Genomic DNA, 142,155 nt, shown 5'->3' on the forward strand with positions numbered 1-142,155 from the left:
ATGGCAGGGTGGCTCCGCTCCTGGGAGCCGTATCAAAAGGATGGCCACCCATCCACGGTGCTGTGGCTTAGGGGGCACTTTCCTTTCACCCTCAACATTCCGTGACCTCACGCAGCCATTGTGAGCCACATGGGCGGACCGTGGCAACAGCGGGCAGGCCTCCCGCCCTGTTGGTGGTGCCGGGAGGCATCCTTTCTCAGATGTGTGCTGGGGCCCAGCCCAGGCTTGGCCGCAAGTGCTCGGGTGTCGTGGGAGGGGCAGGGGGGCGCCTCTCAGGGGTGGTGCCTTCTCCTCTGAGCCAGGGCCAAACCCCAGGCCCTTTCATTTAGGTGACTGCGAAGCAACGCCACCATGTCCTACTCGCCAAGTGGCTGTGCTTCAGGTACGCAGTATTTCCGTGGGGGGTGAAGCCAGCTCTCAGTCTCCTCCAGCATCGGGTTTTTGTTTTGTTTTTGCCCCTCCACCCCCCTCCCAATTCCAACCCCACCCCCCTGGGGAGAGTCACTTCCAGGAGGCTGGAGCAGAGGATCAAAAGCAAAGCCCAGCAAGCGTATGTCCCTCCCACGGCCGTGTGTGGCAGCCCAGACGTGGTGCAGTTGAGACGACGCACGGGGTGTTTCCACACGCGCCGCTGGCCACATGTCTCGGAGTTGAATCTCTGGAGAGAGACTGGAGGCGGGTTTGCGCCTTCCTGACAAGTCTGCCCTCGACGGTCAGGTCAGTGATGAGCACCTGGGGACATGCACATCCTTCCTTGCCCCTTGGAAGGAGCCCTGGCCGTGTCGTGGGGCTGCTAGCCACCCGGTCCACCCCGGGAAGCCACCAGCCGCTCCTTGAAAGAAAGACGAGGACTTCTCACCCCATCATGACCAACAGCCTGGGAAACTCATGGGGCCAGCCTGCCCCTGTCCTATAGGGTTACTGTGAGTCAGAACCAACTCACGGAGAGTTTGGGTTTGGGTCCGTACCTCAGATGGATGGCAATGGTCTAGGAGTGGGTGGAGGGAAACATCAGTAGACTCCTGGGACAAAACAGACCAGAGAACCTGCCCAGGAGATGTGACTCATGCTGAAAAAGACAAAGTGGGCACCTACCCGGCCTCACGTGGTTTAGAAACAGACATTCCGAGACCTTGTAGCCTAACAGAAGAAACAGATAGGGATGCTCCAAAGGCGTGCGGTTCCTGGTGGAGTTAACCAAGGGACACAGTCCGAGTCACCTCAAATCTGTGCGGCAGTGACATTCTGGTGGCCCAACCTCATGGGATCTCTTGAAAGAAATACCAAATAGCTCGGAGGCACTCATTGCAAGGTGAATGTTATAGGCACAAAGCCTAGCGATCCTCCTGGGGGCTGACTGGCCCCTGCCGGCACAGCAGGTAGGAGTGGATCTGGGAGACACAGGCCAGGGAGCATGGGAGAGCCCTGGTTTAGCGCCAGGTGCCCAGGCTGGGTGCCATTGTGGGCCCACCCAGTGTCCAATATGACAGAATGAGTAAAATGAGTTGGAGGACGGTGCTCCAAAGAGCCTCTGGGTGAGGCAGCACTTCCGCAAGGTTAATGCAATTCTTTGCATGTGCCGGGGATAACGAGTCATCTCCGGGAAAGGCAAGTCCCAGGAGTACAGTTGAGGGAAGCCAGCAGGAGAGACCAGTGTGGGCTGTGGAGAGGGCAGGGAGCAAGATGGTGTAGTGGTGTTTCACTGAGCTGCCAACTGCAAGGTCAGCAGTTTGAACCCGCCAGCTGCTCGGTGGGAGAAAGATGACGCTTTCTGCTCCCGCGGGGCAGTTCTGAGAAACACAGGAAGGGTTCAAGTGAAATTCAAAAGACAATAGGGTGCTGCTGAAGATCCCGGGGCAAGCCCAATCTAATCAGAGTTAGTCTTTAGATTAGTGGACAGTAGTAAGAGTCAGTTCTGAACAACTAAAAGTTTCCAAAAACCACAATTTAAAACACACATATATAATATATATTATATTACTATATATAATATATATTATATATAAAAACAAATCATTTTATTGGGGGCTCATACAACTCTTATCACAATCCAGCCATTGTGTCAAGCACATTTGTACATTGGTTGCCATTATCATTCTCAAAAATTTGCTTTCTACTTGAGCCCTTGGTATCAGTTCCTCATTTTTATCCTCCACCCCCACCCCCATTCTCTTGTGAACCCTTGATAATTTATAAATTATTATTTTTTGTCATGTCTTCACACTGTCCAACGTCTCCCTTTACCCACTTTTATGTTGTCCGTCCCCCAGGGAGGGGGTTATATGTAGATCCTTGTGATCGGTTCCCCCTTTCTACCTCACCTTCCCTCCACCCTCCTGGATTTCCTGTGCTCCCAGTTCCTATCTGTACCAGTGTACATCCTCTGGTCTAGCCAGATTTGTAAGGTAGAACTGGGATCATGATAGTGGGGGGGGGGGGAGGGGAGGGAGGAAGCATTTAGGAACGAGGGGAAAGTTGTATGTTTCATCATTGCTACCCTGCATCCTGACTGGCTCGTCTCCTTCCCGTGACTGTTCTGTAAGGGGATATCTAGTTGTCTACAGATGGGCTTTGGGTCCCCACTCAATACTGCCCCTCATTCTCAGTGATAGGATTTTTTGTTCTTTGATGCAAAAAACATATATTTTAAAAGTCATGAACTATAGTGCCTCAACTTAATTGTGTGTGTAGGTTTGCTGTAGGATCACTGTGAATCGGAATTGACTTGATGAGTTTGAATTTATGTGTGGGTGGGTGTTTAATTTTCTGTTATTGAAGGGTATTTATACAAAGGGGCTTCGAAAGATTCTTGGGAATGGGATTGTCCCAGAATGTCCCGATGTCTCTTTGGGTGTGTGTGTCTGTGTGAATGTTTAAATCGGAAAACATTCTGCTCCAGGTGTTCAGTGGCATTAGCCCCGCCCCCCCGGGTTAATGTCCTCGTGATTTCCATTCTACTGGTTTCTTCCCATTGGTCCAGTTGCCCTGCTCTCACCAGCCCCCTTTACAGTCTCATCGTTGTTTTAAAGTAATTGTTAACCTTTTGGTCTCATATAGGTGATTTGAAAAGAATTATATGACTTACAGGTGTGTTCGAAGCGATGCATTAGGTTGTCAGAGGCTCCTCCTTCTGAAACGAGGAGCCGAGTCCTTCTGCAACGTCTGTTCTCAGTCTGGATGCTCTGCTGAAACCTGTTCACCCTGAGTGACCCTGCTGGCGTTTGAAATACCAGTGACATAGCTTCCAGCGTCACAGCAACATGCAAGCCGCCACAGGACCACAAACTGAGAGACAACAACAACAAACTTAGGCATAGCTTACAAATGTTGTCAGATACTGACAGTCTAATGAGTGGAAGCACAGCATTCGCTAAGACACTGCCAGAGGGTGGACCCTGGGTCAGAGAGCACGCAGAATGGGACCGAGGAGAAGCTGCTTTCTCAGAGTGGAGTCGATCGTGGTGAACTGTCGGGAGTAAAGCCTGTGGGAGTGGAGCCTTTGGCATCCTCATTTGCTGAGGGAGTGTGGCCCAAGGTCGGGAGAAACAGCTGCAAAAAGTCTGCTGATGGTCGGGACTTGGATTGCGCTAAATATGAATCTAGGAAAAATTGGAAGTCGTCAAATACGAAATGGAAGGCATAAAGACCGATATCCTAGGCATTAGCAAGCTGAAACTGACCATTTTGAATCAGGAAATCATATGATTTACTATGCCAGGAGTAACACAATAGGAATGGTGGGACATTCATTGTCCAAAAAGACATTACCAAATCAACATTCAAGTACTATGCTATCTGTAATAGGATTATATCTATGCATCTTCGTGGTAATCCAGTCAATACAACACTATTCAAGCTTGTGCACCAAACACCCAAGCTAATGAGGAAGACATTGAAGAATTCTGCCATCACTTCCATCAGAAAGTGATCAAATATGCAATCAAGATGCGTTGATAATTATTGACAATTGCAATGCAGAAATTGGAAAAAAGGAGGAAGGAAGTGTAGTTGGAAAACATGAGTTTAGTGATAGAAATTAAGCTGGCGATCACATGATAGAATTTTTCAAAACTAACAACTTGTTCATAAATACTTTTTTCACCAACACCAAAGGCAACTATACACATGGACTTCTCCGGTTGGAATACACAAAAACCAAACTGATTAAATCTGTGGGGAGAGACCATCAATCACTTATATGTAAGCTCAGGATAAAGCTGAAGAAAATTAAAACAAGTCTACCAGAGCTAAAATATACCGGTGAGTCTATTCCACCTGAATTTCGAGAACCCCTCAGGAACAGATTTCACACATTGAACACTAATGACAGAAGACCCGGTGAGCTGTGGGAGGACATGAAGACCACTCATGAAGAAAGAGAAAGTTCATTAAAAAGAAAGGAAAGAAAGAAAAGATCAAAATAGATGTCAGAACAGAATCTGAGATTTGCTCAGAATCATAGAGGACCTAAAGCCAATGGAAGAAATGATGTGTTAGTCTAGGCTGACAAGAGAAATTCATAGACACTCATGTGTATACGAAAGAGCTTTATATACAAGAGCAATTGAATATTGAGAAAACATCCCAGCTCAGTCCAGATCAAGTCCATAAGTCTGATATTAGTCCATATGTCCAACACTAGTGCATAAATTCCTCTTTAGACGCATGCAGCCATTCAATGATGTTGAATGCAGGAAGATCACAGCCCAGTGGGAGGAAAGTCTTGTGGATCCAGTGGTGGTGGAAGCATCTCAATGCTGGTGTGGGTCCCCACTGGGCTCCTCCAGCTCCAGGGATCTGGCTGCCATCAGCCTGTCTCCATGTGGCTTGCAACAGGAATGTCTCCCAGGGAGTGTCTGTGTGTCCTACTTCCTTAGCACCTCCAAATGAGGTCATCAAGCTGCGGCCTGATTGACAGGCTAAACTCCACCCCATTCACGCTTAAGGGTGTGGAATTGACAACAGATTATGTAATGACCACAAATGATGAGGTCGTAGAGCTGAATAGAAAATTCCAAAGGGCAGCTTAAAAACATAAAGCCGAATGTTATCATGAAATTGGTAAAGACATAGAGTTAGAAAGCCAAATGCTCAGCATATCTTATACAGTAAGAGCTCAAGAAAAAAAATTCTAGCCTTGCCTTGAAATATTGAAAGGTTTAATAGGTAAAATATTAAATGATACAGGGAGCATCAAAAGAAAATGGAAAGAATGCACAGAGTCACTGTGCCGAAAAGAACTAGTCGACATTCCACCATTTCAGGAGGAAGTCTGAACAAGAGCTGAAGGAAGAAGTTCAAGTTGCATTGAAAGCATGAGGCAAAATAAAAAGGACTCCAGGAATTGATGGAAGACCCACTGAAATGTTTCAGCAAGCTGAGGAAGCACTTACATGCCTATAACCAGGAAATTTGGAAGACAGCTAATTGACCCACTGACAGGAAGTGATCTATATCTGTGTCCATTCTAAAGAAAGGTGACCTAACAGAATGCTCACATTATAGAACAATATCACTGATATCACATGCAAGTCAATTTTACTGAAGATCATCCAACAACAGTTGCAGCAGTACATTGACAAGGAGCCGCCAGAGGGTCAGGCCAGGTTCAGAAGAGGGCGTGGAACGAGGAATAGCATTGCCGATGTCAGATGGTTCTTGTCTGAAATCAGAAAATCCCAGAAAGATGTTTCCTTCTGTGTTATGGACTGTGCCAAGCATTCGACTGTGTGGATCATAACAGAGGACGGATAACCTAGAGAAGAATGGGAATTCCAGAAACGCTTCCTTGTGCTCCCGTGGAACGTGCACATAGATCAAGAGGCAGTTTGCGAATGGATAGGGAATACCTGGTTTACAATTAGGAAAGATGTGCGACAGGGTTGTATCCTTCCACCACACCTGTTCAGTCTGTATGCCGAGCAAATCACCAGAGAAGCTGGCTTATGTGAAGAAGAGTGCGGTATGAGGATCAGAGGAAGGCTTATTAACCATCTTCAATATGCAGATGACGCACTCCTGCTTGCTGAAAGTGAGGAGGACTTGAAGCACCTGCTGAAGAAGATCAAGGATCGTGGTCCTCAGAATGGATTTGGACTCGGTATAAAGAAGACCCAGAGCCTCAGAACTGGACCTATAGGTAATGTCATGATAAATGGAGAAAATGTGGGGGTGGTAAGGATTTTGCCTTGCTTGGCTCCACAATGAATACTCATGGAAGCAGCAGTCAAGGGCAGTCAAGAGATCAAAATGTGTTGCATTAGGTAAATCTGCTGCACATGACCTCTTTGGAGTACCTGACCCAAGCTATGGTATTTTTCATTGCCTCAGATGCATATGAAAGTTGGATATTGAATAAAGAAAACTGAAGGAAAAAATTTAAAAAATCATTTTATTGGGTGTTCTTACAGCTCTTATAATAATCCACACATCAATTGTATCAAGCATACTTGTACATATGTTGCCATAATTATTTTCTAAACATTTACCTTCGATTTGAACCCTTGGTATCAGCTCCTCTTTTTTCCCTCCCTCCACCCTCGTGACCCCTTGATAAATTATAAATTATTATTATTTTCATCTTTCCCAGGCCACTGTCTCTCTCCCCTCACGGTTTCTGTTGTTCAATCCCCTGGTGTGTGTGTGTGTGTGTGTGTGTGTGTGTGTGTGTGGTTATGTGTTGATTATTGCAATCAGTTCCCCCTTCCTCCCCTCACCTCCCTCCCTTCCCCTTCCCCGCCTGGTAGTGCTACTCCCATTTCTGTTCCTGGGGGGTTTATCTGACCTGGATTCCATGTGTCCTGAGCTCTTACCTGCACCTGTGTGCAGGCTCCAAAGAATGAAGAGGAGTGGATGCATTTGAATGGTGCTGCTGGTGAAGAAGATTGAAGTCCCTGGACTTCCAAAAGAGCAAACAGATCTGTCCTGGAAGAAGTATGGCCAGAATGCTCCTTAGACACAAGGATGGCAAGACTTCATCTCATATCCGTTGGACATGTTATTAGAAGAGACCAGTCGCTGAAGAAGGTCGTCACGCTTGGTAAAGTTGAAGGACAGCCCCAAAGAGGAAGGCCCTCAATGAGGTGGATGCACACAGTGGCTGCAGCAATGGGCTCAAGCATAAGAACAATTGTGAGGATGGTGCAGGACTGAGCAGTGTTTCATTCTGTTGTGCAGAGTCGCTATGGGTCGGAACTTACTAGATGGTACCTAACAACAACAACATGGACTGTCAGAAGGACAAACGGTTCTATCTTGGAAGAAGTACTGCTAGAAAGTCCCTGGGAGACAAGAATGGGACCAGGCTTCAATCATATCCGACATACTTTGGACACGTTATCAGGAGAGACTAGTGGTTGGAAAAGGACACCATGCTTGTTAGGGGAAGGTCAAATTCACTGCCATTGAGCTGATAACCTGTAGCACAGGATTGAACTTCCCCTGATGGTTTCTGAAACCGTATCCCTTTAAGGGAGTAGGGAGCCCCATCTTTCTCCCAGTAGAGTTGAAAGTGGGCAAAAAAGAAGACTCTCAACAAGATGGACTGGCAGAATGGTTCCAACAATGGGCTCAAATATAACAGCAGTTGTGGTGCAGGACCAGGCAATACTTCATTCTGCTGTGCACAGGGCTGCTACGAATTGGAACTAGCTCAAAATCACCTAACAATTACAACCTTGTGGACAGAGTAACATGGTCTCATAAGGTTCCCAAGGTCATACATCTTTATAGAATCAGCCTGCCACATCTTTCTATCACAGAGCTGCAGGTGGATTCAAAGTACTGATCTTTTGGCTAGCAGCTCAGCATTTAAAGCACTGCCCACCAGGACTCCTAATTTTGTATAAAGGGCAAGTTAATTATCTATCCATTCATCCATCCATCCATCCATCCATCCATCCGTCCGTCCGTCCGTCCGTCCGTCCATCCATCCATCCATCATCTATCTATCTAACACCTATCTTTGGCACGCTTGTATGGGAAAGACCATGCAAATATAGTGTCTGGAACCCTAACAAGGGCATTGGTCAGTTTTGTCATCCCACTAGACTTAAAATGAGTCATCCCTGAGGTAGAAAAAAAATGACACCACCATCAAGAAAGAAAAGCCAGGAGTAGGGCTCCTTCCTTGGGACTTGAGACCCTTGCACGGAATCCCTTTGTTCCAGAAGACAGCTGTGACACTGGAGAGAGCACGAGACAGTGTGAGGCATCGTCTGAGAGTTAGGCGGCAGAGGCTGCGGAACCAAGAGAATCGAGAGCACGAGATAGAGGAGTGGGCTTCCTAGCTCGTGGATCAAGACAGCTGGGTGCCATTGGGCAGGAAGCTTGATGAAGTGGGTTGCTTTCAGGTATTTGTTGAGGGAGCTAGATTTGCTGACCCACAGAGCTAGAGCTGAGCACCTCCTGGCTAACTCTTATAGTGGAGTGGGTGCCTCTGAGCACTTAATTGGTAGAGATAATAGAGCTTTGTAACACTAGTCCAAGCAGGGCAGAAATGAGCCTGGGGCCAATGGCCATGACTGAAGGGAGGCTGTCCTGATTGAAGAACTGTATCCTGAGTGTTTCTGATCCTAATTTGTAACCTGTTACATCCCTAGTGAACCCCGTAACTGTGAAGTACCATCTATGAGTTCTGTGTGATGACTGAAATGGATGATCAAACCAAGCAAAGAAGTAGAGAGTGCCTGGAAGGGATGACTGGTGTCACAACTGCTGAAAAATTCAGAGGGTCGAGGCGTGTCTGACCCCTGTCTCCTAGGGATCACCTTTGGGAGCCTGGCACTTCTGATCTTGATTCTCTCTCCTCCCGTTGAAATGAAAGGAGGTCAGATGCTGCTCCTGCTCCCGTTTTTTTTTTTTTTTAAACATTTTATTAGGGGCTCATACAACTCTTATCACAATCCATACATATACATACATCAATTGTATAAAGCACATCTGTACATTCTTTGCCCTAATCATTTCTTTTTTTACATTTTATTAGGGACTCATACAACTCTTATTACAATCCATACATATACATACATCAATTGTATAAAGCACATCTGCACATTCCCTGCCCCAAACATTCTCAAAGCATTTGCTCTCCACTTAAGCTCTTTGCATCAGGTCCTCTTTTTTTTTCCCCTCCCTCCCCGCTCCCCCCTCCCTCATGTGCCCTTGGTAATTTATACATAGTTATTTTGTCATATCTTGCCCTATCCGGAGTCTCCCTTCCCCTCCTTCTCTGCCGTCCCTCTCCCAGGGAGGAGGTCACATGTGGATCCTTGTAATCAGTTCCCCCTTTCCAACCCACTCACCCTACACTCTCTCAGCATCGCCCCTCACACCCTTGGTCCTGAAGGTATCATCCACCCTGGATTCCCTGTGCCTCCAGCCCTCATATGTTCCAGTGTACAACCTCTGCCCTATCCAGCCCTGCAAGGTAGAATTCGGATCATGGTAGTTGGGGGGAGGAAGCATCTAGGATCTGGGGGAAAGCTGTGTTCTTCATCGGTACTACCTTGCACCCTGGCTGACCCATCTCCTCTCCTAAACCCCTCTATAAGGGGATCTCCAGTGGCCGACACTTGGGCCTTGGGTCTCCACTCTGCACTTCCCCCTTCATTCAATATGGTATATATATCTATATATAGATATATATATATATCCATACATATATTCTTTTTTTTTTTTTTGCATGATGCCTTATACCTGGTCCCTTGGCACCTCGTGATCGCACTGGCCGGTGTGCTTCTTCCATGTGGGCTTTTTTGCTTCTGAGCTAGATGGCTGCTTGTTCACCCTCAAGCCTTTAGGACCCCAGACACTATCTCTTTTGATAGCTGGGCACCATCCGCTTTCTTCGCCACATTTGCTTATGCACCCGTTTGTCTTCAGCGATCCTATCATGGAGGTGTGCAGTCAATGATATGATTTTTTGTTCTTTGATGCCTGATCACTGATCCCTTTGGGACCACTAGATCACACAGGCTGGTGTGTTCTTCCATGTGGACTTTGTTGCTTCTGAGCTAGATGGCCGCTTGTTTATCTTCAAGCCTTTAAGACCCCAGTCACTATCTCTTTTGATAGCTGGGCACCATCAGCTTTCTTCGCCACATTTGCTTATGCACCCATTTGTCTTCAGCGATCCTATCATGGAGGTGTGCAGTCAATGATATGATTTTTTGTTCTTTGATGCCTGGTAACTGATCCCTTTGGGACCACTAGATCACACAGGCTGGTGTGTTCTTCCAATGTGGACTTTGTTGCTTCTGAGCTAGATGGCCGCTTGTTTATCTTCAAGCCTTTAAGACCCCAGTCACTATCTCTTTTGATAGCTGGGCACCATCAGCTTTCTTCACCACATTTACTTGTTCACCCATTTTGGCTTCAGCAGTTGTGTCGGGAAAGTGACCTGCTCCCGTTTTTATAGGGGTGAACTAACTATGAAAAAACCCAAACAAGACAAAAACATGTTGCTATCTAGTGACGTGCAACTGGCCCGCGGGTTTCCAAGGCTGTCATCTTGATGGGAAGTGACCGTCCCATCTTTCCCTACGGAGCAGAGAGGGAGCTGAACTGCTGGTGTTGCTTTAGCCGCCGAGCAGAGCAGTTGATCGCTGCACCCCCAGAGCTCAGTTTCCGGGGGTGGAGAGAAAAGCCGCCATTTGTATTAGCGTCTAAGAGAATGTCAACCAGGGCAAGGTATGGATGTGCAATCGTTTGCTGTGTTGTGTTTTGTTTAGCGCTGTCGAGTCGGTTTTAGTTCACAGGGACCCCGTGGACAAGAGGACAAAACCCTGCCATCCTCACAGGTGCCGTGCTGCCCAAGCGTGTCGTTGCAGTCACTGTGACCATCGTTGATCTCCCCCTGGCCTTCTACTCTACCAAGCAGGACTCCTATCTAGGCCTGGTCCCTGCTGACCACATACCCAAAGACCGCGAGACAGTCTCGCGATGCCTGCTCCTAAGGAGCACGCTGGCTGCGCTTCTGCAACGCAGATTCTTTCTTCTCCTGGCAGGCCGTAGGACACTCAGGACTTTCTGGTCAACACCATATTTCAAAGGCATCAATTCCCCCTGGTCTTCCATGTTCACCGTCCAGCTTCCGCACGCACACGGAAAGATGGGGAACGCCGTGGCTTGGGTCAGAGGCACCTTACTCTCCAGCACTCTAAAGAAATCTTGTGCAGCAGCTGAACACACGGTTCGGTTTCTTCTCTGTTTGGCTGCTGGTGGTTGGTAGTGGTGTGTGGGGGTGGGGGGGAGCGTTGATTTCTTGACTGCTACTTCCATGGGTGCTGATTGTGAATCCAAGAAAAATGACTTTCTTGACCACTTTCCTCTTTTCTCTGGTTATTATCATGTTGCTCATTGGCTCAGTTGTGGGGATTTTTGTTTCCAAACTAAAGGCCGCCGTTCCTGATTTCCATCAGCAGGTGCTTCACATACCCTTTGCTTTCAATCAACCAGGTTGTATCATCTGCAGGTTGTTAATGAGTCTTTCGCCACACACACACCCCAACTATCAAATTATTTTCGTTGCTACTTCATCACTGTCGTTTTGCTACTGTGATGAATCGGGCGACCCCTGTGAAAGGGTTGGGTGACCCCCAAAGGGCTCGTGACCCATAGATTGAGAATCGCTGCTTCAAGGACCTTACATGCATCCGCACATTTAAGCAGCCCCATGACCGTGTCGGTCCTACTGTGGCATGTTATTCGTATTCCAGGGAATTCTGGTGGCGCAATGGTTAAGTGGTTGACTGCAACCGAAAGGCAGGTTGTTAGAACCCCCAGCAGGCTCCTGGGACGAGAGGGCCCGTGATCTGCACCTGGAAACCATGGGCACGCTTCTCTGCTGCCGGGGGTTGGAACCCATTTCACAGCATACCACGGCGGTAGCAGTGATCACACTCGTGTTATAGACGAGGAAACTGAGCCCAGAGAGGGCAAGTCGCTGAAGTAAGGTTCCACAGCGAGTCGGTGTCAGAAAGGGATATCAGTGGCCCACTGGGCGGCAGGACCCATGCATCATGTCGACTCCCTTATTCAGGGCAGTTACTGTCCAGGCGTTAGCCTCGGGCAGGGGCAGCTTCCTTCATGCTGGGAAGAATAACGTTGTTCAACGTGGGGAGGCTTTTCCTAAGGGAGCGAGAAACGCAGAGCCTGCATAACAGGCTGAAAGTGACCCGTGGGCTGCCTGCGGCTACCATGCTGAAAAGCAGAGGCAAACCCTCTGTTGTGGAGTCGACTCTGACTCAGGGACCCAATCTAGGTTTCTCTGAGGTGATACATCTTTAGGGGAGCAGACAGCCTCATCTTTCTCCTGCGGAATTGTTGGCAGATTTGAACTGCTGACCTTGAGGTTAGTACCTGACGCTTATCCCACAGCGCCACCAGGACTCTCTAGGACTTTTCATCTCACAGGGATTTGTAAAAGGAGTTGGATGCATGTGGGGGACGCTCCCTGTAGAAGTGGGGAGGTAAGTTGGGGGCCGGGTGGTGCGGGAAGCCCAGGCCAAGGTCATATGAGCCTGAACCACCTAGGCAACCTGTGGGTGGGGGGGGGAGCAGGACCCCCAAAGATGGAAGTGCTTCCAAGGTCAGATGTGTTGGCATATTGGTTGTGAAGAATGTGAATGTAACACAGTCTCTGAAAAAGTTTGCAAGTGAGATCGTGAAAGAGGGCCAATATCTAACAACTTGGGGGGGGGGGTGTTCCTTCCTGGAACCGCCACCAATGAGGTGCTCAGGCCCTGTCCCGTGGCTTTCCCTCCACCCTTGGCACCCTGCGCAGAGTGGAAGGACCAGCCACTGAGTTGGCAGGGATGGAGGAAAGGGTGCTGGTAGACCAGAGGCAACAGGCAGCAGAGAGTTTTCACCTGGCTCTGTGTTTCCAGCGAGTGAGAAGGAAGGCAGTAGAGCAGGAGGTCGGAGAAGAACGGTTCCTCTGGACGTGGGAGAGAAGGCTGGCTGAAGCAGCCCGAGCTGCCAGCGAGACCAGAGAGCAGGGCCCTCATGACCCAGTCCTTGCAGCTGGTCATTTTAGTCACGCTCAGCAGCCCCGAGGTAACCCCAAGGAGGAACATGGCTTTACTGACTTGGGCAGGTCGAATAGAGGAACAAGGAGGCTGGGCGGTCAATAGTATTGGGAAGGGCGTGATTCAAAGATGGGTCATGAGAATTCTATGTTGGATAGAGAAGGAGAGGATGGAGGGGAAGAGACCACGGAGAAGAAGAAAGAAAACCTGGGGCCTGTTGAGCGTGAAAAGAACAGTTGAAGGAGGAGGGAAAATAGGAGAACCTTCAGAGTGGGATGTGCGCATTTCTGATCTCAGAGGTGGAACGCGGTGCTTAGTACCGCGTGGCCAAAGTATAGCCAAGTCAGCGGGCAACTGAAGGTCAGTGGGAGTAAAGGTCGCTGAGGAGGTGAAGACCCTTCAGGAAGGTAGGATGACTCTCCCACATGGATGAGGGGCAGACTGGAAGCAGGAAAGACTGTGAGCCCCATAGGAGCCCTAGCGGCATTGTGGTTACCCACTGGGTGTCTAACCACGAGGTCAGCAGCTTGAAAGCCCATCCTTGGGAAGAAGACGTGGCTTTCTGCTCCTGGACGACTGTCCCTGGGAATCCCACTGGGGCAGTATTACCTGTTCCAGAGGGTCACTGTGGGTTGGAACATACTCCCTGGCAGTGAGTTTGGTTTGGGTTTGGTGAATCCAGAGTGAAAGTCTTTAGGAATAAGGCTGAGTGGCTAGGGACAGGGACAGGTAGACATGGACATGGACCCGGTACATTTCTAATGAATTCATTAATGAATAAAAAGTGAGTGAATGAGTCTATCAACTCAGACCAATGTGGCATATTCTGGAGCACTCTGTGTCAATATTAGTCATGACTCCAGAGGTCCTGGAGGAAACATTTGCACCTAAGCAGCTAAGTGACTGGGAATGCAGAACTATCTGAGAGGCAGTTCAAATCCACCAGCCACTCCTTGGAGAAGGACGAGGCTGTCTTGCTCCTGCAAAGGCTTACCAAACCTCTGAACACTATATAGGGTCACCACAAGTCGGTACCTGCTTGGTGGCTGTGTTGGGTTGAGTTCTTTAGAAAAGCAGCGATGCTTGGGTGTGTTATGTACAGAAAGACGTATGTCAAGAAATGGATTGCACGGTTGTCGAAATAGGCAAGTTCAGGTTCTGCATCCACTGGGCACCAGGAGCTGCCCCAGGGTGTCCGCCATGTCTACAGCCATGAGGCATAGGTCCCATGGGTTCCTGCATGACCAACTTCCTGGCCAAGCTCAAGGCCAAGACCGCCTTGAACCAGGGCTACATTGTGCTGGGTATCATCCGGCTGGTGGCTTGGTACCTGGTGTTTGGTTACGGAGCCTCTCTTCTCTGCAACCTGATAGGGTTCGGCTGCCCCGCCTGCATCTCAATCGAAGCTCCAGAGTCCCAACACTGAGAAGGTACCCAGTGGCTGACCTACCGAACACAGTATTTGGTGCGTTCATCATCTTCTCTGACGTCTTCTCGTCCTGATTCCCCATCTCCTTACTGCATGCTGAGGTGTGCTTCCTGTGGTGGTGCAGGGCACAGCCACGTCTTCCTAAGGGCGCTGACCGGCTCTGCAAGAGCATCATCTGCCCCGTCTTCCTGAAGCCCGAGCACCAGGTGACAGTGTGGTGAAACGCAGAGAGCCTGCAGAGGCCCTCACTAAGAAGTTGCTATGGACTTGGTTCCGGCTCATGGTGACCCGATGTGTTTCAGCCAATGACTGTAATGTGAAGTGTTTGGTGGCTGTAACCTTTGGGCAATAAATAGATTGTAAGGGCTCTCTTCTGAGGTGTGACTTTAAACTGCCGACCTTTTACTTGGCAGTGGAGCACTTAACTATTTGCACCACCTGGGGCTCCATCAGGCCAAATATTTTTTAAAAGATTGGACATCCATCCTTTTTGAACTCAGTCAACGATTAGAAAGGAGCGCTTCCTAACTCATTTTATGTGGCCAGCATTAGCATGATACCAATGATGGGTGAAGGTTATAAATCGAGGTCCCTTATGAATATAGACACACAGAAATTCAACAGAAGACTAGCAAAACGATTCACATAGCATGTTAAAGGGTTCTATGCCATGCCCGGGGTGGGTGGGAAGGTTCCCAAGGAATGGAAGAGAAATTCAACTTATCAATCAACGCAACAGAGCACATTAATAGAACAAGGGAATAAAAATGTTTACTTTTTTTCATTCTTCACCCCAATCACCTCAAAGAAGGCAGTTGACAAAATCCACACCCATTCCTGATAAATTGCAAGTAAACTACAAGTAGGGTGGCACTTTCTCGTCCTGGCATCTATACAACCCACAGGTGACCTCAGACTCAGTGGTGAGAGACTGATAGCATTCTCCTCAAGCTTAGAAACAGAGCAGGGAAGCCAAGTCTACTCCACATTTTACTGAGAGGTCCAGCCAAAGCAAGTAGGCAAGAAAAAGAAACAGGAGGCATCTCAATAGAAAAAAAGAAGGAACATTATCTCTGTTCAAATGACATCTCTCATTGTAGAAAACTCCAAAGGAAACACCAACCACAGTGCTCGCCCTGCCGTCAAGTCCATTGCAGCTCAGAGGGACCACCCAGGGTTTCTGAGCCTGGAGGTCTGTACGCGGAGGAGCGCGCATCCTGCTCCTGAATGGCTGGGGGCTCAAAGCTTGTAGTCAGTAGCCTAGTGCGTCACTCACTACTTCACCAGGGCTGCCGAAAAGCAAACGAGCTCACAAGAAAACATTAGTGGTAATAACTGAATTCAACAAATTTGCAAGGCACAAGATACACACCTAAGCCTCAGTTCTATCTTTGGACACTAGGAATGAACAACCTGAAAAAACAAATTAAAATCTATTTGCAATAGCATCAAAAGGAGTCGGAAAGGACTCCAAATTGCCAAAACAATGCTGAAAAGCACCACCAAATAGACACAGTCCTGCTTCTCAATTTCAAAACGAACTACAGAGCGATGCTCATCAAAGCATTGTTGTACTGACATCATACTAAAAATGTAAAAAGTGAAGACCAGTGAAATGCATTTAAGGGCCCAGAACTAAAACCTCACAGGCATAGTCACCTGGGGAAAGAAGAGCTTGTTCAATAAATGGCGCTGGGTCAAATGGACAACAACAACAAAAAAGGTCAGTCTAGTTCAGGTCAGGTCAAGGAGCTCCTGACTCCAGCAGGACAATGAAGCAGAGCTGGGGCGGCACAGGGGTGCGTGCTGAGGTCTGAAGTCTGTCGGATGAATCTACCACCATCAGTAGTCTGCTGATGCTCCTGGGATGAGCAGGAGATGCAACCGGACACTGAGGAACGAGGTGCAAGAGTCAGCTCCAGCGGAAGGTGAAGAGCCAAAGAGGACTCTCCCCTGCTCAGTCTCTCTCATACAAAAGGAGGTGTCGCCAGGCGTCCACCCAAGTCATGTCGCTTGGGCCCCGCCCCTACCCCTACCCAGGAGTTGACCTAATCCCTAGCCAACACAGTGGCAGTGAGTTGTGCTGAGACAAATGGAAGGGGGGACAGGAAGGGTGCACCAAAGACATTGTGTGCCTTGAGGAATGTGACTCCCAGTAACCCTACAGGACAAAAGGGAACTGTCCTGTAGAGCTTCCTCTCTGTGCCATTGATCCAGTCAGTGCTGACTCATAGTGACCCCTGTGGGTTTCCAAGACTCCCAGTCTTTCCCCCCAAGGAGCTGTTGGTGGTCTTGAACTGTTGACCATGAGGATCATAGCCCAACACGTAACCACTATGTCACCAGGGCTCCCTATAGGGCAGGGGTGTCAAACTCAATTAAAATGTGGGCCATTTGGTCCAACAGGCAAGATTCACGTGGGCCACATCACATTTTCGAATTTTGTTAAATTTATATTTTGAAGTGAGGATTCAGGAATATGGATAGGATGATGAAAGCATTACATAATTGCTTTTATTTAAGCATTTATTTTATTTAATGTAGTTATAAAACTAAAATTATTCTTTCTTTTACCCGAAACTTGCCAGCGCTTTCCTCCTACTAGTTTTCACTTGCCTCATATGTTGTGACCAGAAAATATAACAGAGTAATTAATAAAACACACAAAATGTTGGACAGCTGACAAACGTGATGCACAATTGTAATGGCTTCCCTCTAAAACTGTTAACTAGCGCTGCCGCTCGGTATGATTCCACAGCACAACCCAGAGTGCTCTTTTTAACCTTTTCACTGTTGGGATCTGTTTACATTAAGTGACAGTGAGTGTGGAAGACATATCGCTTCCAAACGTCACCGGAACCGAGTCAGCGCATTAATACACGTCCACAGGCCCCCAGGACAGGCACTGGGCCATGTGTACACTTGTCTTCAGTAGCTTAAGGGTTAATGAGGGAATTGTGTGTATGGTATTGCCTCATTCTCCCCTAAGCGCTATTTTCTTCATAACAATTTTTCCTATTTTCATTTTACTTCAGAGCTTCGTGGGCCACAAAAAAATTACCTCGGGGACCACATGCGTCCCTCGGGCTGCTATCGGGTTACCTAGGCTGGGAAAAACCTTTTTTAAAGTTTACAGAGCAGATCAATTTTCACTCACATGTCGTTTCAACGCATCCATTGCAATCCCTCAGTGTAACAGCACTATCCCGCTTCCTCCTGGTGTTTCCAGCGTCCTTTCCTACGGTTTTCCTAACCCTTCCGAGCTTTGTCCTGGGGTAAACCTAGGCTGATGTCTTTCTGGGAGCAGATGGCCAGGCCTTTTCGCTCATAGCGCTGTTTGCTAGGTTTAAACCACTAACCTTTTGCTGTTGACCATGGTGCCACCAGGCTTCCTCAGGGACTCCTTAGGGAGCAGTAACTTTGGTGGACTAATTCCTACGGGGCTTCCCCTCTTCAGATTGCCTCGAGCCTTGGCTTCTCATCTCAGGGAAAGGCGCAGGTGTCGTGGCCCGGAAGTGTCGTGGCCTGGAAGTGTCATGGCCTGGAAGTGGATCCTCCTTGTAGAGTTAAGGCTAAAAAGTGGGACAGGGACCATGTTGACTCTTCCTTTTTCCTTCCAGCTTTTCAGTGTGATGATGTACCCTGCTGGTCCTGGATCTGGTGACTCCCCAGAGGGCTTCCCGGAACAACCGCGGCTCCAGCCACAGATCGGAAATCGCGCGGCTCAGACACTGGGTACTGAAATAAGGGAGTGTCTACTCAGTCCTTTCTCCTCAGATCATAGCTGGGACAGCCGAGACTCAAACAGATCTTTGAGTCACACCGAGTTGGCGGAGAAAGTGGCTTTCATGTAGTGATACGTGCTTGGTTCAATCAGTTAAGAAGGGCTTATTTGGGTCTTACACTGTTTTGGCTCTTGACATTGTTTTAGGTACTATCGACCCACCTCTATTAAACCAACCATCAACCAACCAGACTAGCTACTGCCCACTCATGGTACCCCTAAAGGAGAGTAGAACTGCCCATTAGGGTTTCCGAGGCTCTCAATCTTTAGGGAAACAGTGTACCCCATCTTTCTCCACGAGAACAGCTGGTGAGTTGCAACCACCGAGCGGGACAGCAGCACTTTAACCGTGGCTCCAGTTGGGCTTCTTGGTGGATTTCCCCGTGTCTTTCTTAGTCGGGAGATACCCTGTTTTTATCCCCCTTCCCACCAGGCTCTAAGAGAGGGCCTATTTCGAGCACCAGGGTGGCCAAGGCAGACTTTTCTTCACTGAGACAACATGTGGATTCCGTTTTGAGAAGTAGGGTTTTGAACCGGAGGACAGTAGAATCAGAGAATAGGGTAAAACGGGCACACATTCACCCACTCTCTCCTCTCTGGGCTAGAAAGGGATCGATCAGTTAGCCCTGGATGAGGCTTTTGAGAAAGTCCCAAACCCGCCATTGAGTCAGTTCCCACCCCCAGCAGTTTAAGGGAGCAGTTACCTGTTATCTTTCTCTCCCTTAGAGTGGTTGGGTTTGAACCACTCATCTTGAGCTTAGCAGACAAATGCTTGACCTGACAGTGCCACCAGGGCTCTTGAGACGTCCCCTCATTCCATGTGAGCAAAAATGAGGGGCAGGAAGGGTACACAGTGTAATCAAATGGACACCTCGTAATGGCAAAAATGGGAATTTGAATAAAGCCAGTGGCCTTTGAATAAAACTGTAGCTGCTAGGGCGGCACCAAATTCTAACGCAGGGTACTGGACTAGAGGCCTGATGGGGTAGTTGGTTATGTACGAGACGGGCTGTTAATCTCAAGGTCAGCAGTTTGAAACCACCAGCAGGGCGGAAGATGCTGAGCTGCTCGCTTGAAGCCACCGCTGAGTGGGTTCAAAGATGTTACAGTCTCGGAATCCCACGGGGCCGTTCTGTTCGGTCCTACAGCGATTCCAAGAGTCCGAATTGACTGCACAGCAGGGAAGTGTTGGTCCTTTTGTTAAACATCGATATAGCCCTGAGCCAGGCCCGGCCTGTTGCCATGGGAACCGGCTCCCCACGCCCGCGGGCGGGCGGGCGCGTGGCTCCAGATCCCAATAAAGTTGTTGTTGCGGCGCGGCCGGCGGGGCGGGAGCGGCACCACGTGGGCCGGCAGGGGGCGTGGGGGGCGTGGCGGGGGCGTGGCCTGAGCGGGGGCGTGGCCTGAGCGGGGCTGCGCTGCGGGAGGCCCGGCGGGCGGGCGGGCGAGCGGCCGGCCATGATCGCGTCGTGCCTGTGTTACCTGCTGCTGCCGGCCGCGCGCCTCTTCCGCGCCCTCTCAGGTACCGGCCCGCGTCCGACCGGCGGCAGGCAGCGCCCGTCCCCGGGCCTGAGCTGACGTGCGGCGTGTCGGCCTCACGGCCGCCGTCCCCGGGGCAGTGCCCGCGGTGGGAGGCGGTGGCGACGAGGCGCGGTGAACGTGAGGGGACCGGAGCGGAGGCGGAGGCGGGTTGCCGGGGACAGGTGCTGCCCGGGGTGGCCCCGCACCCGCGACCCCGCAGCGTGCCCGCTCCGCCGTTTCTGGGCCGGGGGTGGGGGGGACGACACACGGATCTTCGGAGTCTGCCACGTTTGCGCCCCCAAACTCGGAAGCCGCCATGCGTGTAGGCCGAATGCAGAGGAGTGGGCACCCCACCCCCGGTCTGGAAAGTTCCAGAGCCTCTTCTGAGGCCTCTTGCCCCCTCCGGGATCCCACCACCGAATCCTCCGATTTTGCAGAGAGAGAGATTGATTTTTTTTTATGTTTCATAAGAGACCTTAAAATTTTTTTTTAAAAAAATGACTTACACATTGGGCTGCCAGCAGTTGGAAACCAGCTGCTTCGCAGGAAGAAGGCAGGGCTTTTTTCGACTGTATCGAGGTGCGTTCTCGGACACCACAAGGGCATTTCTGCCCTGTGCCCAGGGTCGCTGTGAGTCGGCATCGACTCGATAGCAGTGAGTTTGGGTTTTACTGGTACCACCATACCAGCCCCAGAGGACAGGGCCTGGATTGTTCCTGCCTTCTGCAGGGAGCCCACCCTCCCAGTGCATTTGGTAGAGAAGTTGCAATCCGTGCAGACAGTTCTTCCTTGGTCATAGGTTAGTGCAAGATAGAAGCCTGGTTCAAGCACTCAGCACCAACTCCGAGGTTGGGTTTGCCTCTCCAGGGAGAAAGATGTGGCAGAGAGAAGGCCACAGCCCTGGAAACCCTATAGGGCAGTTCTCTGCAGGCCTTTAGGGACACTTGGTTGTTGTCTTCAACTCAGTGGGTTGGCGTTGACCCCCCCCCCAAATAAAACCAAACCCAAACCACTGTTATTGAGTCAATGTTGGCTCGTAGTGACCATACCTACAGGACAGAGTAGAACTGCCCCTGGCTAACTCAGAAACAGAAAGCCCCATCTTTCTGCCTGTGTTCTGGTGGTTTTAAACAGCTGACCCTGCAGACTGCAGCCCAAGGCGTAACCACAGTGCCCCCAGGACTTCATGTTTCCCGAAATGGGCCCTCTGGGGGAATGATGGGCTGTGTGGTGCTGTCAAAGCAGATGGAGACAATTCTGACACATAGCGATCCTAGAAGACAGGGTAGAACTGCCCCTGTGGGCTTCTGAGACCAACTTCACTGAATGGAAAGCCTCGGCTTCTCACAGAGCGTCCAGACCATAATCATTACACTACCCAAGCTTCTGCAAAAGCAGACACCTACCTTTTATTCTGCCTTACGGGCTGTAGTATCAAAGATTTTCATTGCAGAGCGGGGTGGAAGGGGAGCAGGGGAGGGAGAGGGGGGCAGTGTGTGGTGCCGAGTATTTTTTTTTTTCTGAAAAGGAGTCAGGCAGAAGGTCAAATAAATTTGAGAACTCAGACAAAAAGGCTCCAAGCCTTTTCAATGATCTATTTATTTAATGCAATTATTGCTGGCATACATTTTATTTCTACATTTGTTATAATCCCCACATTTGCTTTAAATGGTCAGTTTTCTTTTGTGGTATTTCTTTTTATTTGTAAAAATGTATACAACAGCGCATTCTCCAATTCAACAATCTTTCCAATGATTTAAGAGGTGCACAAGCAGTCAGAGGTGATGGTGATGAAGAAATTGCAGGGGTTGTGTTGGTTTACCCATTTCTAAGTGAGGGAAAGCTGAGGTGATCTTGGACAGTTACTTGGGACAGTTTGGGGGGCACCTCTCTGTAGAGTTAGCAGCCCACAGGAATTAATTCAGAGGTGTTTGCGTTATGTTTTCTGTACTTCTGAGGAGTGAGGAACTCCAGAGTGATTATTTTCAGGTAGCTGAAGCAAATTCCTTCAGCCAGGTCCCCACAGTTCCAGGAGCTCTTCTGATGTCCTTGATGGGAGCTTCAGTGAAAGACAGAACTTAAGAGATTTCTAGAGGAACCCTGGGGCATCATGGCTGCGAATTGGGTTGAAATTCATAAGGTCAGCTGTTCGAAACCATTAGCCACTCCTTTGGGAGAAGGACGGGGCTTTCTACTCCCATAATGAGTTAGACAGTCTTGAAAATCCCTAGGGACAGATCTACCCTGCCCTATAGGGTAACTGCGTTGGCATCGACTCGATGGCAGTGAGTTTGGTTTGGTTGGAGGTTCCAGAGAGTTCTACGGATCTCAGAAGAGAGACCACCTCCACCCTGGCAACCTATAGAGTCGTTGAAGAAGTAGTTGAGAAGATGAACCACCACCAACAAATAAATCCTAAACTGCTAAATGTGAAACTTGCCACCTCATGTCTGTAAGCCAAAGCCCCTCTGCCATCTGGCCTTCGTAAGAGGGGTCAAGAGGCAGAGAAACATCAAGAACCTGGAACTGAGGCCCAGCCACCCAGACCAGAGGTTTAATGCAAACTTCATCTCAGCACTGGACATTTGGGGCCAAGTAATGTGTGGTGGGGGCTCCCCTTTGCCTTGTAGGATGTGATGGCATCCCTAGCCACTAACCTGTAGTTTCCCATGCTGATTCAGCCTACCATCCCCCTTTCAGAAAATTAAAAAAAATTACTCAGTACTCCCACACCCAACAATTAAAAGCGTTTGTAGTGCAGCCTGAAATCCAGGATGATTGTAGGCATCTGCTTTTGCAGCCCTCCTGGGTCATTCCAGCACCCCTCAAGGGGGCGCGGTCACCCACTTTGGAAACACTGCTCTATGCACTAACTGCCAGTAGCATCCCCACCATTGTGACAGCGCAAATTGCTTCCAGATACTGCCGCTTGTCCCCTGGGAGTAAAAGTCCCTGCTTGAAAACCGCTGGACATAAATCCACAGAGATCATAAAACAATATAGTGACATCTGAACCAATGAACTTTTTCTTATCGCCTTAAAAAAAAGCTGGTAAATTGAGCCTCTGTTGAGTAAAAGTCAGCGTTGTGTGTCCTGAGTGATTCAGTAGGAGTGGGGTGATTGATTGCACTGAACAAAATACTAGGCTTGGAGTCTGGGGTGGGAAGGGTTCTAATTTTAGGCTTTTTCCCGCCTGTTTTCCTGCCCGTTGGCTGTCATTTGTGGCTGCTGTAACAGAGAAGACAGCTGTCTCTTCTTGTCAGTTGGCACCTTCTAATTTGCAGCCTCTGACGAGTAGTGGAATGGGAAAACTGATAATGAAGTTTTTTGTGAGTGTGAATATAATTAACTTTGAGAAGATGCTCAAGTGCATTTGCTAAGAAAGAAATTACGCAGATTTTGTGACCCCCTTTAGTTCTGTTTAGTTTAGGGATCCCTGCCCCAAACACGTTCAAGGTGGCAGGAAAACTCGAGATTACTGTGCAAATGGCTGGCCCCATAGTACGGACAAGAGTGAGTTCATCTAAGAGCATTGCCCAAAGTCATGCAGTTTTGTTAATTTTCACACTGGCGTCTTATCCACAATTCTGATTCATGGTCAAGTGCTGGTTCCAGTGTAATTCTTAGAACCAGAAAATGGATAGTAAGAGTCTCAACCTCGAGGTCAGCGGTTCTCAAACTGGGTTGAGACCCCTTTGCGGGTTGAACGACCCTTTCACAGTGGTCGCTTGATTCAAAACAGTAGCAAAATGACAGTATTGAAGTAGCAACAAAAATAATGTTATGGTTGGGGGGGTCACCGTAACATGAGGAACTGTATGAAAGGGCCGCGGCATTAGGAAGTTTGAGAACCGCTGTAGATGAAAGAGGTGTAGCGTTGTGTGCTCATCTCTGGCCTAGATTATGTAAGACAGCCATTTGACTCATTCACCGTGTATTTTTTAGGCCCCTCCAATCTAAATGGGAGGAAGGTGGGACTTCCTGCTCTCGTGGAGTTTCCGCCTTGGAAATTCCCAGGGGGCAGTCCTACCCTGTCCTACACTGTCGCTATGAGTTGGCATGGACTCAGTGGCCATGAGACCATATGAATTCGGTGAAGCACACACTGGTGAAGCACATAGACCAGGGGCGGGCTCATGGGACGCGCCTGGCTCCGATGACAGTGATGTTCCGGGTGCTCAGTGATGCACAGCAAGGCAGTGCGGCTCATGCTCCTGTGGGGCTTACGTTCAAGCCGGAAGCACAGCGTGGGCTGGGTGAAACAGTCATCTGATAGCCTTGTCTTCTGGCTTTCCCTTTAGATGCTCTCTTTACCTGCCGAAAGAATGCCCTCCTGGCGAAGAGCTTGTCCCCCCAGGTAGAGGGTGACTTTGCCATGGCCCCTCGGGGCCCCGAGCAGGAGGAGTGTGAGGGCCTGCTGCAGCAGTGGCGAGAAGAAGGTTCAAGCCAGGTGTTCTCAGCCGTGAGTGAGGGGCCCCTTGCTGATAAGGGACTGGCCCAGAGCAGCCTGGCACTCTTGATGGATCAGCCCGGGGAGCAGGACGCTGCTGTGGAGGACAAGTGGTCCAACCGGCAGCTGAGCGACCTGCGGGCGGATGAGAACCTGGGCGAGGCCTTCCCTGAACTGTTAGAAGAGGAGCCCCTGGCGGAGGTCGAGGGCCCCCTGTGGGCTGCCGTCCCCATGCAGATGGATCCCCAGTATGCAGACTGTGCTGTGCTTCCAGTGGGTGCCCTGGCCTCAGAGCAGTGGGAAGAGGACCCCGCAGTGATGGCCTGGAGCCTAGCCCCTGAGCCTCTGCACCAGGCTGAGACCCCCGTGTGGCCGTTTGAGGGCCTGGGCCAGTTGCATCCTCCTCCAGTGGAAATACCCTATCACGGTGAGTTTGGCAGCCAGCCGCCGAGTGCCAGGGCTTCGGGTTGGCTTACGTGTGGGCAGTGCCATTGCTGAAGGGAGCCTGTTTGCTGGGGAGCTCCTCTGAGGCACCCTTTTCTAGAGACTCTGTGACAGTCCTGCAATGTCAGAATCAGACCATCTCATCTGAGGCCATCTCATCCGGCCCGGGGTCACAAAAATGAAGTCATGAAGTGTAGAAAGGCAGCGTGATCTGTTTGTAGTCATGCAGCTGGGTGGCAGTGGAGCTCTAAGCAGCCGTAGTTCTGATTCTGCTTCCTGGGTGGGGCTGGGGAGACTTAAACTGGAAGGTGTGTGTTCTGCACTGCCTCTCCGCCCTCTGCCAATAAATCCCATTATCTGTGTGCCATACTGGGCATCCACATATGCTGGAGTGTGAAGAAAGAGTTCTATGGCTCAAATAGACTTGATTTACTGTGCTGCCCTGTGCTGTCGGTCCAGTGAGGAGCGTAGGCCACGTTATGGGCTCTGGTTCCATAGGGCCTTTCCTGTTTAGAGGTCAGAAAACACCCGCGGCGGTGGTTACTCTTCAAATGTTCTTGACCTCAGGTGACTCTTAGGCCCACCTGAGTGATTTCTTGGAGATTCGGGTATTTGTGGAAAGTGAGACTGTCAGCCTATGAATACTTAGTGAGCACCAACTTGGTGCTGGAGCTCCAGGGCTAAGCTGGCTGAGATTGACCCTGGATTTGCAGAGCCAGCTATCTAGTCTGGGGAATGCCTCAGAGGGATGCTCAGATCACAGGAAAGATGGGGAAAAGGCCTTTGGACACAAAATCCACTGGCTGAGGAGTGGAGGTTGCGGGGGCCTTCTAGATAGCATATGCTTGGCTTGTAACTCTGCCCTTCTCCCTTTGCAGAGATCTTGTGGCGGGAATGGGAGGATTTCTCCACCCAGCCAGATGCTCAGGGCTTGGAGGCAGGGGACGGCCCTCAGTTCCAGTTTACTCTGATGTGCTACAACATCCTGGCCCAGGACCTGATGCAGCAGAGCTCGGAGCTCTATCTGCACTGCCACCCAGACATCCTCAACTGGAACTACCGGTTTGCGAACCTCATGCAGGAATTCCAGCACTGGGACCCTGATGTGAGTGAAAGGGGACATGCCCGCCTGCCCGTTTCCCCTGGCTCTTCAAATGAGCAGGTCCTCGGAGTTGTGCTGGTGACCAGACTCCTGTCTTAAGCTAGGAGCTGGCCTGTCTGGGATCACATGGTTCCAGCTGATGCTGAACCTTCGGGGTCTGTGGGAGGGAGCAGGAGAATCTGGCACACATGTCATGGGTCTGCACTCTGCTGCAGGGGCTCTGTGGGAAGAGGCAGGGCAAGGGGACTGGGCCCTGCAGCAGCTTCAAACCTGGGGTCTGGAGGGTGGGAGTCCCACTCCAGCATCCTGCGTGCTCAGGAGTGATGAGTTTCCTTGTCATTGTTCCAGATCCTGTGTCTCCAGGAAGTTCAGGAAGATCATTACTGGGAGCAGCTAGAGCCGTCACTGCGGATGATGGGTAATGTAGCTCTTGGGTCTGTCTGCCAGCCTTCCACCCTATATGATTCTGTCTGCACTTCTCCAGAATTCAGCGTCTCTTTTCTGGGCTCAGTAAACTCAGTCTCCCTTGGGCGTTTGCTGCTGCTTGTGGGTGAGAAAGAAAATTGAGTTTTTAAAGCAACTCTGAAGTCTGTTGCCAATTAATCCCTGAAATCACCAATGCTGAGGCTGATCGGAGTTCGCTCCATTTTACAAATAAGGTCACGAGGCCAGAGCCACAGTCCGCCTCACTCCAAGGTCCAGACCCTTGCTACCAAGCTGCATTGTTTTATGCACTCCCCCTCTCCCCCTTCCCTAGCAGCCTCTTGGCCACCTGGTCACAGCCGTAAGGGTCCTCTGCAGAACCAAAGAAATGATAGGGCCAGCACTCCCCTTGCTGAGCAGTGCCTCTAGCCCCAGGCTGCTCCAGGGTGGGAGGGAATGCAGCTTCACGGACTTCACTCGTTGGCTGGGGGTTTCCTTGCAGGCTTCACCTGTTTCTACAAGAGGAGGACTGGGTGTAAAACGGATGGCTGTGCTGTGTGCTACAAGCCCACCAGATTCCGTCTGCTCTGTGCCAGCCCTGTGGAGTACTTCCGGCCCGGCCTGGAGCTCCTCAATCGGGACAACGTGGGCTTGGTGCTGCTGCTGCAGCCACTCGTCCCAGAAGGCCTGGGGCAAGTCACAGTGGCCCCTCTGTGTGTGGCAAATACTCATGTCTTGTACAACCCACGCCGGGGTGATGTCAAGCTGGCCCAGATGGCCATTCTCCTGGCTGAAGTGGACAAGGTGGCCAGGTTGTCTGATGGCAGCCACTGTCCCATCATCTTGTGTGGAGACCTGAATTCTGTCCCCAATTCACCTCTCTACAACTTCGTCAGGGATGGAGAGCTCCAGTATCACGGGATGCCTGCTTGGAAGGTGACGTGGGGAGGACCCTGGGGGTGGGGACTCGGCTGCTTTAGTGACGGGGACCTCAGCGACACTTGGTCTGGCTCCCTCCCACTGCTGCTTATTTTGCTGAGTGGCTTGTGTCCAAGCCTGGAACTTAGGAGCTCCTGGGTGCCTTCGACGCACTGATACCTTTTCAGTTTTCCCCATGAGTATGTTTGTATTCAAGGAACACATAAGTCCCTTCTTACAAGGATTCAAGCATCATTTTCAAACAGTCAAAGCCCCCTTTATCACCTGCGTTTCCTACCCTCTTCCCTTAGACTCTAAGGTTTAGAGTCAAGTAAGGACTTGGAAGCTGGTGGTAGAATTGCAGGTTATTTTCTGTGCTTTTACAGGCCTGACTCGGTTCCTATAATATCACAGCCGTAATTTAGAACTTCATGTGCACACAGGTACTACTTTAAGGACTTTACATGTGTTTGTGAGTGCATTTTCACGGTTTCCATCATTGCTTCCATCTTAGCGATGAAGAATTAAAGGCACAGAGAAGTTGGGTAGGTTATGCTGATTGTGGAGCCAGGTGCCTAGCCTTGCCCCTGGTTCTCTGTCTCAGTTATGTGGTGTTGCTATAATAGAAATCCCATAAATAGGTGGCTTTAGAAATGAGTTTTCTCATAGTTGAGGCGGCTAGAAGTCCAAATTCAGGGCAGTGGCTTGGGGAGGGCTTCCTCTCTGTGGACTCTGGGCATGTTCCTTGTGTCTGTTCAGTGTTCCTCCACTCCTGGGTGATCTACATGTGGTCTTGCATCTATGGTGTGGCATCTCTCTTCCCCCATCTCTGCTTTCTGGCCCAGTCTTCTCTGAAAACACATCCTACATAGATAGGTCCTCATTAGCATGGCACAACCCGGATCAACAGCACATGTCTAGGGGGAATAACTCCATTTATAACATCCTCACCCCCTACACTATTGTCAGTTCTGTTGGTCAATCCATAAACAGTTCTCGGTTTCGTAAAGACAACCATGGGGGTAGTGGGAGAGAGGGCTCAAAGGTTTATGGGAATGGAATGAGAAGATAATGAAAATTGTCCATGAACCCTTTGAAACCCCTTGTGCTACTGGCTGTAGGCTTCATTTAAAATTAAAAAAAAATCATTTTATTAGGGGCTCATACAACTCATCACATTTTTGTAGCCTTTTTATAACTCGACAATGTGTTTGCAGATCTGTCTTGTTCCTATCTAACTGCTCAGTGTTGACAGTGTAGATATTTCCAGAGCTTGATCATTGTGTGTTTACATGTGCTGATGGGCATTCAGCTTGTGCGGATTTTTAAAAAATATGCCACTTAGTCTTGTTCTTCTGGTTTTGGTCCCTACTGATCAACAGATTGCTTAATTTTCGGCAAAGCACAAGTAGAGAAAGGACCCAAAGTGACTGAGTTATCGCGGAGCCCTTTGGGCTTTTATTTTAATGAGGTTGCGTAAGCACCAGTGAGACTCTAGTTGCCACGTGCTCAGAAGAAGGCATGGCCTTCCTCTAAACGAGCTTTAATCAAGGAGCTCAAAGAATGGGGTAAAGAATGTACTAAATACTTATCATGTGACAGGCACTGTTAAGGCATAGTGATTAAGAGAATTCGCTTTGAAGATAAGAGGCCTGAGTTCAAATCTCTGCTCTACCTCCATGGGTAAGTTACATAATGTCTTTTAGATTTCATTTGCCTCTTCTATAAATTGGGCACATACTGGGAACTGGATTTCTACCCCCTCCCCACCAGCGAGTTAAGTAAAGCAATAGCATGTAAGGTATTTTCTAATTCCTGATTCAAAGTAAGCATCCAGTGACTGGTAGTGGTTTTTGTCAAGATTGAACATTGTAAGTTGTAAAAATTATCTTTTTAGTAGATGCTTGCTCAGAATCACAGGGCTAGTAAATGGCTGTCAAATCCCAGGTCTCTGTTACTTCAGATGACGCACTGGACGATAGACTCTCAGGACAGGGTCGTGTGTCACTGCTCTTTCCCCAGCACGCAGCTAGTGTCAGCGTAGTTGGTGTCCGGGTGTTTGTTGTTAAAGGAAATAAAGGTCCTTGGGCTTCCCGTGTTGGAGACGTCAGATGCCTGATGTGGCCCATGTTTTCCCTCCAGCGCTCTGTCCAGCAGGTTGCTCTTTGCCTCTGACTGAGGATGGTGACAGATACGCTGAAGTGCTCTGGGGTGTTTCCCACTTGCTTTGACCCTGTGATACTGCACGAAGGCATAGGACACTAGCTCTTGACCCAGGTGATGTAAAACTCAGGACAAATCCTTCCCTGTTGCCAGTTCAGGGCCTGGAAAGTTGCTGTTCCCTGTAGAAACTGGTGTCAGGGTTTTGTTTTTTTGAAGGTGAAATTAGGGAGCACTTACCTCAGTCTGATTCTCCTTGACTTGCACATTCCGTTCTATTCGCCCTCATTTCTGTTCACGTGGACATTTCAGAGTGTGAATTAGCTTCTCATTTTGTAACCTTCACCTGCGACTTAAGCGTGGCCTGCTTACATCATATATGCAGCATGTGATTGTCTGAGAGGGTTGTTTGTCACCATGTGCCAAAGTATGGGCTGTTCTATCCTTTTCCCACCTAGGTTTTTCATTTCCACCTCATTCTTTCCTTGCAGGTCTCTGGACAGGAAGACTTCTCCCATCAGCTCTACCAGAGGAAGCTTCAGGCCCCACTGTGGCCCATCTCCCTGGGCATCACTGACGCCTGTCAGTATGTCTCCTGCCAGCCTAAGAGATCAGGTGAGCATGTGCCTCATTCCTGGTTGACTGCACCAGGCCCATTCTGGGAGAAAGCTGACTCTTTAATGGCAAGAAAATCTTCAAATTCACTTCCATTGAGTCAATTCTCACTCATAGCGACCCCAGAGGACAGGGTAGAACTGCCCCTGTGAGTTTCTAAGGCTAACTCTTTTTAAAAAATAGTTTTATTGGCACTCCGCCCACATTTCATACAATTTAATAGCTCAACCATATCAAGAAGAGTTGTACAATTTTTTAGAACGTTTTATTTTTCCCTCTACTCATTGTTATTCATGTAATTTTTTCCATTTTGGCAAAAATATACACAACAAAACATTCACGAATTCAGCAACTTCTGCATGCATAATTCAGTGCCATTGATTACATTCTTCTTGCTGTTCAATCATTATTGTTATCCCTCTCCAAATGGTTCCACCACCATTAAAATAAACTCAATCCCTCCTAGAGGCTGTAACTCTCTTCACAGGAGTAGAAAGCCTCATCTTTCTCCCATGGAGTGACTGGTGGTTTCAAACTGCTGGCCTTGCAGTTAGCAGCCCAACTAGTAACCACTATGCCACCAGGTATAATTCCCTGGCCTCTTAGAACATTCCCTTGTCTTTCTCACCGTCTTCCTGATGATCACCCAGTGAACTGCAGCTTTAAATAATGGCTCTTGGAAAACCTCCTTGTCCTCAGAGCCTCGCTCTGTGTTTGTAGGACAGCAGCCTCTCCAAGTAAAGAGGCCTCAGCATATTGTGGTTGGAGAGGGTGCCAGCCCCGCCCCACTAATCACGGGGTCAATAAGCACAATTGTATGCTTTCTAATATATTATAATATATATAATATAGTCATAATATATATGTATTTATAATAATATATATTATAAAGTCATTGAGATCATGAGAGATAAAAGAGAGATTGAAATAATGGAATCAGACACATTTCATGGTAGTGTGCTCACCTCAGCCCTGCTTGGTGGTCCATGTGGAGGGAGGGGAAAGGGAAGGAGGACAAGGGAAAAGGAAACAGAGGAGTGAGGACGGGAGAGGAGAGGGGAGCCCAGGAGAGGTCAAGGGAGGCCTATATATCTTTGGCGGGGAGTGCAAGCCCACTAATTACAGATAAAGACATACGTCACAGGAAGGGGTTACACTATAGGTTATACGGCAACGAGAGGGAGACAATCTAGGGACATACACACACTAGGAAGAGGGATTGGGGATATACATGTGACAAGATGGGCAGACCCTAGGTTCAGGATGACAGCCTAACTGGATATCAGTGAGCTGGTTTGATCTGTTTTCTGGATCTCCATAGAAACCATTATCAGTAGGGTGTGAACTCCACCTACAGGAACCAAGCTAATGGTCGCAAGCCTTTAGGGAGTAGCCCATTGTCCTTAACACCAGGGAGGGGGGCCTACCTGTCTGGCAACTGACTGCCTTCAGGGAGGATGTCTCTAAGCATCTGACCTCCCCCCATATGCTGGCAAAAAGCTCCTACTGTTTGGCATGTCTTTGGGGGAGACAAAGCTGGGGAAGTCTCTTTATAACCCCACAGCATATGGCGCTCCTTCCTTTCCTTCAGAGAGACGCAAGTACAGCCGAGATTTCCTGTTACACTTTCGCTTCTGCAACATGGCTTGTCAGCGACCAGCAGGACTCGTTCTCATGGAAGGAGTGACGGACAGTAAACCAGGTAATGAAAACTAAGCCATTGTCTTGGTGTTCTCACCTCCTCAAGCCAACATATCTCAACCATGTTGTTCCTTGGTCCTTCTGGTTATAGTTCTTAGACCTCAGTGTTGGGTAGGCATTGGGTAGTAAAAGGAGGAAAGTGGACCGAGTTCATTAATCACACATGTCTGTGGAAGTGCGGAATAGTAAGAGCACTGGGCTAGGAGCCAAGAAACCCACATTCAAACTACTCCTGAGACCCGGAGTAAGCCACTTGACCTTTGTAGACTTAAGTTCTATTAGCATGTTTACAATAATAAGAAATCCTGGTGGCACACTGGATTGCTAACCTAAGGGTTGGTGGTTTGATTCTCTATGGGAGAAAGATGAGGCAGTATACTTCTGTAAGGAATTATAGCCTTGGAAATGCTAGGGAGCAGTTCTACTCTGTCCTGTGTGGTCACCATGAGTTGGCATTGACTTAATGGCAGTGCATATATAGGGGAGAAGATATACGTGATGGGGCTTTAAAATCCTAACAGTAGTCCTGGTTGTGCTAAAAAGTTGCTCCTATTGAGAACCTCCACATTGGATGTGGCCGAGTCTACTTAACCCCATCTTGTCTCTGAAACTACTTCTGAGCAATAAGGTAATGGGAAAAAAATGCAGAATCCAACTTTGACAAAGCTAGGAGGTATCTGAGAGGATCTGAAACTGAGCCACGTGACTGCAGGTAGCACAGGAGGTCATGCAGGGGTGCTGGTGGCCCCCCATGAGCAGACTTACCCCGGGGGCTATGTGGAACTCAGAAAGAACCAACAGAGTCCATTTCTTCAAGGTGAGGAGTACACCTTGAGGCCCCAAACCCATATCTTATTTCAGCTATGAGAATTAGATGTACCACAAAGGTGGTCGTAGGAGCTTCTCTGAACCCATTTTTTCCCAAGAGACAGTAGGGGAAGAACTCCTCAGGGAATCAAGCCATAGTTGGATTAAGCAGTCTGGTCAAGTGGCAGGAGGTGATGAGACACTTGACCCAGAGCTGCATCTCTCTTTCTCTCTCTCTCTTTCTCTCTCTCTCTCTCTCTCTCTCTCTCTCTCTCTCTCTCTCTCTCTCTCTCTCTCTCTCTCTCTCTCTCTCTCGGCTGGGAGAGAAGTAAAGACTAAAAGGACCTATGTTTGATACTGGGTCATAAAATTCGTGTTAATTAGAATGCTTACTCAGTGCTTCTTTTATATAACTTTGCATAAATACTGATATATGAAAATCTCAGCTAAATAAAAACTGGGTTTGCCAAAAGACCCAGCATGAGATCAGTGCTAAAATACTACAAGGGAAAAGCAGTGTTTCTTCAAGAAATGATGATGGAGCAGGAAAAATGAAAGATAGCTAATAAGAAGTAAATGCCTTTATGAAATAAGTTCAGGCATGTGGTGAGATATCAGAAAATGAAATATAAGCTGCAGAGGTCAAGAAAGAAGTGGATTAAAAAATTTAAAAAGTCTTCACAGAAAATGACAACAAAATTAGATTCAGTCTCAGAGAGAAAATGAGGCAAGAGACAAGTCCGGAAATGGGGATTAGTTTGCAGTAGTGAAAGATAAAGGAGATCCAACATACATGTAATTGGAGTCCACAGACAATATAACGGTGCTTGTGTACACACACACCCACACACGTATGATTCAAGAAAAATTCCTCCAAAACAAAAAGATCTGAATCTTTAAATTGAGAGCACATATCACCTCTCAGAAAAAGTGGCATAGGAGAAATAATGACATTTCCTGTGGACAGCTGAACCAAAAAGATCAAGTTACTTTGAAAGTAAAGAGAATCCTATTAATTTATTTTCTTTAAGTCTTTCTCTACAGAATAGTATCCAATTTAGTGCTGGAAGATGATCTCTGTAGGTTGGAAGGCTCTACAGCAGTGGCTCTCCACCTTCCTGATGCCGCGGCCCTTTCAGACAGTTCTTCAGGTTGTGGCGACCCGCAACCAATAAACTATTTTCATTGCTACTTCATCACTGTCATTTTGCTACTGTTAGGAATCGGGAGACCACTGGGAAAGGGTCATTCGGCCCCCCAAAGGGTCACGACCCCCATGTTTAGAACCACTGCTCTGCAGAACAGCCACAGCTGGGCACTGGGGCCGACCCAGGATCATGAAGATGTCTCAGGACTCTCAACGCTTTGTTCTGCTTTTCGAGGCCACTAGGATTCAGGCTCAGATCGCTGCTGTTAGGTGCTCTGGAGTCAGCAACCCCGAGTACATCAGAAGGAAGCACCGCCCATTCTTGCGCCATATTCACGAATTGCTGTGTTTGAGCTTCTTGCTGCATCTCGTGGTGGGCCTGCCGTATTTTCCCTGCCCCTCTACTTTCCCATGCACAATGTCCTTTTCCAGGAACTGGTCTCTCCGAGGAGCCCTGGTGGTGTAATGGTTAAACATTGGGCTGCGATCCACACTGTGGGCACTTCCAAACCACCGGCAGTTTAGAAAGACTGGAAAGACTGGGCTTTCTACTCCCATAAACAATGACAGGCTTAGAAACCCACAGGGGCTCCCTGTGAGTCAGCATCGAGTTAAAGGCAGTGAGTTTGGAGTTTGAGTCTCTCGTCCAAAATATGTAAGATGTACTCCTGGCATCCTCACTTCTATGGGACACTATGGCTGTACTTCTCCCAAGATGGATGTGTTTGTCCTTTCGACAGTCCATGGTACTTTGAATTTTCTTTGCCAGCACCGCAATTCAAAAGCCTGGATTCTTCAGTCTTCTTTCTTCAGGGTCCACCTTTCACATTCACATGAAGTGACTGAAAATACCATGGCTTGAGTCAGGTAACTTTAGTCCTCAAAGTAACGTCCTTAAAGTGAAGACGTCAATCTTTATGCATTCCATTTCATTTTTTTTATCCAGCGTGAAAACAGAAATATGTATTCAGTCATCAGAATTTGGGGTTTGTACAATGCCAACACAGGGAAACATAGAAATCTAGATGGGATGATTTTGGAGGGGGGTTCATTATGTATTCACATCTTGGTTGCATGAATTCTTCTTTCTTAAGAATATAAGTGGGGAAAGTATTCCATTTCTAAAACCTTAAAAGACTTCAGATAACATATCCTTATTAGTCACCCGGAATCATCTCATATTTAGGAATCCTGGTGGGGTAATTACCGATACATGTTGGGCTGCTCGCCAGTCGAAGTGACTTGACTTTCAGCTCTGGGAAAGAGCTAGTCTCAGAAACTCATTGGAGCAGTTCCATTCTGTCCTTTAGAATCGCTGTGAGTCCGAATTGAGTCGTTGGCAATGAACGGTGGGGGGCTATCCTCATTGGTTAACGTTCCTCTCCACTTCTTTTGCTGTTACATGTACCTGCCGCCATCCTTTTGGGAACAAAAACCAGCTAGACAGAAGCCAGCCAGGTAGCATCCTGAGATTGTAGGGAGTGCGATGGTGCAGTGGTTAAGCGCGTGCTTGTCTGCCAACTGAAAGGTTGAAAAGTTGGAACTCAGCGGCCTGACCACAGTCGGAAGATGGAGTAGTTTGCTTCCGTGTGGACTTACAGACTTGGAAACACCATAGTACGGCCTCTACTGTGTCCTGTAGTGTTTCTATGAGGTGGAATTGACTTGATGGCAATGGATTTGACTTTGGGTTAAGAATAATATTGTTTATAAATATAGTTTTGAAATTCTAAAAACCGAACTTCTGAGCTCAGAAAGATTAAAAGTAGACCACCTCCACTCAAGAGGAGTGGGGATGGAGGCAATTTTGATTCCAGGGCATTCTCAAGTGCTTGCAGCTCCGCTCTGCCAGGGGCCTTGCATGTAGTCGTGTCTGCTCCCTGGTTAGTGAATGGCTCACTGCTGAGTTTCAGAGAGGCTGCCCCCCCCCCCCACTCCGCCCAAGGACCAAATGCAGCACTTGGCTGCAAAAAAGAAAGGCTAGATTAAACCTGTTTTCTATCATTTTCGGCAAATACAAAGTTTCCTCCTGAATTCTGTAACTGGATGTTTGATATAGAGGAAGTTCCACAGTTTCAGACGGGCTTTGTGCCCAATGCTCCTTTTATGTTCGATTTGAGACCCAGGACCCATACTTCTTAAGAATTGATGGTACGACCCCCGTCATTACATACATGTAAATGAAAGGTTAGAGTTCCAGGTCAGTCCGCAGTGACAGTTCACACAGACTAAAGTAAGCCACCTTGATTTCCCCTTCATATGGGATTCTTGTTTGTGGATTGTAGCATTTTTAAGTCATGATTATTCTTAAAATTAATGTTAGTGTGTTATTTAACCAGCCCCAAAGCTGTTAAGACCATGTTAATATTGTGTTAGGCTGGGTTGACTAGAGAAACACATCCAGAGACACTCGTGTGTTTAAGAAAGAGCTTTATATCAAGAAGTAAGTATATACCAAGCAAACATCCCAGCCCAATTCCAGATTAAGTCCATAAAGTCCTACACTAGTCCATAAATCCCTCTTCAGAATCATGCAGCCACGTGCAATGATGCAGAATGCAGGAAGCTCACAGGCCAGTGGCTGCAGAGTCTTGGGTCCAATGGTGGTGGTGGTATCACAGGGCCTGCAGCTCTCAGTGACTCAGCAGCAGGGAGGTGAAGGCAGAGAGAGCCGGGGAGGTTCCCAGGCCCAAGGAGGTGCCATCGGGCTGTGATCTGATTGACAGGCTAGATTCCACCCCTACCTTCTATAGATCAAGTTGATAGAAAATTAGATAACTACCACAACTATTGTCTCCAATAGTGTCTAAAATCAAAGAGATGTGGCACTCTTATTCTACCCGATTATTTAACATTCTGAGGGGAAGAAACTACATTCTGCAAACCTGCCAGCAACATCTTTCCTGTTTATTATGAACTGGCAATCTCAGTTAGTTTTTCCCTACATCCAGGATACGTTCTACTTTTTCTGAACTTTCTTCCACATCACAAATACACAAGCGATTCCATCTGTGGAAAAAATGAAACAACATTATTTTACTTTAGGACTTCTTTCCCTCTCACCATTGACTCCTTTGATCCTGTAGGCCAAGCTTCTTTTTAAGAATACCTGCATATTTTCTAATTCCATTTCATTGGTGATGGCTTCCAGTTTTCATAGTGTCATACTTAGTATATTCCGAGTTCCAGTTATTAGTTGGGGTTTGCGGCTGTTTCTTCTCATGTTGAGTCAAGCCTCATCAGCAAACGAAGGTCCTGCAGGCTTACTCATCCGTGTCATCATGGTTGGCTGCTTGGAGAAGGCATCTCTTCCTCAGTTGAACTTTGAGTCCCTTCCGCCCTAAGGGGCTCATCTAGCATTATCTCTGGCAATGGCCTGCTGCTGTTCATGAGGCTTTTAGTGTCTAACAGTGTTCCTCTTATCCACCCCTATTCTGAGATAAAGATTTAAAAATCAAACAGTCCCCGTATCCCACATGAAGATTACCATACATATTTGTGTTTTTCAGCACATTTTTTATGCTGACAAAGCCCCCCTCGGCTTATACTCTAGTGAGGGTCCCACTTACCTGTTCTCCAGTGCAGTGTGGGTGTTCTCGGGTCTCTCCCGCTCATCTGCAGGCGCCTGCAGCCTCGGTGGGTGGTCCGATGACGGCTGCTATCACTGCTCTTCTTTTCTCCCGCACGCCGCAGCCTCGGTGTTGTCCGTGCGCACTGGGCAAGAGCCTGCCCGCTGCTGTGTGCTGATGCCGGGGTGTGCCGCATCCTTGTCAGATGAAGGTCGATGCGCCGCTCTTCCACTCCTCTTCAGGGCTGTGACCTATGACGTAGCCTTTACGTCTTACCTGTGCTTGGTCACGCCTTCTTGCTCTGCCCAAGCATTGCTGAATACAAGTACCGGTATATATCTGGTCTTGGATATACACTACGTTTATTTACAGTATGTGGTCTGCTGTATCTTATTTTTAATTTCTTATTAACCCCTATCTGGATCAATGTTGACTGTGCTTGCACAGAGCAGCCTGTGTTAGGGCTCATAATAGACATGCTGCGTTGTGTACGTGTGCGCACTGTGTTATTGCATGTGTTGCATTAGCACTTCCTTACATATGTGGTGAAGCTGTGTGTGCAGTAACACAGTGCATGCAATAACACAGTGCATACACAACGCAGCGTGTACATGATGAGCCCTAACACAGGCTGCTCTGTGCAAACAGTCATGCCATCACATTCTGGAATGTCATCAGCCTGCGTTAGGCCTCAAACTCGACAAGCTGAGTTGTGTACATGCGGTAAGGCAGCATAAGTAGTAACGCGGCACATGCAGTGACAGTGTGTGTAGTTATTATTGATGCCATATTGTTTTTGGTGACCTTCTTTTCCACTTACAGAGCTAGCTTACTGATTTTCTTTGAAATAAATCTTCAAAACCAGTTAACCCACTGATGCCTCAATTAATATAATTTTATTGGGATCTATTTTTATTTTGAAATTTACCACTAGCTGCTGCATTTCCCACCCTAGGCTTATACTTGAGTCAGTAAGTTTTCCAAATTTTTTTGTGGTAAAACTAGGTGCCTCTGCCTATAGTCAGGTCCGCTGATACTTGAGTATATTCGGTATATAAAAATCAACCAGTGCTATGCTTGACTAAAGCATAAAGTAAGCATTTCAATTTAATAACAACAAATAGCCCTATTGACAACTCTGTAAGTAGAAAATGCTCATTAGGAAAAGGTACAGCTTTGAAAATACTACAAAATACTGGTATTTTCAAAATTGAGATTACATGTGAGTGAATGCACCTGTTGGCCACATAACCTAGGACATGCTCTTGCCTTTGTCCAGGATGCCCACCCACGGCATCCAAATCTTAAAAGCTCCTGCCACTTTTAGGCCCGAAGTGGAAAGACCTTTTAAGTTTAGGTCAGAGAGTTTACAATGGTTCTCCTCTCCCTAGATGATTTATTCATAAGTGCTAATAAACAATCTTTATAAGTCAGTCCAACAATTACCCAATTCAAATGTGTGTATTGTTATATGTGGACTTGACCCTGACATTGACTTTCTGGGCAGCATATACATGCAGTGTATGAGAATGAGGGTCGATTGTCCCACAAGCTGACATGCCATTACACTAGGTCATCTGAGTTGTCTGATTCTTTCCTCCCTAACTCTTATTATGACAAAATAATTTATAAGTAGGCAACCTAAATTATAGTTTTTCCTCGTTAATATTTTTAAACATTAATGATTTCTTCCTTCCACTATGATTGTTAAAGACACCAAACGGTATGATCATCTTTTCTCATGAGCTTACACTGAACCTTCACCCTTTGGGCCTTAACTTTTCCCAAGGCAGAGCAGACCTAGTGCCTGCCAAAGGGCAGTAGTACAGGCGAAAACAGCTGATAATAGATGATGTTTATTTCCAATCTCACCAGATGGCCTCCCAACAAAGGTGGTCAGACTAGTAGGAAAGTTCTTACTCCAACTTCTAAACAGAAAGGGTCTGAAGCCCACTTGCCCATGGCCCAGGCATGACACCACTTCACATGCTCGTCCTAAGTGCCTGTAGAAGGACACAATGTTAGTTAATGGGCCCTAGGAGATGCTGCAACTCCCTAGGAGGTAGCTGGAGTGTAAGTGGCCAGGGGTCAGGTAGAAGGCGGGAGTAACTGCCAGAGTGGTGCTTGTTTGACACGGTGTACTGCACTGCCAGTGTGGGTGCCACTCTCAATATTCCATTGTGATTTTCTTGGCTTCAAATAATAGAGCATCTCCAACCACAAAGCAAAGCTTCAAGATGGAACAAAGAGTCGGAAAATAACTAAGGGTGGGGAGTTCCTAATCTGCAACAGGTCGGCTCGATCAAAGGGGCAGTGAGAATGTGGAAGATGGGACATACTGTGCTCAATCTGGTTGCTGTACACCAGGGGTCCTCAAACCTTTTAAACCCGGGGCCAGTTCACTGTCCCTCAGACCGTTGGAGGGCTGAACTATGGTTAAAAAAAAAAACTATGAACAGATTCCTGTGCACACTGGATGAGTGGGCTGTTAAGCAGGACAGGCAGCGGCGGCAAAAACACCCGGTGGGCTGGATGAATGTCCTCAGCAGGCTGCATGTGGCCCGTGGGCCGTAGTTTGAGGACCCCTGCTGTACACCCAACTCCGGAACCTTGAAAGCAGAGTCTGCATCGTTTCAAGTCACCATAGAAAATTCATAATAATTGACCACACACTGCATCATGAAACCTCAGCACACTGTAATCAGCCGGTGTGGCACAGCCACCTTGATCATCACACACGGGGAAAACTAGAAATTGAAAACAGGAAGAAACCATCGTCGGGACCCTTTTAAACTTTCCGATAGCATTTGAGTCGAAGAGGAAGTTGAAACAAACTGCAGAATTTCTAGAAAAGTAACAATAATGAAAGCACCATGTGTTCGTGGGACGTAGCTGAAACAGTTTTCAGGGAAAATTCATAGGATTACATAGGATACGTAGAATATACAATAATGTTAATATATTAAAAAGAATGAAAATTAATTAGGCATCCAACTCAAGAGAAACGTTAAAAAGCTCTCAGCTGCATCCCATCCAGAGCCCTGGGCTCAATGGCAGAGTGCCATCACGCTGCCCTTAAAGACCGTGTAACTAAATTACCATTCCATTCCACTGTTGCAGAGGGGAAAGTGGCCAAGTCCTTTTATGAAGCAAGTATATCTTGGTCTTCCAACGTTGCTCACTTGATACTAATATCTGATGAATACACAGAAAAGTAAAATGTAAGTGGTGAAGACACATTTGTTAAAATTTGCCGTCTAGATTATTTTTAAAAGAACACTTACATTTTAAAAAGTGGGTAATTTTTACACTGTTAAAATAACATTCATTTCAACTCCACAGCTGGCATCTTGCTTAAAGAAGAAACTTTAGTCTCCTTGTTTAAGTCACAAACAAGACAAGGATAACCACTATCCTACTTTATGGTTTAGAGATAAACAGCCAATAGTCAGAAATGGAAACAAGGAAATAGAAAGTTAAAAAAATAGAATGGAGGGTTAAATGATCACTTGCCGATTGGATCTCTTAGTAATCCGAGAATCAACAAGGATGAGTGTCATTCAGGAAGGTGGTTAGATACAAAATTCATATGCAGAAATCAGTAATAATCTTACATAAAATAACATTTTGTTAGAATATAGATGGGAAAATAACCTATGTATAATAACAGAATACTTTAAAAAGTAGAAATAAATTTAACAGGAAAAATACCAAGTATATAAAGGAACATTTCATCTAAAGAGCCAGGTTTGTTGACATGAAGTTGTTCATAACATTCCCTTGTTTTTATTGATTAATTTTTGATGTTGTGGTGTATCTGTTATCACAGAAGGGTTGGAATAGACCAGGGGTTGCTGGAGGTGGGAGCTGCCTCCCATCCTCTGTTCTTTGGACTACTCTGAGGGCTCTGGTGTGTGCATCAAGTTCTTACCGGTTCAAAATCCCAAAAGGTCTGACTCCTCCCCTCTTCCAGGAGTTTCAGCCGAAATCATCTTGGCTCCTCCCATAATTTGGAGAGCATTCATATTGTCCTATTCTACACACGAAAAACAACAAAAACAAAAACAGGAGGGTCACGCCAGAAGCGGTCCAGGTTAGGGAAACGCTCGAGTGGAGGTCTCCTGGTTGCCTCACTCTTCAGCGACTCGACGACTTTCCACCCTTGAGATGTGGTGGAGGATGACCTGGATGCTGGCCGCTGTCTGCAGACACTGGATCCAGCTGTGCTTGTGTTTGTGTTTGTTTGGCTGATAATTCTTCCTGCACCCTTGCCCCGGGCTGGCTGCAGAGTGGGGAGGCATGAGGGGCTGAGGGGCAGCCGTGGCCAAATCTGGAGCACCCTGCCCATCCCCAGCAGTTCCCTCGACCTGGCAGCAAGGCCGCACAGGGGCCCCAAAGAACCAGTCAAGGCAGCCAACTAGCAGCAGGTCACGCCATCCAAGTCTCCAATTTTTAATTCCGCAGCCTAAAAACCCAGCTTTATTGAGGTGAAATTCACATACCATAAAATTCCCCCACTTAGGACAAGTGAGGTATCTGACCTGCAGCCACTGAGCCGTCGCTCTGCCTTCGGTGGAAGTCTGGCCATGCGGCAGCTCTCTCCCTTTGTCTTACAACCATGTCCAGCAACGAAAATGCAAATTCACCAGCTGCCCGGTTTAACAGATTCAAGAACAAGGGCAAAGACAGCTCAGAAATGAGGCGATGCTGCATTGAGATTAATGTGGAGCTGAGGAAAGCTAAGAAGGATGCCCAGATGTTGAAAAGGAGAAATGTCCGCTCCTTTCCCGATGACGCTACATCCCCACTGCAGGAACACCGAAACAACCAGGGTACTGTAAACTGCTCTGTGGATGACATTGTCAAAGGCATAAATAGCAACAATTTGGAAAGCCAGCTCCAGGCTACTTAAGCTGCTAGAAAACTGCTTTCCAGGGAACAACAGCCCCCTATCGACAACATGATAGGAGCAGGCTTGATTCCGAAATTTATGTCCTTGGGCAGAGCTGACTGTAGCCCATGCAGTGGGAGTCTGCTTGGGCACTCACTAACATTGCATCTGGGACATCAGAAGAGACCAAGGCTCTGGTCGAGGGAGCTGCAATCCCAGCATTCACTTCTCTGTTGGCATCACCGCATGCTCACATCAGTGAACATGCTGTTTGGGCTTTGGGCAACATTGCAGGTGATGGCTTACCTTTCTGCGACTTAGCTATCAAGTCTGGTTCGGTTGACCCTCTGTTGGCCCTCCTTGCACTTCCCAATGTGTCTTCTTTAGCATGTAGTTCCTTGCGGAATCTTGCCTGGACACTCAGACCTCTGTCGGAACAAGAATCCCACACCCCATTAGATGCTGTTGAGCAGGTTCTCCCTACTGTAGTTCGTCTTCTGCATCACGATGACCCGGGAGTGTTGGCCGATACCTGCTGGGCCATTTCCTATCTTACTGATGGTCCAAATGAACGCATTGGAATGGTTGTGAAACAGGAGTTGTGCCGCAACTTGTGGAGCTTCTTGGAGCGACTGATTTGCCCATTGTGACTCCTGCAGTAAGAGCCATAGGGAATATTGTCACGGGGACCGATGAGCAGACTCAGGTTGTGATAGATGCAGGAGCGCTTGCTGTGTTTCCCAGCCTGCTAACTAACCTCAGAAGGAAGCAACCTGGACAATGTCAAACATCACAGCAGGCCGTCAGGACCAGGTACAGCAAGTGGTGAATCATGGACTAGTCCCATTCTTCATCGACATTCTCACAAAGTCAGGCTTTAACACTCAAAAGGAAGCTGCCTGGACTGTGACCAACTATACAAGTGATGGAACAGTCGAACAGTCTCCCTTGTGCACTGTGCCATCATTGAACCATTGGTGAGCCTTTTAACTGTGAAGGACACCAAGATTATTTTGGTTATGCTGGATGCCATTTCCAATATCTTTCAAGCCGCTGGGAACATTAATGAAACTGAGAAACTTAGTATAATGATTGAATAATATGGAGCCTTGGACAAGATTGAAGCCCTGCAAAACCATGAAAATGAGTCTGTGTACAAGGCTCGCTTGAACTTGATTGAGAAGCATTTCTCCGTAGAAGAGAAAGAAGCTCAGGATGTTGTTCCAGAAACTACCTCTGAAGGATATGCCTTCCAGGCTCCTGACGGCACCCCTGGGACCTTTAACTTTAGAGATTGTACAGCTGAGTCCTAAGGTTGTTTGTTGTGTACCTTGTTTGGTATAGGTTTATCTCAATTCTTTCTCTGCTAAGAACTCTTTATAAATGTGATTTGTTTATGTAGCACTTTTTACAACAAAATCTTACTTGAACAGTTCCAGACTGTATATACTATGTGAAGCCTGTCTCTATCATTGGGGTTCTTGTTTCTGTGTGGAATTTCATATCTTGCAGTGTCCTGTAAATAAAGATTAAGTTCCACCCTTTAAAAAAAAATTCACCCACTTAGTGTGTAACTTAGTGGTTCTTAGTATATTCATTAAGTTGTACAACCAGCCTCACAACTTAATTTTAATATATTTTCATCATTATAAAAAGAAATCCTGTACCCATCATCATTTCTTTTTTATCCACCTCACCCTCGTTACAAAATAATTGCCCAATGGGTTCGAGTATCCGAGATCAAGCAGTGTCTCCTTCTGTTATCACCACTAGGAGCCAGAACTGACTTGACTAACGTCGTAGGGATTTACTCCTGGACACTCTCGTATGCCTCTCCTTAATATAAGCCAATACCACATTTGCAGTGACGATAGCTTTATAAGCTCTAAAATAAGTATATCTTGGTCTGACAACTTTGTCTACTTTTAAGGTTGTTTTGGTTATTCTGAGTCCCGTGCATTTCCATATGAATTTTATCCCTAGTCTGTCAATTTCTTAAAGTCAGCTGGGATTTTGCTAGGAACTAAATTGAATTTGGTAGATCAATTTAGGGAGTATTGTTTTTTAATATATGTGATGAAGATAAGGATAGCTGTCTTCTTATTCAGGTACTCTTTAATTTCCTTCAGTATTTTGTGATTTTTAGTATATAAGTCTTGCAGTTATTAAATGTATTCCTAGTTACAGTATCCTTTTTGATTTTGTTATGAATAGAATTGCTTTCCTAATTTATTTTTGCATTGTTCATTGCTAATATACAATTAATATTGCATTCTACATTTCTTAATTCTAAGAGTTTTTTAGTGGATTCCTTGGGATGTTCTGTATACAAGATCATAGCATCTTGCAAATACAGATACTAGGCCTTCTATTTCATTGTAGATGTTTTTTATTTCTTCTTGTCTACTTACCCTGGCTAGAACTTCCAGTATAGTGTTGAGCAGAAGTAAGACATCTTTGTTTTGATCCTAATCTTAGAAGGAAAACTGTTTGTCTTTCATCATTAAGTATGATGTTAGTGGGATTTCTTGCAGGTTCTCTTTATCAGGCTGAAGTTCTCCTTGTTCCTAGATAGTTGAATATTTTTACAAGAGGGTGTTGGATTTTTTCATATCCCTTTCCATTGTTAGTGAGATGTTAATAATTCTTGATTAATCTATTAATTGATTTTCAGATGTTGCACCACCAGCCTTATGTTCCTGGGATAGAGCTCACTTGATGGCGGCACATGGTCCATATATTCCTAAGGGATGTTGATCTGTGTCTTTTCTCTGTGGCATCCTACTGCCTTATGCAATGAGTTGGGGGTCTTTGGGGAGGATGGGTATTCAGTCTTCTTTAAGTATTTGGTAGAGTTCACCAATGAAGCACTTAGGTCTGGGCTTTTATGCAGATGAGGTTTTGAAGTGACCAGTTTACTCTCTTTGTTAAAGGCCTATTCAGAGTTTCTATTTCTGCAGCAGTCGCTTTGTGTAGTTTGTGGCTTTCTAGAATTGTCTATTTCACCTAGGTGATCTCACCTGTTAGATTAAAATTCTTGAAAGTATTCTGTCTGTGGAGGAGTTGAGGTGACCCTGACCACTTTTTTTTATTCCCAATTTCAGTAATTTGAGTATTTTATTTTCTTGATAAGTCTAAAGAGTTTGTCAATTTGTTGATCCTTGTTGTCCTGTTAATGCCAGCAGGGCCTGCAGTAATGTCCCTCTTTATTGCCTGATATTGGTATTATCTGCCTTTTTCTGTGGGTGTATGTGTACAACAAGCTGCCTGTCAGTTTGTTCTACTTTGGTGGCTTGTGTGTTGCTGAGGTGTTCAAACTATGCTGTCACTATTTCACATGCCAGCAGGGTCCCCTGTGATGGGTTGTTTTCAGCAGACACTTCATTAGCACAGGCCAATCACGAAGAGATGACTCAAGTGTGGTGAAGCCGAGGGCCAGTGAGGGCAGGGGAGACATCCAGAGAGATGGGCTGGCACACTAGCTACACTGATAGCAGAGGACTGGGCACCATTTCTTCCTGTTGTACATAAAGCCACCATGAGTCAGACTCATTAATAACTGTATATATACAAATATATGAGCATATGTCTTTTTACATATACTTAAATATACATACATGTATACATAAATATTATGATGTGCACATAGGAAATTCTGGAATTTGGTAACACTGGTTGTGCTTTAAGAGGGGAATTGAGAGGTAGGGAAAGGAGTGGAAAAGAGACTTTTACTGATGTTTTTTTTCTCTACATTTTGATTTTTTTTCCTTATAGTTATACTACCTACTCTAAAAAATGTTTAAATGGTGCTGATCCTAGGAAGATGCTGCTTGTGGCAGAGGCGCCCGGGCCTGCCCTCCTGAGGTCCTTGAGTCTGGCTCGCGGCCTTCTCCCTCCCCTCCCTCCTTCAGAGCAAGCCAGTCAGGGTTCTGTGAGTGGAGCCAGGTGTGAGGCTCCGACCCTGCCTGGAGTGTCTCTGGGTGACAAAGCCCCTCTCCTCTGGTCCCACAGAGAGGCCTGCTGGCTGGGCCGAATCTGTCCTCGAGGAAGACACAGCTGAGCCTGAGCTTGCCTTTCCCAGGTAACCTGCCCACCTTCAATCCCCACCCTCCTAAGTCAGCCCAAAGCCTACTGCCTTTCTTGAGCCTGATTTTAGGGGTAGTTGACTTATGCCCTAGAGGTGATAAACTCCATTCACACTCTTCTTGGGGTAAGGCCTCAGAAAAGCTGCTGGCTCGTAGACAGGGGTACACCTAAGGGAACGTTACCAGAGAGCAGTGGGGAGTGTCAGGGAGCCTTGGCAGACCTGTGTGTATTCAGAATGTCTGCCCCTCATTATCAGGGTGAGGCATATCCCTTAGACCAGTGGTTCTCAACCTGTGGGGGTTGAATGTCCTTTCACAGGGCCACCTGATTCATAACAGTAGCAAAATTACAGTTAAGAAGTAGCAACGAAAATAATTTTATGGTTGGGGGGTCAGCACCATATGAGGAACTGTCTGAAAGAGTCTTGACATTGGGAGGGTTGAGAACCACTGCCTTAATGTCTTAATGCAGGAGAAACTGACCTTGTGACGGGTCCACTCGTCCTTGGTGACTGACATCTCCCTCTTCATCTCTGCAGGACTGTGGGTACCATCCAGCACTGCCTCCAATTGACCTCAGTGTATACCCATTTCCTGCCCCAGCATGGCCGCCCAGAGGTCACCACCATGCCCTTGGGGCTTGGCACGACAGTGGATTATATTTTCTTCTCGGCCGAGTCCTGTGTGAATGGGGATATGACTGGTAAGCCTGTTGGATCCCACGTTTCTAAGGCCACCCCAAGGGTCCTGGGGAAGAGGAACTGATGGTCGGACAGGCGTTTGGTGACCTGAGCAGCCTGGGAGCAGGCCTGGGCTTGGGCACCTTGTTGTACTTCTTATAGGACACTTGCGTGTCTTCTCTCACACGATGCTTGCTGCATCGGGGAGGCCGGAGAAGAGCCCTCTCTCTCCCTGGTGAGTAGGTGCAGACAGAAGAGCAGGTGGTGGTGGCGTTGTTCATCAGCAGCTAGAGAATGAGGGGCTTGGTTAGGCCCCTGTGGTGGTTGAGTCCAGGATCCACTGTGGCCCTGTGGGACAGAGTCGTGGTACCCTGTAGGTTTCCATGGCTGTGGTTTGTGTGGAAGGAGGTGGCCACCCCTTTCTCCTGAGGAGCAGCTAGTGAGTTTGAACCACTGACGTTTCAGTTAGTAGCAAAGTGCTGCCAGGCTCCTTTGGACTAGGTTAGAGATCTTACTTAGTTCTTGTCCCCTCACCCCTGGGCAAAGTGATGGTGTGTAGTCCACTAGCCTCGTGTCTAGTTTGTTTACAGAATTTTATTGTTTAACATTTGAAGTTATTGCCTGATCTTAAAGTCTAGCTCCCCAGCTTTGCCTAGAACATCAGAAGGTCCTGTAGGGCTGGCTCTGCGCACATGCTTTCCAGTTTGCCTAAGGAACCTGGCCTGCTGCACAGAGTGAGGTTTGCATGGACGATCTCTGTGAACAGGCCTCCAAAGGCAGAGGCAGTGGAGGAGGTGTGGGGGCTGCGGTGTTGGGGGGGGAGTGCTTCCAGAAGGCTCCCCCCAGCTGCAGGCAGCTCCATGGAGGCATCTACCTGCTGGCTTCACTGTGCTTCTCAGGTCGCAGGCTGCACCGAGATGGGACCCTCAAGCTCCTGGGCCGGCTCTCCCTGCTCTCGGAGGAGATTCTCTGGGCTGCCAATGGCTTACCCAACCCCTTCTGCTCTTCAGACCACCTCTGCCTTCTGGCCAGCTTCGGGATGGAAGTCACTGCCCCCTGACCCAGCTCTCAGGGGAAGAGGGCTTCTCTTGCAGAAGAGCTCACTGGATTGAGACTGGAAATAGCCCATGCTTCTGGAAAGTCAGATCCAAGACACTTGAAGGCCCCTCCCTTTCCCCTTGGTCCCTTTCCCCCATGGTTAGAATTCCCTCAGGTGGCCCCTGACCTGCCCAACTTCTTCCGAATCCTGTGCCACCTACTCAGTGGCCCTGGGAGAGGTAGAGGGGGGGGGTCCCCCTTTCCTTCCGTGTATCCAGCACCCCCTTGATTTTTAATTACCAGGGTTGTGAGAGCTATGGTCTCACTGTTTTGTTTTCAGGTCGTTGATTGGCACCGCTGGCCCCCATCTGCTCCTGCCTCCTGGCTGTGGGTCCAGCGCCGGGGCCTGCTTGGCATGCGCTCATGAGCTATGTGTGCTGTGCTATGTGGCGGCGTCTTGGGGCAGGAAGGCCTCTGACCGGCCATTGTCCACCTTGGGCTTTGGGCCTCTAGGTTATGGGCACCACTTAGACCTGTGTGCTGCCAGGCGTCCTCTCCTCCTCTCCAGCTTCTTAGAGACATGTGTCACGCCAACCTGGGACAAATAGACCCCAGAGCCTGGTGCAACAGGTCCAGGATGAAACACCTGCCTCAGTGGCATCTGGGCCTTGCTGCCAGCTGGTTTGCCCTTTCCCCAGGCACTCCTGACAAGGCAAAATCTCACCCTCCATGGAGATCTCTGGGCTGGGATGGCAGTTTGAGGTGGAAGACTAGCAACAGAGGAGGAGAACTCGCCGAGAAAGTCTTGTTTTGCTGGCCTGGGCAGCATTCAGGTGCGCCAGGGAAGGAGACCTGGGGAGTGCCAGCAGGCTTGGCAACAGCCTAGCTGTTGGCTGGGCAAGAGAAGGGACTGGTTCTCTTGCTTCTGCACACCCAACGATTAGGCTCCAGCCTTCTCCCCCGACCTCTTGTTGCCTCCCTCCTTCCAAACCCCATTCTCTCTAAAAAAGCCTAGCATGTGGCTCAGGACAAACATGCTTAGCACACAGGTAGCGTGGCCAAAGCTGGTCCAAGAACAGGGAGTGGCAGAGCGTGAGTCTGTGCTTTGCCTATGAGCCTTCACTGCCCATGGTCACCGCCCTCCCTCTCCCAGCGCAGGGTGCCGGTGCCCTAGCTCACACTGCGTGGCATGGCCAAGTGCTCACTCATGGCAGGGCTCTGCCTGGACCCTGGACCAGCTCCTTCTCCTTTGCACACAGAGCAGCTGCTGGCCTCGAGAAGAGAAGGGCCGACAGTTCCCAAAGCTAAGGCGCTAACCTGTTTTTGCAAACCAAAGACCCATCTTGAATTCTGCTGCTTCCTTCCAGGCCCAGGGTCTGGGGTCTGTTGAAAACATGTACACACACACACACACACACACACACACACACAGGCCTCAGTTGCTGGGGACTTTGCATGTGCCTGTCTGAGCCACAGGTCTGTCTGTCCACCGTGACCGTTGACACTCCACGTCTCTCCCCTGGGTCCCTGCTGAGGTGGCCTCAAGGCAGTGCATGACAGGGCTCATACGGTCCTGGCCAGGAAATGTAGGGGAAAGACCACTTAAGAGGGCAGAGGGCAGGCATTTGATAGATTTTCTTTTCCTTGTTTTGGTTTAGGAAATGAAATGGCGGGGGGGGGGTTAATGGGCATTTAAACTCTCTTTTTCCAAATAAAGGTTTACCTATTTTCTGCTTCTGTTGGTTATTTTTTAGCAGCCTGGTGGGCATTAGACTGGATGGAAGCCTGGTGGCATGGTGGTTGTGTTGGGCTGCTCACCACAAGTCAGTTCAAAACCACCAGCTGCTTTCTCCTCCCTAAAGAGTAACAGTGTTGGAAACTCACAGGGGCTGTTCTACCCGGTCCCGTAGGGTCGCCATGAGTCAGAATTGACTTGATGGCAGTGAATTTTTTTTTTTGGAAGGTCATGGAGAAGGGGGGCTGGGAATGTGGTGGGCAGAAAGGTGGAGATGGAAACTTGATCCCGGGATGTGGGGGTGACGACCTCAGGCCCTCCATCTAGATCAGAGTAATGCGCTCCTCGCACCCCTTCCTGCTGTTCTGAGGCCTGGGGGACAGATAGCGCTTGAGCATAGCATCCTGCTCTGGCCGTGGTGGGTCATGGCTCTCCTCCCATCCTTGAAGCGCTTCCTTCTTGACATCTGCTGCCCGCACACCCACCCCCTGGCCCGCACAGTACATGACAGGGGTATCTGCGCCAGAGTCGGGGGCGGGGACGGTTGCAGTACTTTCCACTTGGAGTGTGGCAGCTGTCTTCCGCCGAGTGACTATTTTGGATCATCTCTGTGTTCGGGAGCCGGGGCTGAGCTGTCAGCCATCTGGTACTGTAGTGCTGCTCTGCCTGTCTGGCCACACTGGGCATGCGCGTGGGTCCTCTTCCAGCTCCCTGGGCACCATGCCTCAACCCAGCCTGGGGGTGGGGTAGGGGTCAGGTGGACAGACTTCCAGTCCCAGAGAACCTGGTTGCAGGAAGCCGCCTGGGGACTTCAATGAACCCCTTCCCCACCCCCCAGTAGGGCTCCCTTGATGCCAGGCAGCAGACTTGCAGCTTGTCCTCAGGCCTGTTGCTGGGTGGCAGGCACCCCAACAACAGTTCACAGCCTTTGGTAAAGTGGGGAGTAAAGCAGACACCTTTCCCAGGCCTGAAGCACCTTCAGATCGGAAATGGCTCTGGATGTTGGCCAGAAAGGGGTGCTGGGACCCACCCCCACCCCCACCCCAAGGGGTCTTAGTAGGTGAATGGAGTAGGGGAGCGCACTTCTCCAGAGCCAGACTGAGCACGAGTCCCTGGAGTTTTTCATCCGAGGAAACAGAAATCGCAAAGCTGGAAATCAACATTTCCCCTGTTGTATTGGTTGCCACCCTAGGCTCCTCAGAACATAGGCCAGTAGGTGAGACAAGGCAGGCCAGGGGCTTGGGAGCAGGAGGTCAGGGGCCACCGTGGGCTGGAGACCAGGAGGGAAGCCCAGGCAGCAGGATGGTTTCTTTCTGCCTCCTGCCTAGGCACAGCTGCTAAGGAGGTGGCTTGTCTTGATTCCTTAGACGTGACTTTCCTTCTCTCAGGTGGTGGGTGTGGGTGTGTGTGTGTGTGTGTGTGTGGAGGGGTGGTGTGTGTCCACTTTCTCCAGTTCCCATTAGGGGGATCGCTGACTTGGAGCCCCATATTTCCAAATCCAGCTAACCTTTATTCAGAGGCTCTCTTGGGGCTCCATTCAGTTGGGTTAACAAGTGCCCGGAAAGACTGCCTCCTGTGTAGTTCATGGCACCGGTGGCTCCCACCCCCAAGTCCCTGCTCACCACCCCACTCCTAGAAGTTCTAGCAGACACTTCACAGGGCTGGCTGGAGTCAAGCAGAGTGCCATGTCGTCGCCTGGGTTGCAAGTCTGGGCTTTCCTCCTGCTGAGCCTCAGGAGAGCGGAGAAATGGAGAAAAGGTTAAGGCTGAAAACCCCTGTGGTCAGACACTTCCCTGAGGGCTGCGTTTTGGTCTTACAGTGTGGGAAGAGCCGGAGAACCTTGGGAGGAAGGGAGGAGGCTGGGGTTGGAAAAGCAAGGGGTTTTCCAAAGCCACCCCTCCAGCACCCAAGTCCCCTGTTGCTATGGCTTCCTGAGACAAGCTCATCTCCCAGAGAGTACTCACCCTCTAGCTCTCCTTTGTTCCTGGTGGACTAGGATAGAAAGAGCAGGGCTCTGGCATGTTCCGGGCAGCAGACCGGCCCCCAGGAGACTTAGCTACTGTGTGGGAGCAAAGGAGCTCACATTGCTTGATGGCAGATGGGCACGTCGCTCTGGCTTCGTTCATTAGAACCGAGTGGGAACCGAGGAGGACTCTGATCATGATCCCAGGGGAATGCCTGGTCCCTGGCCTCAGGGTCCCCCTTGCTTTAGGCCAGGATCTTCCCCGGTCCTGAAGAACCCAAAGGAAGGGAGACACACAGGCTTGTATGAGTGATGTCTGCCCAGCCCACACCACCAGAGCCGGAGACTTTATTGAGGGATAAGATGAAGTGAGAGGGGAGGGACAATACTGATAGGGGAACAGAACAACAATCTAGAAGTCTAATACAACATGGTTGCCAAACACAGCACAGGGAGGGGCTGTCCATCCCTCCCCCCCCCCCAACCCGCCCAGGGCCGGCACCCCCAGGGGTCTTCTCTCATCAGACTCAAAGAGAACACTCAAGACAGGAGCACCAACAGTGGGTGAAGGGTCAATACTGATGGCCGGGCCACTAGCACTGTGGCCGTCGTGCCCAGCCTGGGGAAGCAGCTTGCCACCACAGCCTCACATTCCTGCAGGGCATGGATGCCAGCCCTTCATACTGGCTTCCCAGCTGGGGACCAGGGAAGCAGGAATTTCCCCAAACTTGAGCTCTGGCATGAGCTCATGTCACCAGGCTGTTGGATGGTGGACCCCAGCGTGCACATCCAAGCCCTGGAGAAATGGTGTGGGACGGCTTGGGAACGCAGCTGTAGCTCAGGGAGAGAGCCATCTGGCGTCCACGCTCAACCAGCCGGAGGTAGACCGAGGCCCGGGCTGGCCGGCAGCTCCAGCTGAAAGGAGTAAGGCATGGTGTGCCCCCGAGAGGGTGGAAAACAGAGATGGATGAATGTCTCGGCTTTCTTCTCAAGGACCAGGCTCCGTGGTCTCCCATGCTCTCAGCTTATCTGTGCAGCCCCGGGCTGGGTGCTGCTGCTGGCCCCTCTGGCCCTGCCCTGGCAAGCACGGGGTGTCTGGCACACGGGTGAGGGGGAATGAGTATGTGGGAGGGAAGGCCCTTTGTCCAGCTTCCCAGCATTCTCACCCCAGCTCCAAGCACGAGCCGAGCATCTGGGAACCCTGGGCAGCTTTACCAAGCAGCTTTCTTGGACCCTGTCTGCATGTTTTAACTCCAAGCTGGAAGGCAGACCTGAGTCAGGGAGCTGGGGTCGCAGCCCTGACCCTCAGAGGAAGTGAGATGAGGTGATGCGAAGGATAGTGAGTGACTAAGGCCCCGAAGTCCCTGCCTCTCTGCCTCCCTAAGACACCTGCAGCCAGGCCAGCCCCAGGGAGCAGAGCCTGTGTAAACACACCGGGAAGTGAGGAAGGTTGCTACATATGAAAACGTTGGAAAATAAGTTAAAGAGCACCGCTGGGCCCTGTGGGAATCTCCACAGACCCAAGGTCTTGGCTCGGGGGTGGGGATGGGGAGCTCTGAGGGCAGGGGGACCGGGCTTTGGGAACAGAACTGCTGGTGGGGCCTGTCTTTTTAGGGTCTGGGCTCAGGGGCAGCTCCCTGACCTGAACTCCCAGTTTCCGCTCAGCTCCCTTCCCACGAGTCGTGTCCTACCCTCCTGGAGGGCCCAAAGGCAGCTGAGGGACCACTCTGCCTCCCATTCGAGGTACCAGCCAGTCACCCACTCTGTGCTGGCCCCAGGGACTTCTCCCAGCACACACCCGCTCCATTCCAGAGGTTGCAAACTGGTGTGTTTGTGTGTGTGTGTGCGCGTGCGCGCGCCAGCCAGTACTGGGTTTGAGCATGTTTTGAATTGATTGCCAACTTGGAAAAGTCAGGAGAATTCACATCAAAGTTGAGAGTTTGCCTTCCAAAGCGTCAGGTGATGGAGCGAGGCAGGGCCTCACTATGAGAAGAGCTCAGTAGCAGTGGGACCCTCTTCCCTATGCCAGTCTCAGTCCTCCCGCACCAAGCCCTCCTCTTGGTCGTCAGAGCCTGGCCTTGGCCAACCTCCCCAGAGGGCACTTTCCTTTCAGCCCCAATCTTAGACTCCTCTCTCACCCTGACAGATGGCCCTGGGTGAGTCTAAGCAGCTCAGTGCAAACCCAATGTCATCCCATCCAGCCACTCTCCCAGAGCTTGAATCCTCTATACAGCTTCCTGACAAGGAGCCATCTAGTCTTTACTTGATTACCTCCTGTAGCAGGGAACTCACCACCCTCCAAGCAACCTGATCCTAAACTTTTCCCCCAACCCTTTCTGACATACACGGTACCCCCTACCCCTGCTAGCTCTCAGGGTCTGTCCCACAGGCTCTTCCTTCCCACAGGAGTCTGGGCCTGCAGGCAGGCTGTGCCTGACTCCAGCCATTCAGGTTCCGGGGCCTAGACCAGATGCTTCATGCGACAGGTTGGCACACCACTGGGGAACCAAGCCGGCTGCTGACTGAGGAGGCTGATCTTGCAATTTCATCAGCCTGCTAGCCAGGGAAGCAGCAGCATCTCTGGCCTGAGCCCCACCCACCCTAGTTCCTGCTGCCACACCCCGTCTGCTCACTGTCCCCTCCCATAGTCAGGGCAACCCCAGTGCAGCGTGGGGTTCCTCTGTGAAGTCTGGGCCCTTTGGCTCAGCTGCATGCAGAACTGGGTTTGAGCAAGAAAAGGCAGCGGGAGCGCTGGGCTCTGGGGACATCTTCAGCCTGTGGCCCTACCATGGGGCAGAACCAGTAAGCAGTGCTGAGACCAGCATTGCTGTGTGTAGGGCCGGTAGGTGGGTGGTGCTTGGGATTCTTTGGGACTGGGGCTCCCATGCCTGGGGCAGATGTGGCCCCCAACCGAGCTCTGATTTAGAGGTAATGCAGCATTTTCCTGAAGATTCCTACCCTGTTTCCCTTTCCCTAGATCAAGATTCTGCCAAGATAGGCAGACGGAAGGAACACACGCATGCTGCCTCCCCACCCCACCTGACCCCACTGCAGACCTGGTGTGGCCAGGGCAGGTTCCATTGTGTAAAGCCAAAGATCAGACTGCTGCCCTCGAGTCAACCCTGACCCACAGTGCCCCGACAGGGCACAGCAGAACTATCCCAGTGGGTGTTGAGGCCTGTACCCCTTAAGGAAACTGAGAGCCACATCTTTCTCCCAAAGAGCAACTCTGGTGGCTAGCAGCCCAGTGCTTAACTCACAGTGCCACCAGGGCCCCTGAATCCCAGAGAGGCCAGGCGCCAGAAGCCCCTCACCCAGTCCGTGCGTGCACACAGAGCGGCCAAACACTGGCCTTGGCCGCTGGCAGACCCACTCATAGTTTTCCCAAATATGCCTCAGCTAGGGCACAAACAACTCCAAATAAAATACCGACCCCCTGTGGGTCCAAAGTTAGGGGTGTGGTCAGTAAGCCAGGGAGCAGTGTGAGCAGCAGCTGAGCCGGAGCACCGACTACCTGACACACCCCTCCTAGCCCTCGGCCCTGTCCCGCTTCCCCATGAATGAGGCTGGTCCGGCTGGCTGGTGAGTCCAGGCCCCCAGGAGCAGGGGAACCGCCGCGGCCTCACACCCGGATCTGGTACCCATTGAGGTCTGGCATGGCTTTGGGCTCAGGTGGCTTCTTCTCCCCAGAAGGCCTGCGGGAAGGGAGAGCAGAGGGACAAGGTGAGGGAGGAGGGAGAAGTGGATTCCCGACCCAGGGAGCAGCAGGGAAGGAGTGGCAGGATGTCCCGGGCATCTAACCCTCTCACTCGCTCCCTTACTGCCTCTTGTGCTCCGTGAGCAGCCAGCTCATCTGGTAGGCTTGGCCAATACCAGCTCCCAGAGCAGCCCTCTCCTCTCCACAGGGATCACAGTGAATGTTGCCCGTATGCTGATGCCCTGTAATTCACACTGGGAGACAGCTCCCGGAATGGACGCTGTTCCTAAGCAAGAGCCAGGCTGGGGTATTAGAGACAGAGCCAGAGGCCAGGCCATGGAGTCCACCCCGATTCCTAGTGGCCCCATCAGACATGGGAGAAATGTCATTGTGGGGGTTCTGGACTATTTATGGGAGTAGAAAGCACTTGCCTCTCTTCTGAGGAGTGGCTGGTGGTTTTGAACTGCCGACCTTGTGGTTAGTAGCTCAACATGTAACCAAATAGCTACCAGATCTCCTCTAGATCCAAGCAAAAGTGAGTCCTGGGGTGAGCCATGATTCCCAGCGATGGCCCCTCCCCCAGAGTCCATGCTGCCTTATGCCTGGCCTCTTCTGTGGGCCCTGCTAGACCACTACTGAGGGCACACCCCAAGTTCTTCCTGTGCACAGGACTGCTCGGCTGCGGGAAGATGGCCAAACGGGAAGCCATCCTGTGCACCATGGCGCACAGAGACAAGGGTCTTGATAATGGGAGGAGGAGGCCCCTTCTTCAGCCCACCCAGGCAGGGCCCAGCCCCGTACCGTCTTTCCCCTCGGCTATTCCTGCGATGCGGGCTGGACTGGCTCCGCTGGGGGGAACTCACATCCTTCTTCCGGTCCTTGGTGGGCGAGGGAGGCCCCGCCCCTTTGCCAATCTTGGAGGAAGAAATGAAAGGGTACCCTTAGGGCTGCCCTGGAGCCCAGCCTGCCCTGCAGGCGGCCATAACAGCCCAGGCCAGGGCTCCTGAGCAGGGGGGCTGAGCCCCACAGGGCTCTGGGGGGACCAGGGGGAGTGGACGGAAGCCACTGTGTCTTCAGAGCCTATGAAAGGGACCCAGAGAACTGGTCTGTTGACCCAGGCTGGGCGTACACTGGTGTCTGGAATCCGACCCACCTAGGGGGGACTCTGACTATTGGAGACAAACCCAGCTCAGACCAGGATTCACAACTCTGCTTCAGAGACAAATGAAAAAACCCAGGGAAGCATCCTCTAAGTTCCATAGCAAGCGGAGTGGAGGTCCTGGATCTGGGGTTTCAGAAGAGGGTGTCGCAGCTGAGGGTGTGGAGGGAGTGGCTTGTAAGCTGTTAGGAAGGCGGCCCCTGATGGCGGATGGGAATGCTGCCTGGTCCTGGGCCATCCAGATGGGAGATGGGATGAGGCTGAGGAGCGGGGGTCGGGGATAGGGTGATGGGGGTAGGGTTAGAGGGCAAGGAACCGGCAAGCACAAGGGGAGTCTGAGGTACTGAGTAAGTTGGGAGTCACAGTGCTAATGACCAGGCAGGTGAGTCCAACCAGTTCTGTATGAGCTAATGTAATAGCCAGGGTGAGGGTAGCCCAGAGGCGAGGCAAGGAGGACCAGCTTGGGAGCCTTCGAGAGCAGCCCCTGGAAAGGCCTGGGATGCCTGCTTCTGCCCTGGGGGAACGTCCTCTGTCCCCACAGGGTCATGGCCTGTGGACTGGCCAATCATCTTAGACCCTAATGTCACCTTGTGACACACCGAGCCTCCCTTGCAGGACTCCTCCTCCCACGGCTGTGTGGAGGTCTCCTACCCTGAAAAGGAGTGTGCACCACTGCCCAGGGCTGTCTGGGGTTCTGTATGTGTTGGTGGCCACAGTGGAGGTGCCAGGCTTCCTGGCAGGGCCACAGTCACAGGGCAGCAGGGCCAAAGGGAAAGACCCAGATGTGACCCAATGCAGGGCCGGGGGTGGGGGTGCCAACCGGGGGCAAGGGCTGCCTCCTGACTTCCCTCCCCCGCAGGGAGACGCCTGCTGATGTAGGGGTGCGGGAGGAGGAACTGCCAGGGCCTGACCTCCCCTTTGCTCTGACCTCATCCTTCACCAGGGTGGGGTGGGGAAAAGAAGGACAAAAGGGGAGATGGAGGCCACCCCCTTGGCCTCCCCACTTCCTCCCTGTGCCCTCTCCTGAGAGACCATGCGTCCCACCAAGGGGTCTAGAGGATTGTGTCACTGCCCTTCCCAGGCCTGAGAGAACTTCCACCCCCACTCCATGACCCGCCCCCCCCCCCCCAGTTCACCTGCTTCCTCCCTGGCCAGCCCACCTTCAGGGCTGCACCCTCTGACACTGTGTTATTCCAACTCAGAGGGACCCTCTGGAGGGTTTCCAAGGTTGTACATCTTTATGGGAGCAGTGACCTCATCTTCCTCCTGGGGTGCTGTGGCAGGTTTTGAACCACCACCTTGTGGTTAGCAGCCCCTTTGAACAGCGGCCGCAGGCCTCCTGGAGCAGAAGCTGAGAGGGAGCTGGACCCGAACCAACATTGTTGCTGCCCCAGGGCGGCTAACTATGTGATCCTGGTGCACACCCCGCCCGACCTTCCTCCACCTACTCGCTCCCCAAGGCCATTGGGAGCAGACAGAAGCCCACCCACCACCTCCTTGCTGGCAGGCCAGTCGGTGGCCACTGACCTTGAGGCGCATGTCGCGGGCATGGCGCTCTAGCTCCTTGCGGAAGTCGTCGCGGCCCAGCCGCTCCACGTCCAGCACCGAGTGCTTCCACTCGATCTGCTCCACGCTGTGCGGGTCGTGGGACACGTACTGGCCCAGCTTCACCTTCTGGAGCACGTGCCAACAGCGGCCATAGGCGGCCTCGAAGTCCAGCACCAGCTCGCTGAGCGTGCGGAAGGCAGGCGCCTTGTACATCAGGTCCTCGCGCCGGCTCATGCCCAGCGCCCCGTAGCGGCCCCCCAAGTTCACCCCCAGCACGATGTGCCGAAAATAGTTCCCTGAGAAGTAGGTCTTGAAGCTAATGGGGAAGCGTTCCAGGGTGGGCATGCTGTTGGTGAGGTAACTGGCCATGCGGCCTGAGCTAAGGAAACAGCCAGGGTGCAGACAAACCCTGATCGCCACCCACCACAGCAGAGGCGCCCAAGCACTGCTTGACCGCCAGCCAATCAGAAGCTGGCGTGGCACCCCCTCCCCCACCCCGTGTCCTTTCTGGGGCTCATCTCCACAGCGACCCTATAGGCCATGGGAGAGGTTTCTGAGGCTGTAAATAGATACAATAGCAGAAAAGCCTCATGTGTCTCCTGCGGAAGTGCCTGGTGGATTCAAACTGCAGACCTTGTGGTTGGCAGCCCAATGTGTAACTTGCTCCTTTGGGTTCCAGGAGGTGCTCAGTGAGCCACGATGGGCCACGGGCATTGCTACGGGAACAAAGCTCTTTGCTGCAGGACCCACAATCGCCTGCAGAGCTTTCCGGAAACCCTTGTGGCTGAGAGCACAATGAAGGGACCCACCCCTCATCCCTGCCTCTCCTCTACCCCTTCACTCTCCCTCTCTCACCCAGTTCTCCTCACCCCTCCATTCAGACACATCCTCTCAGGTTTCTTTCTTGTTCACACCTACACCCCCTCACATATGCACATACAGTGTTGCTCTCTCCCTTTCCCTCCCCCCTCCCCCCACACTCACCGCCCACTGCCTTTCAAATCAAGTCTAGGCGCCCTCCCTGGGGCATCAGTTCTCCATGCCAGCCTCGTGGACCGCTCACCTGCCCGCTGAGATTTTTCACTCACTGGCCCCCTGCCTGTACCATACACCACTCCGCCCCCCTCCACCTGCCCCCTGCCCCGCCTGCAGCATCTCCTGCTGGAGCTCACTGCCATCGGCACATCCTCCTCTAGAGCAAGTCTGTCCTGTCCACTCCTGCGAGGCACTCACCACAAGCTGCCTCTGTTCACTCTCTGCCCCTTTCACCAGAACGGAAGCTCCCCAAGGACAGGGACGCCCTTCTCCTTGCTGGGTTCTGTCTAGCGCAGAGCCAGGTGTATCAGCCAAACAAAACCAAAAGCAAGCCAGCTGCCGGCCACTTGATACCTACTCTTAGCTCCCTTACACAGTCCCAGAGGCTGTCAAGCCCGAGTGGGGTCGTGGGTCCTCAGGCTGTTTATGGCTCTCAAAATCAATCGCTGCCAGCTAAGGGCACGGCCTCACGAAAGAGGAGCCATTCCAGGCACTGCACTGGGGGGAGCTCTTCAAAGGTCTCACCAGCATGGCCCGTGAATGACATCATAAATCTCCAAATAGCCCTCCGCAGACAAAAAAGGTATCCCCTCTCCCGCTGAAAGGCTTGATAGGAGCAGACAGCCTCGTCTTGCTCCAGGGAAGCAGTTAGCTTGAACTACCAACCTTGCAGTCAGCACCTCCATTTGTAACTCACTAGGGCCCCAGGACTCCTTTAGGCCCATGAGAGTGACTCCAGTCCCCGGAAAACACAGCACACTGGGAAAACAGGGTCAGCAAAAGCAAAAAGAGAAATATGATGGACCACGTGACGACTGTGCGGGTGGCACAGGGCTGGGCAGGCAGTGCTGTGTGCTGCTGTGCAGCGGGCAGTTATGGGTCCGAACCGACTTGGCGGCATCTGGCTGCAGCAGTACTGACCTAAGAAAGCCCCTCCTTGAACTCGTGGCAAGGAGGAGACAAGTACATCAGCCGTGCACACACACCTTGCCCCAGCCACTGTGCCAGGCACTTGTCATGCCCGCCGCCTCATGTCACTGTCCTCACCACTTGGGGAGCCAGGCACTGCTATTATCCCCATCCCATCAGCAGGGGAGGAAATGGGAGCTCAGGGGTAGGCTGTTTGGGATCACAAGGTCAGGGGCAGAACCAGGGTCCACGTCCAGGTCACCCTGTCCTGGCGTCTGTGCTCTGCCACCCCACCATGCCCCATCCCTGAGCCAATTCCCTGAGATCCCACCACCAACTCCTGGACCCCTCAAACATCCCACCACCAACTCCTGGACCCCTCCCTCCTCGCCAGTGCCTGCCGAGATGCCTATGGTACAACTCCACCCACCCTGCTGAGGGCGGTGGGGGCCAAATGGGGGTTGCCCTCATTACTTCCTGTCTACCAAACCACCAGGAATTCCCTGATGGACTTCTGGAGAGAAGAGAGCAAGTCCACTGCTTCAGGAATGGCTGGAAACCACCCACCCCTCAATGCTGGCATGAGGAGTCCAGTGGGAGACGCTGGCCACAGCCTGGTAGCCTCATGGTCGTCCCAGCAAAGACCGCTGGCACCAGGGAAGAGCTTGTGGGGCCCCTCCAGAAACAGGCCGGTACCCTGGTAGGTAACGTTTCTGTGGGCAGACGGAGTTCTTGGGACCCTCTAGGGAAGGGGGTGTCTGCAGCCTGTTTTTACCAACGTAAGGCCCTCGTGAACCCTGCGTGGTGCAAATGGTAAACATGCGAAGCTGCTTACCAAAAGGCGAAAGCCCACTTGGAAGTGCATTGGAAGAAAGGCTTCCCAAAGTGCAATCACTGGACATTTTACAGAGCTCAGTTTACCCAGACATGAGGGTCGTTATGCATTGCAATCGACTGCAGCGTTTGCTGTCCTTCCCATGGAGTTACGGGCTCAGAGCACCGCCTCCTGGGGGCTGTGTGGCCATTGTTGGCCATCACCTTCTCTCTGGACCATCTCAGGGAATTGGCTCCTTATGCCATTAGGTGTCCCCTCCCTTTCCCGGGGCCTTGTGCAATCCACACTCAACAGTGAGCCTGGGCTTCCACCAGAAGGTAATACAGGCGTGGGGGGGTGATGCGGGGGGTGGGCCCTGGGCGGGGGTGGGGGGGGCAGAGAATCAAGGTTGACCTCCAGCTGGCGACTGGGGAAGCTACGTTAGGAACCTGGGGGCTCAATAATCCTTCTGTCTACAGTTGTATCTATGCTTCATGTTTCCCAGAATAGGAAGCTGTTTAAGTCAGGCTCAGGTCACAGGGACCCTGCCAGGTCAGGGCAGAACTGCTTCCTGGATTTTCTGAGGCTGTACATCTTAAAGGAGCAGCTGCCTCCTCTTTCTCCTGAAGGCCGGCTGGTAGGTTCCAATGGCCGACCTCTGGGTTAACAGGCCAATGCTTAACCCACGGTGCCACCAGTTTCCTTCAAGGCACAGGGAAGGCAGAGGAGGGGCCTCACTGCACCCCTGCCACACAAGTCCCCACCACTATGATGAGGACCATCCAAGGAAGGTGCTAGGAAGTCCCCCTGGGGCCCCAGCTGTTGCCCCAGCTCTGCACTTCCTCCAGGGTGACCAGAAACCCTGTTTGCTCCTGTGTCACAGGCCCCATCTTCACCACTCATCAGCATTGCCTGGAAACACCTCATTTGAACCTCCACACTGTATGCCAGAGGTTTTGTCATGGGGATGGCCAGCAGCCACTGGGAGGCAGTGAGCCCCATCTGGGCCTTGGGGAACAGGGTCACTGTGTCCACGTGAGTCACAGAGGGGCGGCTCGCTCCACTTCCACCTGCTGCCCTTGGGGCCCAGTGGTTGACTGTGTAGTTGGGAGAGCTTGGCACTCCACCAGCCTCTGGCAGAGGACGAAGCAGGGGCCCAGGAGCTGGGTGTCCCATCCTCACACAGCCCCCCCACCCAAGGCAAGGAAGGATACATTCCCAGGATCACAGCTTCCAGGCATTTGATTGGCAGGGCCTCTTTGGTCATTTCCTTGGCCAGGTCCATCAGCCTGTGGGAAAGGGAGGCGTGAGTCCAGAGGATGGCACCCTGTGCCCCTGCTGGTGGGCAGGGCTCGAACAAAGGGGCAGGAAGACAGAAACCCTCCTTCTAAGCTGCCTCAGCTCAGCCCAGCACCTCCCCGCTTCACCCACCCAGAGTCAGAGAGGCAGGAATCCAGGCAGTCCCTGTTGATAGGGCCAGAGGCCCATTCACCCCACTTCCTTCCTCCCACTTCTTCCTGCCTAGACTCCAGCTCCAGGGACCTGGGGACAGGGGGGCGGGAATCCTGAATGGGGAACTGAGACAGCCTGGGTGATGGTAGTGGGGGAGGGCTGTGGAGGGTGCCATCCCCGACCATGACCATGGCTCCTCCGGAGGGCTTGTAATTGATTGTGACTGCTCCCCAGAGGCCGCTGGCTGCCAGACCTGGACGTGGATCTCAGGCACACAGCCACCCACTCACAACTCCCCAGCTTGTTCCTGAACTTGGAATCCAGGCCGTTTCAGGACAGGCTATCGTTCCTCGTGAGAGCTGGCCCTCGGGCCTGGGAATTTCTCGCCTGGCTCAGGACAAGTCTGGCCCGCCACCTCCGTGGCTGCTCAGCAGCCTCAAGCCACAAGGGCAGAACACTGCGGGGACTTGGGGAGGGGCACCTGGCTAATTTGTTGGGGAGACCAGTGCCTGGAGAAGGACATTGTGGCTGGGAAAGTTGTGTGGGCGGGCAGAGAAAAAGAGGAAGGCCCTTCATGAGGTGGCTTGTCACCGTGGTTGCAACAATGGGCTCAGGCATAGAACAGCTGGGAGGATGGTGCAGGTCCGAGCAGTGTTCCGCGCTGTTGTGCACGGGGTCGCTAAACCTAACACCAACTGGCTAATTTAGCTAATTAACTGTGTTCATAAGGAAACAAACCCAGAACCGACCCATTGCCCAGCAAGCTGCTCATGTCACAATACTTTCTGAACTTGGGGGTGGGGGGGTGGGGGGGCTTCAGACCCTGGACAGCAGCTTTGGGTGGAGACCCCAGGCCAAGGTAACTGTAAAGCTCCTCCCCTAAACTGGGCAGGAAGTCCTCCAAGTGAGTGCGCCCAGCAGGGTGCAACGCTTTCCCAGGAGTCCCTGCCTAGATGGATGGACAGTGACAGGTGGCCGCCAGGGAGACTAAGAGGAGGGGGAAGGAGCACACCTCTGTTGGGAAGAGAAAGACGCCAGGCCCATAGATAGGCTGACTAGCTGGGGTGACCATCACACCAAGCAGGCAGGGGCAGCCTCCCCGCCCAGCACCCTCCCACTTGATTTGGGTGTCCCAGATTCCTTCTCTCAACGTTGCCCAACTGAATGCGTCATCTCAGCCAGCTTGCCAGCTTCATGGCATCGTCCGGGCACCCCACTTACCCGGTCAGAGGCCTGCTCTTCTTAATTTCAAAGAACTGTGTCCCTGTGTGATTGTACCTGCAGGGCTGGTTAAGGGTTTCCTAGCTTTGTCCGAAAGACACTTGTCCTATGGCTCCCACTGCCCAGCACCCCCAGGGCCCATGTTGGGCAACATGCTGGGCCCTCCAGAGACAATCCCCTCCCCCTCCCTGTTCCACACTCTTGGCACTGGCACAGGGATGGACAGGACCCACCGTCCTGTAATCAGCCTGGAAACCCCTCACCAGTCATTTTCTACTCCTCCAGACCCAGGCCCGGTCGCACCCACCCTGGCCTCAGCTGCAGCCAGGGAGAGCCACTGTACCCACCGCTGCACGCAGGGGCCAGGGAGAGGTTCCCTGGGGGGCGGGGAGAGAGAGAGAGAGTCTGTCTGTCTGTCTGTCTGGAGCCCTGAGGAGCCCAGCTCTTCCTGGACTGTGCTGCTAAGGAAGAAAAAGGGAAAGACAATTCCACAATGTTACCTTCTGGGACAGAAGGCTTTTTCTCCTGCATTTTGTCCCTGCCTTTAACCCGTTTTCTGACAGTCCCCTCTGCGGTGGTGGCTCTGCCTGCTGTGGAGGGAGCAGTCTGGCAGGCTGATTTAGAACAGGCTGTCGCCCGCCAGTCAAGGCCTCTTCCTCCCATCTGGGCAGGATGGAGGAGGAAGCAGAAGGCAGTGGGGCTGCCACAGGAGTGGGCGAAACGCTCCTTAGACCAGCAGTTCTCAACCCTGTGGGTCGTGACCCCTTTGGGGATTAAACAACCCTTTCACAGGGGTCACCCAATTCATAACAGTAGCAAATTCCAGTGATGAAGTAGCAACCCAAATAATTTTATGATTGGGGGACACCACAACATGAGAAACTGCATTAAAGGGTCCCGGCATTAGGAAGGTTAAGAAGCACTGCCTTAGACAAATCCCTGGGATTCCCAGCAGGACCTGGGCAGGGCCTGCCTTCCCCATAGTGACCCCTGGAGCTGGGACCCTGGAGGATACTGCAGCTCCCGGATGTAGCGCTGCACGGCCTCCAGGCGCTCAGAGATGGGCGTGGAAGACTGGAACGTAGGCACACTTGGTATGGCGATCTGTGGACAAGGGAGAAAGAGCCCTGGGTCACAGAGGTGGCTAACCTCGGTCTCCCCACCCCAACACACCTAGAAGACAATGGTCCTGCAGTGGGGCTCTGTACATAGAGACTCCTCACATCAGGCCCTGGCGCAGCCCCCTCCCCAGAATGCTCCTGACCCCTTGCAGGTGACAAGTCAATCCCGACTCACAGCGACCCTATAGGACAGAGCAGAACCGCTCCACAGGCTTTCCAAGGCCTTTGTGACGCTGTTGGGTGGATTTTTAACCTCAAGTTTGGTGGTTCATTCCTAGGGAGAAAGTTGATGCTCTCTGCTCCCATAAAGACAAACATACCCAGAATGCCCTGTATGGGGGCACCCTGGGTGGTAATTGATTTGCTGGCAGGGGGTCTAAGAAATCTTCCCAGAGCAGATGGCTGTATTTCCTCCTGAGGAGCAGCTGCTGGGTTTGAACTATGATCCATCCATTAGCAGCAAGTGCCCTGACCTCTGCGCCTTCCCAGCATGCCCCGTTTGGAGTTTGTGCTTTCTGACTGTATGCTTCCTTAATTCTTTTATGGAAAACACAGGGTGTCTCCCTGGCTGTTTGGAATTTAAATACTCGTTAACCTCCAGGTCATATCAGCATTACAGTCACTTGGTTTGGAGTTCATTGGGGTTCAAGAACCTCCTGGGGCCCTGGTCGGGGGGGGGGGGGGGTGTCAGCATCCAGGAAGTGTGTCCCGTCAGCATGGTGCCGTCCATCACAGGGACACCGGCACACTTTGGTCTTTCAGTGCTCCAACTGACGGGCCAAGGACTGAGTCAGTGGTACTGGCCACAGGGACGATCTGGGTGGGGACAGGTCTTTCTGGGCCTCCTGGCTCCGGCCCAGCCCCTTTGACTGGTTTCAGATAGGCACAAATCCAAAATCGAGACCCACTGCCGTGAAGCCAAGTGCAACTCACAGCGACGCGACAGGACAGAGCAGAGCTATTTCTGTGGGCTTCAGAGGTGGACGATCTTTCTGAGTGCAGAGAGCCTCTGTTTGATTTTGAGGAGCAGCTGGTGAGTTTGAACCAATGACCTGGGGGTTAGCAACCCGATGCCTAGCACCCCAGGATTCTCCTACAGCCAGGTCCACCTCAAGGCAGAGTGAGTCCTGGACAGTCCTCCCTGCCACAGCAGGAGAGGCGGGACTTTCCAGCCCCTGCCCGCCTGATGGGAAGGGAAGGGGTGAGTCAGGAAGGCAGGTGGCCCTGATGGCTGGGAACCCACAGCTGTGGGCTGGTGAGCCAGCCAGGAGTGAGTCAGGTTCAGTCATCAACACCGTGCCCACCCCCTGCCCCAAGGCTGCCCCTCAGCAGCCAGACAGGGTCCCTTCCCTAGTCCTCAGGCTCCCCTCTTCAGCTGGTGGGGCAGCTGTAGAGTGCATGAGAGGAGAGAGATGCATCCAGGGCTACAGAAGTCTTCAGGGCAAGAAGCAGACTTCCAGAGACAAGGCCCAGATGTCTGGGCGCCTCCTTGGTCACTGCGAGGTGGCCTCTCAGCTCTTCACACAAGTGTTGGGGTGTCCCACCAGGCTGCCCAGATCACAGGGAACCCAGCCAGCTGGGCTACTGAGTGCCCACCTCAAGGGCAGGGGCCATGTTCCAGGAGGGAGGGCTGGGCGCGGGGCATGGAGGACCAGGCAGGCTCCATCCCTCTGGCGACTTGTCCTTGGTGCCCATGCTGAGCCCTGGCCCCCGCCTAGCCAACGAAGTCCTGTGGCCACAATGGCTGGGGCGCTGACAAAGAGGGGAGCGGCAGACCCATTATTATGGTCACTGGGGCTGAGATGCAGAGAGACGGGCTTGCATAGACTTCCTCTCTCTCCCTCACCATCTGAGTCCCTCCTGATCTAGGCAGGCCAGGCCAGGCCAGCAGCTTCCTTCCCCCTCCCCTTCCCCCCCCCCCTCCCCCCCCCCCCCCCCCCCGCAGCCCTGAGGGCTCCCAACAGCTGACATCTCTGCTTGAGACAGCAATTTCCCCTTTTGCAAAACTCCCACTCCCGAACTGGGCGCCACCACTTAAGGTCACCAGAGGGTCAGATCCCAGGGACAGGTGTAGGGGGGCTCCCTCCTCTTCCTGCCTGACTACCCTGTGCCCATGGCTCCGGAGTCCTCCCAGGGCCTGGCCTGGCCTTTCCCCTACTGGAGGGAGGGAGTAGCATGAAAGGACTTATTTTACAACTTCCTATAAAGAGCATCACCGTCCAGTCAGTGACCTGTCCTCTGCTGGGGGCCCCGGAGAGGTGGGTCACCCCCACTTCTCAAGTGACCCTGGGCAGGTGGGTCACCCCACCTTCTCAAGTGAGGAGATCCAGCGAACCCTCCGAGCTTCGAATAAAATCTCTTAAGTATATACTCCCTCTGGAAAGGGGCACGCAAGGAGGGGCCTGGCACCCCAGTGGCTAAGCTTCCCCAGAGCGAGCTATGGGTCAGGCCTGGCCAGGGGCTGCCAACACCTTTCCTGCAGACGAGGACCCGGGAAAGCCTGCTCTGGGACAGGACAGTGTTCTACAGCCTCCCCCACCCCCAGGCTGAGCTGGAAAACGTCTTGGCGATCTTTGAGGGTGTCGTTCATTTCAGCCCATCAGAGAGGGCACCTCACCCTCACACAAACCACACAATTCCACCCAGCCCACACACAAACCACCCAGCGTTGTCCCCTGGGGACCCAGGGCCCTGAGTTTGCCTCCATCCTCTGACACAGAGCCAGGGAGTCTTTCCTCACTGCTGCCAGGGTAGAGGGGCGCCCCGGTGGCATGCAGGGCTCAGCGTGGGGCAGCTAACAACAAAAAAAAAAAAATCGGCAGTTCAAACCCTCCAGTTGAAGATTTGAAGCCTTGGAAATCCCAAGAAGCAGCTCTCCTCTGTCTGAGCGGGACTGTCGGTCAGAATGAACGGCACAGCTATGGCGTTCCTTTTAGGGGCGGCTCAATGGCAGAGTAAGTGGGGTATAGCGTGTGTGGTAGGGAGGAGGGGAGGGGGTTGATGTCTTTTCTCAGATCTCTCTCGGTGCTGTCCGTTCCTTGTTGCCCAAGGCTGTGCTCGCCAGGGTCTCCGGACTGCTCTTTCCAGTAGGTCTCCAGGCCTTGCTTCTGAGTTGCCTCTGGGGGTACGCAAACCTCCCACCTCCTGGCTGGTAGGTGAGCATGTTAATTGTTTGCACAGCCCAGGGACACGCAGCCCGTTGGACTCTGCAGCCCTCCAGGACAGGGCAGAACTGGCCCGCTGGGTTTCCAATGTCGTCATTTTCACAGAAGCAGGCTGCCCCCTCTTTGTGGTGGGTTCACACCTCCGACTTTTCTGTTAGCAGTCCACTGTTCCACCAGGGCTCCTGTGCACGTTCCCGGGGCTCCTGAAAGTCCGTTTCCATCACGACATTCTCACCGGAGGGCCTGGGCCGGGTGGGAGGAGTGGCATGTGTGGAAAGAAGCAACACGGCTCAGAATTGACCAGAGGCGAGCACTGCCTCTCAGCATCTCCATCGGTGTACAGTTACGAGGTGGCCTTCGACTGCTACCCTGTCCTACAGGGTCACCAAGGGTTGGTTTCAACTTGATGGCAGTGAGTTTTTGTTTTGTTTGCCCATTTGCTCAGTGGGTACTTTAGTCAAGCTCCTTAATTTCTCGGAGGCTCAGATGTCTCATGTGTAACTTGGGCACAATAACACACCTAGCCTCCTTGAGTCAATGCTGAAGCTGGGGCCTGTGAGCAGGGCCTGGCACCTGGCCAAGGCACTGGCTGCTAACCTCAGGCCATTGGTTCAGATCCACAAGCTGCTCCGAGAGGGCAAGAGGAGGTGGTCTGCTCCTGTCGAGGCAGTCTAGGAAACCCTGTGCAGGTTTGCTGTAAGTGGGCACTGGCTCGGCAGTAGTAGGGTTAGTGTCAGTATTAGGATGATGCGTGCCAAAGACACTGGGCAGCAGAGGCTGCCCCCAGCGGTGTGACCTTTTGGTGCAGTCGAAATCTGAATTCTGCTGGAGCTTGGTGGCCAGAGCCACAGTGGGAAGATCGTCAGCAGCTGGGCCCGGGGTAAGCCTCGGGGCAGTGAGCTGGACTTCCACCATCACAGCACCCATGTTTTCAAGCTTACCAACGGTCACGAAGCTGTCGGAGAGCCGGCAACGCTCCATTCTGTTGTGCATACAGTCACCATGATCGGAGCCTACTCACGACAACCGACAATGAGCTTTCAGAGGTGGTGGCAGCTTGAAGTCTTGAGGAGAGACCTTTACCACACTGCGGAAACTTCCTGTTCAGGAGCCTTTAGAAGCGGCTGTGCCCTTTTGGTTGGTTTTGTGCCTTTAAAGAACATTTCTTCGGAGAGTAGCGCGGCTCGCTGCAATCTGGTTTCATTTGCAGCTCACCAGTTCCACCTGCTCATTCATTCTCTCTATCATCCCTCTGGTACAACCAAGGAAACTGAGGCACGCGGCGGCTTCCTGCCTGGCTCACAGCGTTAAGTGAAGACAGTGGGTTTGGCCCCAGGTCCCCCTCCTCTCCTTTTCTCACACTGCTATTCAAGGGTTTCCAGGCCCCCTCTCTGCAGGGGCAGAGCAGGCTGGGAGTCAGTGGTGGGGATGGTGGTAACCGGCAGGGGGTGGGGGCAGGTAGGAGGATGGGGCAGTGGAGAGCACTTCTCAGCCCCAATGACAGCTGCCATGTGGGACCCCAGATTCCCTGTTTCCAGACCTCATTTTCAGCAAAGATGCCATCAGTCTGGACCTTTCCAAGGGATCTTCTGATTTTAAACTTGGGCTCAAATGGTCTTTTGAAACGATCCCAACAAAACATATCTTTGGGCCAGCTGGGTGGGAGTCAGCATCGGCCACGTAGGAGAGGGAGAATCCAGTGGCCAGTCCACTCTTGCTAGCATGATGCTCACAATCCCACCCCCACCCCCACACTGGGGAGAGAGGGGGATAGAGGACTTTCCCAAACCTCTCACAAAATTCCTCCCACCTGCCATCTGGCTAGCTAGCCAGTCACAACCCCACCCACCCTGTGCCCAGGCAATTGCTGCTTTTTGCTGTGGTGGCATCTTTCCTACCCCGAGGACCAAAGGCTGGGGCATGACGTTACAGACCAGCCATTCCTGAGCTTGTTGGTGGTTCAGTCCTCAGCAGGGGTGGCGGCTCTGCAGAGAACCATGCACAGCCCCCTCTGGCCTGACGTTGACCTAAACACGCTGCCTGAAAGGAGCCCAGGCAGTGCAGTTGGCTGGTGACTGAATGGTGGGCAGTTCAAATCTACCACCCATTCCTGGAGAGGACAATGTATGGAGCTGTCTGTTCTGCGTTGGCCACAGCCTGGGAAACCTTACAGGTGATTTTACTCCGTCTGATGGGGTCACGGCGTTGGAATCCACTAGAAGGCAGTGGGTTTGGGGTGTTGTTTTTCAGATGGCTGAAGCACCTTTCCCAGCCGTCTGCTTCACCCCCAACTGGCCTTCCTGGGACACGGGTTTCCGTGACTTGAGTGACAGCTCCCCTCCCGTCCTGAGAAGGACCTGAGGAAAGGTCTTGAACGTTGAAGAGCAAGAACTGGTTGAGACTTTACAGTTTGTCAAACTGGGGTCTTTCATTTAAGCGTCACCGCTATCGAGCTCATCATGCAGAAGAGAAACGTGTGGTTCCGGAGGTTTATGGGCAGGCAAGGGTGCGGTACTTGGGTTCGAATCCTTGGCCCACAAGACTTCCTCTTGCAGAAGTTGGCCCCAGGGAAGAACCAACTGGACCCCAACTGTTGTGTGTGCGGTTTACCGCAGTCTTCATGGTAAGCATAGAATACTGCAAACAGTGTCCAATCTCGGAGGATTCACTAAATAAACAAGGAATCGCTCTCGGGGGTGAGGGTGCAGCCATCCGAAGCCAAGCCACACTGCGTTTCCCCTGGAAATATTAGGCGGGGGCTCCACCTTCAACCTCTGAATGCCCTTTTCCCAGAAGGCGTTTTTTGATGGCTCTCCTGGTCACTGCTCCACACAGAACAGGACAGGACACTTGTCCCCTAAGTGGGATCTTGCGCCAACCCCCCCCCCCTCCACCCCCACCTTCCTTGTAGGCAGAATTTCAGGGACCACTGTGGAAAGGACCACGCATTGGAGATTTCAGCCTCTGCCTTCAGGAGGTCACTCTAGCTTAAACTGGGAGGTCTTTCCAAAGTGTTAAGCGTATCCTTGCAGATGACCTCGTCCAGCCCAGAAAGTCTCAAACTCCCTTTCATGGGGCCAGCACACACAAGAGGCTGTTCTGTGCCAGGAACACAGGAGACTGTGGGGAGACAAAGATGAATGTGACTCGGCCTTCGGGGGTCACACAGCAGCTGGATGGCTGGCGCCAAGGAGGTCCAGGCACACAGAAACACTGTTCCCCTGGACTCCTCGCCTCACCGCCCTGAGGCCAGCAAAGCAGAGCCGCTGGAGCCAGGAGGCCTGGGATTATGTCCCAGCTCCGGCACTTACATGCCAAGGGATTTTGAGTTCCTGTCCAAGTTCTCACCTTTCACATCTGCCAAATGGGCACCCAAACCACTCACTCCACAAGGCTGATGGGAGAAGCCAATGAGATAATGTGTGGCTATTTGGAAGTATGCATCCTCTTTTAAGTGCATTGGGCACCGGGCTGCTATCCTCAAGGTCAGCGATTCAAATCTACCAACAGATCAGTGGGAGATTAAAGGAAGCTTTCTATTTCTATAAGGTGTCCTGGTGGTATAGTGGTTACACATTGTACTGTGATCCTCATGGATAACAGTTCTAAACCACCACCATCTCCCAGGGACAAAAAGTGAGATTTCTATTCCTGTAAACAGTTGCAGTCTCTGAAACCCTTGGGGTGGGGTTGGGGTGGGGATTGGTCCCAAAGTGAGATTCCCTAAAGAGTTACAGTTTTGGAAACCCACAGGGGCAATTCCACCCTGTCTATAGGGTCTCTATGAGTCAGAATTGACTCCATGGCAGTGAGTTTGTGTTGACTCCATGGCAGTGAGTTTGTTTGTTTTGTTTTGTCTTGTTATCGAGTCCTTGTGTCAATTCTGACTCACACCAACCCTGTAAAGCAGAGCAGCGCTGCTCCCTAGGCATTCTGGATGGTTTCTCTGGGAGAAGCGCCCATCTAACTCAACCCACCCACCCACTCTCCACCAGTTCTCGGGCTTTACAGGGTCTTTCAGCAAATCCTATGACAAGACATTGGAGTGCATTCCTTAATCTGCTGTCCCCTCCACACCACATGGGCCTTTAATGGTGGGCTTTGGGGGCCACCATTAAAGTACACGAGAAGACCCCCAAGGGGAGTTGGAAGAAAGTTCTTCAGTGACCCCCCTCCCTCGTCTATTTTAAATCTCACCACATGTCCTTGGCCCATTGCCCCACTTGTGGGGGAAACGTGGCTTCTCTCTCCCAAGGACAAAGGTCAGTAAAATTCTGGCGCCTGCCCTCCCCCCGCACCCCACCACACCCCACAGACACCCCTCACCTTGGGCAGGTCTGTGGCTCCGCGGATCCGCTGCGCCACCTTCTCTCCATCGGGGTGGATCTTGGCCACGTGCTTCCACATCCTTTCCCAGGTGGCCTCGTCCACAGGTAGCCCTCCCCGGTTGACAAAGAAGGGGACACCCCCATCTCGAAGGTCCTCCTCCCCTTCATCTTCAGGCTCATCTCTCTGGGCTGAGGCCCCTTCGCTGGTCGCCAAACGCCGGATCCCGGAGGGGGCGGCAGCGGCAGTGGGAGCAGCCCCGCTGCTGCCGGCCCCGACTACCTTCTTTCCCACCGGCATCCCCAAATCCTTGGCTCACAAAAGGCAGCCCCGACCCGGCAGCAGCAACAACACGTGGCCAAACAGAGTGCGAGGCGCCTTTAAGAAACCAGGGCGTGGCTCGAGTACAATAAAACACTACTGAAAAAGATGGAAAACTGTGCTGGTCTTGAAGTGGGGGCGCCCAGAGGGCCGGGGGTCCGGGGTTAGTCCGAGAGGCCTGGCTCCGTTTGGAACGTGGAATAGCGAGAGCACACCCCGACTTGGCAGGTTCCCGGAGCACTCCGTTTGCAGCGAGAACAATGACTGGCAGGAGTCCCGGCGGACTGAGAGGAGAAAAGTCAAGGGAAACTGAGGCCTGGCCGCCGCTACAGAGAAAGGGTCCAGGGGCGGGCGCCCCGGGTCCCAGATGCCCAGGAGAGAGTCCGCTGTTAAACACACAAGCGGTCACACTCGCGCGCGCCGCCGAGGGACCCGGGCGTCAGCTCCGAGCCGCGGCCCCCGGGCAGGCGGGCGGCGCTGGGCGACGATTTCTGGGTAGCGACGGGTCCCAAGCCGAGGCTGGGGGCTGCAGGGGCGCAGGGAGCGGCGCGCGCCGACGCGCACATCCCCCGCCCGGGCCAGCTCCGCGCACAAAGTGGCTTTGTCTCGGCCCCGGGCCCCGGCCCCCAGCAGCAGCGGAGCCCCCTGCAGGGCCAAGGGTGGGGCGGGGAGGCCAGGCTGGGCGCGCCTCTCAGAGGGTGGAACTCGCGCACCCGGCGCCGCGTCCCGCCAGTCGGGCCATCGCGGGGCGCGCGTCCCGCTCGGGAGCCCGGGGCTCAGCGGGCGCGGTCCAGGCGGCGCGCGGCGACCAGGCTGAGGTCACCGAGCGGCGGGCTCTGGCCGCGGGGGCGCCGCCCCGGATACCGGCTACAGCCTGGGCGGCGGCGCGGCCGAAGGATGCTCTGCGCTGGGCGCTCCCGCGGCCGGGCCCCGGGGCGGAGGAGGCGCCGCGGGGGAGCAGGGCCAGCCGGGACCATGCAGCGGAGGCCAGGTGACAAAGCCTGGCGAGCGCGGGCTACGCTACTCCCGGGAGCGCAGAGCTCACGCGCAGGTCACGGTCCCGGACTCAGTGACGCGCGGGCCGCCGCTGCCCTCGCTGGCCCCCGGGGCCTTGCAGCCGGCGGTGTCCCCTGCCCGCCCACCGCCCACCCGGGGCGACTCCGGCCCGAGTCGCGCATGCGCCTGGTCCCCCCCTTAAAGGGACAGCGCCTTCCCTCCTGGTCCGCCACCTCCCGCAGCCATCCTCCCGCCCAAGGGATCTCTAGGGTGCGGCGGCCTCAACTCGCTCCTGGGACACCGATGGACACGTGCGAGGGGCGCGCACCCCACTGAGGTCCCGTGCAGAAGGACTGCTGGCGGGGACTTACTAAAGGAGTGCCTCCCAGGCCCCCTCAGTGTGGAAGTGAGAGCCATCAGACTCTAGACCGGGCTCAACTTTCTTTGCTTCGCTGGGCGCAGCGGGTTACTTCCCCCAAAGTAACTCAGTTTTCCCATCTGTCGGTTGAGTCCAGCTGACAGAAATTTCTCCAGCTGGAATGTCCCTTCAGTCAGGGGTTGGAGGATGGTAAATCCGAGGGTTAAAGTTATCCCATTTCTCATGGATGCTCTACACCTGTTGGTTCACACCAGTGACCACCCGCCACTCCAACCCCCACCAGCTCTGAGAGCCCCACAACTGCTGCGGACTGGGCCAGAGAGATGCTGTCCTCTAGGGGCGTGGGACCCAGAAAAACTCACTGCTATAGAGTTCATTCCGACGCAGCGAGTCTACAGGACAGGGTAGAGCTGCCCCGTGAGTTTGATAATTCTTTATGGTAATAGAATGTTCCATCTTTCTACCGCAAAATGGCTGGTGGTTTTGAACTGCTGACTTTGAGGTTAACAGCCTAACGCATAACACTATGCCACCAGGGCTCCTGTAGAACTCGGAGTTAGACAAAAAAGTACAACTAATTGTGCACACCCCCTGGACTGAGGATAAGCAGCGTGCCCCTCCCTCTTCTCTCACTGCCCTGAGCTGTCACAAGTGGAAAAGGCATCAACAGTGCGTAGAAACCTGGAATTTCGTGAAAAATTTACAGTCGTGTGTGTGTGTGTGTGTGTGTGTGTGTGGTGTATATGTCCATGCGCAGCACACTCTCTTCAAATTTCTTCGCTTGCTTCCTCCCACAGGCAGTCAGTGTGAATAGAAGTCTCCCAGGGCAGGAGGCAGTGAAGGAGGATCCCTGGTCCCAGCCTGCAGACTGGATGCCTGAGGTCTGTGGTCACTGTCTTTCCCCCGATCTCCTTCCTCAGGACCGGAGGAGAGGAGGCCTGCAAGTGGCTTCCCAGATGTTCCTTAAAGTTGTCCCTAGTTCTGATCTTTCGGGGTCCCCTGAGCTCCATTAACAGCATCTGTGCCTCCGGGCTAGAAGCCAAGGATGATCAATGACTAGGGTCCAAGGACCCTGAGAAAGTTAGTGACTAGGCACATTCCTAGACACACGGAAGTAAGACTCCACACATGTACAAAGGAAAGGGCCCACGTCTACAGCCCCTTTATCACATAGAGGGCAAAACCAAGCCTTGGGGAATGACTGCCCAAGATCTCCCCATGGGTGGCAGAGCCGGAACTCGGCTCTTCATGGGCTATCTTCTACCATGGGGCCTTCATGGGCTAGCTTCTACCCAGGGCTCTTCATGGGCTAGCTTCTACCCGGGGATCTTCATGGACTAGCTTCTACTGTGGGATCTTCATGGGCTAGCTTCTACCCGGGGATCTTCATGGGCTAGCTTCTACCCGGGGATCTTCATGGGCTAGCTTCTACTGTGGGATCTTCATGGGCTAGCTTCTACTGTGGGATCTTCATGAGCTAGCTTCTACCCGGGGATCTTCATGGGCTAGCTTCTACCCTGCCACATTATTCAGCTGCTTCCTTCCCTCTGAGCCCCCAGACAAAGAGAACTCCAACTAGCCAGTCCCACTGTGCTCTAAGGTTCTCTCCCACAGAAATGTCGAGATAATAAATGATCACTGTGGTGTGAAGGCAGTAAGTTTTGAGGCAATGTGTTATGTGGCATTGAATTGTCAATGCTATGAATTTCTAAAGTGAAAAAATAATTAAATAGAGTTGGGGGGCATTTATCCTAGCTTTCAACCAGAGAGTACTTATGTGCTGGCAGCAAGATGAGGCCTTCTACTCCTGTCAGAGTGAGGGTCTGTGAGCCCCACAGACGCGGTGCTACTCTCTCCCAAGGGCCACCGAGTCCCAGTCCACTGGATGCAGTCAGGGTTTGTTTGTGGGTTTTTGTTAGGTGGGAAGGACTAGGTGTCAGGAATAAGAGGTACACAGAGAGATCAGAAAAGGTGGGAGCTGGAAAGGAATGTGTCTGACTCAGTCTCGTGTTAACCGAAACTCCGAAGCCCAGTGCCTTGCTTGGTGTTGTCCAGCTTAGAAGCTGAAGCCACTTCTTGGGTTCCTCCTTCCCCAGAAAACCCCACCTTAGACCGACGCTTCCACCACTCCTCTTTGGCCCAACATTTCCAAGCCCAGTCTCCCCTTGGTTTTGTTCACAGACCCTCTAGTCCAGAGGTTGCTGCTCTTAGGTCCCATCTGGTCGGTTCTGACTCAGAAGTTACCCCATGTGCAGCAGATCGAGGCTGGGCTGCTCCTGGACTGTCCTTGCCGTTGTCCTTATGTGTGAGCTCTTTGTGGTAGCTACTGTGTCGATCCATCTTGTCAAGGGTCTTCCTCTTGACCTTGTACTTCAGGGCATGTTTACTTCTCACTTCACAGATGAAGACACGACACAACTCGAGCACCTAGTGCAGGGTGCCTCGACACCAGGGGCTTGATGACAAGGAGAGCCATGATAACGATGCCTGCCTCATCATATCGTTGCCTCATCTATCGCTGTTATTGTCACACTCTGGACCGAAAGTTCTGGAAGCAAACACTTCGTTTCTTAGGAACTGACCATTGTCATCAATCTGTTCCAACTCACTCTCCAGCCTTGTGCCATTCAAGGGCAGGCAAACCCCAGAGGCACGTCTGACTGGTGTAAAGGAGGTGCAGGCACCTTCCTTAGCAGCCCCGCTGAGGCTGCAGGCAGCAAGGGTGGGAGAGCTGACCCTATAGGAAAACGGGTGCTGTAAGAGCGACGTGGAGGTCTCTGTGTGTTTGTAGAAATCAGACACCGTGTCTGCTCTCCAGCGTGACACCACAATCTAATGCGGCTACTGAAATTCAGCCTTAATTCACATGAAATACGATGAAGAAGTCAGTCCCTCAAGAAGTCAGTCCCTCAGCTGCACAAGGCACATTGTAAGGGCTTGGTAGCCACAGGTGGCTCGTGGTTACTGTCTTAAAGGATGCAGGGTCTAGAACATTCCCGACACTCCAGACATCTCTACAGGACAGCTTCCCCCTATTATTCTTAACTAGAATTCAAGACCTTTTCTTCTCTGATCCTCACGAAGGATAACTATAGAAACAGCCGAGAAGAAGGTGAGTCTGCCTTCATTCATGTAGTCATTCAATCAGCTCATCATCCATCTAGTTAACAAACGTGTGTGAATCATGTAACCCTATGCCAGTTGCAGGCACCGGGGCACCTGAGAGGGACTGGGCAGAGCTGGGCCAGAGGTTCTCACATGGGACTCTCTGGCGTCTTCACAGTGCCGAGGTCCCTGGCCGATGCAAATCACTGGCAGTGAGCTCCTAATTGAAAAACAGGAGTTCACAGTCACTCAGTGGCTCCATGGAAGAAAGGTCTGGCCATCTGCTTTCATAAAGCCGACAGCCCTATGGAATCACTGGACTCTGGAACACACGGAGTGCCTGTGAGTTGGGGTGGACTGGGCAGCAATGGGTTTGCGTGTTAGGGGTTTACATTCCCGGTCTGTGGTAGTTACACAATCTGTTGTCAATTTGAGCATTAAGAGCGAAGAGCCAAGGGCTCAAGTCGAAAGAACATGTTTTGAGAATGATGATGACAACAAATGTAAAAATGCGCTTGACATAATGGATGGATGTATGGATTGTGATAAGAGTTGTCAGAGCCCCCAATAAAATGATTAATTAAGAAAAAAAAGAGTGGAAGGGTGTTTGGTCTGTCAATCAGGTTGCAGCTTGATGACCTCATTTGGAGGTTCAAAGGACAAAAACAGCTCGGTGAGGGCAGGAGACAGACTCAGTCCCTGAGAGACACTCTACTGACAAGACACTATGTCGATAGAGCCGGCGCCATGGGGGCTGGAGGAGCCATGTGGGAGACCCCTGCCGGCGCTGAGATGCTTCTACTGCCACTGGACCCATAAGACTTTGCATTTGGCTTAATTACATGTGTTGCAGTCCTGAAGAGGAATTTATAGGTTGGTATCAGACTTATGGACTTGATCTGGTCTGGGATGTTTTCTCAATATTCAATTGCTTTTGTATATAAATCTCTTTCATTCTACACATACGAGTGTCCCTAACTTCAGCAAAGATTGACAGAGTTGGTTTGCAGTGGGACTTGTGGGGGCGGGACTGAGAATCCTCTTCTAGAAGAGCCCTCCAGGAAATGCTCCTGAGCAATGGGATTATCAGTCTAGTCTGAACCCCAGGGGTGTAGTGATTAAGTGTTTGGCTGATAACCAAAAGTTTGGTGGTTTGAACCCATCAGCTGTTGGGCAGGAGAATATTACAGCTGCGGCCGTGAAAATTATAGCCTTGGAAACTGGGCGGGGGCGGAGGGCAGGTCTGCCGTGTCCATTAGGGTGAATTAGAGTTGGCGTCATGTCCACGGCAAAGGGTGAGAAGTCTGTTCTGCCCGGTGCAGTGATTTCCACTCCAGTTCTCTCTCGGCAAGATCAGAGGGTTCTCCAAGGATACGGCGTCTGTCTAGATCGGATGCAAAGTGCTTAGAGGGGAACAAGAAAAAATTCATCAGTATCAAGTTGATTGTAACACATAGTGACCCTATAGCACAGAGTAGAACTGCGTTTGTGAGTTTCTGAGACTGTAACTCTGAGAGTAGAAAGCCTCATCTTTCTCCTGTGGAGTGGCTGGTGGTTTTGAACTGCTGGCCTTGTGGGGCTCACAGCCCAGCGGGGAACCCACTATGCCACCTGGGTTCTGGGAACAAGTCCGTCCTTAATCCAAGAAGAATGCAGCTCACTTCAAATGAAGTGTCCAAAGAGCTTCCAGCCTGGTTTTCACACTGTTTTCCTAAATGCCTGGGACTGCACCACATAGCCGCCACATTAAAACCCCAAACCCCACTGCCATCCAACCGAGCCCTACTTGCAGTGATCCAATCTATCAGAGTAGAACTGCCCCTTTGGGTGTCTGAGACTGCAAATCTTTACGGGAGTAGAAAACCTCATCTTTCTCCCAAGGATCGGCTGGTAGGTTTGAACCACGGTCCTTGAAGTTAGCAGTCCAATATGTAACCCACAGAAAACAACCGCTGTTTACGCAGTCACGGATCTTCATCAGGCTTGTTACTTCCAGTTTCCTTTCATCCCAGGTAACCTTGCTGCCCCCGTTCAGAGACGAGGAGGCTGAGATTCAGGAGGTTAAGGATGATAACGTGACCCGAGTGTCCTGGACCTGCGGCCCCATGGAGCATCTGCCTGGGGAGGTGAGAGACGTTCTTCTGTTCTGTGGGGCGAGCCCAGCGATGGGATCTGGGCAATGGTTTCCTTGTGCTCATGGAGAGTGGGGGGAGGGGTTTGCGGATCAGGCACATGAGAGCATCCCAGCGTGGTTCTCCTTGGAACTGGCTAAGGGTTGTTCCTGCCGTGGAGGAGACAGTGAAGGGCAGTGTTGAACGTGGAGCCGTTGGGCTTTAGACACCCCGAAATGACGGTGCATGTTGGAGGAAGCATTACCTATCCCTGGCCTGGATTCCCCCGGGCTGGCACAGTGGCTGTGTAGCCTGGTATCTTGGCAATCTGACTCCCTGATACTTCCTGGGCAACCTGGCCTAGCCTGGCGGGGGGTGGAGGTTGTTGAGGGACAGCTGGGAAGAGGCAGGACTACTTGAGCCCTTCCAGACAATGCTAACCTGTGATGTGGTGAAACGAGGTTTGACTCCTGCCTGTCCTTGGAGACCCCCTGACACAGCAAGAGGAGACCCAGGTCTGGAGAGGGACAAAAACTGGCCTTGGCACCAGCCTCACACGCGCAGCATTAAGCTGGTCTGGGGGGACACAAAGTCAGAGGGGCCTCAGAAAGGGCTCCGGCAGAGAGCACCCTGAGAGCTTCTCGCCCAGCTCCTGAGTCACCTATGGGAGCCTGGGGCTCAGAGAGGTGATGGATAGGATCCCCATCCCCCACCAAAGGAGCACCTCCCCCCACCACCCCATGTGTACTCCAAGGAAGGTTGTAGAAAGACCTTGGGAAGGTTTGCAGTGGGGAGCAGTAGAGACGGTCTTTCCAGCTGTGTGTGGGTGTTCCACATCAGGGGTCCTGGGCGCTGGTTTCTCCCATTTTCCAGGCAAATAATGCGCACCCAGCTTGGCATCCTCCCCAACCCCCCAAATCTCTGAGCTCTGAGAATGTGTGTTTCTAGCAAGTTCCCATGTGCTGCTGCTAGTCTGGGACTTCATTCTGCAAATCCCTTTTTGAATGTAGACCTGGCCGCTTAGTGGTTATACACTGGGCAGCTAACTGAAAGGTCAGCAGTTCGAAACCACCAGTCGTCCATCAGGAGAAAGATGGGGCTTTTGACTCCTGTAAAGAGTTACCCACTGGGGCAGTCTTACCTTGACCTATGGGATCCCTAGGAGTTGGCACCGACCAGATGGCAGTGACCTAGCATAGCCCTTTCAGTAGGCTGGCACCATGGCTCTCAGATAAACATAACCGGGACCCTGTGCACCGGCTTCTCAGCACCACAGCAGGGGCTTGGTCAGTGGCCAAGAGGGCAGATTATCAAATGGGTCACCCAGGAATGGCCAGGCTGCAGCAATTGTTCCCTCGAGGCTCTGGGTGTCTCAGAAAGAACCACCCCCAAAGGTCTCTGCAAGGCCCCGGACTTGGTGGTGGGAACCCAGGCCAAGCTTAGACAATGTGGACGCCAGGCGGGCTGGGCAGCCTAAAACCAAACTGATCCAGGCAGCGTACTGCCCTTAGCTGCCTCCTCCAAACTTCTTCAGAGGGCAGAGCAGGGGCTGATCTGCGAGGTTGGGGTCCCGTAAAGGCGACCATCATCACAGCGCAGCTGCACTACTAGAGGGGGCACTTCAAGGGGGCACTTCCTCCTTCAAGGGGGGGGCACTAAGCCTGTTTCTTGAGTCGTGGCTTTCAGAGAAGACTTGCTCTTGTTCAACACCTCTGCAGTGACCAATATGTTTGTCCCCGGGTGGCCCAGTTAAGCGCTTGACTACGAACCAGAAGATTGGCAGTTCGAGCCCACCTACTTCTGAAATGTAACAGCCTTGAGCCCACTAGGGAATATGCTTCTGTGTACACATGGGCGTTCGAATCACGTTGATGGCATCCAGTTTGGGTTTTTGTTTGGTTTGGGGTGATCATTAAAAGAGCCCCGGTGGTGCTGTGGGATCCATATTGAGTGCTGATCACAAGGTCAGTGGTTTGAACCCATCAGTCACTGAGGAGAAAGAGGAGGCCTTGTATTCCTGTGAAGATTCAAAGTCTCGGAAACCCGAAGGGGCAGTTCTACTCCGTCCAGTGGGGTCACCATGAGTGGGAATGGACCCGAAGGCAGAGAGCTGCTGTAGCGTCAGGCGGTGCAGGAAATGCAGGGACCCTGATTATGGCCTTTTGGGGGTGTCCAATATGACCTTCTTAAGCACTTGCTGTGTGCAACCCTAACCACAGTCCTGTAACTGAAGGTTCTGACAGCTGCAGAGAGCTGAAGGGATAGCCTCTGGGTCACAGCCAACGTGGGCTGGGCCCCCTCTGCTCTAGCAGGCTGCCTCCAGCTCGCTGGGGTGCTGCCCCTGGCAGTGGCAGGCCAGTGTGGCCACTGTGACTCACAGGGTTGGGCAGAGTCCTTCTGGCCCAGGTAGCTGCGTTCGGCATCCAGGGCTCTGATGTTTGGGGCTGTCCATGCCCTGTGCTCACAAGGCGCTGCCTGTGGATTGGAGCCTCCCACTTGCCACACTGACCCCTAGAACCACTGGTTGAGGCCAGGGGTGGCCATGTAGCTGGGCCTCCATGACAAGGATTTTGGCAATTGCTGAAATCTAATTTTTCCACTTAGATTTTTAATGTGGTCTTCCTGTGAACCCTGCGGCTGGCTCGAATCAGCACATAGAGCCAGTGACAGCCAGATAATGCTGCCTCTGGACTGTAACACGCCCAAGGGCTTCCAGCAGGTGACAGGTGACTCTGTAACCAGTTTCTTCCCGGCCAGTGGGCTCGACAAGAAGTTCATGCCTCTTATCCATCCTCCAGTCACCTCTAATCAGTGTCTTAGGGAGTCTATTTTATTGCCAGCCACTGCCACCACCAAGGGCAAGCGTTTATCCAGTGCTAATCTTAGCCCCATGTTAAGGGCTTTCTAATCTCATTTAGGAGTGCTAGTGCTGCTAATCACAAGGTCAGCGGTTCAAATCCACCAGCCCCTCCTTGGGAGCAAGAGGAGGCTATTTGCTCTTGTAAATGAATCAGAGATCCGTAGCCTCAGAAACCCCATGTAAGGTCACTCTGGGTTGGAATCCACTCGGTGGCAGTGGGTTTGAAATCTCATGTAATCTTCACAGCGCCTACCCTCACCCAAGACGCCCTAACATTTCCATTCTCCTAGAACAGTACTTCTCAACCTTCCTAATGCTGTTACCCTTTCATACAGTTCCTCATGTTGTGGTGACCCCCAACCATAAAATTACTTTCATTGGTCCATCATTACTGTCATTTTGCTACTGTTATGAATCGTCATGTAGATATCTGATCTGCAGGATGTCTTTTCATTGTTACAAATTGAACATAGTGAAAGCACAGCGATCCATCACAAAACAATATGTAACTATCGATTGTGAAATAAATGAAATTTCGTCTTAAAGCATGGTGTAAGATGGGTAACAGTCTTGATGCTGGGTACTCATATGTGGGCGTATCTGCATGTGGGTGGACCCACCTGGAGGAGCAGTGTCTCATTGGTTTTAGGTGACCCCTCTGAAAGGGTCATTTGACCCCAAAGTGGTCTCAACCCACAGGTTGAGAACCGCTGTCCTAGAGGAACGGGACTAGTGGGAATGAAGAAGCAACCTGCTCAAGGGCATGCCCCGCAATGGGCAGAGGCAGGTTTGAACCCAGGCCTCGCTGCGTTTCCTGTTTAACCACGGTGCTCTGTTGCTTCCCCGGGGTGTTCTTCCCTCTAGGCTGCCGGGGCTTTATGTGCCCCTGGCAACATAACGAACCACACGTTGAGCTGCTAACTGAAAGCTCAGCAGTTCGAAACCCCCAGCTACTGCACGAGTGGATGATGAGGCTCTCTACTTCCATAAAGACGTACAGTCTTGGAACCGCACAGGGGTAACTGTACTTTGCCCTAAGGGGTCACTGTGAGTCGGGATCCACTCGACGGCAGGGGGGGAAGGCCCAGTGAGGTGCTTCGCAAAGCCAAGCCGCTGCTGGAGTCCTGGAAGCAGGGTCCGACTAGGCAGCAGGGTGCCCCAGGGGTCAGAGGGCAGGGGTGGAGTCTGGATGGGGTTTCCCACTTTCATTGATGAGTTCACAGGTGAAGGCGGGCCCAGCGAGCTGAAGGTGGGGCGGGGCCATGGAATGCCACGCCCATGCCCCGCCCGCCCACCAGCCAAGCTGGAAACCGGAAGGCGCTGCTGCTGGTGGCTCCTCCCCACGTTGATATTGACGCAGATGACCCGGTGCAACCGCCCGGAGGCGTGTTGGCTGCCCTGTTCATGGACGCAGGCCACCAGGCAAGGGGGGTCCAGCGGCCGGTCTTTCAGCGAGCAGCTGCTCCTTCACCATTTGTGGGTCTTCCCGTGGTGAGGAACAGCTATGGGGCCCGACTGGCAGACGGCAGCCCGGGAGGGCTTCCCGGGAACAGGGCCCCGTGCCCAGTCCGGCCGCAAGACAAACGGGCCACGTCTGTGCTCCAGACACAATGAGCTTCTTATCCCCCATCTGCCAGCCGGGAAACAACACTTTCTCAGAGGGGCACCATGGCAGGAGGCCTTGAAGGAAGTAAGCGTAGTATCTGGGCCGGGCTCCGTGTCCATTTCTTTTGCTGGACCCTCATCCCTTCTCTCTGGAGTCACGGTTCTTGTACTACGACTGAGTTCGGAAGGTCGAGGAGTTTTGTCTCCCACGGAGGTCAGGCGAACGGGTGTAAGCAAGGCCTTCCATGAGCCCCCAGGCCCCTCACAAAAGACCCCTGTTCCATCTCTTGGCGCTGCAGGCAAAGGGGTGGTGGACAGCTTCAGGCTAGTCTCGGGTATGGACAGGCTGGGTTAGGGATAATGCAGACTACGGTCAGGCTCAGAGGTGTCTAGTCGCGACTAGAGCAGCATCCTGCTGATATTTGATGACTGTGTGAAAGCAGCGCTTCTCAGAGCCCCAAAAGGGGCTGGGCTTGAGGCCAGCAGAGCTGTGCCTCCAGAGTCTCAGAGTCAGTGGGTTTGTAATCTCTAACAAGTTCCCAGGTGTTTCTAACAGGTGTGGCCACCGCTGGTCTGGGTGAAATTATGGGTCTCAGGGACATACAAAATGAATGTGTTAGAGATGCTATTTATTTAACTCCTTATTTCATGGGAATTGGCGCCCTCGTGCTAGAAGATTACAGGACATAATTCAAAATCCAAGTATCTCTTCTCTTTCCTCTTCAGTAGTAGGTTTAGATGTTGTTAACTTAGTTGGAAAATAAGGTTTTTTACCCAGCTGTTGACTCCATTTTCTACATGGAGATAATTAAGTAGTCAAAATGGAATAATGATTAGAAAGCACGTTGGGCAGCTAACTGCAAAGTCAGCAGTTCAAAACCACCCGGGGCTCTGTGGGAGAAAGATGAGGCTTTCTACTTCTATGAAGACTTACAGTCTCACACCCACGAGGCAGCTCTATCTTGTCCTCGAGGGTGGAGACGAGTCAGAAACAGCTCAGTGATAGTGAGTTTGGTCAGTTTTTGTCTTTTTACGGGAACCAGAAAACTTAAAGAGACATTGTGTATAATCAGGGATGGGGATATACAACTGTGAGTCGGTAAGTCTTGCTATTGGGTTCCAGCTCACGCATGAGTAGATAAGTCACTTAAATCAGTGGATGGTTGCAGACAAGCTCTCTCGGCAATACACATCTCTAACACAGTCTTGTTAGAGTATCTTAAGGGAAAAAAAAAGCCCAATGGAAACGTGGGCTCCAAGAGGATCTACTGGGCCAGTTCAAATTCAAGGCAGAGAGGTGGCCTCCGAAGACCGGCGGCTGTTTTTTAGGGTCCCACAGAGGGAATCCTAATAGATTTTCTCAAAGGACACAGGATGATCACAGGAACTTATTATGAGAAGCTTTAAGACAAATCCAGTGGTGAGGAAAATGGACAGCACAGTTAGGCTGAGGATTTTATCTCCCCGTCGTGACAAAATACCTGCTCACTCTTCAAGGGTAGCAAGGAATTTTGTTGGGAAACCTGATCTTATCTATCCAACGGTCTATCTATCTTGCCTCATTTCCGCTTCCTTTTGTTTTCTACATCCAAGAACATTGAGAGGAAAATGATTTCGGTCTTTCAAGGATGCCAAAACTGCTGTTTTGGCTTACCGTAAATAGCAAAGTACAGAATTTATCCAGGAAGGCTTAGAAACATTGAGATGGAAACATTGCCTTCAGAAATGTATAGACCAAGATGGAGGAGGTGTCAAGGAACAATACCTTCACACTTTGATATCTTTGTTTTATAAAAGTGTTTAATGATTCTCATAAGAAAGACCGAAAAAAGAATGAATGCATTTGAATTATGGTGCTGGTGAAGATTACTGAAAGTACCATGAACTTCCAAAAGAACCAACACATTTGTCTTGGAAGAAGTACAGCTAGAAGGCTCCCTAGAGGCAAGATGATGAGAATTCTTCTCTCATGCTTCGGACGTGTTGTCAGGAGAGACCTGTCCTTGGAGAAGGACATCATGCTTGGTAAAGTAGAGGAGTGGCAAAAAAGAGGACGGCTCTCCACAAGAAGGATTGACAGGGTGCCTGGAACAATGGGCTCAAACATAGGGCATTTGTGAGGATGGCGCAGGGCCAGGCAGTGTTGCTTCCATCTGTTGTTCATGGGTTCGTTGTGAATCAGAATCTGCTCGATGGCAGCGAACCACAGCTGTGATTCGGTAGCAATATTTTTGGACTTACTCTCAAATATGCATCTGCCATCGGATGCAAACCTGGTTAAGCTCCTATAAAGCAATGAACTCAACTGGGATTCTCTTTTAAATATCAGTGTATCTCTGCTGGATCAAACTTATGTGCATTTATATGGACAAGATAATGACAGGCTCCTTTTCACATAGCCTAGCTTTTCAAGATTTGCTCGGCATAGAGAGCTGGTTCAGTGTCATCTAACAAGGGCAACGGATGCAGATGGAATACGTATGATGAAAGGATACAACCCTGAAACATGTCTTCTCTGATCGTAAACTGTTCACCTTGGTGTGTGCGTAGATTCTGCATGATTCCCATCTTTCCCAATACTGTACATAATGTGCTATGATCCAGTTGAATGCCGGGAAACCATCAGGAAAACACAAGTAAACATCTTTCAGCTGTTCTTTGCTTTCAGCCAAGACCCATCTGCTATCAGTAATGATGTTCCTTATCCTGCGCCTTCTTCTGAATCCAGGTTGACAGTCTGGCGGTCGGTCCTTGACTGCGGCAACCATTGTAAACTCATCTTCTGCATAATTTTATTTGCGTGTTGTACTCATGGTGTTGTTTGATCAAGTCTGCATTCCATCGGGTCACTTTTCTTCTGGAATGGGCACAAATAGAGATCTCTTCCAGTAGGTTGGTCAGGTAGCTGTTTTCCAAATTTCTTGATGTACACAGGTGAGCACTTCCAAGTGTTGCTTCTGCCTGTTGGGTCTCCAAGTTGGAATTCCACCCATCACGGCAGCCCTGCTTCTCACCAACGCCTTCCATGCAGCTTAGCCATCTTCCTTCCATTTCACTTGTTCTTGGTCATAGGCCACCTCCTAAAATGGTCGAATGCCTACCAATTCTTTGTGGTACAGCACCTCTGTATACGTAGAGGATTGAAGAGAGACTCAATATGATCGGCTCTGTAAACCTTCACCTCATTCACAAGAAAAATTAAAAACAAGATCCCATACTTGCAATATGCAGGTGACAGCCAGCTTGCTGAAACAGAAGAAAGCTTGAAGCCTGTATTGGTGAAGTTTGAAGCCTTATCAAAGCCTTCAGTATGGATTGCATCTTAACCCAAAGACAACAAAAATCCTCACAACTAGGACACTAAGCAGACAGAGGAAAGACACACATTGTCATTTTACTTGGACCCACCACAATCAGTACCCACAAAGCAGCAATCGTGAAGTCATCTGACATGTTGCTTTGGGCAAATCATGCTGCGAAGACTGCTGTAAAGTGTGGCCAAACAAAGATGCCACTTGCAGGACCGTTGTGTGCCGGACCTAATGGCCTCCTACGCATGTGGAAGCTGGCCGATGAATCAGTGAGACGCAGGAAGAACCGATGTCTTTGAAGGAAGGTCTTGGTGACAAAGATTGGCTACCAGAAAAATCATACCAATCTGTGTTGGGAAAAGCTACAGCCAGGAGGCTCCTTAAAAGAGAGAATGTCAAGACTTTGTCGTCTCATGTGCTTTGGACATGCTCGCAAGAGGGCCCGGTCCCTGGGGGAAAGACCATCCTGCTAGGAAAAGGAGACAACGGGTGGGAAAGAGAAGAACCCTCAGTGTGAGGATGGACACAGCGGCCGCCAGCAATGGCTCGGACATACCAGCCGTTGTGAGGGTGGTGCCGGGCCGAGTAGTGCTTTGTTCTGTTGTGCTTGGGAGCACTGTAAACCAGCATGGACTGAAGGCACCCATGGCAACCTGGAGAAGATGAATTTGCATGACTCTCCGTGTTTCTACAACGGTAGGTGTTAATTGTCATCCAGTCAGCTGCGATGCGTGATGATCTGTGAACAGCAGAACTAAAGGTTGCTGAGCCCTGCACTGTCCTCACGCCCGTCGGTCTGTGCGGCCTCCTCTTCCAGCTCCATTCATGACGATAGTCTGAAACGGTTATCCTTAGAGAGCTGTAAGAGAACCTAGTTGGTAGGAAAAAGAAACAAACTTGCACTTCTATAGAAGTACACAGTCCCCTGGAAACACAGGGGATCCAGGACAGAGAAACCCTTGTAGACCAGAGGTGAGCGTGGCGATACCGAGAGGATGGAGGGAAGGTAGAGTAGAAAGGGGGAACCGATCAGAAGGATCTACATATAACCCCCTCCCTGGGGGATGGACAACAGAAAAGTGGGTGAAGGGAGACATCAGACAGTATAAAACATGACAAAATAATAATAATTTATGAATTATCAAGGGTTTGAGAGGGAGGGCGGCGGGGGGAGAGGGGAAAAATGAGGAGAAAGAAAATGTTTTGAGACAAATTCTCTACGCTCACATTTTAAGGAGCCTAGGAAGCTGAGAGTCTGGTGGAGGGAGCCCTTCATGCTTGTGGGTTGGAGATGAACCCAGTCACATTGTCCTAACTAAAATAGTTGTTCCCCACAGTGTCCCCCTGTAATAATGCTGATTTTCAGGTGCTGTGTGCAAGCACATGGTTGCTACTATATGCGTGAAGGTTACCTTCCTGCAGGTGGTCTGCCGTCAAGAGCAATCAGACCTATTGTCTGTCCCACCCTAAGCAGGGTCCACTCCCTTCTGATAGGCCTATAGATTGTCCCCCAGGAGAAGAGCTCAGGGACACTAACGGTCAAGCCAGCTCAGGAGCAACCAAGGCCTAAGGCGCTATCTTAACTCTAGAACCTGCCCATCTTGTTACCTATGTACCTTCTTGTTATGTGTATATCCCTAGCACGTCCCCTTCCTGTTACATATGTGCTTTCTGGGGCTTGCTAGCCCAAGCTGATACAAACCTGTGAGAGAATACATTCGACCCCTTTCTGGTTCCAGGTTCCATGGACGAGGTGAGCCCTTGCGGGTCTTGTGTGTTGTTTCTCAGATTTACCCTTCAGCTACAAAGCCGCCCCTTAAGACCCACTTGGTTGTGGAGGCTGGTCCCCCCCACAGTCCTGTGTCGCAGTGTCTCTTCTCAACCTAGTGCTTGGCCTCTCAGCTACTTAGTCCTCTGCCCTGCTCTGTCAAGTATTCCAGAGCTTCTATAGAAGTGGTAAATTTCCACTGTGAAAGCTGGTCTCCTTCGCAAAGGCACCCAGCCTCACTCGGTCCTCAGGCTCCAAGCCACCCCTCTGTGTCCACCCCTGTGTCTCCTGGTCTTGGTGCTGCGACCTCTGATAACTCTGCTGCATTCACCACTTCAGGCAGGTGGAGAGGCTGGAGACAGAGGCACAGAACAGAGAGAGAATTTAGCCAGGAATGTGGAGTTGAGAAAGGCTTTATTGAGGCAGGGAAAGAGCTCCCGGGAGGGAAGGGAGAGCAGAGAAGGATGGGGGCATCTTGAACCCGGGTGGGTTCTGAGACCCAACGAGTTAGGTCAGGGAAATCGCTCCTGGCAGTGAGGCGGTGGGACATACATAGGGCTTGAGCCAAGGACGAATGTGCCCATGAGGGGAAGGAGGGCCTTCTGGTGCTGCAGCTGCAGGGTCTGAGTCAGGATGTGGTGTGTGAGTAAGTCATCCCGGAACACTGAGGGAAGGGGATGTACAGACCGGGCCTGGAGAGATAAGCTCCTTGGAACGCTGGAGGCAGGGACTGCACCATCCAGCTCTGGCCTTGAGAGGCGGGGTAAGCCCCCCCCCCCCCCCCCCCCCCGCACAGCCCAGCAGGCCATCTTTTGGGAGAGCTGGGGGAAGCGGCTGCATGGTCCGGACCGGCCCAAACAGCAGGGATCTCAAAACCCATTTGTCTAGCGGCTCTTCTTTATGGTTGGGGGCTTCCTTGAGCCTGTTTCTGAGATGGCTTACTCTTATACCCAGCAGAATGGCAACACTGACCAATCCGCCCCCCCCCCCCCCCCCCGGTTAGAGTCCTCTATATCTTACTTGCATACTCCCACCCATTCATGTCTTGGGAGTTAGGAAGACAGATAGAAGGGCCATAGCAAGTAATTTCACTTCATTGCAGACATTTCTAGGAGACAAAACATCTAATTACCTAATAAATATGAATTAAAATGTCTATTATGTGCCTAAGGCCCCACTAGGTGCTAAGCAAGATGGTTAAAAATAGATGTTATTAGTTTCATCCACATCCTCTTCGCCCGCTCCAGATGATGTCAGCAGACCGTTCCTGTACCTACACATGCTGGGGGCGTCCTACGGTCTCGATCTCAGGCTCCAAGACGTTAAGATTTCAGGAGCAACCTTGACCAATGAGGGCTGGGAGACAAACCCTGAGCTTCTAAACCCCTCTGTGGGGTTTTTGGAGAAATGTTCTATACACTCTCTCAGAGAAGCTCCCTCAGCTTCTTGGCCTCAGGACTTGGCCTCCGTTACCCACAGTGGAAACGCTATCATTGATGAATTGTCTATTGATTGCCTTTCTCCCTGTGAGTCCTGGGATCGTTTCCTAAACAGCAACCTGCTCACAGAGCCTTGACTTTTTGTTGTTGCTGCCAGGTGCCACCGAGTCGGCTCTGACATGTAGCGACACTATGCACCACAGAAAGAAACACTGCCCTGTCCTGCCTGCGCCCATCGTTGGAGCCACCATGTCCATCCAGCTCCTTGAAGGCCTTCCTCTTTTCGCTGCCCCTCCCCTTTACCGAGCACGAGGTCCTTCTCCAGGGACTGGTCTCTCCTGACATCAAGCCCAAAGTCCTTAAGACAAAGGCTCATCATTCTTGCCTCGAAGGAGCATTCTGGCTGTATTTCTTCCAAGACAGATTGATTTTATTTGTCCTTGTGGCAGTTACATAATCTCTGGTAAACTCGAGTGAAGGGGTGGAGGCTAGCCTGTCAACCAGCTTGCAGCTTGATGACCTCATTTGGAGGCACAACATAGATAAATAGCTCATTGGAGGCCAGATCCAGTCTCTCTGTCTTCTCCTGCTATGGAGATATTTAGAGAGCTGGAGGAGACGCATGGAAACCCGTGCCAGTGCTGAGATACTTTCACTGCCACCGGATCCACAAGACTTTCCACCCACTGGCCGATGATCTTCCTGCATTAAACATCATTGCATGTGTTGCATGAGTCTGAAGAGGAATTTATAGACTGCTATCAGACATATGGGTTAATATTGGATTTGTGGACTTGATCTGGACTGGGCTGGGATGTTTTCTTAATTACTCTTGGATATAAAGCTCTCTCTTAAACACATATGAGTGTCAATCCATTTGTTTCTCTAGTTGATCTGGACGAATACAGTCTTTTTAGCGGTCCATGGCACTTTCAATATTCGTTGCCACAATTCAAATGCATCAATTCTTCACCCTTCGTCCTTCTTCAGTGTCCAACTTTCACATACCCATGAGGCCATTGAAAAGACCCTGGCTTGGGTCAGGTGCACCTTAGTCCTCAGAGTGACAGCCTTGCTTTTCAACACTCTGAAGAGGTCCTTACACAGCAGATTTACCCAAGGCAATGTGTCTTTGGATCTTTTGACTGCTGCTTCTGTGAACATTCATGGTGGATCCACGCACGACAAAATCAACCTTTCCCTCGTGTATCCTGGTGCTACCCACTGGTCCAGTTGTAAGGATTTGGGCCTAATTTATACGGACTTGTAATCCATAGTTAAGGTTCATCAGCGAGAGCATCTCAATTCTGCCTCACTTTCAGCAAACAAGGTTCTGTCCTTATTTTAGGGTCTACTTTTAGCGATGCCGAATTAAGATCCCGGGCTCCTAAATTCCTTTCGGATTGCAGCGGATGGTCTTGTTCCTCCTGCCCCATTTGCACACATCCTAAGCACAACTTTTGTTGTGCTGTTCGTTGCTACACCTCTGGCTTCTGGCAAGTGGTAGGTTGTGTAATAAATGTTTGCCATTCACGCATAATGGTTATTGCTATATTGGTCAGGGAGGGATTTAGGAGGCTGGAGTTGATGGATGTGGGGGTAAATAAGCAACATTTGCCTCCGTTGTGTGTGTGTTTGAAATTGTTAATTCCCTGAGGGCTGGATGCTTGGCCATTTTCCCCTCCAGACAACTGGAAAGGATGGATGAGCGCCCTGCTGTGCCTGTGAGCAGCAGGTGAGTGTGAGCCTGGTGCTCAGACCCGGGAGCAACAGAAAGAGAGCATTAACATCCCCAGGAATTGTCCAGGGAGAAGTCAGCATGCCATCTCAGTCTGTTCTGCAGCTGAGAAAGACCTGTGAGGTGGGAGGGAGGTGGAGAAGCTGAGATGGGACCAGCACTCCCATCAAGCACTGGCCGGTACAACCCCTTGTGGGTCACAAGAGAACTTCAGCAAGAGTTCCAGGGATTCGTAGGTTGTGAGTGTCCCTCCGCTGGGTTGAATGGTCTGTTTTGTGAGACACTGTCCCCCTCAGCCCCGCCAGACCATCTAGGGACCCCTCCCCCATCCAAAAAGCAAAACAAACACACTGCCATTGAGTCAATTCTGACCATGGTGACCCTATAGGACAAAGCAGAACTGCCTTTGTGGGTGACCAAGGCTATGAATCTTTATGGGAGCAGAAAGCCTCATCTTTCACCCATGGAGGAGCAGATAGTTTTGAATGGCTAACCTTGTGGTTAGCAGTCACTGTATAACCCCCTCTGCCACCCTCAGAATGTAAACACTTTTTTCCCCCTAGAGTTTATTCCAGGTCAATAATTTTCTTCCTCCAAGGAGTCCTGGTGGTGTGAATGGTTAAGATTCAGCTGCCTCTTCTCTGGCAAATGGAGTCGCTGTGAGTCAGAATCAACTCCATGACAAAACAATTCTCCAAGTCTTAGGCCTCTGGTGTAATTTCCTTTCACTGTCCTGGCTGTGTAGCCTCAATATCGTAGTTAATCAGGAAATATTAACCAGGAAAACTTTGGTTAATAAGGAAAGAGTTCCTTGGTGACTAGGAAAGAGGCCCTAAGAGTGTGCAGACTGGCTTTCTAAAATTATGTGCTCAGCATTATGGCTGAGAAAGACGGTCTCAACTTGACATACAGTTTGCAGAGTACTTTCCCCAGACATTACCTCACTGGTCTAGAATGTTAATATCTGACCATTGCAATAGCTTTATTGATATCAAATATCAAGGAAGAAGTAAAATAAAAGATTGGCACGGACTCTTAACTGTGAATGACGAATTGCTGCAGAAAGAAATGAAAGAAAGCTGAAATCAGCGATGGATGGACCATGCTCCATGTTGAAGGCTCGGTAGTGGCCAGATTGCGATTCTCTCCACATGAGCCATCTCAATCAAAATGTGAGTAGATTTTATTGAAAGCGACCCCAGGGCACGTACGTGAAGGGTGTCCCTGGGTGGTACCAATGGTGCTACCAAGCTCCATTGCTAATGGAAGGGTTGAAGGTTCGTTTTATGAAACCAAATCTGTTAAATCTGCCATCGAGTCAGTTCTGACTCGTGCCAACCCAACAGGACAAAGTAAAACGGCCCCTGTGGGTTTCCAAGACTGTCAGTCTTTACAGGAGCCGAAAACTTCCTCTTTCTCCCACAGAGCAGCTGGTGGGTTCAAACTTCGGACCTTGTGCTCCGCAGCCAACCACAAACCTGACGGTGTAGCAAACGCCACTGGTTCGTGTTGTGTTGGCGCGGCGCCTGAACCATGATGTGTTGGTGTTGGTGCCCTTCCAGCATTCCCAAGACCTGCCCTCCTCGTCCAAATGCTTCTCAGACTGGGCGAGGGAGTGGGGGTGGAGCGTGTCCACCCCTGGAGAGAGAGAGCCAGTGTGCTGAATCGGGTGGGCCTCGCCTGTGGAGGTCAGGGCAGGAGCCCATGCTCCGTGTAAGTCAGAGGACTCCCTTGTGAGGAAAAGCAGAAAGATTGTCTCACTGCTTGACCAGAGGAGAAAGCCCTCTGTGTGCTAGGCCAGCTGCCTCAGGAATGCCCTCTGTGCCCAGTGGGGATCCTTAAGATTCTTGGAGGGGGTTGCCTTCAGAGGCTGTATCTGCTTTTAATTGTTCGTGCTGGCGTTGAGTCAAACAGGCCAGCTACTCATGCTTACCGATTTCTTTGTTCCAGTGCCTTTTCATGGTAACAAAAGAATAAATCTTCCATGTTGGACATTTGGAAAATATAGCTAAGATGTAAAGAAGAAAATAAAAACCAGGTAATCTTGTGTCTCAGAACTGAAAGCAACTTCTCCACTAGGCCAAACACGCACGATGTCTGGAGTCCACATGGTTTCAGGGGCCTGGGAAAATGTCTCCATGTTCATGTTTAAATCATAAGGTCTTGATAGAGTAACGGCAACAATAACATATCTACCCTGATATTTGTTTTTATGCTGATGCGGTAATTAAACACAATTACAATTTTTTATATAAAAGAAGGATTCAGGAAGGTTTGAGTGCCTAAGGCCCAGAAAAGTCTCAATGGCCTCCAGTTTGGGTGGCTCCATGTCTCTTGGCTGGTGGCCGCATTAGCTTCAAGCTCTGCTCCCCCTTCTTTTTCCTCGGTTTCCCACTGTTGTTTGTGCCTTTCGCTTGAACTTCAATTCTTAGGTTTATTCAGATCCTGTACATAGACTTCTGGTCTCTTTCACTCCTAGGGACATTGTGACCAAGTAGCCAAGGCCGTGGGTCCGCGAGAGTCACACTGTTTTGACGGCTGCTTTGACGGTGATTACGCCCACCTCGCCCTTGGAGAGGCAGTACTGCTCGCCGGGCTCCTGCTCCTGCAGGGCCGTCAGCCTCATTGTGGTTAGGTGTCTTTGTCAATTTAGAGCGGCTCTCACTTTCAAATCTGACTCATCAAACAGCAATCTCAGTGGTCTTCACGGGCCGGGCCTTCCTTCCCAAGTTGCCTCCTCCTTGCTGGTGAAAGGTGTGCCATCTGGGAATTCCCCGGGTGACTCTGGTTCATCTGAGAATTCATGGGAACATGTCAATTCCCCTGCATCCTTGGGTACCTTCTTCTACCATATGGAATGCTAGGCCGGTCTGGCATTCCGACCTGATTTGGTGTAAGCCAACATTCAATCCGTGCTTTAGGGAACTAACCAAATAGCAATTAGATTCTCTAACCTCCCAGGCTGCAACTTTGGCTGAAAAATTTGTGCTTAATGGGGCCTTAATCAACAAATTCAAGACTGATTCCCTTGGACTATTCCCCCTGCCCCCTCATAGCCATTCTCACACATAGTTCCCAAGTTTCCATTTGTATACATTAGCAAATTTAAGTACTATTTTTCTTTCAGTCTAGCAATACCATCTTGTAGGTTACACTTTGTATTTGTTCTTGCGCTTTGCTGGGATTTAAGTTTAGCTGTGGGTCAAGAAGGAAAAGTGGGTGGTGGAGGCGGGTCCTGAGAACGTTCAGCAATGTCTTACACGACATCTGCCTTAGTCCCACGCAGTGCTTCCGACACGGCCCCAGGCGATACCTCAGCAGATGAGCTTCTGATATGGTTGAGTTAATTACGTGGTTTAGCGGACAAAGATGGAGTAATTTCTTCAGATGGGAAGCAGAGGGCAGTCCTTTCCGCAGGAGTGACTCAGAGTCCCCAGCTTCCTGATTATCTTCCCACGCGTCCCCATCCCAAGTTCTGAAATCTTATTTCTTCACAACCAATGTCCTCACTTTAACTCCAGCTACGATTCAAGATTGAGAAGCAATTTGCATGGTCATTCAGCCACTCTTTAGACTGCGGCCTTGAATTTTTGCAATCTAAGCTCTGTTACTTACAAGAAATAGAGGTTTCTTGGGCAGCTGTGATTTGAGGACCTGTGGTGGGGTGGTGACCTGTCTGGGGCGCTTACTCCAGATCAGCAAAATGACCAGCTTTCGACTCCTGTGAAAGAGTTACAGGCTCAGAAACCAGCAAGAGCAGTTCTACCTTGTCCCATGGGGTTGCCGTGAGTCAACACGGATCCGATGGCAGCAAGTTTTGGGTTATCAGAGCACAAGTGGAAACTCTCAGATATTCTATGTAGCTCTTCAGCTGCACCTCTACAGGCCCAAGTGTTAACCTTTCTTTCTCTGGTTTGTCTAGAGCAGCAGTCCTCAACCTGTGGGTCCAGAGCGACCCCTATGGGGGTCGAACAGCCCTTTCACAGGGATCACCTAAGACCATAGGAAAACACATATTTCTGATAGTCTTAGGAACCAAGACACCGTTCCTCTATCCATATTCAGGCAGGTCCACCCACATGCAGATACATCCACTTATGAGTACCCAGCGTGATGAATGACATCATCGCGCCAACCCCATCACATACACCCCGTACAAATACAGGTGTATGTGACAGGGTTTGTGCCATAATGTACTTAGGCGGACCTGTCACAGGTATAAAGAGCAGCTACTGTGTAGAAAGCAGCTACTCTGTTAAAAGCAGCTACTGTGTTGAAAGCAGCAGTATTGGGGGTAAAACTACACTTCATGAATTATAATGACTGGGTAAATGTAAAATCATGGACTGTAAAATCATCAACTATTTCAAATATATATACCATGGGAACTTAATCTGGATGTTGACTGGTCTTTTTATATTCAGCTGTGGTTGATGTGAAGACTGCCCCCTTGTGATAGTACCAGGTATGTAAAAAAAACAAACAACACAGCACAGAATGGTAAATCCTAGGAAACTTTAATGAACTGTATTGACTGAACTATGCCATATATTATCTTTTGTATTATTAAAGCTATTGTTATATATTATTTTCATTAGCAAACCCTCCCATGGCAATGGGTCATGTAGAGAAGAATGTTAAGAAAAGAAAATATAGTGAGAAAATTTTTTTTTAATTTATTTATTTTTAATTTATTAATTTATTTATTTTAACAATTTATTGGGGCTGATACAATTCTTTTCACAGTTCATACATATACATACATCAATTGTATAAAGCACATCTGTACAGTCTTTGCCCTAATCATTTTTTTCTCTTTTCTTCTTTTACATTTTATTAGGGACTCATACAACTCTTACCACAATCCATACATATACATACATCAATTGTATAAAGCACATCCATACATTCCCTGCCCCAATCATTCTCAAGGTAGTGAGAATTTTTACAGTGTAGTTTTACCTCAATAATGACAGCAGGAACTGAGAAAGCACAGTGTGTTATTTGTTGTGAAGTGCTATCAGCCGAATCTATGAAGCTGAACAAACTAAAGCACCATTTTGATAGCAAACATCTGAGCTTTGCCGGCAAGGATACCAATTATTTTAGAAGCAAAGCTGATGGACTCAAGAAAGCCAGACTTGACACTGGTGGAAAGTATCACAAACAAAATGTAGCAGCCATTGAAGCTTCATATTTGGTGGCACTCAGAATTGTCAGAGCTATGAAACCTATTATAGTTAAAGTTTATTGTGCCAACCTGGCTGATAAACACATGTGGGGTTAATTGAATGGCAGAGAGATAAATGGCTCAGTGAGCCTCGCCTTTCTAGTTCTCGGGTCTCTTGCTTTCTGATGGTCAGACCAGGGTGTAGCTGCCTTAGCCAGTTCCCTGCTTCACCTGGCAAGGCTCACTTCCTGCAAGACATCCCCAAGGAGAAGTTGCATGGACCTACCCCGATGCAGCCCTGGGTGCTGGAGCAGTTGTGTAGAGACCCCTGCCAGCACTGAGATGCTTACACGCTCACTGACTCTGCTTTCCTCCTGCAGACAGCATCATAGTGTGTGTTTTGTGAGATAGAGGAGGACTTTGTAGATTGGTGTTGGACATATGGGTTAATGTTAGACTTGTGGGCTTGGGCAGAACTGGGTTGGGATGTTTTTTTGATGTGCACTTAACCTTTATATACAACACTCTCTTAAAAAAAAATAACAAAACTCTCCTACATGAGTTTCTGTTTCTCTAAAGTACCCAAACTAACACAATACCTCAGACCATTGCTGAGGATTTACTCTTGCCAGTGACCAAAGACATTGAGTTATGATACGCATACTGTCGCAAAATGTAGCAACATAGTTACTGTTGCTATATTAAGACTGTTACCCATGCTACACCATGCTTCAGGACAAAATTTTACTTGTCATTAGAAATAAATATTTCACAATATATAATGACATTGTTTTTGTCATGAATCACTATGCTTTAATGATGTTCATTTTGTAACAATGAAAACACATCCTGCAGATCAGATATTTATATTATGATTCATAACAGTAGCAAAATGACAGTGATGAAGTAGCAATGAAATTAATTTTATGCTCGGGGGTCATCACCACATGAGGAACTGTATGAAAGGGTCATGGCCTGAGGAAGGTGGACAACCACTGCTCCAGAGAAGGCAGGACCCACCCACCATTCTCCCTATACTGCTCCGTGTGACAGAACTGAAAGGTGTCAGATACACAATTACCAGGGGTCTTGTTTGTCACAACTATTTGAGCCAATGGTGGTGCTACTTTGCATATTTATGCTACCTCTCTCTATCATGATGTAGCCATGTCCGCTCCTCTACTAGAATTAGAATCATCAGTGCATTGAGGTCCAACCAGATTTGAGAACCAGTTCAGAAAACACAGGCATAATTTTTCCAGGAGACTACACTCTTGGTACCAAATGTCTTGGGCTGGGTTCTCCAGAGGAGCGAAGCCAGGGAAACATGTGTATAAGTAGCGGCAGAAATAGCCCATGCAGTTTTGAGCAGTATCAAGCCCCTGATCTACGGTCCAGGCATCAGACTGGAGGTTATGCTGACTTCATGGTTGAAGAGGCTGATGAGCCCCAACTTGGCTGGTCAAGCAGAAGGCTGCTGGCTCACATCTTGAGAATCCGAGGACAGAGGAGGACAATTTGGATGCAGGATGGAGAACAGGCGAGCTTTGCCAGAAAGTCCATAGATGTGGGAGGATATAGGCCACATCCGCAGGAAACGTCCCTGACATCAGATCACAAAACAGATGAGAAGTACATACTATTGAGAACCACAGTCTAGTCAAGTTGACACATAACGTTCACCATTATGATGATACCCAACCCCAAAGGAACTGGCTCCCTGCCCGGAATCAGGAAGGACAACTTGGTCACTGTGGAGTCCATTCAACCAGGTAGCAAGAAGGCCTGCCCATTGCTGCATCACTCACAATCAGTGTTATGTTTACGCCCAGGCTGGCAGCCCCTGGGTCCTTCTCAGTAAGGGTCTTCCTCTTTTTTGCTGACCTCTACTTTACCACGCATGCCCTCTTTCTTGGGGACTGGCCCTTCCTGATAACAAACCTAAAATAGGTGGGATGAAGTCTTGTCAACCTCCCTCCTAAGGAGTTCTGGTGGTCTTTCTTGCAAGATCAGTCCATTCGGCCTTCTGGCCGTCGGTATCATGCAATAGTCTTATTCATTGGCCAGTTCTTGAACATGTATGAAGCAATTGACAACACCAGGGCTTGGATTCACCTTCGTCCTCAAAGAAGCATTTTCTTCTAAACATTTTAAAGAGATCTTGTGGGGCAGATTTGCCCCATGCAAGAGGGCATTATTTTTCCTCGACTGCTGTTTTTTGATCATGGATTGTGGATCCAAGTAAATGAAATCTTTGACCACGTCATTCTTTTATCCATTTACCAGGATGTTGCTTCTCGGTCCAGGCACGGCAATTGTGCTTTCAGGATGCTGAGGTAGAGAGTCCAGGCGCAATCAGTCTGTGTTTCGGGTCCTCTTTGCTTTGGGCATGCGAGGTGTGTCGTCCACATATCGCAAGTTTTAACGAATCTCCCTCCTATTCCAAGGCTGCGCTTTTTCTTGATGTGGAGCAGATTTTCAGACTCTGGCTACTCAAAGCTTGGATTTTCTTTCTTCAGTTCTTTCAGATTGAGAAATGACGATCATGTTCCTTACCTTTGGTCTTTGCACATTTCATTAAAATACCTTACTTTGTCTGCGCAGGCCACCCTCTGCAACCTTCTCTTTAACTCTTTTATTTCCCCCCTTTTTCATTTGCTTTAGTCTCTGTGTATTTGAATGCACGTTTCAGAGTCTCTTGTGTCGTCTGTCATGGTCTTTTCTTTCTCACCATCCTAATGATTTTTGCCGTCTTTGACTACATCGTCCTTGATGCCAGCCCATAACTCACCAAATCTTAAGTTATTAGTGTTCAGCGCATCAAATCTATTCCTGAGATGGCTTCTAAATTCAGGCGAGAATCACTCCAAGTCCTGCGTTGAGTCTTAAGGACTTCCTTTAACTTTCTTCAGCTTCACCTTGAACTTCCTTTGACTTTCTTCAGCTTCATCTTGCATATGAGCAATTGATGATCTGTTCCACAATTAACCCCTGGGACAAATATAGGGAAGCACAAACTCAAATCATAATATCAAAGTATTCTGTCATGAATGAAATCATAGAATGTTTACAGAACTCTGTGGTAGTATTTTAAGAAGTCCCCCTCACCCCCATCATACCCTCTTTGGAATTGCTATTCTCCAATGTAAAGCGGAAGAATGCACACAGATATTCTTACAGTTTTCCTTTGGCTTTGAGTTGTGTGGGAAAGAGTCAGACGGAGCCTTTGGTTGTGAGAGGAAACCAGTGCTTTCTGAAGTCTTTTCTTGGGTGTGCCTTGGCTGCACCTGCGTTTCTTGCTGTTTCTTACAAAGGAACTTCCTTCTGAGGGTCAGCATGAATGCTTCAGCAGAAGTGATTCTCCACCGGAGGGAAATGTTTGAAAGCTCAAGCCTCTCTGAGGCCACGGCACATTGTTTGGTTCACGGTGATTGAACTTGTCACTTCCTCTGCGAGGCCTTTCCCAGTGCAACACACTCGGATTTTGGCTTTACTGCAAGTGTTTTGGCTTTAAAGATGACATCGCTCGCTCTCTCTCCATGGAGGCTCTAGAGAGAAATAGATCCAGTTCCTCCTACCTGGATCAACAACTGGTGTCCAGGGAAGCAGCAGTCAACAAGCCATATGACACAGTACTGTGGGCGAATCAGCTCAAAGACTTCCTTCCATTTATAAGGATGCAAAGATGTCAGTCACTAAGGTGCACCTGACCCACACCGTGGTATTTTCAGTCACCTCTTACTCCTGTGGCATCTGGGCCATGGAAAAGGCAGACAGCAGAGAAACCAGTGCCGTCCAGCTGTAGTGTTGGTGAAGAATAGGGAGTAGACCAGGACTCCCGGAAGAATGAACACATCGCTCCTAGAAGAATTACCAGCAGAAGGTTGTCTCGAAGCGAGGGTGGCTGGACGCTGCCTTACTGACTTGGGAGTGCCAAGAGACAGCCAGAAAAGTTGTCCTGCTCGGTCCAGGCGAGGGCTGGTGACACTGCGGAAAGCCCTCAATGCGAGGCAACAGCACAGTAGTTACAACAGTAGACTGGAACACATCAACGACCGTGAAGATCGCGTCGGGGCCAGGCCACATTTCGTCCTGTTATACATAAGACCCTGTGAGTCAGAGTCTTTCTGATGGCATCTAACAACCAAAACAGTAACAACAACACGCATACACACATGCTTTACAAAGACAAGTGGCCTAACAGACTGGAGACATTACTCAACGACATGCTTACTAGCACAGGCAAGTACAGTTTTCTGAGGATAACCCAGAAAGAGGTCCAGAAGTCCACTGACACAGAGCCGCCAGGAATTCAAGCAGGATTCAGAAGAAGACATGGAATGAGGGGTATTCCTGGTGATATCAGAGGCGTCTTGGCTGCCAGCAGAGAATTCCAGAAGGATCTTTACCTATGTTTCACTGACTATGTAAAGGCATTCGACTGTGTAGATCATATAAAATTATGGATACTATTGAAACCAAAGGAAGAAGGAGGGCCACTAGAGCTCTCCTCAAACCTCGGGTCACTGAAACACCCCGCCCCACCCACCAGGAGAATGTTCCTTTTATTCATTGGCCACTGGGCCACAGGCTGCTTCCAGCTGCCAAGGAGGCTGGGAGGGAAGGTGAGCCTCGGTCGGTTCCCCCCTCCATCCCACCCCCTGCACTCCTCCCCCCCCTCCAGGGAGGCAGGCAGTGGCGGTAGAATTCTCACTTTCCGTGCAGGGGAACCAGTAAGGTTCTTGGCCAGTGCCCTTTCCATCCGTGTGCAGAGGCTGGCACGCTGCTCTCAGGTTGACTAGGTTTCAGGGGAACTTTCAGAAGAAGAAGGGCAACCAGCCATCGAAAGCCCCATGGGTTCCCCACTCTCCAGGTCACAGGCGGTCCTGGGAATGGGCAGTGTTTCATTTGACTGTACACGGCGTTGCCACATGCTGGGGACCAACCCAATGGCAGCAACAGGGACCTCATAGAGGCAACGTCTGTGACCAGGGAAGGACAGATCAGGGAAAGGCTGTTGGGGGGCAACTGTGTTAGTCGAAGTAGACTGGAGAAACAAATCTATAGATACTCGTTTGTGTAAGAGAGAGTTTTCTATACAAGAGCAGTTGAATATTGAGAAAACATCCCAGCCCAGTCCAGATCAAGTCCATAAGACCGATATTAGCCCATATGTGTCTGATACTAATCTATAAAGTCCTCTTCAGACTCACGAAACACATGTAATGGCACTGAATGCAGGAAGATCACAGGCCAGTGGGTGGGAAATCTTATGGATCCAGTGGTGTTGTAAGCATCTCAGCACTGCCATCAGCCTGTCTCCATGTGGCTTGTCAACAGCAATGCCTTCCAGGGGCTGAAAAGAATGAATGTTTCCTGCCTCAAAGGAGGAATATAGGAGTTCCCAGAACCCTCAAGAGAAGGCCAGAGGCCTCATTGGCTATGACATGATTGACAGGCAAGACTCCACCCCTTCACTCTTAATCCTCTCAAATTGACAGTCAAATGGACATAACTACCGCAGCAACCAACAATTCTAGAACAAAAATATCTCCTGATCCACACTAGACTATATCCTTCTTCCTTTTTTTTTTCTCTCAGGAGAGAAATAAACAAATAAAAACCAACTAGTTCTTATGGTGCCATTGCCTACGAGCCTCTCTAGGAAGCAGGAGAATGTGGCCCAGAATAACTGACTCCACTTCCTTCCGGACTTTCTGGGGGTCTTTCTTTGCTGGGTGACCTTCAGAGGATAGGTGCTCTGAGCTTCTCAGTGACCAAGAAAGACCTGGGCCATCTCTCCTATGTAATGCTCGAGCCCTGGTGGTGCAGTGGTTATGAGTTGGGCTGCGATTCTCCTGATCGGCAGTTCAAAACCACCCAGCGGCTCCGAGGGAGAAAGACTGTGCTTTCCACTCCTGTTGAACACTCCCCGTTCCAGTCACCCGAGGAGGTGTGACGATGAGTCAGCACTGACTGGAGGCCAAGCACTGACTCAGGAAAGCAAGAGGACCCCCAGTGGCATGATCACACTTACGCTCTCTGAAATACAGAGAGAACCTGGCCACCAAATGGGGCGGAGGTGGTTTCTGAAGCTCTGGCAAACCCTGGCTCTAGGACGTGTGTGGGTCCCAGGAGGAGACCCAGGACACGCTGACGGTTGAGCATTGCTGGGGGCTGCTCCGTGGCCTCGTGGGAATGTGAATGTGAACGGTGCAGAAGACGCAGCGCCCGGCTGCTAACCGAAAGCATGGCTGTTTGAACCTGTCCAGAAGCACCCCCGAGAAGGCCTGGCCGACTGATGCCGGAGTGGCCGCCTCAGAAAGGGCACGGAGCAGTTCCATGCACACCGGGTCGGATGCCGCACCAGGGCGATGGAGTTGGTTTTAATTTCAGCGCTGGAATAAGCGTCCAGTGAGGAGCGACGTACTCACGTGCACCCGGCCTGAGGTGCCAGCGTGGCAGTCAGTCCGCTCCTTTGTCTCTCTGCTGTCTTATCCCTGCCTCCTCCCGCCACCCACCATTCTCTCTCCTCCAACCCCCTGCTCTTTCAAGACTTTTTTGGGGGGGCACAGAGAGCAAGTTTATTTCGTGAATGCTGCTGGCAAGCATTACCCAAGATGGGAAAGGCGCTGTGGCCGCGAGGAGGCTTTCCGTCCCCACAGGAAAAGGCCCGGGCTCTGGCTGGTGGATGGACAGGGCTGCCCCCGGCTGTCCCGCATCGTCGGATGAGCGCTTCGTAGTGGACACACCACGGCTGGCCTCGTGCCCTGCCACCAGCATCTCTGATTCTCTCTCCGTCATCTTTGCGCCCAAGGTGACAGGGACATGCCGGATTTGAGCGCCCAGGACAGTGCCGTTCCCTTCCCAGGCAAACACCGAAGGCCTTGCACGTCGTCCTCCCAGGTGTCCGGGTCCTTGTTCCTGGCCATAGTCCGCAGCTCCGGCAGGAAGTGCTCAAAATCCAGCACCTTCACATTCACCTCGTCACTCTTGGAGTTCCCCCCGCAGGACCTTGAGCGCCTCGGCATTGGTGAGGTTTTGGTCCAGGGCCCTCAGCCTGTCCCCGCACTGGCTGTACAAGCAGGGACCTTTCCCTGTAGTAATGGCTCCATTCTCTTTCCTTTTTTTAAATAAATGAATTCATGGTGAATTCAGGGAAGGATGACAGCTGGCCATCAGCTTTCCCGTCCACACTCGTATGCATTGTATGTCAACGCATCCATTCATCCATTGGGCCCTGGCTCAGCCCACTTCCTCCCCGTGAGTCCTTCCTAGCCCTGTCCCCTTTGTCCCGGGTCAATGCTGCCCTCTGATCTTCCGTGGTCGAGAACGCTCCCACGAGAGTGAGCTCAGTGCCAGGCCCCCAAGGTGACGAGGGGGACACGGGTCTCTTTTCCCGATTTGGGGTTTTCTTCCTTTTCCTCTCCCTGCTCCGCGAGCTCCTGATGTGTTTGTTTACAGTGCAGTTGGTAGAGCTCCCCGGGCTCCGGGCTCCGTGTCTCAGTGTTCCCGTCTCAGGATTGTGCAGTCTGATGCCTGTGGTCCTTCTGTCCACGGCCCATTCTCTGTTCGGATCCCTCCCGCCCTCCCTCTCGCCCGGCCTGCCCCACTTTCAAAGTCTAGTCTGCCCGGCGGTGGGACGGCCAGCTATGGGTGAGAGATGATGAATCTGTCGGCCGAGAGGGAGGGCATGAGGCTGCGTCTGTTCCCCTGCCCTTCCCCAGCTGGGGCTCACCCAGACTCACTCGGGGGGCCCTGGCTGACATGACCTTCCAATCTGGGCTTTTTTTTTTTTTTGGCCAGAAAGACCGCAAATTATTTAAAAGCAAGCTCAGGGGCTCTTTACCCAGGACTGTTCTTTGTTAAAAAGGCATTCCTTCCAAGCCCCATACAGGAAGCCTGTTTCCTTTCTCCTTGCACAGAGGGGCTTGGAGGGCTGGCTGCCCCCACTTTTTGGTCGGCCACGTCCACTGCTGGTTCGGGTTTGAATAGGCTGAAGGGGAAGAGGTGATTGTTCCCCTGACCTAGTTTTGGGGAGAAATTCAGTAATGTCCTGGGCTCTGAGCATCGGCCCCTCTCCCTGCAGTGCCAGCCAGCAGCTCCTCCCCCTGGGATTGTTGAAGTGACTCAGAGTCCTCTTGGAGCCAGGGCACTTGGTCTTGGCACGGCTCACTCCTGGTCCTCATGGCCTTAGGAGCCCTCTGCTGCTTCACCTCACAGAGAACTCTGAACCCTGCTAGTGACCAGTCCACACACGCACTCCTTCTCAGAATGCCTGTGGGCTCAAAGTCCCTCTTGGGACCCAGCCCCCGTGCCCTCATCCCCACGCCAGCCCAGGGAAAGCCTTCCTACAACTGTGTGCTCTGGACCCATCTTCTCTGTCCTTCCCAAGGGTGCTGAGGGCAGGGACTGGGTGCTGGGCTTCCTCAGACTGTTTTCAGTGCTCTGCCGGTCTGTCTTAACACTGCCTTCTGCAGGAAAGGAACGTGGAGTCCAAGACCTACCCGAAAAACCCTCACGCGTGACCCTCTTTCTGGACACGTGTCATGCTGGCCCAGTGCCCACTCGGCTTGCAGGAAAAGGCCTCTCTTGAGGAGCGGGTGGGGCCAGGAGTGGATGTCGGGTGCCTGCAAGACCTGACCCCCAATCCCAGCCCCCAACTGACCTCCCAAGTGACCCGGCCTTGGCCCATGCATCTGCGAGTTCAGTGATGTAGCCCACAGAGGACGGACAGGATTAGGTCATCTCTGGGAGTCCTTCCAACACCAATACTTGAGGTATTGGAACAAGGAAAAAATTTCCTCAGACTAGGGGAGCCTGGCCGATGGTGTCACCAGTGGGTGCCGGGGACTTGGAGCACCAGGTGACACTGCCAGAGGGGGTGATGCCAATTTTGTGCTTCTTATCAGGAGGGGCCAGCCCCTGAAGAATAATGTCATGCTTGCATGGACAGGAGGGAGGCCCCCAGCAGATTCATGGAAACGAGGCTGCAGCAGGAGGTCCGGCGTGGCAGTGACTGAGAATGGCCAGGGCCCGCAGTGCCTGTGGCACATGGAGCCGGCTCGATGGCCTGGACAACAGCCAGACTCTGAATGGCCTGCTCCAGGAGGAGAGCCAAGAGGGGGGTGGCATCCCGAGTCTCAGCTCGCCAGCTGGGTGACACCAGCCTTGGAGATGCCACTGAGCCCGCTAATACTAACCCTGGTCCTTCTTCCTCACATTTCTCATTCCCGGTGAGCATTTGTCCAAAGATATTTATATTCCTTTTATCTTTTCCTTAAAAAAATTTTAAAGTCAATTGTGTGGAGAGTATAAATAGTATTCAAAACTGAAAACTCACGGTGCTAGTCGGGGTACACTAGAGAAACAAATCCAGAGACACTCTTCTTTGTATATGAACGTTTTCTATAAAAGAGTAATTGTATATTAAGAAAGCATGCCAGTCCAATCCAGATCAAGTCCATACGTCCAGTATCAGCCCATATGTCCGATACCAGTCTGTAAATTCCTCTTCGGACTCATGCAGCACATGCAATGATGCCGAATGCAGGAAGATCACTGGCCAGTGGGTGGAATGTCTTGTGGATTCAGTGGCAGTGACAACATCTCAGCACTGATAGGGGTCTCCACGTGGCTCCTCCAGCTCCAGGGCTCTATGTGTCTTCTTATCAGGAAGATTTCACAGGGATTAAGTGTGTGTCCCGCCCCCAGCAAGTTATTTCTCTCCTTAGCACCTCCAAATGAGGTGTCAAGCTGTGACCTGATTGACAGGCTAAGCTCCACCCCTTCACTCTTCATAGTCTCAAATTGACAGCAGATTCTGTGACTACCACACGCACTGCCACCGAGTCAATGCTGACTCATAACGACCCCCTGTGGGTTTCCCAGAGGGTAACTTTAGGGAAGTGGGATGCCCAGTCTCTGTCCTGTGGTCTCCAACCGCTGACCATGCAGATTAAAGCCCAAGGGGTAACCACTACCCCACTAGCACTCCTGGATCAATGGCACAGAGGTCAAAATATGTCACCCTGATGTCATTACCATATACACTCGTGTACAAGCTGAGTGTTTCAACATATTTTATGCCGTTTTTGTGGTAAAATTGGGTGCTGATATTGGGATCGACTTATACTTGAGTATACATGATGTTTTCATTCATAAATTTTCAAACTAAGTTCATATTTTAAAGCTAATATTATGACTCACGTAGAAATCAACACGTGTGAAGGATTTTATTTAGCCTATTACTTAAGGAGGGCGCCCGCGGGATGCTACGACCCAGTTCAGAGGCGAAGTGAAGAAGCGGAATTCTTGTGGAGCAAAGAACGTTGACATATGTACAAATCGACGGGACCCGGCTTCTCCCAGGAGGAGTTGGAAGGGAAGTCACTCGAATTTAGTTGCATGTCTATGGACAAGAATTATTTCGCATGGCTGTCGTTACCCAAGATTTATAGAGTTGTCTACCAGTGTCCTGGTGGCACAAGGCCAAAGGTCAGTGGTTCCAACCCACCAGCTGCTCCGGGGGAGGTGGATGGGCTGTCTGTTTCCATGACGATTACAGCCTTGAGAACCCCATGGGGAAGTTCCACTCTGTCCTACAGGGTCCCTATCAGTTGGAATTGACTCAAAGGCAGGGAGTTCAAAATAGCTCAAAGGTAACAGAAGGCCCCCAGCCTCCCCACAAGAACATTCGATAGATTGTGCTCCAATCAATGCATCGTTTGCTATCGAAACACAGGGTTGTCCTACCCAGCACGAATTGTTCTTAGGTACAGTTAGCAGAGGGACAACTGCTGCCCAATTCTGCCACATCTTCACGATCACCGGTCTCGTTGTAGCTATTGCTCAGTCCCTCCTAATGCTGGGGTCATTTTCCAGCATTATAGTGCATCCCCTTCTGTGGTGATTCATTGGCTCATTTTCATAAGCAGGTCACCAGGCCTTTCTTCCTTGTCTGTCTTCATCTCTGCTGGGTGAGGCTACCATAGCTGAGCCTGCTGGTATTTAAAAAACTGGTGGCATAGCCTTCAGCCTCTTGGCAATATACCAGCCACCGCAGTATCACAGAGCGACAGACGGTGGTGATGGTGGTGACAGCACTCACTGATTCAGCACTTCGTATTTGCCAAGAGGGATTCACAGCACCGGAATGGAGATTTTGGCATGAAGAACTGATACATCCCCTGAAAGCAGCCTCACATAGCATCCTTATCGTGCTTTGTCCTGGTGACAGGAAGGTATTTATATATTTGAGTTCCACCATAAGGTTTTTCTTTGGGGGAAAAATAGAAAAGGTCCCACTGCTTAAAAAGAAAAGAAAAGAAAAAGTGGAAAACCTCTGATTCATGTCCAAGCATCCCACTTAATAGAAAACTCAGGCCCAGAGGTGGGGTGGACCCGCTGCAGGTCACCGGCTTGTGAGTTGTTCTGTGGTTGGAAGGTCCCTTTATTAGGGGACACACCAGCGCTTTAGGCAGGAAGGGGGGGGGGGGCTGCAACAGATGGTTTCCATCTCACGGGCTACAGGAAATCTGCTACTGTCCCTACAGGGGGTGCTGTGGGCTTCTAGTAAGCTGGAAATTTAGGTGGCATCATGGTTTGGTATCCTTAATTATAGCCTGGAATTCGGTTTAAGTGCAGCTTGGAGGGTGTTGTCTGACGGTGTCAACAGGGACACAGCTATTGTCAACTTCTCCATAGTAACAACAGTCCCATCCCTGCTTCGGAGCATCAGGGAAGCCTGTTCACGCCCAGCTGAAAAATGGCACGAGAGGGTAGCCGAGACTGCTGGCTGTGAACGATTTTCTTTTTAATGCCTGTTAAAAACAGTAAAAACCTCAGCAACTTTTCAACTTCAGGTTTATTCTATATGGATATAAACCCAATCCCAGCCCCCTGACATCAGGCTGATTCCAACTCAGAGAGCCTACATAGGGTTTCTGAGACTATAAATCTTTATGGGTATAGGCAGCCTCATCTTTCTCCCAAGAAGCAGCAGGGGGATTTGAACCAACAACTTTGAGGTGGCAGCAGTCCAGCGACTAATTCACAGGGCCCCTTATATGCATATAGGTAGATAATTTTTATTCCAGAAAAATCCAGTGGCTCAAAGAAGCTCAGTTCAATGAGGCTTATCAAGAAAAGAGGAGGGAGAAATATAGATCAACCATTGGTTAATTCTAACATGATTGATTGAGCCCTGCCCTGTCCCTTTTATTAACACCGAACTCACATCAGGTCACAGGATGGTCTCTGTTCCTCCACTCAGCCATAGCCTTTGAAATTCATATTCAGCAAACCTACCTACCTTCAAACCAGAAAGGAAAGGTTTTACAGTTTTGCATGCCAGACAAACCCACCAGTAGTATTAATTTTGTTCAGGAATTTCTTTAATTTGGTTTAATCATTTGGTTTCATGAGAAAAATCAAAATAATTCAGCTTTTGCTGAATTACGTTCAGGGTTTACTGGGTTGCCAAAGTTGGAGCCGTCTGCCCGTGGTGTTTCACATCCACGCTCAGTGTCCTACCTCTGGCCCATTGGGTGGTTGGAACCTCCCAGTTGTGTTTGCATGACTGGCTTCGGGAGAAGCTTGGTCTCCCCACGCAGCTCCTGCTTCCATCTGGCTTTACCACCAAGAGCCGTGCGATTCCAGATGGAAGAATCCCATGCCTCCTTCTGCCTCCAAAGCCCCCCTCTGATCATTCGCTCTGCAGCCAGCGGCGAGGACAGCCAGAGGAGGAAAGAGCTGCTGATGGTGGAAACAGCTTGGCGTTCCTTCTGTCCTTAAACTCTGCGCTGGACAAGGGGAAGGGATCTCCTCGTCCGACTGAGTTGGCTGAGGGGCAGCGGATGGGACACAGTTGGGCAGAACTTCCTGTATCAAATGAGACTTTGGAAAAAGGGCAAAAAGTCCAGCTTTTCACGGTGGAGGTGCCCTCCAATAGAATGAAACAGGGGATGTTTCAGTGACGGAATGGAAATATTCCATGGAACGGGAAGCATTCCCAGGCATCCAGGCAAGGTGTGGCGATGCTATGACCTGCCAGAAGAGGCGTGGTCTTCAAGGTGTGGCGAGCGAAGGGTGCATGCTTTCCAGGTGTGGAGGGGGCTGTGAGAAACTGAGAACCAGGAAGAGAGTGTATGCCGATGAATTCTTTATTCTCATATCTTAAGAAGCCTGGTATGCTAGGATTCTGGGTGGAGGGAGGCCTTCACATTTGTGGCTTGGAGATGAGTCCCAATCACATTCTCATAAGCAAGCCTGATCCTCCCACAATATCCTCCCATCATAGTGCTACCTCAAAGTTACCTCTTACAAGCACATGGCTGATTGCTACCTGCCAGCAGCTTTAACGATAGGAGCAGACATCTGTGATTGCTCTCATGGCTCAGGGGACAGTCATTCCCCTTTACCTGCCCCCAGCACTGGTGTTAGCTTACTCCTCCCGCGAACTAAGGGAACTTTAGGGTCAGGGTACAGCCCACTTTACTGAGTATGTGGTTACCTGTAATTTGGGGGCCTTGCATTCCCCCAAGAGTCTATAAGCTGGTGTTGAGAATAATTTCTCTCTCTCTCTCTCTGCTCACCTGGTTCCTGAAGCCATGGTGGAGGTGAGCACCCCAAAACTTTTTCTGTCTGTTACTTTCTTCCCTTCAACGACACAGTTGTAGGGCCCGTCTGGATGTGCGGCTGGATCTCACAGGGGGCAAGGAGGACGCTCGGCCAGAGTTACCAGGGTGTGCGAAACTACAAACTTAGACACGTCCTTAGCTTCCATAAGCCCATGTGCTAGCCCGAGATTGCCGTCACCTTAAGGGTGTGGAGCTCAGTGTTCTGGGAGGGGCTACTTTTCTATTTCAGCAGCAATGGAGAGCCTGGGCCCATCTGGAAACGCTTTGAATCTGCAATCATGGACAAATCCCCATCAGGGCCCCTTCCCGACTCCGGCAGTCCTGCCTGAAACTGTGACGAACTGATTTGTCACCCGTCATGATTATGTCACCGCTTCCTTGGTTCTCCACATCCTATTTCAGTGGCCGTCTCTGTGCGCCGTGGCTTTGTACTGACGGTCTCCTTCATCCGGAAGATCTGCCTTTGTCTTGTCTTTGCTCCGTTGAAGTCTTCATGAATATGTCTCTATAAATGATATTAGACTTTGGGGTGACTATTCCCCTTAGAACAGAGGAAGCCACTCCGAGGGCCAGAATCCTCTCATGGCCTCGGGATTCTCCCAGGGGGCTGGCCGAGTCCCAGAGCTTGTGTGTATTTAGGGGAACCAAGGGAGGCAAACGGTTTGTCTGTTTACCTGCATCCTCACTCCCGACAGGTGAGACAGGAAGGCAGGAACTGGGGAACAGGGTGTCCAAATCAATGCATAATTCCATTCCTTAAAATTTCGAGAAGAGGCTAATTGATTGGCTTTAAGAAAGTGGCTCATCAGATTTTGTGGGCTGGTAAATACAAAATCCCTAGCTTGGGGTGCAGGCTTGAGACTCCTACTGGGTCTTTCTTCTGTGTTTTACTCCTAAGGCCTTCAACTGATTCGAGAAGGACCACCCACACGTTGGGGCATATGCGACTTGACTTCAATGTTGGTCTTTAAATACCTTCCAGTGTCTGTCCTGGTGATTGACCACGTTACCGGGCACCATCACTTAAGGAGATCGACACCTGAAAGGAGCCGTCACAGGTACTGACCAGGTGGTGTGGGAGAGGAGCGAAGAGTTATTAGAGAAAATGGCAGGAGGTTGATTTCCAAGGCTGAGGAGTGAAATTCCAGTTGCCTTCAGACTACCCGTACCCCACTGCTTCCTTCACCTACTGTCACCCCAGCCCCAGATGGGAGGCCTCGGAGACCACACTCTTGCCACTTACGTCTCCTTCAGCGACAAATGAGACAGGCTCTCGGGCGACCCCTTGGCCATGCTGCACTTGGTGAGCCCTGTGCTCTGAGAGGACAGTGAAGTAGGAACCCCCCAACCCCCCACCCCCTAGTTTGAGGATTCAGGAGCACCTGACCCAGGCCAGGGTAGCCCCAACCACCTCATTAGCGTGAAAGCTGGACACTGAATAAGGGAGACCAGGGAAGAAGGGGTGCCTTGGAATGCCGGCATTGATGAGGATACCAAATGCATACTAGGATTTGTCTCGGAGGAAATCCAGCTGGAATGCGCCTTAGGAGAAAGGATGGGGAGATTTCAAACCGTGTACTTGAACCTGCTCTCAGGAGGGACCGGCCTCTGGAGGGCACCATGGTTGGTAAAGTAAGAGGGGCATCAAAAGAGAGGACGCCCCTCAATGAGATGGACTGACATAGTGGCGGCAACAATGGGCTCAGAGGAAGGACCCGCTGTGAGGACGGCGCCAGAGTGGGCAGTGTTTTGTGGAACAGACTTGCGGGCGCTAAGAACCAGAGGAAGACCGGCTTTCTACTCCCGCCAACAGTTACAGACTGTGGAGAACCCATGGGGGGCTGGGTGGGGGGTGTCGCGATGAGTCAGCATGGTCTCGATGGCAGTGGGGAAAAAGAAGACACCAGAATGTCCCCAAACCCACCTTTCTCTGTTCCCCACCTGCTGAGAGAAGACCCACCCCATGTTTCCAATTAAAAAATGAAGACACGCTGGCTACCTATCCCCTAACTCCCTTGGTGACTTGCCTCTCTAAAGCCCAGGCCTCCTGCCTGTCCCTGGAGAAGTTTTGTTCAATCTTTCTCCTGGGAGAAATTCCTCAGTCCTTGGCTTCACACGAGAAAGAATTCACTTCGAAGCCTGGATTGTGATCCAAGTGAGTTTTATAAAGAAGCTTTAGGTTTACACAGGCACCCTCAGGACACCTCTCCCCACACACACACACACACCATATGAAGTCCTGAGGCCAGAGGAGATTGCCACGTGGCCTCGGAGGAGCAGCTGCAGAAGCAGAAGGGGCTGCAGACTCTGGATTCTGGCTTTTCAAGTCCTCTGCTGGGAGTGTGGCCGATGATCCTGGTTGCCCCCATTGGCTAAATTAAATTCACCTGGCCTAGATGGGGCCAATCCAGGTGTACCACTCATCTAGTAGTACCACTCCTTTCAGGCCGGGAGCTCAAGTTTTTGAGCATGCGCAATGGACACCCCAGTCCCTGTTCTACTTGTGCATGGTCTTCTTGTGTGTGGTGGCGGCAAGCAGCTCCTTAATGGTCTGGTACCTTCTCTGCCTTTCTGCCCATCCTGGGACTCCTCAAGGGAAGCTCAGGCCAACTCGGAGCTAAGGCGGAAATTGCCTTCCGTGGTCTGGGGAAAGCAGTGAGCAGGCCCTCGTTAAAGAACTGAAGGGAAGGGTTTGGGGGAGCGTGAATTCTCCTTCTGGTAAGCTTTTCCATTCACATTCCCAGAAGCCTCTAGAGGAAGTTTATCCACAGGCCTATGATGCAAAACATAAATTCACCCTGGGACAGGCGGGACTGGGTGAAGGGTCGAAGGGGGTGCTGGAGCTTCTCCTGGCTAGGGGGGGTGGGGAGGCACTCTGGTTCTCTTGACAAAGACCCCTTGTTGGGCTGCTGGGTGGGGGGTGGGGGACGGTGAAAGCACCCACAACTTGCCATTCAGCCGGGGCTCTAAAAAGGAGCCGGGAATGTTGCTGGCGGGGGCGGTTGTGTGTCGGTACAGATTCGCCATTTGTCAGACTGTTCCCAGAGGCCTTCAGGGCAATGGCCGTTGTTGAGGTCTGCTGGGGGAAGTTGGCTTTTTAAAATCTTGGGAAGCTTTTCGGCAGGTTAAATGGAAAGGGACGGGGCCCTATTGCCCCTAGCACAGGAAACCAGGAGGCTCAGCGGGGGAGGGGGGCATCCTGTGCTATTTTAAAGAAACCGCGTCTTGACGTAGCAATAGCTGCTGGTTGAATCAAAGAGAAACAGCGCCCCTAGCTCAGCACGCAGACCCAGCACAATAGAGGATCGCTGCTTTCTATGCCAAGTCGCCATAGGTGACAGTCTCACAGTTTTACGCTCGGGGCAGTACAAATGTGTCTTTTTACTTAATAGTACATTGGGTACTTACTACATGTATAAAAACTTTTCCGACATTAGTTAGGCTGCCGAAGCTTTCGGGTTTTGTTTCGTGACTGTAGATACGACCAAAACGAGCATCTTTGAGCGTGCCACTTTCTGCTTCTGAAGAGGGGCCCTGATGGGAGTGGTTGTGTGCTGGGCTGCTGACCGGAAGGTCAGAAGTTTGAAACCACGAGCCACTCCCTGGGAGAAGGCTGAGGCTGCCCTGATTCCTTTTACAGAGATCCAGGGATATCAGTACACGATACCCTCTGCCCCTCCTGCCCCCACCCAAGCTTTTGAAACTCAGATTTGGCAAACCGCCAGCAAACAAAGGCTTTGTGACTTGGAGGAAACTAAAGGTGTTGGCAGATTCATTTTGGCCAGGGACTTCTTTGACGTGTAGATTAGGCTTCGTGGGTCAGAAACCCCCAAAATCAAGGCAGGATATCTGCTCCCATTTTCCCTCTATGACAATCCGATGGGTCTAATGTGCTCGGGGCCTTAGGAGGCTGGTTTGATGGTGGGTTGGAGACAGCGTGCTGGAGCAGTCTGGAAGCCTGCCATCTAGTGGTACCTGTGAAGATTGCTCTTGGTTCAAACTGGGCTGCATTGTAGGAAGCGAATCCCTTAGTTCCATCGCTTCGTCGTCTGAGCTAAATTATAGCGAGCGGAGGGAATACACTTGCGAATTGACTGACCACATGCGTGTGGAAGGCTCTTGAATTCATAGCTCATTGCTCCAAAGCTCTACCAGCAGGCTTGGTCACAGGCCCAAGGTTCCCCCACCCTCCTCCCCGCCAACAAGGTGACACACTATCACTGGGCTTCAGGGTAAAAGAGACAGAGGCCCGACCCTGGTGGAATGTCCATTCCAGAGACATGGAGCAGATACGAAGGGGCTTCAAAAAGTGCGTGGGGAGGTAATTCCTGCATCTTGTCACAGTGCGTGCACATGGGGTGGGAGGCAGAAGTGTGGATACAGAAGGGGGCATTCAGTGTACATCTCGAGAAATGGAGACAGCCAGTGCTCCTGAGGGGGGGGCAGAGTGGAGGACAGGATGCCCTAGCCGGACAGGGAGGGGCCAGCTCACCCTTATCCTCAGGAGAGGGGCGAGCAAGAGGGGCCAGATCAGGTTTGCGATGTGAAAGCTCCCTGGGCTGCAGTATGTGGAACAGATTGCCCAGGGTGCACGAGGGGAGTGTGTGTGTGTGTGTGTGTGTGCATGCGCGCGCATGAGATGAATGAATGGAAGAGCTGCGGAGAAGGCAGTTGGGAGCCCACTGCCCTGTAGTAGCTCAGAGAAAGGGGGCCGAGGATTCCAGGGTAGAGTTCTCGCCATCCCTGGGACCTGGGTTCTATTCCCAGCCCACGCACCTCAGGCACAGCCATCACCAGGCTGTCAGCGGAGGACATGGGATAGCGACCATGCTGAACAAGTGTCAGTGGTGCTCCCAGACAGAGGTGGACTAGGAATAAAGGCCTGCCAATCTCTGTGCCAATGATCTACGGAGGGAGACCCTCACAAGGGTGGAGCCTGCAGCGGTTCCCCGGGGCGGCACAGGACCAGGCTGTGTTTGTGCTGCCGTGCAGGGATCACCAAGAGCTGGGGCTCAACTTGACAGCAACTGACAACACCATCATGGGCAGGGGCTGTGGCCCCAGAGGGGAAGGCAGAGAGGAGAGGAGGGAGGGATGGGGTGGTCAGGACAGCTGGCCCCAGACCTGGGGTGTTTGCAGTGCCTGGAATGAAGGGCCACAGCTCTACGGGCCGTGGTGACGCCCAGCAGCAAGAGCAATAAGAAGATTGAAATGTGGCTCTGTGCAAGCAATAAAAATAAATCAATAACCGTGGTTTATAGTAATAACCGGAGAGACGGCCCATGCTTATAGATGTAACAGATCATTGTAATGTATCAACTTTCCCTCTCTGGGGGACCTCACCCCAGATCCTCATGGCTACCACGCAGCAGAGAGCATCCCCTTCCACTCCCCTAACCACAGCACCCCAACTGTCCCGAGGTGCTCTCCGCTGAGTGACCTCTGCTGTACTTACCTGGAGTGGATGGTGTGCGGTTCATTGGCACGGGTCCGGCTCTTGACCAGGCTGCCTGATCCGGGGCCAGAAGACTGGCTGGCCTGCCAGCTTGAGCTTGTGCCTGTTTGTCCCGCTGCTTGTTCCTACGCAGTGGACTCACACCGTATCTGTCCTTTTGTGTGATGAACGTCACTTAGCATAACGTCACTTAGCATAACGTCACTTAGCATAAGGTCTTTCATGGTTTCATTACTGTTTCTAGGGATGCAGTATTCCATTGGGTGTATGGACCAGAGGTTTTTTCATGCACTCTTCTATTACTGCTGGGGATTTAGGCTGTTGCTACTGTGAACTGTGCTGCAATGAACACACACGTCTGTTCGTGATCTGTTTGTTTCTTTGGAGTATATGCCCAGTGATGGTAGTGCTGGATCATATGGTAGTTCAGTTGCCATCTGTTAGGTGTTTCCATATCACCTTCCACAGTGACTAGACGTATGTACAAGTCTATCATGCGTGGATAAGGGTTCCTATCTCCCCACACCCTCTCCAACATCTGTTGTTCTCAGCTTTCTAGAATTGAGCTACAGTTATGGGCGTTCAGTGCTACCTCGTTGTGGTTTTGACTTGCATTTCCCAGATAGCTAATGACCTGGGGCATCTGTAATCTACCAACTCTAAGATGATTATACACAGAAGCTTGTGAGAGCCGGAACGTGACAGACTGGTATTTATGTTCCAAAGAACAAGTTTACCACTTTTCTGTTACTATGTGCTAGAGAAACAAATCCAGGGACACTTATATTATGGGTAAGAAAGAGCTTGATATCAAGAAGTCCTTATAGATCAAGAAAACATCCCAGCCCAGTTCAACTCAAGTTCTTAAGTCCGATATGAGTCTGTAAGTCCCTCTTCAGACTCACGTCATCACAAGTCAGGATGCAGACTGCAGGAAGATCACAGGTGGTGGATGCAAAGTCGTGTGGATCCCACAGCGCTGGTAACACCCCGGGGCTCTGGCAGCAACCAGGGTCAGCCAACAGGAAGGTGAAGGCAGAGAAAGAGAGGGGGGGAGGCGGGGCAGGCTGTCTCCATCAGGCTAGATATCTCAGTCACACCTCCAAGGGAGGTCACCAGGCTGTGACCTGATTGACAGGCTAAACTCAGCCCCTGCACTGGTATGTAGCTTCCAGTGGACATGAAATCAAGTAACCACCACATTCTATTAGTAGGAAGGAATGGCGCTTTCCTCTCTGCAGGCAAACCCACCCCCGTTCCACGAGAAAGACGTGGCTGCCCGTGCCCAGGCAGTTACAGGCTTGGAAGTCCTCGGGGGCAATTCTACTCTGTCCTACGGGGTTGCTACGAGTCAGGAGCAACTTGACAGCAGTGGGGTTGGTTGGGTGTCATGTGAAATTCACTTACACGCCACCCATTACACCCACACAACAAGTACACTTCCACCAAGCAGTCCACGTGATGACACTGGTGTTTTTATATTGTCTCATCCCACACCCCTCCAGGAAGGCCTGGGTTGACTTGCTCTATTTCTCTCAATTGAAATGTGTGGCAGCATCATACCTCGATGTGACTATTCAGGGACTACGCGTGGTGAAGTGACTGGGCAGAGGCCGCTTACATGCCTTCAGGAGTGTGGGCTCACGCCAGCCACGAGACTGTCAAAAGGAGGTTCACCAGGACATAGATACCCACGTTTCTCAGGAGGGGGTGAGGGAGGATGCTGGCACCACTGTACAGCTCTGCCCACATCAACCTAAACGGCTCTTTAATGCCGGGTGCTATGATCCCTGGGCCAGGGATGCAGCTGCGCGTGCCAGCAGCAGGGATGACCCCTCAGCCAAGGACTAACTGTACCCCTGTGGCAGTTACATCATCTCCTTCAACTTGAGCAAATGGGTGGAGTCTAGCCTGTCAACAGGTCATAGTCAATGAGGCCTCTCTGTGGGCATGGTTTTCTCCTGAGGGTTCTGGGATCTCCTGTCTTCCTCCCTTGAGGCAGGAAACACTCTGCTGTGTATTCCTGATGACAAGTCAGACAGAGTTACACTGATGGCAGCCAGAGCTATGGAGCTGGAGGAGCCACGTGGAGACCCACACCAGCACTGGGATGTTTCTACCACTATTGGATCCATAAGACTTTCCACCCACTGGCCTGTGATCTTTCTGCATTTGGCATCATTGCACTGTATTGTGTGAGTGTGAAGAGGAATTTATAGACTGGAATCGGACATAAGGGCTAATATCGGACTTATGGACTTGATCTGGACTGGGTTGGGATCTTTTCTTAATATACGATTAGTCTCTGATATAAAACTCTCTCTTACACACCTATGAGTGTCTCTGGATTTGTTTCTCTAGTCAACCCCGACTAACACAACCCCTGAACCTGTATGCCAGAATGTCCAAGGGCTTGGTGGGCTGGCTGCTCCTTCTCTGCCTTCAGGACATGTAGCAACCTGTAGAACAGAGGAGAATTGCCCCAGCGGGTTTCCAAGGCAATACATCTGCGAGGGTACAGACGGCCACATCCTGATTCCTCTGGGGCTGACTGTGCAGTGTCTAACTGCCTAGTGGCTCAGATAGTCCACTAGTCTTGTACTCTGTCACCTTACCCAACACGAGTGGGGACTGGACTGAGGGAGTAGCACTGGTCAGACTGGTTTCACTACCAACGATCTGGACTGGCACAGCACACCAGGTGGATCTCATGTCCCTTCCCAAGGTGGAAAATTTGGGTGCAATAAATGACAAATGTAAGGAAGGTGGACTGATAGCTGCCGGCAGAGGAATGAATAAACGGGTTGTGCTACTGGGAAACCCCAACATGATGCTTATTTCCTGAGAGACACAGGGTGAGGGAACCATCTTCGCTCAGGAAACATCTTATCGGGATGGGAAGAGTGACACTGAGACAACGTCGGAAGAACCTGACCAGATCAGATGAATTATTCTTGGCCTTCAAGGTGGTGGATTATTTAATGCAGTTCTTCTAGCCAGAATCTTTCTAACTCCCACCACACAACCTTTTTCTGATAGGATTCAGATGTGACTGCTTCTTAACAGGATTCATTGTGATTACCCTCCTATGAAAGGAGCCCCCTCAGAAGCAGGAGGGAGGGGTTCACTACCAATAAGAGCCAGGAGTGGAGCAGGTCCTCTGGACCCTGAGATCCCCATGCAGCAGGCCTCCTCGATCCAGGAAGATAGCTCCGACATCAGAGGAGCAAGGGCCACAGGACCAGGGCCGGAGCATGAGAGAGTACTGGACTCCCCAGACCACTAAGCACATCAAGCTGACTGCTTTGAGGCTGGAGGCCAAACTTGTGCAGAGTGGGTGCCTCTACACACTTAATCCGGGGAGCTGGTTTTTCAGACCCAACGGAGCGGCTGCCGAGTGCCCTCAGGTTGAGGCTCAGGTATTTAATTCGGGGAGCTGAAGCTGAGTGCCCTTGGGCTGAAGCTGACCGCAGAGTGGTATGCCCTCTGGACCTCTATTAGCAACCCTCAGGAGTTTGGTAGCCTGTCCTGACTGCACAGCTCTATCCTGGGCATTTCCACCTGAATCTGCACCTGCTCACTGCCTTAATGAACCCCGCAGCCGTGAGCATTGTCTGTGAGTTCTGCGTGGACGTTCTAAGGACTGAAAAACCCAGAAGGCAAGCAGAGTGCAGTGAAAGCCAGGTGCTGTGTGTGAGAGCACCCCCATCACACCTACACAACAAATACCAGTTTCACCAGATAGTCCACGTACATCGGGCTTTCGGTTCTGCCCCATTCCACACCACTCCGAGAAGGCCTGGGGTCGACTTGCTGAGCCGATCTCAACGGATCCAAAGGCACGGCCCTACTTCCTGACTTCACTTTCCAGGGACCTTTCAAGGGCACACGGGGGTCAGCAGCGGAGCTGGGAATAGAACTCCAATCTCAGGGATCACAGTCCAGGCGTTTCCACATGGCATCCTGGAAGGACTGGGTCATATCTTGGCACCTGGGATGGGTGCACTGGTCAAGGCTCCAGGGAAACTATGAAGTGTTTCTGTCTGCCCCGACTGCCTGGCCTTTCCTCTGTTGTACATGAGGTTGCTATGAGTTGGGGCTGACCTGTGGCACCTAACAACAGCATCAGCAGCAGCATCAACAGAATTAACAATACGATGTTGAAACACGTGGCTGTATAAAAGAAATACACAAAAATCATGACCATTTCTTTACAGTAACAGAGAGAGAGTCTATGCCAGTGGTTCTCAACCTTCCTCATGCCACAACCCTTTCACACAGTTCCTCATGTGATGGTGATCCCTAACCATGAAATTAGTTTCGTTGCTACTTCATCACTGTCATTTTGCTAGTGTTATGCATCGGGCAACCCCAGTAAAAGGGTTGGTCAACCCCTAAGGGGGTCTGGACCCACAGGTTGAGAACCACTGGTCTATGCTGTATCGAGTCTAAACTTAGTAGACCAAGACACCTGTGGGAGCCTGAAGCTGGCAGGCCCCTTTCCTTCCTAAAGCCCCACCACCTAGGAACCTGCTCCCCTCCTGCCCCTGGTGCTGGCTCAGGCCCAGGCACGGCAGCTCTGTCCTAGCAACCCTGAGCTAAGTGATGTTTTACACACGCTGAGCGATCCTTTTCTCCAAACTTCCTGGCTACCAGAGAATGGTTCATCAGACGAAGGTGCTCCGATCTGGCTTACTAATGGTCTAGAGGCTGGTGGAACCCCCACGCCTCTGGCCCCTAGTCACCCTTCAGGTCTGGGATGGAATTTCTCCGTGTGAGACGGAAAGGGCAGCATTTGTCCAAGGACCAAGTGCCGAGGGTGAGGAAGGGGGCGTGGAAGCAGGACGTGTAGGGAGGGAGTGGGATGGGAGATGGGTCACTGAGGGGCTGCTAAGTGGAAACAGAATGTGTAAGAACTGCTGACTGACCTCATGAGCTGCCTTTAGACGGCGTACATTGGAAAGTGGATTCCTACCGATGTAGTTAGATTCATATTTCACACTTTACTCCTTTTTTACCCCTTGGGGCCATTTAAAATTTGCATAGTTTTGGCTATTTTCTGCTTTCTCTTGTAGTGGGGGTTTTCTCTGTGTGTGTTTGGAGGAGGAGGTTGGGTCTATGTTTGTTTGTTTGGGGTATGCTTCTCTTTATATGAAACCCAGGAGAGTTAAATCTATGGAGACAGGAATGAGGTTAATCGTGTCTTGGGCTTTGGCAGGGGAGGCTGGGGTGGGAGCAGGGAATGGAGAGCTCATAATAATAAGTCTAATGAAGAAAATGTTCTAAAATTGACGATGCACAACTCTCAGCATCTTTACACCACTGAGTTGTATGGTTTATGAATTACATCTCAATAAAACTGTTAAACTAACTAACTAAATTCCCCTGATGATCTGCCCTGTAAGCCTTCACCTAACTCACTCCAGAGAGCTCATCACTTTCCCGGATCCTGGTTGAATTCTCCTGTTTGGGAAGTGGGGGCAAAGGCATCTCGCCACCACACCTAGAAGACGTCTGGGAAATGTCAAAACACAACGAAAATCAAAATGATTAAAAAAGAAACCAGACTTGACCAATGGTTACCATGGCTGAAGGAGGGAGTTTTTGCTTGGGGGGCATCGAGTTTGTGTTAATGGTGGGGGAATAACTTGGAAAACGGGTTCAGTAACGATCGCACGACATGAGGAGTATAATCAATGGCACTGAATTATACACGTCGAAGACGTCGGACTGGAGAATGTCTTGTTTGTGGATATTTTGGCCACGATTTACAAAAATACACTAGGAAAATCGAAATGGTCAACCTACTTCCAGGGACGGCTACTGTTAACCTGTGGCCTGGCCCCGTCTGGGCTCTTCTTTCCCCAACTCTATTATTTTAAAATGTCGTTGAACTCCGGCCGCAGCGGCTAGCGTGGGTGTGAGCATCGCTGTAAGGAGCAGTGTAGGTACCCCACGGAGCTGGGACAGCACTCTGTGCTGGCAAGCCCAGGGGCGACTGAGATGACCTGTGCCCCACCGGGGTTTCAATGGCTGATTTGGTGTGTGTGTGTGTGTGTGTGTGTGTGTGTGTGTGTGTAAACTAGGGAAACAAATCCTCAGAAACCCATTTGTATAAGAAAGAGTTTTATATAAAGGGAAAGTGTACATTAAGAAAACACCCCAATTTATGGGCTGTCCAAGCCCATACATCCAACATTAGCCCATATGTCTGATACCAATCTACAAAGTCTTCCACCATCTCACAAAACACACACAATGACACTGACTACAGGAGGAAAGCCGAATCAGTGAGCATGTAAGCATCTCAGTGCTGACAGGGGTCTCCACATGGCTGCTTCAGCACCCAGGGCTGCATTCAGGTAGGTCCATGGTGCTTCTCCTCAGGGATGTCTTGCAGGAAGTGAGCCTTGCCAGCTGAGGCAGGGAACCACTAAGGCAGCTGCACCCTGGTCCAATGCAAAGCAAGAGACCCAAGAACTCAAAGGGCAAGGCTCACTGAGCTATTTATCCCTCCGCCCTTCAATTAACCCCACATGTGTTTATCGGCCAGTTGGCAGAGTAAACCTTAATTATCTCAGGGGAGTAGATTACCAGGACTTTCTTTTGAAGCACCTCTGGGTTGGACTGGAGCCTCCCACATTTGGGTCAGCAGCAAGCAGATGAACCTTTTGCAAACCCCCCTTCTCCTCCAAGCTCTTCTATGAAGCCAGTACAGGGATTCTAAAGTTGTGGTAATACCATTATATGATGTCAACTTGTGGAGGGGTGGAGTCTAGCCTGTCAAGCAGGTCACAGCTTAATGACTTCATTTGGAGGCTCTAAGGAGATAAATAGCTCACTGGAGGTAGGACACAGACATAATCCCTGGGAGACATTCCTGTTGAGAAGACTCATGGAACTACACTAGAGCCCTGGAGCTGCAGAAGCCAGCGCTGGGATGCTTCCACTGCCACTGGATCCACAAGACTTTCCACCCACTGGCCGGTGATCTTCCTACATTCGGCATGTTGTCATTCCACGTGTTGCGTGAGTCTGATAGAGGTGTTTAAGCCTGGTATTGGAGATACGGGCTAATATCAGACTTATGGACTTGATCTGGATTGGGCTGGAGTTTTTTCTAAATATTCAACTGCTCTTGTATATAAAGCTCTTTCTTATGCACACATGAATGCGTCTATGAATTTCTCTAGTCAACCCAGAATAACACAAAAGTGATAGGGGCTCCTTCTGTTCTTTTTCTGAAAAGTGGCTTTCGCACCTGGTGGGCAGGGGCTCCGAGGTTCACAATGGTCTTATTTGGGCCCAAGGGAAAGCTGGTCAGGGAGCTGGGATAGTTTGCGTGCGCAGTGTCTCTGGCTCTTCAGATGTTCTGGTACAGGTAGGTCCTTCATCCCCAACAACCTGAAAAGACAACACAAGTGAGCTCAGGATGAAACCAACCTCAGGCAGAATCAGCCGAGCCCTTTACAAATGCGTGAATGGGCAGGAAACAAGAGTCCACAAACTATCCTGATGCCCAGGAAGTCCCAAGCCCCTGCTCTTTGTATTTGCCAGTTCCTTGGGGCAACGCTGGCATGTCACCACCCCGTCTTCCTGGGTCCGGCCCTGGCCTCTGCCAAGAGAGCGGCATTTCTCACACAGGGTGCCTGGTTGAGTTAGGTGTGCTTTTCAATAGAAGAAACCCAGCGACACTTGTACGTGTAGTATATAGAAAGAGATGGCTTATGCCGTGGCAGAAATAGGTTAAGTACTGCCTGGTTCAAGTCAGGTGTCTTTTGACTCATGGAAGCTGATGAACAGGAAGGAAGCAGGACGATGAAGCAAGCGGAGGCAGCAGGGGAGGCACAGGCTGGTGGATACAGACGTCGGAAGTCAGCTGAATGAATCCACCGTCAGTGGTCTGCTGGTGGCTCCTGGGATACGTAAGGGATGCAAGAGGAGATGGAACACCAGACTCAAGCTCCATCTCCTGCAGGAGCTGAAGGGCCAAGGAGGATTCCACTCTGCTCCATCTCCCTCTCCAAAGGTTGTACTCCACCCTACCCTTACCCAGGAGCGTCAAGTTGCCATCATCACACTTGTTGTCCGCCAGGGTGATACATAAGGCCACCGCACTGATTTGAGGACCCCGCTCTTGGATCATTAATGTTACTTGAATCTTCAGAAGATGACTTTTAAGAATGCTCTTAACAGACAAACAAATGCGACTCTCTGGGCAAGTAGAAAGCACATTTGCTCTTCGAGAACAAACCAAACCTGGGCCTGACTTTCGTGTTGCTTCGGAATCCTGGCCACCCTGTGTTCCCGAGAGAAGTGCTCCCTCCACACGGTTTCCTTGGCTGCCATCTCTGGGAAAGTATATCTTCCAGATTTTCTCCTGCGGTCCCTCTGCTGGGTCTAAACTGTCGGTCCAGGAGAGCCAGCCGCTACCACTAGTCTGGGACCCACGTCTTCAAAAGAACAAAACCCGGTGGCAGCTCCCGAAGTCCCGGACTCTGATTGTGTTCTCTGGTGCCAGAGAGCACCTCAGCTTTCCACAGCTGGCCCAGGGGCTGCCTAAGAGCCCTCCTCCCATGTCTGCTTGGACCAGGGGCTGGCTAAGACCCTCACCTGTCTGGCTGGCCCAGGGGCTGGCTAAGACCCTCCCCTGTCTGGCTGGGCCAGGAGCTGCTTATCAATAACCCTCCCATTGTTATCACACAGGTCTCTCTGGGCCTCAGCTATGCTGACCTTTCCAAATCATTAGAGATACATTGGGCCATGTTGACTGGACTTGGTTGCTGTCCTGGTTGGTGAGGTGCCAATGCATGGATGTTCCCATAGCGACCCCGGTGGCAGAGCAGAACTTCACTCCGGGTGCTCTAAGCTGGACCCTGCACAGGAGCCAGGAGCCGACCTGCAGGCCTTTCTCCCACGGGGCTGCTGGCTGGCTGATGGCCAAGCGCTTAACCTCTGTGCCACCAGGGCTTCTCAAGTACCCCAGGCGGCCGTCTAACCCTTCAGGTTTCCTGTCGTTCCTCCCACTCTGCCCCCCTTCCCCGGTCTTCTGTCTGCTCCCAAACACCCGGGGGTCTCTGCTCAGCCTGCAGTGCTCTCTCTCCCTGCACCCCCTGACCTCACCCCCACCCCTGAGACCTTTCCAGACCACCCATCAGCCTGGCTCCCAAGCACACCCCTGCTGACTTCATGGTCTATCAGGAGCTGACATTTATTCTCTTGAGCAAATGTTGATTAGTGTGGCTGTCATCTGTGTCCTTCTCCCAGCCCTGTAGTGCCACGCCCCTTTGCAGCGTCTCCCAGCACATGGAATTGGGCGCGGAGTAGACATGCTACTAAAATGTGCTGAATGAGTGGGTGTAGGAGTCACTGTCAGTGGTCGTGGATGCTACAGGTTGAATTGCATCCCCTTGCCCTCTCAAATATGTGTTGGGAATCTTCAATCCCTGCGCACACCCCTACAACCGACAACAGTTGCAACAGCACATGGAGGGGGAACCGTCAGAAGTTCAGGCCAGATACAGAAGACATGAAGCAAGAGATAGCATGGCTGATGCCAGATGGATTTGGCTCAAAGCGGAGAATACCAGAAAGATGTTAACTTGTGTTCCATTGACTATGCAAAGCCATTCCACTCTGTGGACCATAATAAATTGTGGATCACCTTGAGAAGAATGGGAATTTCAGAACACTTCATTGTTTTCATGAGGAACTTGTACATGGAGCAAGGGAATACTACATTGCTTAAACTCGGGAAAGGTGTGAAATAAGGTTGTCTCCTTTCACCATATTTGTTCAATTTATATGCATCAGAGAAGCTGGATTCTATGAAGAAGAGTGTGGCATTTGGATCGGAGGAAAGCTTATTAACAACCAGCAGTTTGCAGATACTTGCTGAAGGTGAGGAAGGCTTGAAGCACTTGCTGATGAAGATCAAGGATCGCAGGCTTCAGTATGGATTACAACTCCATGTAAGGAAGACCAAAAGCCTCACAACCGGACCAATCGGTGGCATCGGGACACATGGAGAAAAGGTTGACGTTGTCGCGGGTTTTGTCTTACTTGGAGCCACAATCCATGCTCATGGAAGCAGCAGTCCAGAGATCCAAATTTATATTGCATTGGGTAAAGCAGCCGCGCAAGACCTCTTTAGCGCGTTGAAGAGCAAGGATGTTACTTGGAGGACAAAGGTGCACCTCAAGCCAAGTTAGGTATTCTCCATTGTGTCACATGCCCGTGAAACTTGGATGTTGGATAAGGGAGACCACAGACGAATCGATGCATTCGGATCGTGGAGCTGGAGAAGAAGATTGAAAGTACCAGGGACTGCTAACAGGACAAGCTGACCTGTCTTGGGAGAAGTAAGGCCAAAGTGCTCCTTGGAGGCAAGGAGGGCGAGACTTACATACTCTGGCCATAGTGCCAGGGGAGACTAGTCGCCGACAAAGCACATGATGCTGGGTAACGTGGAGGGGTGGTGGAAGGAGGAAGGCCTGCACCAGTGGGCTCTGGCACAGGAACCGGTGTGAGGATGGCGCAGTTCCGTGCAGTGGTTTTGTTCAGTTGTGCAGAGGGTCGCTAAGGGTCACAGCAGACTCGATCGTAACAACACCACCACACACTGGTGGATGTAATCCCATCTAGAAAAACTCTTGGTTACATTAAGGAGAACTTATCAGTGTGGGGTAGCCAATCACTTTTGAGATATGATAAGACAGATTGGGCACCTCCGGGAAGCACAAGAGGAGGGGAAGACATACATACACCCCCTGAAGATCATACAAGGGGTGTGGTTCACCTTCTGACAAGGGGTGTGGTTCACCTTCTGACAAGGGGTGTGGCTCACCTTTTGAGCCAGGGGTGGAAGGCACCCCTTTGGACCCTAAGCTGACCTTCCTTGCACCTCTTCCACCCAGGAAGCAGGGCTGGGCACTGCTGATGTGGCAGGGCAACAGCAAGAGCACAGGCACCGTGGTGGGCATATTGGCCCAAGGAGCGAGAACACCGAGCACCTCTTGGCAAGAGGCTTGCTGGTGGAGGGGGTTGCCTCTGGGCACTTAATTGGAAGGTAGAGGGCACTGAGTTTGCAGACCTGTGGAGTGAGAGCTGAACGCATTCAGGCTGAAGTTTACTGGTAGCATGGAGTACCATTTGGATATTCATCAGCAGAGCTAAAAGAGCTTGGCAACAGTTGCCTTAGCAGGGCAGAGGTCAAGGGGACCCTTAGCTTAAAAGGCAAAACGTGTAGGCATGACTGAGAGGAGGTTGTTTGGTCCTGAACATTTCTGACCCTGAATTATACATAACTTGTTAGCTTTCCTGAGGAACCACATACTCCTGAGCATCATCTGTGAGTTCTGAGTGGCCAATGCCATGAATTCTCGAACCTAGCAGGGGGGTAGAGTGCCAGGGAGGGATGGCTGGCATCAGAATTGGTGAAAGGGTTCGAGGATGGAGGCACGTCTGCCCTCAACCACTAGAAATTGGCTTTAGGCAGACATTGAACGAAGTGAAGTCGGAAGAGGTCACATGCCACCTCCACACAATATTTACAACTGGATTTCCTGAGCGGGTCTTCAATGCCATCATGAGTGTCCTTCTAAGAGAGGCAGGAACAGAGTTCACCCAGAGAGTGAGCAGGGCAGTGTGGCCACAAGAGCCAAGGATTGATCTCCCCTGGAGCCTCCGGAGGGAGCCTGGCCCTGCTGACATTGAACTTTCTGGCCTTGGGAAAAAGGCCTGGCAATCTGCTTCCAAGAGGTGACAGCCATGAATCCCTGCAGAAGGCAGTTCTCCTCTGAAACTCATGGGATCACCATGAGTCAGAATCAACTCGCCCACTGCCATCAAGTCGATGTGGACGCACAGGGACCCCACAGGACAGGGTGCAACTGCTCCTGTGAGCTTCTGAGACTGTCACTCGTTATGGGAATGGAAAGCTCGTCTTTTATCCACACAAACATTCAGAATGACTGCTTGATCTTCCTGGGTGAGATGCCAGGTGTGGGGCTCAAGTCTGAGACTGGAAGCAGCATCCCTCACCCCAAACACTCATCCCATGGATTTGGGATATTGCCCCGAAGGGCAGATGGGAGGGAGAGGAGGGCGCTGTCAGCAGAAGGAGGCAAAGGGATGTTTGCCAAAACCACAGAACTCCCCATCAACACATATTTCCTCTGTAAGTGGAGACAGAGTCTTCGAGAACTTTCTGGAATCCTTCTATCATCTAGGATGACGGACTGTTTGAATTTGAAGCCAGGGCGAAGGTTATGTTCTCCAGTCTCACTAGGGAACCGAGGCCTGGAACAGGAGAGTGAGTTTGTCACGGTCACACGGGTAGTGAAGTGCAGAGTGGAGGCAGGCCCTACGTCTGTGATCCACTGTGGTGCCTCTGACACCGTGGAGACACAGCGGGACCCGCACTGGTCCGCTCACTGAAAGGTCTGTGGTTCAAGCCCACTAGCCCCTCTGAGGGATAAAGATGAGACTGTCTGCTCCCTCAAAGACTTACAGTCTCAGAAACCCTGAGGATCAGTTTTATTCTGTCATACACAGGGCCACTATGAGAAGCTTACAGCAAGAAAGATGACATCATTGGCTCAAAGGAGACTGGCTGAGTCTCCCAGGAATGGGCCCCCCCTTCTCTGAACCGTCCCCCTCAACAGAGAAGAGAATGAGCTATGTCCATAAATGCTGGAAAAGCCCCTTCTTTCAGGATCTCTGCCCCTCTCCCCTTTTCTCCTCTTCCTCACCCACGAAAGCAACCATGGGAGGACGCACCAAACCAAAGCAAGCCATCAAGCCAGTCCCAGCTCCCAGCGACCTACAGGACAGCGAAGAACTGCTGTCACCTTTATGGAAACAGACAGCTGGTGGGCTTACATCGAGCTTCTGGCTAGCAGTCGAGCGCTTACCCATTGGTGCCACTAGGCCTCGTTAGGGGGCTGTTCACAACGACCCTGCGACGAAAAGAACAAGGCGCTGCTTGGTCCCAGGCCATGAGCTGGAGAAGCGCCCCATAACATGTCCAAAGCGCTGTCATGCTCACTGCTAGGGATCATCCGGCTGTACTCTTTCTCAAACACATTTGGTCATTCCCTCGGCAGCCCTGACACTTCACTAACATCAGAATTCCAAGCATCATCTTCCTTGGGTCGTCCATAGGTGCTGTCCACCTTTGCACGTGTATGACGTGACTGAAGTCCCTGGCTTAGGTCAGGGGGGCCTTAGTCCTTTCTTTTCTTTTCTTTTTTTCCTCCATTTAATCATTTCATTCGGGGCTCGTGCAACTCTTATCACAATCCATCCATTGTGTCAGGCACATTTGCACATTTGTTGCCATCATCATTCTCAAAACATTTGCTTTTTACTTGAGCCCTTGGTATCAGCTCATTTCCCCCCTCCCTCCCTGCTTCCCCCTCCCTCACGAGCCCTTGATAATATTATAAATTATTATTCTGTCATATCTTACACTGTCCAATGTCTCCCTTCACCCACTTTTCTGTTGTCCATCCCCCAGGGAGGAGGTTATATGTAGATCCTTGTAATCGGTTCCCCCTTTCCATCCCACCCTCCCTCTAAACCTCCTGGTATCGCCACTTGCACCACTGGTCCTGAAGGGATCATCTGTCCTGGATTCCCTGTGTTTCCAGTTCCTATCTGTACCAGTGTACATCCTCTGGTCTAGCCAGATTTGTAAGGTAGAATCATGATAGGATCATGATAGTGGGGAGGGGGGGAGGAAGCACTTAGGAACTAGAGGAAAGTTGTATGTTTCATCCTTGCTACATTGTACCCTAGGATGTCCAGTTGCCTACAGAGGGGTCTTGGGTCCCCAATCTGCACACCCCCTCATTCACAATGATTTGATGTTTTGTTCTTTGATGTCTGATACTTGATCCCTTCGACACCTCGTGATCGCACAGGCTGGTGTGCTTCTTCCATGTGGGCTTTGTTGCTTCTGAGCCAGATGGCCGCTTGTTTACCTTCGAGTCTGTAAGACCCCAGACCTATCTTTTGATAGTTGGACACCATCAGCTTTCTTCACCACTTTTGCTTGTGCACCCATTTGTCTTTAGTGATCGTATCAGGAAGGTGAGCACACAGTGGTATGATTTTTTGTTATTTGATGCCTGATACCTGATCCCATTGACACCTCATGATCACACAGGCTGGTGTGCTTCTTCCATGTGGGCATTGTTGTGTCTGAGCTATATGGGGGCCTGAGTCCTTCAAGTGATATTTTTGCATGGGAACATCTACAGAGGTCTTGTGTAGCGGATTTGCTCAATGCAATATGCCATTTGGTGTTTCCTGGTGGCTGCTTCCATGAGCATTGGTTGTGGATCCAAGTGAAATGAAACCCTGGTCAGCATCTATGTTTCTCCTTGTTTATGGGTCCAGGTGTGAGGATTTTTGTTGTAATCCATCAGACAATAATTTTTACCTCCATCGGCCCTCTCCCCTTTCAGGCAGGAAGATGATGCTGTTGATGCATGGCTGACTATTAATGAGCCTTCCCATAACCCTGGTGGTGGTGGAAGGAGTCACTCAAACCCCAAAGAAACTCACCACCATCCAGTGGATTTTGACTCATTGTGACCCAACAGGACAGTGTAGAACCTCCCCTCCCCCTACATACCTCTATGGGTTTCCAAGGCTGTAACTCTTCATGGGGGTAGAAGCATGGTCTTTCCTTGTTAGAGTGGCTGGTGCTTTCAAACTGCTGACCTTGTGATTAACAGCCCCACATGTAGCCAGCCCCAGGGCCTCCTGGGTTCCTGAAGGAGGGCTTCTCGTCACGTGACTTTTGGCCCCACGTGACCTGCTTGGGTGGTTGGCTGCCTTTGAGCCGGCTCAGCCTCCCTGGGAGCACAGTGCACCTGCTGCAGCAGTCGGCGTTGATCAATTCAGTGCTATCTTCCCCCTAAGCGAGATGCCGGTGGCTGTTGTGTCCATTGGGGTCCCTGGTTTCCACGGGTCCTCTGCTTGTCCAACTAGGACTGTCTTTCCTGATTACCTGTCTACATATTTGGGCTTAAGTCTGGCCATCCTTGCTTCTAAAAAACACTGGTGGCATTTCTTCTAAGGCCTCTGTTTGCTCGCTTGCAGCCCCACAGTATATTCAATATTCTTCCCCAACACCACCGTTCGCAAACATCCATTTTTCTGACTTTTTTGTCCAACTGTTGAGTGCGTATGAGGCTGATTTTTTTAAAAAAAAAATCACTTTACTGGGGGCTCTTACAGCTCTTATCACAATCTATCCATCGTGTCAAGCACATTTGTACCTATGTTGTGAGGCTGATCTTTTGTCAGGCTTTTTTGCTAGTTGGCTTGACCATGTTTGTCCCCATACATGTCAGAGACCCAGCCATAAATCGCAAAGCCAGGGACTTTCAGAGTGAGCCTGTCGTGAGAAGTGGCAACCAAGTCTTTACTATGACAAGCGGGCGTGCGCTCCGAACAAGTCCCGAGCTCCCGGGCTCCCGGGCTCGGGCCGCTCCAGCTGGGACAACCTCCCTCCCCAGAGACGGACAGACGTCCACGGGTGTCCCCGAGCCCCCGGCGCGGCAGCCCGCCTCACCTGCGCGTTGACGGGGGAGCCCATGCTGGAGAAGGAGTCGGCGGGCGAGTGGTAGTAGGAGAGGCTGTCCCCAGCCGGGGACGCGCTGCTGCAGCGGGAGGAGGCCGCCTCGTAGTCGGCGTTGAAGCCCGAGAACATCATGGTCGCGGGCTGACGGCGGCCGGGGGCGGACGGCGGAGGCCGGGGGCTGGCGCGGAGCTGCCGGGGGCGCGGGGACTGTAGGCTCGCGGCGCCGCTACCCGCTCGGCTCGGGCTAGCTGCTGCTCTGCTCGCTGCAGTTGCGGTTGGAGTACGAGGCGCCGCAGCTGCCTCTTTTATGAGAGCATTTTATGAATGAGTCCCTACGTCACGGGCGAAACCATCGCGGCCCCGGAGGGGGGGCGCTGGGGCCGGGGCGCCACGGAGGCTGCCTCGCCGCCCCTGCGGGTCTCGCAGCGCCCTGGCCTCTGCCTTGTAGCAGTTTTGGATCCTGTGAGCGGTTAGAAATGGGAGTCTTAGGGGTCCTGTCGCCCCCAAATGGGAGGCTTCAGGGACGTCTCCCCCCACGACTGCAGGGAACGGCTGTGGAAACCCGCTGACGCAGATGTCCTAATATGGATCTCCCGCGTAAAGGGACATCCCCTCCGTGGTTACAGCTGCTCCCCAAACCCAAAGCGCTCCGGGAGAGAAAGATGGGGCAGCGAGGCTGGATGAAGGCAGGTGGTGCCCACCCCCGCCCCTGCTTCCTCACCCCTGTGAAGGAGACGGGTGAGTTATGTACCCACATGGACGCGTGCACAAGAGATGAACCCAAAAATATTCCTGTAGAATCATGTTGTTGCTAGGTGTCATGGGTGGTCCCAACCTCCTGTGACCCTCTGTACGGCAGAAAGAAACACTGCCCCGCCCTGCGCCAGCCTCGCGATCGTTCTTATGTCTGAGCCCCAAATCATAGCAGCCTTTATGGAACACAAGTATCAGAAGGCAAGGCCACGGGGCGCAGAAAGCATTGCTCCAAGGGTACGGTTCCGAGATCGGGAGGGTGAGGCGTTGGGAGAGTCAGCACTGACGTGGGGATGGGGAGGGGGCACTAGAGGAGATTGTGATTACACAACTTATCTTAGAAGCAATTTAATCATGGGGTTAATATTGTGTTAGTCTGGGTAGACTAGAGAAATAAATTCGTGGGCACTCATATGCGTATAGGAAAGAGCTTTTTATAAAGAGTAACTGTACATTAAGAAGACACCCAGCCCAGACCAGATCAAGTCCATACATCTGATATTAGCCCATATGTCCAATACCAATCTATAAAGTTCTCTCAAATTGACAAACGATTATATAACTACCACAAACATGTTCTAAAATTTATCGTGGTACGGAAGGGATGATAAATCCAGGGTGCGGTATAGCACTGATGAAGCAAATAACTCTCCTCTAGTTCTTTAATATTTCCTCCCCTTACTATTATGGTTTTTTAATTTGTCTTACCTCATTAATTGTGTTAGACTTCTGTATGTTCATTGATGTAATTTAGATATTTCGATACATGAAAGCCAAGATAGAGAAGCCTTCAGAAACAGTAAGAGGAGTAATGGTTCCCTGAGGGAACGGGAAGCTAGCGGGTGGGGAGGAGGGACAGAAAGGGGAGTAGCTGATAGCACCGATGACTAGATAGCCCCACTCTAGGGGACCGAGCAACAGAATCATACAAAATGTATCTATTGGATGGTGTCAGGTGCAGCAAAAATTTAAAAATGTAGGTTCCTGGGTGGGAGGGTGGGGGAGGAGTGGGAGAAGGGATAAAGAGGAGCTGATATCAAGGAGTTCAAGAAGAAAGAAAATGCTTTGGAAGTGACTGTGGTAGCAATTGTACCATGCTTGCTTGATGTGACTGAGCTATGGAGTACTATGATATCTGTACGAGCTCCTAACGAAACAGTTAAAAATAAAATAACATAATGGATTATGATAATGATTGTACAATTCTTCTCGATATGATTGAACAATCAAATGACTGAATTGAATGATATGTGGATTTGGTGCCAATAAAAGTGTTAAAAAGCATTGCTACTAAAAGACAGAGCATCCTCAATGTCCATCAATGGCAGAATGGACCAACAGGTTCTGGCCTGAACACACACCGGAACCCCACACAAGTATGAAGAACAATCACGAATCTGGGAAATACCTCATGACTTGGGTGAAGTGAGAGGTCAGGATGCCGAGTGACCTTGGTCAATCAGAAAGGGACACATATTGTCTGAAGCCGCTGTGGTGAAAGGTTAAGAAAGTGGTTCACTCTACAAGGGCATTCTATTTTTGGAAGCAGGTGGGACAAGAAGGTATGGTACGGGCTCAGTCACTCAAGGCCACGAGTCTGTAGCTGCTCATAGTCACCCTGTGGAACGGGGTGGAACTGCTGCTGTGAGCTTCCGAGTTTCCCTGGGAAAGCAGAAAGCCCTGTCTTTCTTCTGAGGAGCGACTGGTGTTTTCAAACTGCTGACCTTGTGGTTGGAAGCCCAATGCACAACTACCATGCCAGGAGGGCTGGAGGGCAGCCTGGTGCTAACTTGGGGGAAGGGAAAGGCAATGTACAAGAGGCAGGGAGGAGTTGCAAGAATAAAAGGCAACAGAGACCGGTACAGTTGTTACACAGTCTTGTGAAAAGGGTGATCTACTAGTAGGCACGTGAATAGACACATGGAGTGGACGGGTGTGAGAGGGAATTCGAGATATAACGTATACACATAACTACATGTAATTTATATCTTATATGTTTATATTAATAAAACTTACATAGACTGTATTCCTCTGTGATGTCGGGTGAATGGGTGTATATGTGCCTACATTATATATATAATGTATTTGACAGTGCATAGTTGTCCGTGGGTATTTGCCTTTGTTGTAAATAGATCCATGAATGTTTTCAGCCAAATAGCGACAACAGTGACGCTAGTAAGGTCCACACACCTTAGAGGTCCACCCTTTGAGATCTGTTGGGCAGCCTGTCCTCGAGGGCAAAGTTCAGAAGGGAGGAGAGGAGACTGGACACACAGGGAGGAGGGGGAGGAAGTGACATAGTGGAGGGAGTTGCAGCGAGTGAGGTGAAACTTGTTGAATGTCAGGACCTTCACCCAATTCACAATAAAAAGTTAAAAAAAAAAAAGAATTGCTAGTGGGACTCTGGTGCAGACACGCACGGGTTTGTGCCGGATAAAGCGTGTGTGAGCGTGCCCCTGACGTCGGTGGATGGCTGTAGGCGAGTTCTCTCCGTCGCACGCTTGTCTTGATGTGTTAGTGCATTCAGATGACAGGAGGGCCTGTCAAAATCGTGAGGGCCCTCTTAAAGTGGTTCTGGTTTTTTATGGTGTCTGCTTTCTTTTCGATGGAGGGTTCCCTCTATTTTATTTTGTTATCGGTGTTAGCTCTTTTGCTTCACTGTTTTTGGTATAGGAAATCCCGGGCGGGTGAATCTATAGGGGCAGTAACTGGATTCCTGGTTTCTTGGGGGTGTGGCACAAGAAGGTTGGGGAGAAAGGGGAAGCTAATCACAGGGAGGGCGGGAAAGAAGGAATTGTTCTGAAATGGATTGTTGTAATGACTGTAACTTTTCTTCCTGTGCTCGGATATTTAAGTTGTATGACATGTACGTTATGTCCCAATGAAGAGGTTTTAAAAATAAAGAAAAAGAATAGTGGGGTCCCATCAGAACAGTGGCTTCCAAGGGGACCTGCTGGTCCAGTTAGATTCCAGGCAGAAACGTCCACTCAGAAGCCTGGTGATTGTATGGGGATTCCCAGGGGGATAGTCTGAATTCAGGATACCCTGGGGCTTATTATGAAGAAATTTTAATGAAAATGGTAAACGGCATCAATGAGATAAAGCCCCGGAAAGTTACAGCGAGGAATTTTCCCTCGTGACAGGGCACCTGCTCATTTTGAGAGGCCTGCCAGGGCTGCGCGAGGCGACTTTTGTTGGGAAACTAAATCCCATCCACCCACCAGCCCCGATCTTGCCCCTTCAGACTTGGATCGTTGTTTCAGAGAACATTTGAAAGGGGCAGTTTGAACCCCGCGCAGATGCCCAGGAAGCTGAAGGTCGCAGAGTTCTTCAGAGAAGGGTCAGTGAGATGGAAACGGCGCCTTCACAGGTGGAGGCTATGTTGAGAAACAACACGTATTCTACAACACAGAAAATGATCGCGCGAGCTTCGCTGTTGCGGCAACCCATGCAGAATTGAGCTCGCACAAGAGCGGCTTCCCCACGTTGGCTCTCGATGGCTCCTAGGCTTCAGTTCCGCTGCTTGTTTCATACACATTACACATGGAAGATGTCATTGAGGAAATGTTAGTCATCGGAAAGCAATATCGCACCACATTATTGCATAGGTAAAACAGAATAATTGAACCTGCTGCTGTGGAATCCGTTCCCACTCACGGCAGCTCTGTAGGACAGGGGCTTTGGGAGGCTGAGTCTGCAGGTGCAGACAGTCTCGTCTTTCTCCCAGAGGGGTGGGTAGGCGCCAAACTCCAACCTTGCAGTTAGCCGCTTAATGGTCAGCTCACTGGCACGAGGCTTTGACTAGCAGCCGTTTGGACAGCCCTAACCACGGCCAGTGTGGGCCTAGAAGGTTTTTTGCTGTTGTTTAGTGGGGCAGGCATGCTCTTTCTGTTTGTTTTGGTTTCCCCTCATGATTTTAAAGACCCCAACCTCAGACTCTTGTGTCAGTGGGGCACAGACAGGTGATCGCTAAATATGCAGTTCCAATCTGTCTCTCACTGACTTTCCACGTCCTGCATGTGCCCAGGCTTGGAGTCTCATCTTGTCAGAGGTGTAGAGTGAGAGGCCCTACCGAGGTGGCTGCCTCCCTTGGGCCGGGTGCCCTGTGTAGCCACCTGGGGTTCAGGCTGCAGTGGTGGTGATGGTGGGGGTATTTACAGGGATGGTGGTTCTGGGAGGAGGGAAGAGTACGGCAGGAGGGGTGGAACTTAAAACCCACTGGGGTGGGGACCCCAGGCAGGAAGGCAAGACGGAAGGAAGGAGAGGAAGCCAGTGGCGTGACAGGAGGGGCCAGCTGGATGGCAAGTCTTTGCTGCAGCGGGTGGGCAGGGGCCAGGTGTGGCTGTCAGACTCCAGCCTTGACCATGCATGACCAATGGCAGCAGAGTGGAAGCTTTGCCCATGCTCTTAACCCGGTGGTGGTGATGTATGTCCTGTCCATCTGCCCTGGATAGAATATGGGGTTTGGACGACATCTGAGTCACCTAGCACCCTGTTTCACAGAATGCATCATGTTGGGTGCCAGGGAAGTGATTCCAAGTTAGAGCGATTCTGTGTGAGACAGAGGCAGCACTGGCCGGCCCTGGGCCGTGCTCACGGTCCTTGTTACGTTCGAGCCTGTCGTTGAAGCCACTGTGCCAATCTATCTCGTCAAGGGTCTTCCTCTTTTTCACCTGCTACTTTACTAGGTACAATGGCCTTTCCCAGGCACTGGGCCCTCCTGACGACAGTCCACAGCTTGTGAGATGGACTCTTGCTAGCTTCGCTCCTAAGGAACATTTTAGCTGTCTTTCTTCCCAGACAGGTTTGTTTGTTCTTCTGGCAGTCCGCATATACCTGTCGTGAAATACTTGGTTTACAATTCTTCAGTGGTATGACTTTTCCAGCTTTGTTACATAATCTGCTGTCAACTTGAGCAAAGGGGTGGAGTCTAGCCTGTCAATCAGGTCATAGCCAGTGAGGCCTCTGTGTAGGCATGGCCTTCTCCTGAGGAGTCTGGGAACTCTTGTCTTCTCCCCTGGGGGTGGGGCACATACTCTGCTTCGTCTTCCTGCTGAAAAGCAACATGGAAATATGCTGATGGACCAGAGCTCTGGAATGAAGGGAGTCACTTGGAGACCCACGTTAGTGCTGAGATGCTTCCACCACCACTGGATCCACAAGACTTTCCACCCACTGGCCTGTCATCTTCCATTGAATGTGTTGTGTGAGCCCGAAGAGGAATTTATGAACTAGTATCAGACATATGGGCTAATATTGGACTTATGGGTTTGATCTGGACTGGGCTGGGATGTCTTCTTATTATACAATTGCTCTTGTATATAAAGCTCTTTCTTACACACTTATGAGTGTCTATGAATTTGTTTCTCTGGTCAACCTGGACTAACACAAGCTTTAAATGTGATAAATTGTTCGTGTTTTCCATCTATAGGAGATATGCAGCCTGAAACAATACTTAGCTGATCTGTATGATAAAGATCAGGAGTGGAATCTTTTATTTTTAAACATTTTATTAGGGGCTCATACAACTCTTATCACAATCCATACATATACATACATCAATTATATAAAGCACATCTGTACATTCTTTGCCCTAATCATTTTCTTTTTTTTTTCCTTTTCTTTTTTTACATTTTATTAGGGGCTCATACAACTCTTATCACAATCCATACATATACATACAAGGAGTGGAATCTACAAACTAACTGAAATGTGGAACTATATTATTAGTTCCTCACATGTTATACACACACACGGCTGCTCTTTCCTCTGTTACCATATCTTGAGCTAAGACTTATAAGAATGGACCAGGGTGAGTAACAAGTTCAAGTAACCCCCCCAAATTTCCATTTTGTGAGGAGCCCTGGGGGTGGAGTAGCTGCATGTTAGGCAGCTAACCTCTAGGTCAGCAATTCAAACCACCCAGCTGCTCCACAGGAGAAAGAGGAGGTTTTCTATTCCTGTAAGGAATTGTCTCTTAGTTTGGTTTTTGTTTGGTTAGGTAATCAAAGACTTCCTTTCTTTCTTTATTTCTGGAAAAGATTGTTCATACGTGGTGGTTATTATACCGGCAGCAAGAACTCATTCTTAAACAGATTTCCAATAGCGGCATTCTTCATTAATATGGATTTACAGTCCATGAGTTAAGCCCAAATCTAGTCTTTCATTTAAATAGGACACATACAATCCCTGTGAATGGAACTGCTTTTGCGTTTATCAATCATATTGAGTTGTACCAATTGAGGTGTAACTAAATCCACCCACAGCAAATCAAGAATTAAATGATTTAGGGCTGAATATTGTGCAAACAAAGCAACGTGTAGTTCCGACTGATGGGGAATGCAGTAGCCCCAACTCCCTCTTAGAAGTTTCACCGTTGGCACTGGAGCCTAGAAATAAATGCTGGCTCCAGGACCTTGTCCATTTACTATCCAGAAATTTTGACACAAAATTTCAAATCGTCCAACTGGAATTTAATACTCAGAGCAGTTAAAACAGAAGGCTGGCTTAAGCCTATCTGAAATGCCTATCTAGTATTTACTTAAACTTCAAACTCAGCAATTAAGACTTAACATGAAACCCCCACCCACCCCCAAAATTTCAAATCATCCACTGGCTCGTTGACAGAGACTCGACAGTGTTTACTCCAATAACTCACATCATTGGGGGGAAATCCCACTACAGCTAGATCTGCTTTTCTGTTATGAATGGGTTGTGCAGACACGACTATTTCAGATTCTAAAAGAGCTTCACTTTCTACACCACTATTAATTTTTTTTTAACTACATCAAGGGACGGATGCAGAATTTGGAACGGATCATGTCATAGCTGTGTTGCTGTATCAGTAATTCGGCACCAGCAACTCGCGAACAATGATTTGTACCCATTAAATGAGAGCAGTCCATGGAAGGCGTCTCTTCTGATTCATGATGTTTAAAAAAGAAAATTAATTTTGGAGTTGTCTCTAGGGAGTCACAAGTCCGTTTCTTTCTTTCCTCCATGAGCCTTTGTGTTTGCTGCTGCTTCATTGTACTCAGACAGAAACTCCTGCCACCTCTTACATTTGGTCTTCCTGTGGCAAATACATTTAAATAGTTGAGCATCAATAAAAACGTTAAAGCCAGTACAATTTATAAAATTAGATTCACTTTAGAATCTGGGCATGAACCAAAAAAATTATATTTGAAAATGAGTAAGTAAAAAATTTACATTTGAAAATAAGTTAAAAAAAATTGATTTGGAACCTAGAAGTTTGTTCTTCAGGTCTGAGCTAGGTCAAAGAAACAGCACTCACAAGCCGGGTGGAGCGTTTGCGTGCACGTGCTAGGGTGCAGGCCTTTGGCCGATCCCACGGGTGTTTTTCATGTGGAATGAATACAAGCCTGTGCTCTCGCTGTCTGCTCTTTGTGCGGAGTCACCAGTCATTAGATCCCTGCCGATCCCAGTGTGGGGAGGGCGGAATCACAAACATCAAGTGCGTTTGTTCATACCGGACATATGGACGCTGAAATTGCAATGCCGTTTCCAAGACTGCAAGGAAATGAATGCCTAGGCGTAAATCTAACCAACCATGGACAGGAACGTAGGCATGCTGAAACCTCTGAAGTGCCCGTGAAGAGAATTGAAGAACATCAACATAAATGGAGCTACGACACGTGCCGTGGGCAGTGATCGGAAAACTCATCGCTGTGGAGATACCAGTCCTTTCCGTAAGGATGCCCAGAGTTAGTGAGATTCCTCTCAAAATCCCAGAAAGGTTTTCTGGTAGGTTTGCTGTTGTTGTTGTTTGTTGTTGTTGTCAGTGACAGCCCTGGGTAGGACGGAACAGAACAGAACACCGCCCTGCCCTGGGCCCTCCTCCACCACTGCCCTCACGCTTGAGCCGTTGCTGCAGCCACGGTGACCATCGGTCTTGTGGAGGGGCTTCCTCTTGTTCGCTGCCCCTCCGCCGTACCAGGTGCGATGTCCTTCTCCGGGGACTGGTCTCTCCTGGCAACGTGTCCGAAGTACTTTCCCGTGCATATCTGGTAGATGTGGAGAATATATGGGAAGAATATATATGTGGGAAGTCAAGAAGCCCAAAGTGAGAGGAAGATCTGCTGGACTTTGAACTTGTTATTTTTCCCCCAATGGTTTTGTTGATACAAAATTCCCATAGCACACACTTCCGTAGTGAGCCGCATTTATTTATTTATCGGATCATTTCCTTGGGGGGTTTTACAGCTCTTGTAACAATCCATGTATCCATTGTATAAAGTATCTATGTACATATGTTGCCATCATCATTTTCTAAACCTTTCTATTTGAGTCCTTGGTGTCAGCTCCTCTTCCTTGCACCCTGGTGACTCCTTGATAAAGGATAAAGCAGTACTATTTTCAAATCTTTAAGTTGCTTTTAGAAAGAGTCATAGATACCCGATCACAACCAGTGCTAGTGGACCCTCTCTCCTCCCATATTTATTATTCGCTCCCTATTTCCCGTCATCGTCCCCCATCCCCTGTAAGCAATCGTGTAAGCTCTTGTCTCTGTCCATCTGCTCTTCTGTGATTCATAAACTGGGAAATGGAGCAGAAGCAACAACAACAAAACAGAAGGAGAAGGAGAAGGAAAATCCCTGCGTATTAACCCACACCCGTGGAGACCGTGTGGCCTCGCCGAGGGCTGGCTGGACGCGCAGGTCTTGGAGCGCCACCCAGCGCGCAGCTGGGGCCCAGAGAGAGCGGCCCACGGGCTCTCTCCAGGCCTGAGCGACGTCTGTCAGAGTTGGTCCTGCACTCACAAAACACGGGAGGGATGGGGATGCTCTCCTGGCCAAGGGCATCCGGAGGGCCCCATGCTTGACCTCTCACCTCTCACTGCCCTCTCCAGGAGCCACGTGGTGTTTTGGGTGTTGCTCTCTGTGTCTCGGTTGGCTCATGGTTACTGCAGGCTGCTTTGGAAGGTGTCTTGCTCGGAGTCTTGGATTATTACCTGGGGGTGTGGGGATGAAGACAATGGTGACGACAGCATCCTTCGCAGGCGGGCTGCTCTGTGCGAGGCACCGCAATGGACACTTTACCTATTTTCCCGGTTGTCATTGGAGCAACCTGTGTAGAATGATGTCAGTACCACTCGACAGATGAGATGATCCAGGGGGCTCGTACTTGCCGAGGGCCCCACCCTTGGGTGACCTCCAGACTTCTCAGGACACATACCCGACTGGGAAGAACTTTTGTGACTCTACACCCCCTTTATGTCGAATTATTTATTCGTAAAGCGTAAATTAGTCCCGTGGTCATCAGTTACTCTCTCGCGGCACAGAAGATGCTGGGGAAAGTTTACTGTGAATAATAAGAGGACGTAAATCCACATTTCAAAGAGCCGTCTCGATAATTTTTCATATATATTTTTTTGTGGCCCAGTGCTTGTCAGACACGATTAGATCGCCATTATTTTTACCTCATAGCATGGTTGACAAAGAGCTTGTACGTGGCAGAAGTTTCAGCATGGTCATTTTTCATGTCGGCTTACGGCTTACGCCACGCTTTCTAATTGTCCTTTTTGTGAGGGTAATTCAGTTAAAACTAGATAATTCTGCTTGTCAGTTTGCTTAACCAGACAAAGGTAGACTCCCACAGGGAGACGTGCAGAAATCGAACAAGCTGGGATGAGCCCTGCTGAAACCTGCCTCCCTCGGTCCCTCCTGTGGCCCGAGTCCCAGTGGCACCACGCTGTTCATGGCACACCAACATGAACCAAACACACCACCATCGAGTCCATGCTGGCTCGTGGTGACCCTGCCCGGGAGGCAGAATTGCCCCTGTGAGTTTCTGAGACGAACTGCTCACAGTAGGAGAAAGCCTCATCTTTCTGCTGAGGACCAGCTGGTGGTCTCCAACTGCTGACCTTTCGGATCACAGCCCAACAGGTCACCACTCCACCACCAGGGCCCCTTACCATTGCCCACCAGCAAGGCTTAATTCTCTTCTTTCT

General features: G+C 50.7%; 3 protein-coding genes and 1 pseudogene across 3 annotated transcripts; 2 read left to right on the forward strand and 2 right to left on the reverse strand.

The window, feature by feature from the left end:
* Window positions 1–19,641: 19,641 nt before the first annotated feature.
* ANGEL1 (angel homolog 1) lies at window positions 19,642–49,465 on the forward strand. The gene is made up of 10 exons (XM_075531360.1): window positions 19,642–19,763; window positions 24,064–24,639; window positions 25,535–25,761; window positions 26,107–26,176; window positions 26,684–27,117; window positions 29,751–29,874; window positions 31,466–31,576; window positions 46,001–46,070; window positions 46,614–46,777; window positions 47,654–49,465. The coding sequence occupies exons 1-10, from the start codon at window positions 19,700–19,702 to the stop codon at window positions 47,812–47,814; spliced, it is 2,001 nt and encodes a 666-aa protein (XP_075387475.1). The 5' UTR covers window positions 19,642–19,699; the 3' UTR covers window positions 47,815–49,465.
* Window positions 41,717–43,302, forward strand: LOC142426055 (importin subunit alpha-1 pseudogene; annotated as a pseudogene).
* A 2,326-nt stretch (window positions 49,466–51,791) lies between the features above and the next one.
* On the reverse strand, window positions 51,792–73,395 carry VASH1 (vasohibin 1). Its single transcript, XM_075530552.1, has 7 exons — window positions 71,937–73,395; window positions 64,341–64,429; window positions 63,326–63,382; window positions 61,867–61,941; window positions 57,874–58,255; window positions 55,989–56,101; window positions 51,792–55,185 (listed from the first exon to the last, which is right to left on the reverse strand). Exons 1-7 carry the CDS (start codon window positions 72,234–72,236, stop codon window positions 55,113–55,115), a joined length of 1,089 nt encoding a protein of 362 aa, XP_075386667.1. The 5' UTR covers window positions 72,237–73,395; the 3' UTR covers window positions 51,792–55,112.
* Window positions 73,396–121,552: 48,157 nt separating this feature from the next.
* LOC142425930 (protein c-Fos-like) lies at window positions 121,553–131,699 on the reverse strand. Its single transcript, XM_075531387.1, has 2 exons — window positions 131,421–131,699; window positions 121,553–123,238 (listed from the first exon to the last, which is right to left on the reverse strand). The coding sequence occupies exons 1-2, from the start codon at window positions 131,559–131,561 to the stop codon at window positions 123,155–123,157; spliced, it is 225 nt and encodes a 74-aa protein (XP_075387502.1). The 5' UTR covers window positions 131,562–131,699; the 3' UTR covers window positions 121,553–123,154.
* Between the last annotated feature and the right edge of the window lie 10,456 nt (window positions 131,700–142,155).

This window comes from Tenrec ecaudatus, chromosome 14 (assembly GCF_050624435.1).
Source record: "Tenrec ecaudatus isolate mTenEca1 chromosome 14, mTenEca1.hap1, whole genome shotgun sequence".
Lineage (NCBI taxonomy): Eukaryota > Metazoa > Chordata > Mammalia > Afrosoricida > Tenrecidae > Tenrec > Tenrec ecaudatus.

Coding starts and splice junctions, on each gene's coding strand:
- VASH1 (XM_075530552.1), bottom strand. CDS start 72,236: ATGCCGGTGGGAAAGAAGGTAGTCGGGGCCGGCAGCAGCGGGGCTGCT. Junction 63,383..64,340: donor CGCTACATCCGGGAGCTGCA/GTATCCTCCAGG, acceptor CCAGCCCTGCAG/GTACAATCACACAGGGACAC. Junction 56,102..57,873: donor CCCGCGACATGCGCCTCAAG/GTCAGTGGCCAC, acceptor TCTTCCTCCAAG/ATTGGCAAAGGGGCGGGGCC.
- LOC142425930 (XM_075531387.1), bottom strand. CDS start 131,561: ATGATGTTCTCGGGCTTCAACGCCGACTACGAGGCGGCCTCCTCCCGC. Junction 123,239..131,420: donor GCTCCCCCGTCAACGCGCAG/GTGAGGCGGGCT, acceptor TTGTCTTTTCAG/GTTGTTGGGGATGAAGGACC.
- ANGEL1 (XM_075531360.1), top strand. CDS start 19,700: ATGATCGCGTCGTGCCTGTGTTACCTGCTGCTGCCGGCCGCGCGCCTC. Junction 19,764..24,063: donor CCTCTTCCGCGCCCTCTCAG/GTACCGGCCCGC, acceptor CTTTCCCTTTAG/ATGCTCTCTTTACCTGCCGA. Junction 24,640..25,534: donor AGTGGAAATACCCTATCACG/GTGAGTTTGGCA, acceptor CTCCCTTTGCAG/AGATCTTGTGGCGGGAATGG.